The sequence below is a fragment of the Melospiza georgiana genome, chromosome 24 (genome assembly GCF_028018845.1).
Source record: "Melospiza georgiana isolate bMelGeo1 chromosome 24, bMelGeo1.pri, whole genome shotgun sequence".
NCBI classification, from domain to species: Eukaryota; Metazoa; Chordata; class Aves; order Passeriformes; family Passerellidae; genus Melospiza; species Melospiza georgiana.
In genome coordinates, this window is record NC_080453.1 from 2,605,076 (window position 1) to 2,726,971 (window position 121,896).

A 121,896-nucleotide genomic window follows, 5' to 3' on the forward strand; every position below is an offset into this window, starting at 1 on the left:
GAGTGGCCGGCTGACTGCTGAAAATCCACGATACGCAGGATGGTTCCAAGACGCAAGGTGGCACCAGTGCCAGGTCAGGCCGGTTTGATATTAAAAATTTTCTCCTGCAATCAGCCATCCAGAAGCGGGGCAGGTGAATGTTTTTTGCCAGGGAAAAGTGCGTGGTTTGTGTTTGTGGCCTGTGGACGGGAGTGGCCGGCTGGCTCCGGAAAATCCACGATACGCAGATCCTTTCCCACACCCAAGATGGATGCAGTACTAACTCGGATTGGGTCGATAGTACAAATTGGCTCCTGAAATCTGCCATCCAGAAGCGGGGCAGGTGAGTTTTGTTTGCCCGGGAAAAGGGCCGAGGTTTTTGTTTGGGTCCCTGTGGCTGGGTGTGGCCGGCTGGCTCCTGAAAATCCACGATACGCAGGATAGTTCCCAGACCCAAGGTGGCACCAGTGCAGGGTCTGGCTGGTTTGATAGTAGCAAGTGGCTCCTGCAATCTGCCATCCAGAAGCAGGGCAGGTGATTTTTTTTGACAGGGAAATGATCCGAGGTTTGTGTTTTGAGTCCTGTAGCCAATAGTGGCCTGCTGGCAACTGAAAGTAAACGATACGCAGGATGGGTCCTAGACCCAAGTTGCCACCAGTGCCTGGTCAGGCTGGTTTGATAGTACCAAGTGGCTCCTGTAATCTGCCATGCAGAGGTGGGGCCGTTGAGTTTTGTTTGGGAGGGAAATGGGCCGAGGATTCTGTTTTGAGTCCTGTTGCCAGCAGTGTCCGGCTGGCACCTGAAAACCAACGATTCGCAGGATGGGTCCCATACCCAAGGTGGCACCAGTGCCAAGTCAAGCTGCTTTGATTGTACTAATTGGCTCCTGCAATCTGCCATCCAGAAGCAGGGCAGGTGACATTTTTGCCAGGGAAATGACCCGAGGTTTGTGTTTTGAGTCCTTTAGCCAATAGTGTCCGGATGGCAACTGAAAGAAAACGATACGCAGGATGGCTCCTAGACCAAAGGCGGCACCAGTGCCAAGTCGGGCTGGTTTGATAGTACCAAGTGGCTCCTGCAATCTGATGTCCCAAAGCGGGGCAGGTGAGTATTGTTTTCAAGGGAAAAGGGCCGAGGGTTGTGTTTGGGGGCCTGTAGCCGAGAGTGGTGGTTGGCTCCTGAAATTCATTGATATGCTGGATGGTTCCCAGACCAAAGGCGGCACCAGTGCCAAGTCGGGCTGGTTTGATAGTACCAAGTGTCTCCAGCAATCTGCCATCCAGAAGCGGGGCAGGTGAGTTTTGTTTGCCAGGGAAAAAAGCCTTGGTTTCTGTTTGGGGGCCTGTGGCAGGGTGTTGCTGGCTGGCTCTTCAAAATCCATGATACGCAGGATGGCTCCCAGGCCCAAGGTGGCACCAGTGCTTAGTCGGGCTGCTTTGATAGTATCAAGTGGCTCCTGAAACCTGCCATCCAGAAGTGGGGCAGATGAGTTTTGTTTGTAAGGGAAAAAAACCGAGTTGTGTGTTTGGGGCCTTGTGGCCGTGAGTGGCCGTTTGGAAACTGAAAATCCAAGATACGCAGGATGGTTTCAAGACCCAAGGTGGCAACACTGCCAAGTTGGGCTGGTTTGATAGTACCAGGTTTCTCCTGCATTATGCCATCCAGAAGCGGGGAAGGTGAGTTTTGTTTGCCAGGGAAAAGGGCCAAGGTTTGTCCATGGGGGCCTGAGGCGGAGAGTGGCTGGCTGGCTCCTGAAATTTTTTGATATGCGTCATGGTTGTCCGACCCAAGGTGGAACCCTTCAATGTCAGGCTGGTTTCACATTGCCAAGTGTCTCCTGCAATCTGCCATCCAGAAGTGGGGCAGGTGAGTTTTGTTTGCAGGGGAAAATCGCTGTGGCTTGTGTTTGGAGACCAGTAGCTGGGAGTGGCCAGCTGGCTCCTGATTATTCACGGTACTCATGATGATTCCCAGACCCAAGGTGGCACCAGTGCCAAGTCAGGCTGCTTTGATAGTACCAAGTGGCTCCTGAAATCTGCCATCCAGGAGTGGGGCAGATGAGTTTTTTTTGCAAGGGAAAAGGACCGAAGTTTGTGTTTGGGTGCCTGTGGCCGGGAGTGGCCGTTTGGAAACTGAAAATCCATGATACGCGGGATGGTTTCCAGACCCAAGGTGGCACCAATGCCAAGTCGGGCTGGTTTGATAGTACCAAGTGGCTCCTGCAATCTGCCATCCAGAAGCGGGGCTGGTGAGTTTTGTTTGCAAAGGAAAAGGGCCGTGGTTTGTATTAGAGGGCCTGTGGCTGGGAGTTGCCAGCTGGTTCTAGAAAATCCACGATACGCAGGATGGTTTCCAGACTCGAGGTGGCACCAGTGCCAAGTCAGGCTGGTTTGACAGTAGCATGTTGCTCCTGCAATGTGTCACCCAGAAGCGGGGCAGGTGATTTTTTGGAGGGGAAAAGGGTCTAGGTTTGGATTCGGGGGCATGTTGCCAAAAGTGGCCGGCTGGCTCCTGAAATTCTTTGATATGCAGGATGGTTCCCAGACCCCAGATGGCCCCAGTGCCAAGTCAGGCTGGTTTGATGGTACCAAGTGGCTTCTGCAATCTGGCATGCAGAAGCGCGGCAGGTGAGTATTTTTGGCCAGGGAAATGACGCGAGGTTTGTGTTAAGGGGCCTGTGGCTGGGAGTGGCTGGCTGGCTCCTGAAATTTTTTGATGTGCATGACGGTTCTGAGACCCAATTTGTAAACATTGCCAAGTCAGGCTGGTTTGATAGTACCAAGCGGCTCCTGCAATCTACCATCCAGAAGCGGAGCAGGTGAGTTTTGTTTGCCAGGGAAAAGGCCCATGGTTTGTGTTGGGGGGCCTACGGCTGGGAGTGGACGGCTGGCTCCTGAACATCCATGATACGAAAGAAATTTCTCAACCCCAAGGTGTCAACACTGCCAAGTCGGGCTGGTTTGATAGTACCAATTGGCTCCTGCAATCTGCCATCCAGAAGCGGGGCAGGTGAGTTTTGTTTTCCAGGGAAAAGGGCCGTGGCTTGTGTTTAGGGGCCTGTGGCCGGGAGTGGCTGGCTGGCTCCTGAAATTTTTTGATATGCATGACGGTTCTGAGACCCAAGTTGGAAACTTTGCCAAGTCGGGCTGGTTTGACATTGTCAAGTGGCTCCTGCAATCTGCCATCAAGAAGAGGGCCAGGTGAGTTTTGTTTGCCAGGGAAAAGGGCCGAGGGTTGTGTTTGGGGGCCTATGTCTGTGAGTGGATGGCTAGCACCTGAAAATCCACAATATGCAGGATGGTTCCAAGACGCAAGGTGGATGCAGTACCAAGCCATGCTGGGTCGATAGTACCAAGTGGCTCCTGCAATCTGGCATGCAGAAGCGGGGCAGCTGAGTTTTGTTTGCCAGGGAAAAGGCCCGTGGTTTGTGTTTGGGGGCCTGTGACTGGGAGTGGCCGGCTGCCTCCTGACAATGCATGATACGCAGGATCATTTCCAGACCCAAAGTGCACCATTGCCAAGTAGGGCTGGTTTGATAGTACCAAGTGGCTCCTGCAATCTGCAATCCAATAATGGGACTGGTGAATTTTGATTTTCATGTGAAATGTGCCGAGGTTTGTGTTTTGGGGCAAGAGGCCGCGAGTGCCGGAGGCCTCCTGAAAATCCACGATACGCAATATGGTTCCAAGACCCAATGAGGCAACACTGCTAATTCGAGCTAGTTTGACATTTACAAGTGGCTCCTGCAATCTGCCATCCAGAAGTGGGGCAGGTGAGTTTTGTTGGCCAGGGAAAATGGCCGAGGTTTTACTTTGGGGGCCTGTGGCTGGGAGTGGCCGGCTGACTGCTGAAAATCCACGATACGCAGGATGGTTCCAAGACGCAAGGTGGCACCAGTGCCAGGTCAGGCCGGTTTGATATTAAAAATTTTCTCCTGCAATCAGCCATCCAGAAGCGGGGCAGGTGAATGTTTTTTGCCAGGGAAAAGTGCGTGGTTTGTGTTTGTGGCCTGTGGACGGGAGTGGCCGGCTGGCTCCGGAAAATCCACGATACGCAGAACCTTTCCCACACCCAAGATGGATGCAACCGAGTACCAACTCGGTTGGGTCGATAGTACAAATTGGCTCCTGAAATCTGCCATCCAGAAGCGGGGCAGGTGAGTTTTGTTTGCCCGGGAAAAGGGCCGAGGTTTGTTTTTGGGTTCCTGTGGCTGGGTGTGGCCGGCTGACTGTTGAAAATCCACCTTAACCAGGATAGTTCCCAGACCCAAGGTGGCACTAGTGCCAGGTCAGGCTGGTTTGATAGTACCAAGTGGCTCCTGCAATCTGCCATGCAGAAGCTGGGAAGGTGACTTTTGTTTGCCAGGAAAAATGACCGAGGTTTGTATTTGGGGGCCTGTGGTCGACAGTTCCGGCCTGCTCCTGAAATTGTTTGATATGCAGAATGGTTCCCAGACTCAAGGTGGAAACGCTGCCAAGTGGGGCTGGTTTGACATTGCCAAGTGGCTCCTGTAATCTGCCATGCAGAGGTGGGGCAGGTGCGTTTTGTTTGCCAGGGAAATGGGCCGAGGATTCTGTTTTGAGCCCTGTGGCCAGCAGTGTCCGGTTGGCACCTGAAAACCAACGATTCACAGGATGGATCCACGACGCAAGGTGGCACCTGTGCCAAGTCAAGCTGCTTTGATTGTACTAATTATCTCCTGCTATCTGCCATCCAGAAGCAGGGCAGGTGACTTTTTTTTGCCAGGGAAATGACGCGAGGTTTGCGTTTTGAGTCCTTTAGCCAATAGTGGCAGGCTGGCAAATGAAAGTAAACGATACGCAGGATGGGTCCTAGACCAAAGGCGGCACCAGTGCCAAGTCGTGCTGGTTTGATAGTACCAAGTGGCTCCTGCAATCTGACGTCCCAAAGCGGGGAAGGGGAGTATTGTTTTCCAGGGAAAAGGGCCGAGGGTTGTCTTTGGGCGCCTGTAGCAGAGAGTGGTTGTTGACTCCTGAAATTCATTAATATGCTGGATGGTTCCCAGACCCAAGGTGGCACCAGTGCCAAGTCGGGCTGGTTTGATAGTACCAAGTGTCTCCTGCAATCTGCCATCCAGAAGTGGGGCAGGGGAGTTTTGTTTCCAAGGGAAATCGGCCAAGGTTTTTTTATTGGGGCCTGTGGCTGGGAGTGGCTTGCTGGCTCATGAAAATCCACGATACGCAGGATGGTTCCAAGATCGAAGGTGGCTCCAGTGCCCAGTCGGGCTGGTTTGACAGTACAAAGTGGCTCCTGCAATGAGCCTTCCAGAAGAGGGGCAGGTGAGTGTTTTCTGCCAGGGTAAAGGGCCGTGGTTTCTGTTTGGGGGCCTGTGGCAGGGAGTGGCTGGCTGGCTCCTTAAAATCCACGATACGCAGAATCTTTCCCAGACCCAAGGTGGATGCAGTACCAAGTCGGGCTGGGTTGATAATACAAAGGGGCTCCTGCAATCTGCCATCCCGAAGTGGGGCAGGTGAGTTTTGTTTGCCAGGGAAAAGGGCCGTGGTCTGTGTTTAAGGGCCTGTGGCTGGGAGTTGCTGGCTGGCTCCTGATTATCCACGTTACTCATGGTTGTTCCCAGACCCAAGGTGGCACCAGTGCCAAGTCAGGTTGGTTTGATTGCACGAAGTGGGTCCTGCAATCTGCCATGCAGAAGCTGGGCAGGTGACTTTTGTTTGCAAGGGAAAATGACCGAGGTTTTTGTCTGGGGGCCTGTGGCTGAGAGTGCCGGCCTGCTCCTGAAATTGTGTGATATGCAGAATGGTTCCCAGACCCAAGGTGGCAACGCTGCCGAGTCGGGCTGGTTTGACATTGCCATGGGACTCCTGTAATCGGCCATTCAGAAGCAGGACAGGTGAGTTTGGTTTGCAAGATAAAAGTTCCAAGGTTTGTGTATGGGGGCCTGTGGCCGAGAGTGGCTGGCCGGCTCCTGAAATTCTGTGATATGCGGGATATTTCGCAGACCCAAGGTGGAACCATTGCTAAGTCGGGCTGGTTTGATAGTACCAAGTGCCTCCTGCAATCTGCCATCCAGAAGTGGGGCACGTAAGTTTTGTTTGGCAGGGAAAAGGGCCGTGGTCTCTGTTTAAGGGCCTGTGGCTGGGAGTGGCCGGCTGGCTCCTGAAAATCCACGATACGCAGGATGGTTCCCATACCCAAGGTGGCACGAGAGCCAAGTCGGGCTGGTTTGATAGTACCAAGTGGCTCCTGCAATCTCCCATGATCACAAGAAGAAATACTTTCTGGTGTCCGTACTGGGCCATATGCTCTTTCTTCTCTCCCTCAACTTCTCCATCACCTCTCATCTGTTTCACATGCGCTATCTTCAAGGTCCACAGGCTACTTTTCACAGAATCTTCAGGCCTGATGCAGTAAGAATGATGAATAGAACAGAGCTGGGATCTATTTTCCAGTTTGGATAAAATGCATTCTGCACAGAAATCCAAGGAGAAGGTGCTGCCCCGATGCCCAGAAAAACTTTCACTACTGCTAGCATTCTACGTCAACCGCAACTTAGTCTGAAAGAAAAGCTTTTTCTCTGAGAGCATCTGAGAGGTTTGCATGAAACAGTGATACCTGACATATGCAATTTTGAATAGGAGAGGAAAAAGAAAATGGCAAGATGTTTTTAATTTTAGTGGTTTCAATTTTAATTTCCGTGGACTTTTTCAAAACTTGTCAGCGCAAATGCCCATCTACATCTTTTAGTCATCTGGAAGTCAGTATTCATATAAAATGTCCTTCAAATTAAAAGAATTTCAAATTTGCACTCCAAGTTTCTATACATATTAGATGAAAGGAAGGCCTTTTTTACAGTGGGAGTGCTGAAACACTGGAACAGGTTGCCTAGAGAAGTTGTGGGTGTCCCATGCCTGAAAGTATTCAAGGTCAGCTTGGACGGGGCTTGGAGCAGCAACAAAGGAGAAGCTTGATGATAGAGAAACAAAGTTGGACTATAGAAGAAACTCGGATTGAAGTATAGGAGCAAGTTTTTCTCTCAGCTCTTGGGGTAAATTCAAAGTTGTACAAAATGACATTTATCTGTGATCTTCACTACTGTAACAGAAAGGTTCATGAAAACTGTACAGAAGATAGCAAATTTTAAAAGAGATAAGAATTACAGCATAAAATCCATGGGATGGGTTACAACATGAGACACTCTCTAAGAGAAAATCTCTGTGTTTCAGCACTTCATCATGGTAAGATTTCGTGAAGTGCTAAAGAAGCCGGCAAAATATCATTCGGGACATTATTTCCTGGAATTCAGCCTGGCCATTAGTAGGAACTGGGTTTGAACACATCATGTAGATATACCACACACACTTTCCCTTCACTGAAAAATTACTGTTTACAACAAATAAGCAATTGACAATCAAAATTGATTGAAAGCATCTTAAACATGTCAAGTATTTCATTGTAGATGATCTGTGATCCAAATGCTTCTTCCACCTTCGAGAGGGACAGAAGAATTCTTCCATATCATGATGGTTTAAAATTGTATCAACCAATGTTTTCTGCTGAAAAGATATCATCTATTTTTTTCTATTTTTGGAAGAAAATATTCCTAGACATACAACAGGTGAGAACTAAGTAATTTTAAAGAAACAAATGAAATGAAAATATTCTGTAAATAGAAAGAAATGAAAAGCTGTGTTTTAAATAGGAGCTAAATATGAAACAGAATTTTTGTACCAGGCATTTGAATTACTGCACCAGCTCTTTTGGCCATCAAGAGAGGCATTTAGCATTTCAGTCTTTTCCAAGGTGTTCATGATCTGCTATGCTGATCTCTGTGTGTCCCTAGGTGTGTGTGGAAGGGGGGGCATGTGAAGGGGAGTGTGTATATTTGCTTTACAATTGTTGTGGCAGATTCATGCCTCAGCTCCACATTTTGTTTTAGAAAGGTCACACAGAGTGGATATGAAGTTTCCTATCAACAAGAGATCAATTCCCAAATCATCCATTTGACTCTCCCTTATAAATCATGTGCTTTGTTGCATATTTTATCAAATATACTTTCAAGCCAGATGGAGGAAGGAGGATGTGGGAATCCCTCCACCATCTTGCAACTTTTATGCAAGTAGGTTTTCAAGAAAATCATCGTTTCTCTTTTAAATATGTCTGGAACAGGCATGATGGTAGTGTCAACCTGTTGGAGTTTTTGTTGCTGGAAGAAGTTGTACAAAAGGATTGGTTTTTACATTGACCAGTTACTGAATCAAGCGCAGGAATACATTGGAAATTCAACTGGGCGTTCCTTTTCCCAGCAGACTACTTCTAGAACGAGCTTGTACACTGAAGCTGACTCTTTTGCTCTCTTTTTGTTTCTTTCCTATTTTCTTGGCTTCTTTGCCACTATCTAGACAATTTTGGAACTTTGTTCCCAACTAAAATGGTTTCAATAGTCTGATTGTGATCATACATTTTTACAAGGAATTTTTAAAATCTTTCCTCGAGTTAAGAAAGTCAAGGACTTCTTAGGTCTTTTTCTTCCCTTATCAATATTGCAATGAAATTGATAAATAAAGACCAACTCTTTATTTCTGTTTTTAACCCAAGTAGATAATTCCCATCCATTCATCCATTTTGTGGACCAATAGTTGCCATTCTGATGGAAGTTGTCACTTCTTAACAATAGGCATTCTGTGACTATGTTGACAGCACTTTGGGTGAAGATCCTAACTGGTCTTAGATACACATAGGGAGAAATTTGCTCAGCCAGTGTCAGTCTTAAGCATGCGTATCAGAAGATCTTTCTATAGCTGGGAATTTTCCCATGAAAGGGATTCAGTTAGGGAAGAGACACTTGTCCCAGAGTTTTACATTCTTCTTGAACACTACTTAAGGAACATAGATGCCATGTCCATTTGGATCTCTGTCTGCACAGAACTTTGTCATGCCAGTGCTTGAAATGCATCTTGAAGAGAATTCACTAGCACAGAATGAATGAGAGTGAAAAAGGTTGGTGGGGCTAACCAGGCCCAACCCCCCTGCCTAAACCAGGATACCTAGAGCCTCTTGCCCAGGACTCTATCTGGGTGTACTTTTAATGTCTTCAAAGACCCAGGCTCCACAATCTTTCTGGGCAGTCTGTGCCGTGGCTCAGTCACCCTCACAGTAAAGAATCATTTACTGATGTTCAAAGGCAATCTCCTGTATTTCAGTGTGTGCCCACTGCCTCTTGTCTTTTCACTCAGCATCACTGAAAAGACACTGGTTCCCTCCCCTTTGCACTATTGCTTCCATATGTGTGTGTGCTGCCATGTAGAGATATGTCAAAAACCTCCCTGAAGCCCAGGCAGATAATATTCCCTTCATCTAACAGTCAAGTTGATTCATCAGAGGAGTTTAAAGAGATGTTAAGAATGAAATTCCCCTGAAAAATCATGCTATCTACATTATTTTGTCGTCTTTCATGTGTCTGGCAAGGTTTTCCAGGAAGAGCTGCTTCATCAACTACCTGGGGATAAAAAAGAGGCTGGCTGGTTTGTACTGTTCCGAGTCCTCCTAACTGCCTTTTTTGAAGATGGGTGTCATTTACTTACATCCAGTCTTTATCCTCTCTTGTCGTCTACAACTTAGCAAAAAGCTTTTCCACTACATCTGGCCAGGAGAAACTGTGCCAGCACAGAAAACATCTCCCATCGTGTTCTAGATGTTGCACGGAGGTGTGCCAAGTGTTTTGGAAGAAGGGAAAGAAAGTTGTCCAAAACAGCTTCCAATCAAATGTTCATGTGACTGGAAAAGTCAGGAGAGTGCAAAGGTACTGTTGTCTATCAGTTGGCAAGCTGCGCACACAATCCCAGTGTTGTACAGCTTCCTTCTTCACCTTTCCGAAGCTGCCGCTCTCTCCGGCTCCCGGAGGCGAAGAAGCGTCCTCTTCGCACAAAGATGATTATGCTGCTCACAGTGCTCTCCGGAGCACGGCTTCTGCCGAAAGACGCCCGGGAGCGGCTCTTAGCTCCGGAGAGCATCGTACCTTCGTCTTTAGCATCTTTTGTAGTCTACATCTTAGCAGAAAGCTTTTCCACTATGTCTGGCTAGGAAAAACTGTGCCAGCACAGAAAACAACTCCCATGGTATTCTAGACGTTGCACGGAGGTCTGGCAAGTGTTTGGCAGGAAGAAAAGAAAAGTTGTCAAAAACAGATACCCATCGAATGTTCATGTGATTGGAAATGTCAGGAGAGTGCAAAGGTACTGTTTCCTATCAGTTGGCAATCTGCGCACACAATCCCAGTGTTGTACAGCTTCCTTCTTCACCTTTCCGAAGTTGCCGCTCTCTCCGGCTCCCGGAGGCAAAGAAGCGGCTTCTTCACGCAAAGACGATTGTGCCGGTCACGGTGTTCTCCAGAGCGCGGCTTCTGTCAAAAGACGCCCGGGAGTAGAGCTCAGCTCGGGGGAGCTCTGTACCTTCGTTTTTAGTGTCTCTTGTCGTCTACATCTTCGCAAAAAGCTTTTCCATTATGTCTGGCAAGGAGAAGCTGTACCAGCACAGCAAACATCTCCCATCGTGTTCTAGAAGTTACACGGAGGTCTGCAGAGTGTTTTGCAAGAAGAGAAAGAAAGTGGTCCAAAACACCTTCCAATGGAATGTTCATGTGATTGGAAAAGGCACGAGAGTGGCAAGGTACTGTTTTCTATCAGTTGGCAAGCTGCGCACACAATCCCAGTGTTGTGCAGCTTCCTTCTTCACCTTTCCGAAGCTGCCGCTTTCTCCGGCTCCCGGAGGTGAAGATGCGGCTTCTTCGCGCAAAGACGGCTGATCACAGTGCTCTCTAAAGCGCGGCTTCTGCCGAAAGGCTCCCAGGAGCGGCTCTTTGCTCTGGTGAGCTCCGTTCCCTCCAATTCCATTTTTAGGCTTGACAAACCGAATGGTATACCTGCAGCAGTAGGGCGTGACATTGAACTGGACTTTCTCCTTTTAGAGAGAAGCTAATGAAAATGTTTCACTGGAATCAGAGCAGGCAGTAAAACAAGAAATGTGTCATGAAAAGAAGCCAGCCTTATCCTCTTATTATTGCTAGTTGCTATTGCAGAAGAATGAAATATGTCACCTCAGTTTTCCTGGTTATAACATCAGTAACAGGTACTTCAGCTGCTGTACTTCTCTCCTAAAGTTCATAACAGAATCCAAGGAATTGTGATTCCATGGTCACAATTCACCCTATGGTGCCGAAAGGTGAAAAAGTAGTGGAAGGTGCACGTATCAATTAACTTGAATGGCCTATGTTAATCAGCAGCCACTGATTTCCTGAAGGCTTCAACAGGTCGGTTGCCTATGTTTTTCTTGGGATTGTTTTAACCTTTGGTCATGTTTTTCTTGGGATTCTTTTACCCTTTCCCCATTAGTTCAGCCTTTGCTCTCAAGCCTTTGCTGACATTTCCAGTATCTCGGTAGCCTGGAAATGTGTTGTCTTTATCACATCATGATTCCCTTCCAAGGGTTGTTTGCCTCAAGTCTCAGTTTGGCTGGTTTTCTGCTAGTTGATTGTCAGAGGGCAAGCAGGTGCTTTGTAAGAGCAAGTATGTTGCGGTGTGTCTTAAGCTTCCGGGTCCCTTCCCCAGGTGTGCCAATACCCCCCTCTCCCTTCCCCCTCGCCCCTTGCTGAGTGAGTCCTGTCAATCAGGCTTAACATTCCAGCAAGGCGTCGTGTGGTTGGTCAAGTTCAAAGGATGCCCCTCAGGCCTGGGGGTCATTGGCCTGTCTGGGTGTCATCTTCCCCTGAGACCCTGCCCCTCTCACCTGGTTGGTGGCTCACCTGTACCTCCCCTCCCCCTGTCCCTGAGCTTAAAAGGTGAATCAGACCATGCGGCCGGAGTTCTGTTGGAGCAGTTGCTCACGTTCAGACCTCTGTAACCATGGAATAAAACTCTGGACATTAAACCCTCCAGCAGAATCCATCTCCTTTTTCTCTTCACCACTGCCTGAAGCTCTCCTCCTGAGGTAAATGGGGTTCCTAACAAGCCTGGACTTGTTTATTTCCCAGCTGCAATCTCTAGCAAGTCAAGGTATCTCTGGGGTGATACACCGCAGTTGCTGCCTTTGGCCCAGCAGCGAGGGTCAGACTGGCCCAGGCACAATATAACTGGTAATATTGGGATTCATATTCCAATATTTGGCGTCCCTGGGTGGGCTAAGTGACTCTGCAGCCCGAGACGGACTTGCAGTACCTCGGAGAAGCTTCTGGCAGCCGTGCATCCAGCTGAAAAGGGCTTTGGTTGCAACGCCCTCAGCTAGAGACTTTGAGAATATTTCCAGAAGAAGTTTCGTGGACTGTTCGGCACCTCTGGAAAGCCCAGCTCCTTTGTGGTGAGCAGATTTTCCAGAGGAAGAACAGGGTAGCCTCTCTCGCCCATAGAGAGGTCCTGTTCCGGTGAAGAGACCTGCCTGTACCCAGCCAGCTACAGCTTCCATTTCGGGTGAGTATCTCTGCTCTCGGTAGAGCAGGAGCTCAAAAACAGACTCTGCCGTGAGTTCTGTTCCTTTTTTTGCCTTTGCATTTTTGGCTGCGCAGCCCCACAGACGGGAATTCATTGCATTCTAGATTTTAGCTTTCTGCTGCATGTGTTACTCTCTTTTGGAATTCGCACCGGAGCGGGAGTGCTCTGCCCTTCCCCCTGGCTCTGCAGCGCAGCATGCTCGGCTCTCTCCACGTGGTCAAGGGATATCTCTCTCTCTCTCTCTGTGCAGGGAAGGGGGGTTCTCTGCACACACGGCGCGGGGGGCCCCGGTTTCGGCTTGCCACGTGGCGTGGCTGCTCTCTCTGCTCCGCGGGGGGGCTGCATTCCATGGCGGGGCAGGCTTTGTTTCCACCTGGGCTCGGCAGGGTGTGCCCTGCTGCTGCTGCCCGGGAATTTTAAAAGCAGTATATACAGCTGCATTGTGAAGCTTTTGTCTGTTCGTTATCGCTTTCCTATCTGTGGGTTTTTTTCTAGAAATCGGTAGCTGATTTTAGCTTTGTTTTTGGTCAGGCGGGATTTAGTACTTTGCTTTTTTACATCTTACATGGGTTCGAAACTCAGCATTGTACAAAAAGGAGTGTATTATAATATTGTTAGCATTTTAGACAGTGGTAATGTTAAGTTCTCAAAGGGAAAATTGAAACAGTTTATAAGATGGCTTTTCCTCCACTTCCCACAAATGTCCCCTGAAGAAATCCACAATATTCAATTCTGGGATAAAGTTGGGAATGAATTGATAACCTTAGGACAATCTGGCAATGCACCCTCAGCTAAATTTGTGTTTTGGAGTTTACAAATTCAAACAGCATTGCTCAAACAAAAGGAAATAGAGAAAAAGCCAGATGTAAAGCCATGTACCTCTGCTCTCCCTGTTTCTCCCTCTCCTAGCTCTAAAACCCCTAAACCTCTTACCGCAAAACTTGGTATTTTAAAGAGAGCACACTCATTGGGAAGTCGACTCCCAGAGTCTGTTGAAATGCCTGAGTTGCCCTGTCCACAAGGCCCTGGCCAGGCTGCGTGGAACCTTCCCCAATCCCTTGTGTCCCATCCTCTGAAACCCACAGCACGTGTCAGCTTTCCAGAGAGCAGTGATGCCCAAAATGGCCCCCAGTCCCTAGGGGGTCCACAAGATGGTGGATGCCACGTGGCATCTTCCCAAACCTGGTCTTCTTCTTCCCAAAATCCTCTTAAGCATCCCAAAACTCCAGCCCCATCCCCCTCTCCTCCTGTTCCCTTCCCCCTCCCCCTCCCCCTCCCTTTCCTGCAATACCCTCAGCTCCACTCCTCTACTCCTCCCAGGGGGCGTCTGCTGACGTGATGTCACCAGGTGTTCCCGCCCCCTGCTTGCCCCCTGACCCCGCCCCCTGTTCCCACGGTTTCCCCACCCCTTGCCGGCCCCCTGTCCCCACTCCCTGTACCCGTTGCGTACCCGCCCCCTCCCCAGGTTTGCACCACATTCAAGGGGCATCACTCTTTCCTATACAACCTGTAAACCACTGTCAGATCACAGTGCTCTCTGCCTGCTTTTTCTTGCCTTGAAGTACCGATGCACACGTTACAGCCTTGCAAGGATTAAAGATCTGGAGGGATATCACTGTGCTTTCTTCCAGCACAGACACTGAAAACTGGCAAAGCTGAATGCCTTCGCTGAGCTTTAGTTCTATGCAGATTACAGAATGAAGTAGCAGAGCACAGGGATGTTATGTGCAGTGTACCTCATTGCAGAAGTCAAGAAAGAGCTCATTCACAGTCAGTGAGAATGCACTTGTAGCCATAGAACTTTCTAATCCCATGGACAGTCACCAGAGAATAGGTCTTGCTTTTCTAAGCTGCCACCTTTACTTCTTTCTACAGCAATTTGGATACTTTTGCCCATAAGGCCTGATTGCATGTACACTTATATGTCTCTATTACAATAGCTCAACTCTCAGTGTATTCTAGTACAATCACGTGACTATACTATAAAAGCCTTCCTTATCTTATCTAATACAGTCTCTTACTTCCATAAGGCTATTCTTACTTATAACTAAAGAAACGTAAGTTGATGATTTCTCTGTTCAGTGTCTGCGTACCTTGCTTTCACACCAATCTAGGCTTCTTCTAAGGCTCTAAATCAAACCCTCTTGAGTCTGTGACATTTCTATCTTTGCAATTCCCATATCTCTTCCAATTGTCTCAGGAAATTCCAACTGGAGTGTTTTTCAGTGTCTTCATAAGTGGACTTTTTCTGGCTAGATCATGCAAACACTGCCTGCCTAAGGAAAAATCAAATGTCCCAGCTATGGAACACGTAAACAGAGGTTTGTGTGTCATCAATGAGATGCGTATGCTCACACACAAATGCAGTGTGAGGAAAGCAGTGTTATGGTGAGGGCTGTGGCTTGCAGTCAGAGATGATAGACATTCCAAAGATCCTTGTGACAAACAGCCTGTTTTATTGTTCAGAGTTACTTTTATAGGGAGTTCAAAATTCCCAGCTCTAGACAGCTCCTTTGGTCTGATCCTCACACAGCCCAGCTCCTGACTAATGAGATACCTGCAGCCCAGGCTAGAAGGTGAGAGATTCCTGCATCTCCCTGGCTACAAAGACAGGAACTCCAATGGCACACAGTGGAGTCTGGAACTCCTGATGCAGAGCAATGTAACAGCAACCCCCAACCAAAACTTAGAAGAAAAAGTATTCCTCAGTCAAATAATTAGACTGTAAGGCAGAGACACATAAAGAAAGGAAAATCTCCTGCAGAACGGTTGTGATTATGCAAAGAGTGGCCTCTTATTAGAATATTAACCTTCATGGGGGGGATTTTTTCCCTTTTGGGCATAACTTTGCCTTTCCCACATCTTCATAGCTCCTTGGAGAGAAGAAAATGATATTGACAGGGCACATTTCAATAGCACAGCAATTGCTTGCTTTATGTCTTAATCTTTCCATGAAGAAAGATCCAGTGAAGAATGGTTGAAAAGGGAACCGTACTTTGCATACCGAGTGTTTTGCAAGAAGAGAAAGAAAGTGGCCCAAAACAGCTTCCAATGGAATGTTCATGTGATTGGAAAAGGCAGGAGAGTGGCAAGGTACTGTTTTCTATCAGTTTGAAAGATGCGCACACAATCCCAGTGTTGTGCAGCTTCCTTCTTCACCTTTCCTAAGCTGCCGCTTTCTCCGGCTGCCGGAGGTGAAGGTGCGGCTTCTTCGCACAAAGATGATTGTGCCGGTCACAGAGCTCTCCAAACGGCGGCTTCTGCCTAAACGTACCCAGGAGTGGTGCTTAGCTCCGGGGAACACGTACCTTTGTCTATTGCGTCTCTTGTCGTCTACATCTTCGCGGAAAGCTTTTCCACTATGTCTGGCAAGGAGAAGCTGTGCCAGCACAGGAAACATCTCCCATGGTATTCCAGATGTTACATGGAGGTCTGAAGAGTGTTTTGCAAAAAGAAAAAGAAAGTTGTCCAAAACACCTTCCAATAAAATGTTCATGTGATTGGAAAAGTCAGGAGAGTGCAAAGGTACTGTTTTCTATCAGTTTGCAAGCTGCGCACACAATCCCAGTGTTGTGCAGCTTCCTTCTTCACCTTTCCGAAGCTGCCGCTTTCTCCGGCTCCCGGAGGTGAAGATGCGGCTTCTTCGCGCAAAGATGATTGTGCCGGTCACGGTGTTCTCCAAACGACGGCTTCTGCCTAAATGTAGCCGGGAGCAGTTCTTAGCCAAGGGGAGCGCATACCTTCGTCTATTGCGTTTCTTGTCATCTACATCTTCGCGGAAAGCTTTTCCACTATGTCTGGCAAACATCTCCCATCGTGTTCTACAAGTTGCACAGAGGTCTGCAGAGTGTTTTGCAAGAAGAAAAAGAAAGTTGTACAAAACACCCTCCAATGGAATGTTCAAGTGATTGGAAAAGGCAGGAGAGTGGCAAGGTACTGTTTTCTATCAGTTTGCAAGCTGCGCACACAATCCCAGTGTTGTGCAGCTTCCTTCTTCACCTTTCTGAAGCTGCCGCTTTCTCCGGCTCCCGGAGTTGAAGATGCAGCTTCTTCGTGCAAAGACGATTGTGCCGGTCACAGAGCTCTCCAGAGCGCGGCTTCTGCTGAAAGACGCCCGGGAGCAGAGCTCAGCTCGGGGGAGCTCTGTACCTTCGGTTTTAGTGTCTCTTGTCGTCTACATCTTCGCAAAAAGCTTTTCCACTATGTCTGGCAAGGAGAAGCTGTGCCAGCACAGGAAACATCTCCCATCATGTTCTAGAATTTGCTCGGAGGTCTGCAGAGTGTTTTGCAAGAAGAAAAAGAAAAATTGTCCAAAACACTTTCCAATCGAGTATTCATGTGATTGGAAAAGGCAGGAGAGTGGCAAGGTACTGTTTTCTATCAGTTGGCAAGCTGCGCACACAATCCAAGTGTTGTACAGCTTCCTTCTTCACCTTTCTAAAGCTGCTGCTCTGTCAGGCTCACGGAGGCAAAAAGAGGCTTCTTCACATAAAGATGATTGTGCCGGTCACAGTGTTCTCCAGAGCGCGGCTTCTGTCGAAAGACGTCTGGGAGCAGAGCTCAGCTCGGGGGAGCTCTGTACCTTCGTTTTTAGTGTCTCTTGTCGTCTACATCTTCGCAAAAAGCTTTTCCACTATGTCTGGCAAGGAGAAGCTGTGCCAGCACAGGAAACATCTCCCATCGTGTTCTACAAATGGGTGTCTGTTTTGTGTACATCTTCACAAAAATCTTTTCCACTCTCTCTGGCAAGGAGAAACTGTGCCAGCACAGGAAACATCTCCCATCGTGTTCTACAAGTGGCACGGAGGTGCAGAGTGTTTTGCAACAAGAAAAAGAAAAGCTGTCCAAAACACCCTCCAATGGAATGTTCATGTTATTAGAAAAGGCACGAGAGTGGGAAGGTACTGTTTTCTATCAGTTTGCAAGCTGCGCACACAATCCCAGTGTTGTGCAGCTTCCTTCTTCACCTTTCTGAAGCTGCCGCTTTCTCTGGCTGTCCTAGACATCAAGGATTGTTTCTTCCATATTTCCCTACACCCGGAGGATGCACCAGGGTTTGCCTTCTCAGTTCCCACCACCAATTGAAAAGCCCCAATGAATCGCTATCACTGGAAAGTACTGCCTCAGGTGATGACATGCAGTCCATCCATCTGCCGGGGGTACATGGCTTCATTGCTGTCCCTAGTGTGCACCCAGAAAAAGGAGGCAATCATCCTACGCTACATGGATGATGTGGTTGTGTGTGCCCCCAATGACATAATACTCCAAGATACACTTGACCTAGTGCTTAATGCTTTAACCTCTGCTGGATTCCAATTGCAGGAAGACAAGGTTCAGAGAATGCCACCTTGGAATTATCTGGGCTTGCAAATCACTGCACAGACCATTGTTCCGCAAAAATTGGAAATCAAGACCGATCCCAAAACCCTAGCAAATCTCCATTCCTTGTGTGGTCTTTGAACTGGGTCAGGCCTTGGCTGGGTCTCACCAACAGGGATCTAGCTCCCTTTCTCAATTTACTGAGGGGAGAGAGAGACAGCTAGCCTCTCCCAGAGAGCTGATCCCGGAGGCAAAAACCGCCCTCCAAAAAGTGCCGGAGGCTTTGGCCAAGAGGCAAGCTCATCGTTATAAGCCCCAGCTGTCTTTTGAATTCATTGTTTTGGGCAAGTTACCACACTTACACAGGGTGATATTCCAGTGGTTTGAAGTACAAAAAGATCCACTACTAAACATAGAGTGGGTTTTCCTCTCCCATCACTGATCCAAAACCATCACACAGCCACAGGAGCTAATAGATCAGCTGGTCTGGAAGGCCAGGCTAAGATAGCATGAGCTGGCTGGTTTTGATTTTAAGTATATTCACCTTCCAGTCCACCTTTCTAAGGAGGGAAAGAGCTCTCCCAAGAGGTTGACCATGAAGAGGTTCAACGACCTGCTCCAGAGCAATGCCAGTCTCCAGCTATCCCTGGACAGCTACAGTGGACAGGTATCAGTCCAAGCCCCATCACACAAGCTGTTAAATGAGGAATTCCACCTCATTGCTCCTGAGAAAAGGAGTCGTAGGCCACTCAAGGCACTTACAGTGTACACTGATGTGTCCGGAGCATCCCACATGTCGGTGATGACTTGGAGAAATCCCCAAACCCAGCATTGGGAAGCTGATGTTGAGTTTGTAGAAGGGTCGCCCCAGATTGCTGAGCTAGCCGCAGTAAGAGCCTTTGAGAAGTTTTTGGAGCCAATTAATTTGGTTACCGATTCAGCCTATGTGGTGGGAGTAGTGTCCAGGGCGGAGCAGGCAGTCCTCAAAGAGATTGAGGATGGGCAGCTCCACAGGTTGCTCTCAAAACTAATTCATTTGGTTTAACAGTGGGAGCACCCTTTCTATGTGATGCATGTAAGGTCACACACCGATTTGCCAGGCAAGATCACAGAAGGGAATCGCAAGGCAGATTCCCTTGCCCCTCCAGCAGAAATGGCACGCCTTCCAGACATCTTTCAACAGGCAGAGTTAAGTCATCAACAATACCATCAAAATGTTCCAGGTCTAATCCATCAGTTCCAGTTAACACACAGTCAGGCTCAAACCACTGTGGCCACCTGTCCCAATTGCCAGCTTCAGGCAGTGCCATCCCTGGGTGTTGGGGTTAACCCCCGAGGCCTTGGGAGCTGTGAAGTGTGGCAGACAGACATCACACACATTCCCAGTTTTGGTCATATGAAATACGTACACGTCAGCATAGACACATACTCAGGCGCTGTTTATGCCTCTGCCCATACAGGGGAAAGGGCTGCGCATGCCAAACAACACTTGCTGCAAGCCTTTTCAGTAGTGGGGGTCCCTAGGGAAATCAAAACGGACAATGGCTCAGCATACGCTTCCAAGGAGTTCCTAGAGTTTGTCCAGCAATGGGGAGTGGAGCATAAGACAGGCATTCCCCACTGGCCCACAGGTCAAGCTGTGATTGACCGTGCCCACCACAAGCTCAAAGAGGTCCTGGCTAGGCAGGCCAATTCAGCAGTGTGGATGACTCCACAACAAAAGCTTTGCAAAGCCCTATTTACCATTAATTTTCTGAATTGTTCATTTGAAAACATGAATCCTCCAGTAATATGTCATTTCAATAATAACAACCGGTTTAAGTTGTCACAGTGTCCACCATTTCTCATCAAAGACCCAGAAACTTGGGAAGCCAAGGGTCCTTATGAGCTTGTCACCTGGAGGCGTGGTTACACATATGTATCCACTCCCTCAGGCCTTCAATGGATACCCCAAAAGTGGGTAAAACCTTTCGTCCCCAAAAATCCAGCTCCAGCAGACGGGGATAAAAAGCAAGCAGCTGTCGCTTCCAAGAGCAGACGCTGCCAGAAAAAGAAGGAAGAACCTTCCTAAGAGAGTTAGCTGCATTCTGGAAGACCCATGAACTTGTATGTGTTTTTAAAAAAAAAAAATTGTTTTCCTTTTTAGAACAGAAAATCTACCTGCTACCTAACCTCACGATGAGCCCTGTCCGAGTTGTCATCCTGTTCGCGCTGAGCAGTCTGACAGCCGCGTGGATCGTTCCTCAGCCACACCAAAACATCTGGGTGACCCTGGCACAGACGCTCTAACAGGAAAATATACACCTGTCCACAGCAGCAGTGAAAGACCCTATGTCTACCTACCTGGTAGGGATTCCATTGCAAGCTGGAGAGTTCACAGACCATGTAGATATACCTATACCTCACCCAAGTCCCAGACCAAATCACACACAACCACACAATATCCATCGAGCTGCAATAGTTAAAAACCCCATAGAGGAGTGGCTGCCAAAGCTACCCAGAGCTGCTCAGGAGCCTCAAGAGTTAGAGCTGTTGGGCTCCTCCCCGGCACCATACTGCATACCCTTCTTTATCCCACGTTCCAACACCAAACCTTTTAACAACATTAAACAGTACCGAGAGGAATTCACTGCCAAAAGGTGGTGTAAGGTTTTAAGCCATGCTGCAGCAGACAATCCAGACCATTTACATCCCAAGAGCCTCCCCAAAGGTTTGGTTTTAATTTGTGGATCTCGGGCATGGGCAGGAATCCCTTCTCAGCTTTTAGGAGGGCCATGTCCCTGTTGGCACCCAACCAACCCATGACTGGCGAGTGGACTCATAAGAACAATTCAGTCAGCAAAATTCATAAGAGAAGCATAGACAATTTGGATCCAAATTGTGATGCAGAAATCTTCCATTGGGCTGAGTCAAAAAGAGTTGCTGTATCCCTGTTCCTTCCATGGGTTGCAGCAGCCAAAGCTCTGGGTGAATTGGGCCACCTAGAGTACTGGGTAGTCAAACAGGCAAACTTGACATCCACGGCCATCAGCTCCCTCTTAGAGGACGAGGAGATTACTAGACAGGCCACACTCCAAAATCGTGCAGCCATAGATTTCCTCCTGCTGCTGCATGGACGTGAGTGCCAGGAACTTGAAGGATTGTGCTGCCTGAACCTAGCATCAAAGGCACCCAACGTCCATGCAGCTCTCTGAGAAGTGAAAAGCCTGATCGGACGAGTCAAACAGGAATCCGAGGACTGGTTCAGTGGATTGTTCAAGGACTGGGGACTCTCGGGGTGGTGGACCTCTATAATTAGGAAAATTCTGTTGTTTTTTGTTGTTCTTTTCCTGGTCATGTTCACGTTCAGGATTCTATGTCATATACATTTAAAGGCTATCAATGGTTTGGTCTCCAGTACCGCAGAAGTCAACCGCTCAGAGTTTGTGAAACTAAAGCAAATTGACAGGCCCATAAACCATGAGTGGTGGACAAATTCAAAATCACCAGCAGGGATAGTCCGACACATTTCCTTTAGTTTTAGTTAACTGAAAAGGTGGAGGTGTGGTATTGCGCTAAATAGTTATTTGGTTGTTTGCACTGGGTGTTGGGAAAATATGTTATTGGGTCATGTGGATGGTATATTCCCCCTCACATGGTTTCTCCCTCACCCCCCTGGTCTCTGTATCCCTGGTGGTCTGCCCCATGGGTGGTCCCTCCCCTCACACCTCCCCAGTGTTATCCCATTGGCCGCGGTCCTCTTTCCCCGCCCCCATCACCTGAGGCATAAAACCCTACCACAGGCGAGGCTCCGCCTCTTTGCTACCTGGTGGTCACTGACCTCAGAAGTGTCCCTGGACAAGCTAATAAACTGGATACTAATCTCCACGAGGCAGAGAGCGCTCTTCGTCTTTTGTCTCATTCATGCGTTTCTGTGTGGACTTTAGTATTGAGCGGGCCGGCTCTGGATTACAATAAGCCTAGAGACCCACGGACATTGCACCCTGGGGAAAAGACTTCTTTCTTCAATGGAATATGGGCTCTGTTTGAGGCCATTCATCCTGTCCAAAAGGGCGACGACAATTTAGAAATTGTCAACCTTTGCTTTTTTTATCCAAAACTAAAGCTGCCAGCAAAGAGGACCTTGCAAGTTCTTAGAGCCTCAAAGGCCACCTTTCAACTGATACCCATACCCTTGGGGAAAGGACCTCTTTTTCCCACAGAAAATGGCCTCTGTGTGCAACCTCTCGCCCTAACTGACAGGGTGGAGACCAGGCTGGAAATGGGCAAACTTTGCTGGATTTCTACAAAATTAAAGCTGCCAGCAACTACGACCCTGCAAAGTTTTAGAGCCCTAAAAGTCACCTTTCATCTGATACCCAGATCCTGAGAAAAGGACTTCTACTCCACACAGAAAATGGCCTCCATTTTAGGCCACTTGCTTTGGCTGACAGGGCGGCACCAGGTTAGAAATTGGCAAACTTTGCTGGATTTCTACAAAATTAAAGCTGCCAGCAACTACGACCCTGCAAAGTTTTAGAGCCCTAAAAGTCACCTTTCATCTGATACCCAGATCCTGAGAAAAGGACTTCTACTCCACACAGAAAATGGCCTCCATTTTAGGCCACTTGCTTTGGCTGACAGGGCGGCACCAGGTTAGAAATTGGCTAACTTTACTGGATTTCTCCAAAACTAAATCTGCCAGCAACTAGGACCCTGGAAGTTCTCAGAGCCCCAAAAATCACCTTTCAGCTGATACCCAGACCCTGAGGAAGGGGCTTCTTTTCCATGGGGAAAATGGCCTCTGTTTGAGGCCCCTTGTCCTGGCCGACAGGACAGAAACAGTTTAAAAACCTGCAAAGTTTTCTGGATTTTTCCAAAACTAAATCTGCCAGCAACGAGGACCTTGCAAGTCCTTAGAGCCCCAAACGTCACCTTTCAACTGATACCCATACCCTGGAGAAATTACTTCTTTTTCCCCCAGAAAATAGCCTCCATTTGCACCATCTTGCACTGATCGACACGGCAGCACCAGATTAGAAATTGGCAAACTTTTCTGTATTTCTCCAAAACTAAAGCTGCCAGCAAATAGAACCCTGCAAGGCGAAAGAGCCTCAAAGGCCACTTTTCATCTGATATACAGATCCTGTAGAAAGGACTTATTTTTGACATGGGAAATGGTCTCCATTTGTGGATTCGCGCTCTGACCGACAGGGCAGTGCCAGGTAAGAAATGGGCAAACTTTGCGGGATTTCTCCAAAACTAAAGCTGCCACTTAGCAGGAGCCTGCAAGGATTTAGAGCCCTAAAAGTCACCTTTCAACAGATGCACAAACCCTGGGGAAATGATTTCTATTTCCCACAGAAAATGGCCTCCATTTACAGCACCTCGCCCTTACCAATAGTGTGGAGCCAGGCTAGAAATGGGCAAACTTTGCTGGATTTCTCCAAAACTAAATCTGCCAGCAACTAGGACCCTGCAAGTCCTTAGAGCCTCAAACGTCACCTGTCAACTGATACCCATACTCTGGGGAAATGACGTCTATTTCCCTCAAAAAATGGCTTTTATTTGCAGCATCTCACAGAGAACGACAGGGCGGCGACAGGCTAGAAATTGGCAAACTTTACTGGAGTTTTCCAAAACTAAAGCTGCCAGCAACTAGGAGCTTGCAAGACCTTAGAGCCCCAAAAGTCACCTTTCAACTGATTCCCAGACCCTGGGGAAAAGACTTCTTTTTTCCATGGAGAATAGGCTCCGTTTGAGGCCACTTATCCTGGCCGACAGGGCTGAGCCAGTTTAGAAACTGGCAAACTTTTCTGTATTTCACCAAAACTAAAGCTTCCAGCAGCTGGACCCTGCAAGTCCTTACAGCCCCAAACGTCACCATTACACTGATATCCAGACCGTGGGGAAAGGACTTTTTTTCCCAATGGAAAATGGCCTCCGTTTGCACCATCTTGCACAGACCAACACGGTGGCGCCAGGTTAGAAATGGGCAAACTTTACGGGATTTCTCCAAAACTAAAGCCACCAGCAACTAGGACCTTGCAAGGCCGCAGAGCTTCAAAGGCCACCTTTCATGTTATACCTGGACGGTGGTAAATGACTTCTTATTCCTAGGGAAAGTGGGCTCCTTTTGCTGCCACAGGCCCTGCCCAACAGGGTGGTGCAAAGCTAGAATTTGGCAAAACTTGCTGGATTTCTCCAAAACTAAATCTGCCAGTAACTAGGACCTTGCAAGGCGATAGAGCCCCACGGCCACCATTCATCTGATACCAGGACCCTGGAGAGAGGACTCGTATCCCATGGAAAATGGACTCTGTTTGCAGCAACTCACCCTTGCCAAGAGGACGGTGCCAAGGTAGAAATGGTCAAACTTTACTGGATTTCTCCAAAATTAAAGCCGCCAGCAACTAGGACCTTGCAAGAGCCTCAAAGGCCACCTTTCTTCTGATACCCAAACACTGGGGCAATGACTTCTTATTTGCATGGAAAGTAGGGTCCGTTTAGTTATTACAGGCCCTGCCCTACAGGGCAGTGCCAAGGTTTAAATGGGCACACTTTCTGGATTTCTACAAAACTAAATTGGCCAGTTACTAGGACCCTGCAAAGCTATAGAGTCCCAGAAGTGACCTTTCAACTGATACGCAGATCCTGAAGAAAGGACTTCTTTTCCACATGGAAAATATCCTCCATTGCAGGCCACTCACTCTGGCCGACAGGGTGGCACCAGGTTAGAAATTGGAAACTTGGCTGGATTTCTCCAAAATTAAAGCTGCCAGCAACAAGGACCCTGCAGGTCCTTAGTGCCTCAAAGGCCACATTTCAATTGATACTCAGACCCTGGGGAAATGGCTTCTTTTTATCATGGAAAAATGCCTTTGTTTGCGGCCACTCACCCCTTCCGACTGGACGGTACCAAGCGCAAAATTGGCAAACTTTGCTGGATTTCACCAAAACTAAAGCAGCCAGCAACTAGGACCCCGCAAGGCTGCAGAGCCTCAAAGGCCACCTTTCATCTGATACCCAGACACTGGGGCAATGACTTCTTATTTGTATGGAAAGTGGGGTCCACTTAGTTATTACAGGTTCTCCCCTACAGGGCAGTGCCAAGGTTTAAATGGGCACACTTTCTGGATTTCTGTGGGAACTCAGCACATCACTTCAGATGTTCAGTGTTACCGAGAGAACCCTTGGAGGGCTCAGAGGTCTTGGAATGTTGCCAAAAGTGCCTGGTGGCTTGACTTTGACCCTTCTAGGGATGTGCCACCTGTGTGTGGGGACATGGGAATCACTCGGGTCTGAATGGTGCAGGGATGGCATATTTATAGGGTGAAATGTAGATTTTAGGGTTTTGGTACCGGGGGGTAATGGAGACAAGATGAAGGAATCAGGGTCTGCCTCGTGGTTCTTCTTTCTTCTTCTTGTCATCCATCTTCTGTGGTGACGTTGGCACTTTTGGATTGGTTCATGGTGAAGGTGCACTTACTAAAAAGGGTGAAACGTACTGGGGATAAAAGGTAAATATGTTGTACGTAGTTTTTACTATAAAAAGACACGACCGCCCCGTGGGTGAGCAGAGTGCCTCTGGCTGCCTTGCTGGTCGGATCCCGGCTGGGCAGAGAGAAAAACTCTGCAGATAAGAAATAATAAACAAGTCCGAGGACCAAATAACTGAAGGGTCCAGTCTTGTCCTTTGAAGCACAGGCTGCCCCAGAACCATCCTACACGTGTCTGGCAGAGACAGAAATATAACCGGAAATATTTCCACAAAATTAAATTGGCCAGTTACTAGGACCCTGCAAAGCTATAGAGTCCCAAAAGTGACCTTTCAACTGATACCCAGACCCTGAAGAAAGGACTTCTTTTCCACACGGAAAATGGCCTCCGTTGCAGGCCACTCGCTCTGACCAACAGGGCGGCACCAGGTTAGAAATTGGAAACTTGGCTGGATTTCTCAAAAATTAAAGCTGCCAGCAACAAGGACCCTGCAGGTCCTTAAAGCCTCAAATGCCACCTTTCAACTGATACTCAGACCCTGGGGAAATGGCTTCTTTTTATCATGGAAAAATGCCTTTGTTTGCGGCCACTCGCCCCTTCCGACAGGGTAATACCAAGTGCGAAATTGGCAAACTTTGCTGGATTTCTCCAAAACTCAAGCAGTCAGCAACTAGGACACTGCAAGTCCTTAGAGCCCCAGGCCAACTTTCAACTGATACTCAGACCCTGTGGAAATGACTCCTTTTTGCCCATGGAAAATTGCCTCTGTGGCCACTCGCCCTGTCTAACCGGGCTCTACCATGCTCCAAATGGGAATCTTTCCTGTATTTCTCCAAAACTAAAACTGTCAGCAACTGGACCCTTTAAGGCCTTAGAGCTGCCTTAGAGCCTTACAGGCCACCTTTCAACTCATTCCCAGACCCTGGGGAGATGGCTTCTTTTTCTCATGGAGAAATACCTCTGTTTGCGGCCACTCGCCCCTTCCGACAGGGCGCTACCAAGCTCAAAATTGGCAAACTTTGCTGGATTTCTGCAAAATTAAAGCCGCCAGCAACTAAGACCTTGCAAGGCCACAGAGCTTCAAAGGCCACCTTTCATGTTATACCTGGACGGTGGTCAATGACTTCTTACTCCTAGGGAAAGTGGGCTCCTTTTGCTGCCACAGGCCCTGCCCGACAGGGCAGTGCCAAGCTAGGAATGGGCACTCTTTGCTGGATTTCTCCAAAACTAAAGCTGCCAGCAACTAGGACCCTGAACACCCTTAGAGCCCCACGGCCACCATTCATCTGATACCAGCACCTTGGGGAGAGGACTCGTATCCCATGGAAAATGGAGTCTGTTTGCAGAAACTCACCCTTACCGACAGGGCAGTGCCAAGGTAGGAATGGGCGAAAGTTTTCTGGATTTCTCCAAATTCAAAGCAGCCAGCAACTAGGACACTGCAAGTCCTTAGAACCCCAAGGCCACCTTTCTTCTGATTCCCAGACTCTGGGGAAATGACTCCTTTTTTCCCATGGAAAATTGCCTATGTTTGCGGCCACTCGCCCTGTCCAACAGGGCTGTACCATGCTAAAAAACGGGAATATTTTCTGTATTTCGCCAAAACTAAAGCTGTCAGCTCCTGGGACCCTGTAAGACCTTAGAGCCTTAAAGCCACCTTTCATCTGATTTCCAGACCCTGGGGAAATTACTTTCTCACAGAAAAATGCCTCTGTTTGTGGCCACTCGCCCTTTCCGACAGGGCAGTACCAAGCGTGAAATTGGCAAACTTTGCTGGATTTCTGCAAAATTGAAGCTGCCAGCAACTAGGACCCTCCAAGTATTTAGCAGCCCAATGGCCAGCTTTCAAGTGATTCCCAGACCCTTGTGGAAATGACTTCTTTTTCCAAAGGAAAATGGCCTCAATTTGGGGCTACTTGCATTGACTAACATGGAAGTCCATGATAGAGATTGGCAAACTTTGCTGGGTTTCTCCAAAACTAAAGCAGCCAGCAAATAGGACCCTGCAATTCCTTAGCGGTCCCAAATGCCACCTTTCAACTGATACCCAGGCCCTGGGGAACGACTTCTTTTTCCCACAGAAAATGGCCTCCATTTTCCGCCACTGGACCCTGGGTCCCGGGACAGTGTTTAGCTCAAAATTGGCAAACTTTGCTGGATTTCTCCAAAACTAAAGCTGCCAGCAAATAGGACCCTGCAATTCCTTAGATCCCCAAAGGCCGCCTTTCATTTGATCTCCAGATCCTGGGCAAAATATGTGGGATCTCAGCACCTCAGGACTGAGGTGCAGAGAGACCGAGACCACCCTTGGGGGGCTCGGGAGTCCTGGAATGTTGCCAGAAGTGTCTGGTGGCTGGACTTTGATCCTACACAGGAGATGACACCTGTATGAGGACTGGGAGGATTTTACTGGGTGAATGGTGAAGGGATAAGTTAGTTAGAGTATAAAACACAGGGTTTAGGATTTCTGTACAGGGGGGTCTAGAGAAGTAAGATGGAGGAATTGGGGGGCGTGTCCTGTCCTTCTTCTTCTTCTTCTTGGCCTCCATCTTCTGTGGTGATGGTGGCACTTTGGGATTGGTCTTTACTAGAAGTGCACCGGTTAATAAGGGTAGAAGGTATTGGGGAAAAATTATAAATATTGTATACGTAACTTCGGGTATAAAGATAAGTGACCGCCCCGGGGGCTCTCAGTGTGCCCATGGCTGACTTGCTGTGCAGACCTCTGTCAGGCTGAAAGAAAATCTTTTAGATAAACAATTAATAAACACCGAGACCGAAACAAGATCAGAAGTCTCTCCTCGTCCTTTGAAGCGCCGGGCTGCCCAAGGCCACTCTGGGCCTTTCCAGGTCTTTGAAACAGCCGAGAAACCGAGCAAGTGGCATCCCTGAGCTATCTCCGGACATAAATCAGCTTAAATCAGCCGGAAAGAGAAACATGAAAATCGATAAGTGGCGTTCACTGCGTGGGCTACTCCCCACCAACCCTTTCGGGGGGGGATCAGCCCTGAAGAGCTGAAGCTAAAGAGCTGAAAAGCAAAGAGGTCAGCTCCAATCTAGGACGAGTTCCCAGGAGAGCACTGATAGCTCCTGAGGAGAGAAGCCTGAAGAAAAAAGAAAAAAAAAAAGAAAAAAAAAAAAAAAAGGCCAGAAGAGTCTGCAAAAAACAGCAGTCACTGAGAATTACATCTCTCAGCTTCTGCCGAAGACAGTTCGTAGCAGAGCAGCCCGGATCGGAACCGGAAGGTGCCTCCGGATCCTCCTCCTGTGACCTGCTGGACAGAGACGGGAGCCTTCGGACAGCTCTGACGACAGATTCGGTGAGAAGGTCAAAATATAAGAACATAATTGCACACTCTCCCAAGAACAACAACGGGAAATTTTGTCCGTCTTACAAGGCGTGGCTCAAGCACACACAGAAGAGATCCCAAAGAAAGAATTAAAACAGCTATTGTTGTGGGCAAGGCTTAATTACCCACTGGCCGAAACATGCCTGCTATTCAAAGTGGGGTTTTGGCAGGAAATCAATAGGCACTTATATTTCTTAACGACAAAAAAGACGAGACGGCATTAAAGCTGCTCTCGCCGGCAAGGGTACTGCTAAAAAGGCATATCGGTTCAGTCGAAAAGACTGGGAGAGCAACGAAAAGTTGCGGCACCCTCAACAGAAGGATGGGGACCAAGGCTCCAGAAAAAAAAAAAAAAATTAGCTCTGGCCTCAAGAAGCCAGGGGGAAAGGGCTCTCGAGGAAAGAGCAGGAAAAAATATTAAAGCCCCCGGTCCCAAAACCCAGAAACCCCAGGAAACTCCTAAAGCGTCCTGAAACTCTGGAGAGTAAAGGGGAGTCAGGATCGGAAGGGGGGGTGAAGGAGGGAGAGAAGGGATCGGGGGGGGGCACTTCCTCGCGGGGGCACGGTGCGGCAGCGGCGGAGCCGGCGGGGAGCGCGGGTGAAGAGATACCGGGAGACACATGTCCCGGTGCGGCTTTTGTCAGCACGGCGCCGGGGGGTGGCGGCCGCCCCGGAGACGCGCGCGGCGGGCAGAACTCGCAAGAACCCGCGGACAAATTCGGCTCGAATTGCAGGGCGGGGCGGGCCCGGGTGCCGGCGGGGGGAGGGCCGTACACACCGGCGAGAGGAATGGACACAGAGACAGAGTCAGGGGCAGACCGAGGGAGGAGACCTCAGAGGTGGAACAAGGGGGAGAGAGTGACGTCAGCCCAGGAGAGACAGGGACCGGCTCGAAGAGCACACATGCGCAGAGAGTAGAGCGTGGGCGGGGGCGGATCCGATCCCCTGTGACGTCTCGGGCAAGGAGGGGCCGTGCTCGGGATCCTATGTCCCGGGGCTCCACACCCTCTTCAGACTTGGTACCTCTGGTTGAAACCCTCGGAGTCCCAGTCCCTTCCCTTCAAGGGAGACGTTCTGGTGTTCAAGCTCCATTTCCAGCTGAATTAAAAGCCAAGCAGACACGGTCTCAAACGAGATCACGAACACGGCAGTCGACAGGACGAGGGGCAGTCGAGCTCATGCTGTCATCTGAGCTGGGGAGGCCAGTGACAGCGCCACCTAGTGGGGGGCAAGGGTTTCGCTTGTGTTTCCACAGAGCGAGGTCTGACGTGGGTGTCGGCACGACACGTGAAACTATTTCGAGTGCGAGAACATGCAAACACGGATCCGAGAAACAAGATCCGAGAAACAAAGAGACGAGTACTCAGACAGGAGTTGAGACTCAGATGGCACAAGACAACTCGGAAGAGAAATAAAAAGAAACTAAAGACTTTGGGGGAATTTTCTCTAGGGTCTTGAATGACAAGCAGAGCAATGATTCCACGCAGAAGCAGAGTTGTGGGTTTCATGATGCTTATGTGCATCATTCTTTCATTCATTGCAGTAAGCAATGGGGGTAATTTACCTATTAGTCAGCCAAAGCAAAATGTGTGGTAGAATTCTTTGACATCTCTCCCATTTGGAGAGGAATTTTAAGGGTAGAGTTCTTTGACATCTCTCCCATTTGGAGAGGAATTTTAAGAGTAGGGTTCTATGTTTTAATAGTTCTCCTAGTCCTCATACTTGTCGTCCCATGCATATTTGCATGTTTAAAACACGCTATGAATCGGATAGCAAAAGAGGTCTTCCTGGTGCAAACAGAAGGGGGAGATGTGGGATCTCAGCACCTCAGGACTGAGGTGCAGAGAGACCGAGACCACCCTTGGGGGGCTCGGGAGTCCTGGAATGTTGCCAGAAGTGTCTGGTGGCTGGACTTTGATCCTACACAGGAGATGACCAATGGCCACCTCTGAAGTGATACCCAGACCCTGGGGAAATTACTTCTATTTCCCATGGAAAATGGCCTCCGTTTGTGGACACTCACCCTGACCAACACGGCAGTGCCAAGATCAAAATTGACAGACTTTGCTAGATATGTCAAGAACTAAACCTGCCAGCAACTAGGACCCTGCAAGGCTTTTGAACCCAAATGGCCACATTCCAACTGACACCCAGACCCTGGAGAAATGACATCTTTTTCCCATGGAAAATGGACTCCATTTGGGGTCATTCACCCTGGCCGACAGGGCGGTGCCAAGCTCAAAATTGGCAAACTTTGCTGGATTTCTCCAAAACTAAAGCAGCCAGCAACTAGGACACTGCAAGTCCTTAGAGCCCCAAATGATTTAATCTGATACTGAGACCCTGGGCAAATGACCTCTTTTTTGGCATGGAAAATGGCCTCCCTTTGCGTTTGCTTGCACTTGCAGACTGTGAGCTGCCGGGCGAAAAATTTGCAAACTTTGCTGGATTGCTCCAAAAGAAAAGCTGCCAGCAACAAGGACCCTGCAAGTCCTTAGAGCCCAAAAAGCCACCTTTCCAGTCCCTGGGGAAATGGCTTCTTTTTCCCATGAAAAATGGCCTCCCTTTGTAGCCACTCCCACTGGCACTTATCACTGATACTTAACACCGGTTTGCTGCAGCAATTTCAGTCCCATCCAAGACCTGACTGTTTTACGCTGAGATAAACTGAATAGTTCGATATATTACTAGTGCCATCATAGAGATATTTTCTTCCATTTTAAAGCCCTTTATTTTTTATTTTATATACATTAAAGTTGTATTTGCTTTTTTAAGCCCTATATATATCTGTATTTAGAATTTCTAATACTCCAATATCCTGTGTATAGTACAGTAGATACAAGGTTCTATTTTGAAATAAATTTTAACAAGAATAATTTTTTTATATACATAAAAGAAATTATACCAGTTTTTGTAATTTTTGCACAAACACCCCCAAAACTTCCAGAGAATTTTGGAGTTTACAGCTCCAAAAGGGCTGTAACCTCCCTTTCTTTGGGAGGACCCCCACCTAACTGCTCTTTTAGTCTGCCTTCTCCTCCACTGCATCTTCACTCTCTCCCTCTGACATTCGGCTCCCCCAAATTACCATCTCTGTATCATCTCCTAACCTGGGCTCCCTCATAGCTCATTCCCCAGTTCTAAGGGAGGGAAAGGCAGCCAGTATGGTTTTATTCCACCACTCACTCACTTACTCACCAAGTTACTTCAGCAAGTCTGTTGGTACTTGGGGGCCCTGACACTGGCCATGCCCCCAGGACACCTGACATTGTTCCACAGCGGTGCTTGTCAGAGTGGTTAGTTGGGTCACCTCCTGGAGCAACAGGCTGCTGCACAGAGGTGGACTCCACCAAAATGGAGAAGCAGGGTCCATGATGACAGAAGAGGAAGAGGGATGGGGAGGTTTTTTATTATTTTCTTCACCATGTGTTTTTCCCAGGGAAGATGATTTGGGCTGTGAGGCATCTGCATCTTCCACTCCTGGAAGGAGTTTGGATCGTCCCCAACTTACCCATGACATGGGAAGGAATCCTGGGAGCAAGGCCAGGTGGGCACTGCCCCTCACATCTGGAGCCAGGTGACACTACGGAGCCACAACAATCCCAAAGGGCTTGGAACAGCCCCAGGATTTTGCTGGGGATGCCACGATGAGAGCACTTTACTTCAAACTAAAGGAGAAAACACCTCTCCACTACTTTTTTCAGGTATTTTTCCAATAGTTGAGGAGCTGACAGCAAGGGGAAGGGAGCAGGAGACAACAGTGATGCTCAACAGGATCTCACATTTATTAATGAGAAGTGATTAATGGTGAAAAGAAAGGCAACGCCCAGTCCTCATTGGCTTAACAAGAAACTGAAACATAGTCACTACACATTTTACAATATTTCTTCCTTGGTTTGTTTGTTTTGGGCTTTTTATTGTCCAAAATTCATTTTCCTGTAAACAAGACAAGTTTTTACCACTGTTCTCAGCTTTCAAAAAATCAAATTCATCCAGACCTAATCTTTAAATCTATAAAATGCACAAGAACAGAACATTTCTTAGGACTCCTAGTACTTGACTTTTGAGTAACAAAGGGTCAGAGAAAAATGAACCACCTTTAAGACATAACCTCGTGGACAATTTTCTGTTCAATTCTTCTTAGGCCAAAACCCCAACTTCCTCACAGAATTCCTCCTCTTCTGGTCCAGGGAAAGAAAAACAAAAAAAAGTTACTCCACTTTGCATGGTGGATGCTATAATTCAGTGCTCCAAGTGCAAATATCAAAACCAGGGAAGGAGGCCCAACAGGGTGGAAAGAGGAGGAACAATGAGATTTAAAAATTAGACAAAAAAAAAAGGCATATGCCACTTACGGACTCGAAAATCCAAAACCATAGTAAAAAGACAAAAACAAAGTGTATGCTCTGAAATCACAACCAAAACCAAAAGAAATGGGACAGGTTTTACCTCTACTCTACCTAGAAGGGATTTTTTTGTAGTTGTTTTTTGGTTTTTTTTAGTCCTATGTCTTGTGATATTCCAATACTTTTTTTTTTTAATTGGAAGTTTGTAAAAGTCTTTTTGAAGTCAAAGGAATTAAGAAAAAAAAGTCCTAATTCTTTCTGGGATACTCTTGCTCCTTTCTCTCTCTGAAAGACAGCTGGGATGCAATCTCTGCAGCAATCTGTGCTGGAGGAATGGCCTTTTACTTGACACGGCCTTGGCGTTCCTGCAAAAAAAATAACAGAGATCATATTAACTGAGAGCAGTTTTATTCACTACTGTTACATATCGGCATTCCAAGACATGGCTCTCCCACAGACCCTGTCCCAGTAAAGCCAGGAAAACAGCATTGTTCTTGTCAAAAGTAGTGCTGCTACTGCATCCAGTCACTGCAGAGATGTGGCACCGCTGAGGTCAAACAGTTTCTTATTCTCCTTTTTTCATCTCAGGTGATTCACCCCCTGCAGAGCTGTATCCAGCTCTGGGGATTCCAACATCAGAAGGATGTGGAACTGCTGGAGGAACTCCAGAGGAGACCACAGAAACATTCTGAGGACTGGAGCCCCTCTGCTCTGGAGATAGGCTGGGGGTGGTTCATCCAGGGAGACCTCTGAGGCCCTTTCTGGTGCCTAATGGGGCTACAAGAGAGCTGGAGAGGAACTTTGGACAAGAGCCTGGAGGGACAGGGCAAGGAGGAATGGCTTCCCACTGCCAGAAGGAAGGGTTAGGCAAGATCTTGGGAATTCTTCCCCGTAAGGCTGGTGAGAACCTGGCACAGGGTGCCCAGAGAAGCTGTGGCTGCCTCATGCTTTTAAGTGTCCAAGGTCAGGTTGGACAGGGCTTGGAGCAGCCTGGTCTAGAAGAAGGTATATATGCATTGGAATGAGATGGTCTTTAAGTTCCCTTCCAACCCAAACCATTCCCTGATTCTATGAAACAAATGCCACCTGAACTCCCAGGTAGGCATCAAAGTAGGCTGGAGCCCAAACCCAGGGAGCACTGACATCAGTCTTGATCTGCAGGGACTGAAACAGTCCCAGCTCCCCTGCAGAAAATCTCTCCAATACCCCTGTCACAACTTGATGGTATCTCACTTAAAAACAAGAACTTCACAGGAATTTCCCACTGACTGCTATCACCCTGGGTTTTCCTCCAGCACTGTGGAAACACCCTGTCCAAACACTTGCACCAGAACAAAGAGGCAGCACAGCACCAAATACCCTCAGACACCAAAGGCTGCTACCCCCTTTGGTGTTCTCAGCACTCCATGCCCATCTCTTCAGAGTTCTGTTCGGGTTTAATGGAGAAGCTCTCACAGAAGCAGGTCCAGGCTTCCTCAAAGGGTTATGAGGTGTTTGAAGTGTCATTCCCAGATCATAAGACACCACCTCAAAAATGAAACCTGTCAGCAGCCAGAGGGCCCTGAGCTGATGCTTCTCCCTGGCTCTGCCTCTTCCCTGAAGACAGTCAGGTCCCTGTAGTCTAGGCATGACAGGCACTGCAGGGCTCCAGCTCCTGCAGAGTGAGCCCATCACCACCTAACTAGTCCAAGAGGTGCCAAGTCCATCCCACTTCCACAGCAAAGCCATACCTGCAGCAGGTACCCACAGGTACAGCAGGTTTTCCCCTCTTCACTCAGAGGAGATGCTGTAAGGGCTCTGAACCTAGTACTTTGGTTCAGCTGAGGATGTTTCCCTGCATGTCCCTCTCTGCCTGGAGTTGTATCACCTGAAATAAGGGCAGCAAGAGTCCCCTGCCTGCTTCCCACAGTCCCATGCTAACCTGCTGATGGGGGGGCACCTTCCCATCTTGGCAGCTCACGCAACCTCTGCCACAAGCACACAGGCTGCTACAGGAAACCTCATCCTTTGCCACTGCTGAATCCAGGAAGAGCCCATCCCCAAACAGCTTCAATCCTCGGACAACAACACGTGCAGCCATCTATCCTTAGAAACCTTCCCAAAAAGGGAGGCCTGGTCTCCAGCTTAGAATACCACCACTGGCTTTAGCCTCAGCCACAGACCCAAGGAGGCTTTACTTCCCATTCCTCTGTAGGATGCAGAGCAAGGCCAGCATGATCCTCTGCTGTCTTCTGGGGACAGGGATCAGACAAAGGCACATGTTCTCATCAAGAACAGTTACCCAAGTAAGTCAATTTAATTCCCCTTTTCCTGTAATCCTGCCCAAGTCTGTTGCAGATGCTTTCATTGCCAAAACACCACAGCAAAATCCAACTGCTAGGTTGGGAAGCAGAGCCAGGCCTGAACACAGAGCACAAGAAGCACCACAGGGAGAGCCACAAATCCAAAGGAAGGTGCCAAGCCCTGTTCCTGGTTCAGCAGCTAGCATGTTATATATGTTACACAGGGACAGATGGCAAAGTCACACATCCCTTTGGGAAGCAGCTGCAACTGCCTGAGCTAATGTAACCACTTCCCAAATGCAGACATGGGATAAGCTGGCTGCCATGTTCAATCATGCCCTGTGCATCTCCAAGGCCAGTGTCCTGGGCTGGGACAGTGGCCACGGTTCCTGCTGCACACATCACCCTGTTAGCTGAGCAGCTGGACCCTAATGAATCACCTCTTCCTGCTGAGAAGATGATGCTGCTCCCAAGGCCTGCATGCAGCTAATAAGGAGCCAACCCCAGGGAAAATCCAAACCCTTAAATACCGATGTGTCAGAACAGAGCCTGGAGCAGACGCTCCCCATGTCACCAAGCTAGAGAGGGGGCCAAAGTGAACATCTTCACTTCAGACCTGCTGTAAACCAGGACTGGGGAAGGGGGTCCCCAAAAGGTCCCCATTCCCCTTCAGTCAAGAGCCTGCTTCAAGGAGCAAGCCAGAGGGGAATGGAGGAAAGGTGGCTGGATATGAAAGGAGGTGGATCCCTGATCCAAAACCACAGAACCTAACAGGTTTGGGCTAGAAGAGAGCTGAAATCGCATCTTGCCATGGGCAGGCACACTTTCCACTAGACCAGGTTCTTCCAGGCCCTGTCCAACCTGGTCTTGAACAATTCTGGGGATGGGGCAGCAACAGTTTCTCTGGGCACCCTGTGCCAGAGCCTCACCACACTCCCAGGGAACAATCCCTTCCCAATATCCCATCTGGCAGTGAGAAGCCATTCCCTGTGTTCTGTCCCTCCATTCCTCGTCAAAAGTCCCTCTTCAGCTGTCTTGGAGCCTCTTTGGGCATTAGAGGGGCCTGTAAGGTCCCCCTGGAGCCTTCTCTTCTCCAAGTGAACACCTGCAGCTCTCCCAGCCTGGCTCCAGCTCTTGGAGCATCTCTGTGGCCTCCTCTGGACTTTCTCCAGCAGCTCCACATCCTTCTGATGCTGGAATCCTCAGAGCTGGATGCAGCACTGCATGTAAGGTGTCATCTGAGTAGAGCAGAGGAATCTAAGACATCTTGTCCTCAGGAGCATTACAGTGATCATTCAACCACCAGCCAGATCTACCAGAATACACAGCAAGGCTCAACCACATTGCAAACATTTGTCCTTCCTGGCTCATCCTTGTCCAAATCCACAGGCTATGTAGCAGTGTAGGTGTCACAGCCCACCCAGCTACGCAACAGCCCCAGAAGACAAAGCAGCATCTGTGCACGCAGACTGGGCTTTGCTCTGGGATATGATCATTGGAGAGCAAAGGGATTCCATCAATAAGTGTTTTATGCCCTTTGGCTGCAGTTTCATTAAACTTGGGTCATATCTTATTGATCCATATGGGAAGAAAGAAGAAAGACACCTGCTCAGACTCATCCCCATCCATCAAACCCCTCAGGAACAGGAAGGGCAAGAGCAGCACCTCATGGAAATGGTTGATTTGTGCCACAGCTCAAATCCTGTGCTGACACAAAGTTCACACAAAGCAAGTATGCAAACAGGAGCTCTCTGATCGCACCACTCAAAGCAACTTCAGTCCTGTCACTACTGTCCCCAGGGGCTGCAGCCATGCCACAAGCCAGGTCCTGATAACAGCAACTGAGCAATATGAGATCACCTTATATATTCACACTGCAGGGGAGCCAACAACAAAAGGATCAAGTGTTTGCACCTGACAAAATGACAGTGAGAGACAACACTGCCCATCTGTTCAGAGACTCTGACCTTGACTGACAACCAAGGTTCAGCATCAACACTCCCAGCAAAGGTAAGGATTTTATTGCCACACCACAGATAGGGAAATAGCCAGATTAAGCCAAAGGAGGACCTGGAGAAGAAGCCAGGGCACAGCTCCCAGCTGTGAAGCTTACAAACCTTAGTTTGTTGGAACCTGCCAGTGCTGCAGGCCTGCCTTGGGCAGGCCAGGCCAGGCAGAGTCTGTTTGGCCTGAGAAAGTCCTCCAAGCAAAAGGCATCACTCATCCAGTGCCTGCCCATAGAGGAAACAGCAGGCAATTCCTCCATTGGAGCAATGAAATTCCCAGTATCATTCCCCAAAATGCTAAGACACCCCATCAGAAAATCCAGAGTTGGACCCACAAGGATCATCAAGTCCAGCTCCTGGCCCTGAACAGGACACAGCAACAATCCCACCCCATGTTAGAGAGCATTGTCCAAATGCTTCTGCAGCTCTGGCAGCCTTGGGGCCCATGACCATTCCCTGGAGAGCCTGTAATCAAACCCTGGCCTTGGTACACGCAGACACACACACATCAGCCCCACTCAGCCTGTGATGTTGCACTTCGCTGTTTGATGCAATCCCAGCCAAACAACCCAGCAGGACTTCCATGTGCCCATGTCTCCAAGGCAGACATCTTAGATCACTGCCTTAGAAATCATGAGTTACTGCAGCCCATGGCCCTCCCAGCAGGATCTGCTCAAGGAAGACACAGCACAAATGATGGATGATGTATCACTTGTATATTATGCTCCACAAGCAGTCTCAAGTCTCAGTACTTTCAAACCAAACATGACTTTTCCTGTTAGCATTAGAAAGCCATCAGGGTTACCAAAAAAAGCTACATCCTTGTCTAGAAAAGAGGATAAAAATCATGTAGTGATCTGCTTATAGCCTGACACCTTCATCGTACTTCCCATTCACTCAATGGGGCTCACCACCAAGGAAGACAGGAGATGAGGCAAATAAAAGTGATTCTTTGTCATAGCAGGACAGGCCTTTTGTTTTACAGATCAAAATCCAACACAGCAAACCCATATATCCACAGAACTCTAAACAGAACAAACTCATATCAGTGAACAAGCAGGAACCAAGAAGAGACATGGCCTTGGACACCTAATTTCCATGTCAGAGCAACCAGCCTGGGACGAGAAGGGCATGAAGACAGCCAAGGCTTTCCCTCTACAGGGGGGTTTACACAAGGTGGTCTGTGCTATTGGGTATCCTCAGGCACACTGCTGTTCCCCAGAATCTTTCCAGGCACCTTTTAAAACTGATTCAATCAATTGCCAAGAACAAACCTCTTAAACAAACCTCCTCTTAAACATCACATTTAATTGCCTGAATAAAGCAGACCAATTCCCATAAACATTTCTAATTACTCTCACACAGGAACTCTTGTCCCACAGGTCAGGAAACAGAATGGTGAAAAGCTGAGAACATGCATGAATATTTAGAGCAAAAGAGACAGAGCAAGCTGGGAGGATTCCCAGTGGCATTCCATGGAAAGACAGCTTCGCTCACAACACAGCCTGGAACTGGACTGGCTGACTTTGGAGCGAAAAAAAAAACAAAACACAAGTCCTTTCCAGTCATTAGGAAGAAAGAAAATTCTCCTGGTCTTCAACAACCAGGGAGATTTTTATTCCTCCCCATCACTACAAGGGAAATGCATTTCATTACTTTGGTTACCTTAAACGATCGCTCAGGCAAGAAGTCTTACCATAAGTGTCACAAAACTCTTCAGAAAAGGAAGGAACTCCACTTAAATGTTTCAAAATCTTCACTGCTTTAGAGTTAAAGCCCTGGCAGTGCCCTCTGTCACACCATGCAGGTGTAATGTCAAGCAACATTCTCTGAAGGTATTTTACAGATGGTACCACAAATAACAGCTGAGATGGAGACAGCAGAGCCCTTCCCCACTGTGCATAGATACAAAGAAGGAAACCGAAGAGTGTGGTTTCCTTTCCCCCCAGGATTAGAAACAAAGTACAAGCTTTTTAGGTAGATTTTATCTAAATCTTCCAAACTGGGATTACATTACAATAGCTCTGCAGTTAACCACACAAAAAAGCAGCTCAGCATTGTACTTTTAAAAAAAAAAATCACAGAACCAGAAATTTCCAAGTTCTTGCACAAACCCCAAATGGTTCATTATTAACTGCTCAAACACACTGTTATATGACTTATATGTCAATTAAAAAGGCTCATACTGGGGACTAGTCACTGGAAGGAGCTGCAAATAACTTCTATCCTAGCCATCACAGTTTGGGTAATGACCATCCTTGTTTAAGAGGGACTTCCCTAGGAACTGCTGTGGTAGAGCAGGGTGCTGGCACTGTTCTGACTAACAAACCTCCAGTGGTTTGTACCACTAAGGAACTAATTATTAACTCACAAAGCTGTAAGACAGCACAATTACTACCAGGTACAAACCAGAACATGCAGGAAAATGAGAGGACTAATTGTAATGAGAGTGACCACAACACAAAACAAGGAGCTTCATGAACCTGAAACAGAAAAAAAATTAAAGCTTCTTTCAGGCAAAAAGCTGGTGCAGAATTACAGTTTCAATAAGAACAAGGAAGGAACACTGTGCATGGAGCTGTACTTGATTGACTGCTCACAGAACAATGCACCTCAACTGTTTTCTTGGGATCCTAATCGGCTTTCAAGCAATGTCTTGTGACCCACTGTACTTCTGCATTAGGGAAAAATCCAGGGAACTGAACCAGACCACGCGCTGGGGTTTCACTGAACGAAACAGACAGCAAAGAGTCTTGCTTAGAAGATAAGAACTTTTTCTGGGGAAGCAGATGTTAATAACATAACCTGAAACACACACCTGTGTTTCAGGACAACTCTAACAGCAGGGGAAAAGAGTGCTGGTCCACCCTATAGGGAATATTCTCCCTCCTCCCCTCTGAAATTACAAATTGGGAAGAAGTAAAAAAGAGCTTTGTAAAATCCATCAGAAAGCATTCATGTATTCCAGTGACTGTAAAATAGCCTGCCCATTTCAAACAGCCTCATACAACACCCCTCAGTTTTCCCTTAAATCACATGTTCCAAGGAGGCAGTGACACTTGCCAGTATTAATACTCTCTTAACCAGTAGACAGCATCATCTGAGGCACAAAGCAGCACAATTCCAGAAATAACAGATCCAATCTGGCCAATCTGACCTCTGTGCTTTGAGGCTGATCCTGATCATGAAAAACCCCACCAAAGCTCTCCCCGTTCTGCACAGCTCAGCTTGACTCAACATTCAAAGTCTCAGCAGACAGTGTCTCTTCTCAGCTGCAAATCTTACCACTAAACACTACACAGCACTGGTTTTCCTGACAGCCTTCCTAAAATCCCTGGAACCTGTGAGTAGCCAAATATCTCATGCCTGGGCAGGCAGAAAGAACCAAAATAAACTTCCCTTGGAGTTTTCCACTGATTGCATTTCCACAAAACACAAGCTGTCAACCTTTCACACCAAGCAGATCATTATGGGAGACCTTTACTACAAGGTCAACACAGCATTCCTAGAAATCCAAGTGCATGACCACAGGGCAGGGATTGTGTAGTTGTTTTGATTGTTTAAAGCAAAGATAAAAGAATTCTTACATGGAAGAAGTCAGTGACAAGCTCTACCATAAAAGCAGCTATTCTGGGTTTCAAGACTGCGCTGGACAGGATTGCACTGCAAGTTGGCTCAACCATTGTGGGTCAGGAGAATATTCAAACCTTTTTAAAAAATGGATTAGTAGAACAAAGCAACACATGGAAAAGGAATGGGGATTAGCATTAGAGGAAAAGGATGGGCACAGGCAACAGGAAAAGAAAGAGGATTATTTCAGTGTTTTCAACACTAAACTAACTACCCACCCCCTCCCTTCACTGGACAATGGAAACAGCATAAACACTATACATTTTTCATATAATTTCTTGGACCTGCTTTAGGGGATTCTGAAGAAATGACTAACAGGGAGAAGTATAAAAGAATAATCAAGAGTTTCCAGACTTTCACAAGTGATCATCCATCTGCTCAGGCAGCAAGCCGCAATCAAACTGCAAATGAGACAAAGATTTGGGCAAGCTGCATCTGAATGAAATAACTGCAGCTCAGGATAAGTTTGAAGCAAGCCAAACCTTGAAACATTTAAGCTTCAAAGAATACAACTGCAGAGCATCAACATCTCATACTGTAGGAGAAATAAAAGAGCTGGGAGCAATGGAATTTCCCCAGCACAAAAGCAGACAGGGAGCTACTGCCAGACCAGCGTTTTAACTTTTCAGTGCTTCAGTTCTGGTTCCTCATATATTTTTTAAATTCAGGTGATTACTTGAGATGCTTCAAGCAGACAGAGCATGGTTTGGGCTTTTTGGCACCTCTAGTCCCATGGTAGGAATCGCTCCAAGAAAAAAGAAAACCCTCCTCCACCAAAAATAACTGTTCCTCAATGAAACCATGAAAGAAAAGACACAGAAACCTTAACCACATTCCAGGCTGTGTCAGTGAATGACTGAGGAGGTCAAACTGTTGCTGTTAAGAATGATCAAGGCCCAGTCACCTCCTCTGTGCCGGATGTTACACGGGCCCGAGCATGAAACACAGGATGAGTAAATAACAAAGAGCAAACACCAACTGTGTTTACACAGCTCCCTTCTCCTCCGTGAATTCCAAAGACCTATGACTAAGCTCCTTTGCAGAGAAAGAGTGCTTTCCTAATCAACTACTGCTGCATCCTCTAGAACATGGTTCAGAAAGGCAGCACTGGCACTCAGACTATCGCTGCTGCTTTTGACTCTCCACACCAGCACGTCTCAAGATGCAAGCAAGGGGAGGAGACTTCAAAAAGCAACTGAGAAGATGAATAAAGATACTTTACAGCTTTAAGAAAACTGCTAAGCCTTATTTCTAGTATATTCCCGATTTTAAGACTTCACACAGCAAATGCAGCAGCCTTCCAGAAGAGCCCATCATTCTGTCTGCTTTTCCCAAAGCCTTCTCTCTTCTCCTCCTCCTTCTGCTTACCCATACCTAGTATTAACTCTTTTCATCCATCCATCCCTAACCTGTCCTTAAGGAGCATTTTCTCCTTTCCCCTGCATTCTCCCACTGTGCCACAGTCTGACTCTCTAACAATGCTAACTGTTGCTCCCTGAAGTCAGGTCTGGAGGGTTTCACAGAATCCCATAAGGATTTAGGTTGAAAAGTACCTTACAGATGATCCCGCTCCACCCCTTGCTGTGGGCAGGCACATCTTCCACTAGACCAGGCAACTCCATCCAAGCTGGTCTTGAACACTTCCACAAACGGGGCAGCCACAGCTTCTCTGGGCCAACCTGTGCCAGAGGCTCCCCACCCTCACAGGGAAGACAGAGGCTGGACAACAAGTGAAACAATTCTAGGAGGTGAAATCACACAAAACAATCAGGTCCTCACAAAACACCAGTTTACACCTTCACACTTTGCCATTTATTATGCCTCCCTTACAGACTTTCGCTAAGTACTGCAAGTAACCACATTTGTGCTTAATTATTTTAATTTATATGATGCTCCATGTAAAATATATATAAAAAAACTTAAAACTGCATTCACTGTCACAGTGAGCAGCTGCAGCTCCTGATTCTGTTCTTCAGGTCTTGGGGGGCAAAATTCCCTATTGCTCAAACTAAAGAGATCATCAGGAAACTTGGCAAACTCCCAGCCAGCTGTGCTAATGCTAATTTTTACAATTATCGTTTTGATCAAACATAAGCCAGATCCACATTGAGGGGAAGGGCACCAGGTGACTTTACTACAGCTGAACCCAAGTAAGATTCAAAGTCCACTGGTTCCTGAATTTGGGGCAGGATTTTCAATTAATGCATCGTTAAGGAGTAGATGACAATGGGAAGATTTGAAAGCAGCTGCAAAGCAAGTTGGGAGCTCAGCTCATGTACCACACTGCTGGCAGCACCATGCAGGTGACAGCCCACCATGGCCCCAAAGAGAGCAAGGAGGAACACAGTGACCGTGTCCACAGGACAAGCAGGCATGGACTTCAATCGCAGTGAGGGAGATTTAGGTTGGGCATTAGACAAAGCCTCCTTACAGGAAGGATAATTAAGGAGAGGGATAGATTGCCTGGGGAAGGACAGGAACTGCTGTTCCTAGAGGTTTTACAAGTGGAGGGAGACATCTGTCATGCTGACCCCACTGTGGCCAGGGGGTGGATTAGCAGCCATTCTAAGACCCGGCTCTGGTTTCTAACAACTTCCCAAATCCCTTCCTGGTCTCCAGCTTCAAACTGCTCTGATCCAGGAGCTGATAATGGCACAGAAATACATTTTGTTTACATCACAGCACTCAGCAAAGGCTGAGATTCAGCATAACCAACACACAGTCAATAATCGCAGGTGGGGCCTGGGCAAGGCTTCTCACCCCGCTCTGCCAAGTGCTGGCACCTATTTCATAGAATCATGGAACAGATTTGATTGGAAGAGATGTTAAAGATCATCTAATTCTAACTCATGGGCAGCGACACCTTCTGCTAGACCAGGCAGCTCCAAGCCCCAGTCAACCTGGTGTTGGACATTTCCAGGGATGGGGCAGCCACAGGTTCTCCAGGCAACCTGTGCCAAGGCCTCACCACCGTCACAAGGAACACTTTTCTTCTAATATCCAATCTAAATATATTCTCTCAATTTAAAGCCATTCCCCCTAGTCCTGTCTCTTAACGCCCTCGTAAATAGCCTCATTTCATCTTTCCTGGGCTTCCATCAGGCACTAGAAGGTCACAATTATGTCACCCCAAAGCCTTCTCTTCTCCTGGCATAGCAATCCAAATTCTCTCAGTCTTTCCTCACAAGAGAGCTGCTCAATCCCTCTAATCACCTTGGTGGCTTCTCTGGACATACTTCCCCACAAAGTCAGGCTACTATTTGGATGTGGGTTCCAGGTATGAGGAGGCAGATAGCCAAAAGGCAGGCTAATACCCACAAGTCCACACCCCAGAGTTTGTCCGGTGCAAGGCAGCGCCCACCACCTCTTGCCCTTCTGAACTCGGACAAGACACACAAACATGTTACCTTTTTAACATTTTCCTCCTCCTCTTGGCGTTTCTCATAGTGTGAGAAGTCATCAAAGATGGAGGTGGTGTGCTTGTAGGTGGCAATAATTTTCAACACCTGCTTCGCCTTTTCCAGAGGCACCTCCTGAGTGTCCCTGGAGTTGGTCACTGGTTTATTCTCGTTGTTCTCTAGGCGGATGTGTCGCAGCTGGCTGTTGGGAACGTCCTTCACAAAAATCCACCTGACATCAAAACGTCCTTTCCATTTGTCCTGGGACCACACACCTGCACAGGTGTTATAGTCCACAGCAGATTTCATTTCTGCTACGCCGCAGAAGTGACCACTACCGTTGACACTGAACAGTAAGTATACGGGGCCCTTCCCATTCATGGAGCGATAGGCTGCATCCAGTCTCTTGTTGCCATGCTCCGTACTGCACCAGATATTGTATTTAATGGAACGGTGGATATCGTCCTCAGAGTAACTCTTAATGATGAAAACCCGCCCATGCTTTGGGTTCCAGTCAAAATCCTTGGGGTTATAGTTGTTAACAGATCTCAACTTCTCTAAGACTGGGTGTGGCTCAGGAGAACCAGAATTGGCCTGAGCCTGTCCCACTCCATTACCGTCCACTCCATTCTGGCCAAAGCCATTGCCACGATTCCGAGGGGCGACCCAGCGGGTGGGCTGTGCTGGCGGCACAGGCAGTGGGGCTGATAGTGGCAGTGCCTGCGGCTGCTGCCCACCCGGAGTCTGGGTAACCGGTGGGCTACTACTGATCTGCTGGCCCAGGGGCTGTGGAGACACCTGTGGCGGCTGCTGAGCAAGATTCTGGACCAAGGTCTGTGATGGGGCTTTTGCCACTGCCCCTTTGTTATCCCAAGTTCCGATATCCATGTTATGTTTTATGGGAGGCGGCGGAAGACTTGGCCCTGCAATGCCATTCTTGGCCTTCAGCTTGGGCTGCTGCTTGGCAGGTTTGCTGGCAATGTCAGCCCATGAGGTTGGCTTTGGTGGTGCAATTGTTGCCGGAGGCAAACTGTTGGACGTCACAATATTACTGGTGATAGACCCACTCCCCACGGCTGGACCGATGACTTTCGGGACACTGCTCGCCACGTCCGTGCTGCCCAGCTTGAGGGCTGCCATGCCCTGGTCAATAGTGTTCATGCCAGGAGCCTTGTTGAGGGTCTCATTGGCAAAGGCTGACTGCCCATCGATCATGGCCCCTCCCAGTGAGCTGGGAGCATAGGCATAGTTGCTGCTGTAGCCAGAGCTTTGAGTAGATTGTCCCTGAGAATTGTTATTTCCCCAAGCTGAAAAGTCAATCCCACTTGGAAAGAAGTTAAAGCCATGCTGCCCAAGGAATGGAGTGCTGCCAAGGGCCCCTGGCTGCCCAAACATGGCATCGGGAAGGAAGTGAGGCTCCCCATTGCTTAGCTGTCCATATGAGGTCAGGTAGGGCATGGGGGGGTCTCCCCCTGTGGACCAGGCAGCTTCGTTTAAGGAGTAGGAGAATCCAATGGAGGGACTGAAGTAGCTTGGTAAATAGGAATCAGACATTGCAGTGTATGCATTATTCTGAAAGAAAACCACAAAAACATAAGCACTGAATTGTTAGAAGGAAGTGAACCAATTTTAAGGGACCAGGAGTAAAGGCACCTTAGACTTCCCCATGCCCTGCTCCTTCCTGCTTTAGGACTGGGCAGACAAATAGGCCCAGCCTTGAACACCTCCTTTGTTAGAAGGGCTCAAAAATTTGTTCCATTGCCAGAAAGGTTAAAGATAAAGGCTAAGAAAGGTTAAAGACAAAGCTTCTCATGCCAAGAGGGGAGTGTGTGGTGTTCCTGACATACACTGGACACTGAGAATCCCCGGAGCTCCTGCTCAGGCTATAAATCCAGTATCTTGCATCCAAATATCTTCTGCTAGTAGCTACCTCCAACAAGGATTTTTCCTGCTTGTGTAACATACTTAACCCATATTAGGGGGTTCCAGGGAGGATCTGGGGAAAGAATGCAGAGAGAAGGGGAATAAGAAAGAAAAGGATCCAGAAGAAACACACAGTGAAAATCACAAGTGTCCCTGATTGCTTTCCTTAAACTTACTAGCCATGAAAACAGCTTTATTCCTTCAATTAAAAGTTCCACACTTCACAATTTTTCAAGCAATTGCAAACAAACAGGGATTTAAGCCCTATTCTTCAAAACACAAACTCCTCCAATGCTGTGGGTACACACTGAAAATTACCTGAAAATGGGAAGTAATCAACAGAAGCCTTTTGCAGCACAGTGACAGCACCAGCAGGTTTCAAATCCAGAGAGGAAAAAAAAAACCCGCCTCCATGTCTTGATCTCCCTTTTAACATACAAGTAGCCTTCAGGTTACAAAAAACAAATGCCTAATTTGACAATTAGGGAAGTCTCAGACATCCCCAAGATTTGCTTACATGAAAAACATCTGTCATTTCCCATTCAAACCCAGGTCCCCTCTGGGGAGTGGTTTCAGTCCTGCTAATGGGCATCATCCTGAGTAATTTGAACCTGTGAGCAGCAGCCTCGCCTGCCCAGCCCCTAAGACATGAGCCCAGTACAGACGAGATAAAAGGTGCATTCAGTTCCCAGCTAAAAGCTTGGCTTGCAGCAGGCTCTGCTCCATTTTTCATTGAATCACTCACGTGCGAAGCACAGCTCCCAGAGGATTTTATGTTACACTGAAATCCAGGGAGTCTCTCAAGTTGGCTCTGGCACTCTCCAGAAATACCTGAAGGTTTGCCACTACCTTCTACTTACAGGAGAGCAACAGGTTTGGGGCTAACCAACCCCCAACTTTAGAGAAATTAATAGGAACTATTTAACACCATGTGTTCTGAGACAAGATTTCTGTGGTACTGCCTGAAAACTCAAGAAATGCTCTGTTCAACCTTTGATTTCACAAACATCTCCCAAAAGCAAATTAGTAAAAAAACTCACTCTCATCCAGAGTTTTACAAACTGAGGAACTGAATCCTGCTAAACCCAGGACTTAATTTGTCCAAAAGCACCAACACTGACACTAACTTGTAAGAAAAATGAAACTTAAACTTCCTATTACTATTTTGAGCCACTAAAATCACTTCATAAGTTTATTGCCTCAATGATAAGAGTAATATTTTCTCTCCTGAACTCAGCTTTAAAGAAACAGGAACATGCCAGCCCATCCCTAAACCTGAGGCTGAGCATTTCTCCACAAGAGCACTCAAAGCACATCACTGTCAGATTAAAAAAAAAAAAAAAAAAAAAAAAAACTTTCTTCTTGCCAGCTTAAAATATTTTCCCACTGGTCAATTATGTCCAACTTTGACATATCCAACACAGGGCATATTAAGCTATGACCTGTAGAATACTAAGCACCTGCATACAGGTAAGAGCAGAGTAGTTCAAGGGTTGAGCACAGGCAGCTCAGAGCAGATTTGGAAATTTGGGACACTGTTTGGGACACAGTTGCTGCTGTTCTCCACCTGAATGTCTTCAACACTGCTTTGTTATCAAACAGCACTTCACTCTGCTCCCCTGCCCTGACACAGCCGACACACTTGCTGATTACCATGCAAATAAAACAACACCAGCTTCTCATTCTCTCCATGACTAAGACTCTTCGCACAGTTATTTCCTCAAATTCACTGTTCCTCTTCACCTCAGACCAAGGTTCTTAGTGAGCCTTGCTGTTGAGCTTTTGGATTTTAAACGATTAAAAAATCATTTACTGTGTATCTGAGCTTTAAAATACACAGTAACCTCCTGGGAACTGAAAAGTAACAGTCAGACCTGAAAGAGCAGGTGCGGAAAATAAGGAGCAGTGAAACTTTACAACACGGTTACCTCAGGGGTGTGTGGAGAGCTCATGAATCAACTCCAAAACTCATTTACTTCAATTATTCAGAGCAGTTTCTCTAACTCCCTTTCCCATCTCCACTAAAGAGGTGTACCCCTGGATACCTATGTATTTTTGCCTCCCTCCAGACTGAGCTCTGGAGGTTTTGGACTCTACACAGCACAACAAGGAACAGTCACTCAAAGGTTCCACTCCAAGTTAACTCGGTGGTTTCATCTTGCCCTGGCTCAGTTTCTGTCTCCTGGGGCACATACAACCACTTCCTTATTTTTAAAATGAATTTTTACCAGCCTGAGACACACTGAAAGAAATTAAAGATCCAGAAATACTTCAGCAAAACATGTAAAAGAGAGTAAAATACTGCGTTGCTTCAAAACTATAGTAACCTTTTTGTCTTTGGGAAATTAAATAAAACTCCAGTTTGTATGAAAAACATCCATATTCAGAAAGAAGCTGGGAATTAGGGATGCTGGTAGCTGAGAAAGAAAAAAACCAGCATTAAACGACAGCTACTAGGAAAGCAACTGCTTTTATTCAAGACTTGAGAAAGCAATAACATTCTCTCACCCTATGAAGGCTGAATTTAGGCTTGTAAATTTTCAGGGGGTTGAATGCAGTGAGTTGTCTTGATGGACAGGCTGAATTCTGAAGATTATGAACAGCTGACAGACAAAGAATACTTATCCTCAGATCTTTAGCACAAACTAGGAAAATACTTGCTGAAAATTTAACTGAGACAGTAACCTGTTCATGTGTTCCAGTAAAACATGCATCACGTTTACATGAGAAAAATAACATACTAAAAAATAAAAATATGCAAAAATACAGCACATTTATATATACATATATATACAGCATACACAAAAAGGGGAAACTAGATCAGCTGATTTTTACTGATCGCAACTGGAAAGAGAAGGCAAGACAGCAACCTGTCTGCTCCAGTGCTATTACAGATGTTTATCTATGTACTCACTTGTACATCTAATCAGCTGAACTCCATCTGCTCTGTGTCACTCCCCTGCAGCTCATTACAGAAAACAAACACCAGTTAACAGTGGTGTTACTCTAAGAGAAAGTGAAGAGGAAAAGTAGCTGCAAGTTTGACTTCCAGGATCTGGTCACAAAGCTCCAAAACTGTCTGGCTCAACTTCTCAGAAAGTCTCAAAACTTGAATCACATGTGGGCTCTGGGTTTGGGTTTTTTTGTGAAAAACAGAGAAATCCCCCTGATAGGCATCATCAGTTGACTTGGTGTTGAGGTAAGAAGATTGGTCTGATCCTCTGAAAGGTACAGTAGCCTGCTGTGAAGCAACTTCAAAACCCAACTCAGCACATTTCTCTGGTGTAAAGAACCAGAAACCAACACAGTCACAACACTAAAACTGAAAGAGCAGAAATGGTGACTTTGAGACAGTCACGTTGAAAAAAAAAGAGCTGGACACCAACTCCAGGAAGTTCTCAAAAAGTTGCTAGAAACCTTCCTACCTCACCCACCACAATCTAAGGGCAGTCAATGCTTTCTACCAGCAGAAATGCAGATATAGGATAGAGTATTAGTTATGGCAGCTGGCAAAGATCAAAATGCAATCAGTGGAGATGGGAAACATACAAGGAGGCCAAACTTCCCTCCACTGGAGCAGCAGGAAACCTTGCTGCTCTTGGTCCTCCTGCCTGCAACAGGTACTTACCGGGCGAGCCTGGGGACTCAGGTAGGGCTCAAAGTCATCATCATTCAACCCATCTTTCTGGTGCACAGAGCCGTTTTGCACTGAGAAGAGATGCGTAAAGTTAGAAAAACCTAGGCAATAAGCTCCCATTATTATGAGCTTAAAGTATTTAAAGTCAAACCCGAGAATATAATGAACTTCTGCCAATTCTAACACACCACGCTCAGCCCACGGCACACAAGACACTTTCCCACCGCACAGGCAACACCTGCAAACTATCCCCAGCCCAGCAGGCAGACCGGGTCGCAGGGTTTATTTCCCTCCCGGCAGAGGGATCCTCCCTCTCCCAACCAGGCCCGCCCGACCCCCCGGGATCTCACCTTTGTTGCCTTGGCCCTTGGGTCTCTGGCGCGCCAGCAGCGACGTGGGGAAAGAAAAAGGGAAAGCGGTGAGTCAGAGGAACAGACCCGGCTGGGGTGAGGATACAGACCCGGCCCAGTGAGGGGAGGACAGAGCTGGGGAGGGTAAACAGACCCGGCCGAGAGAGGGGAGGGCAGATCTGGGGTGGGTAAACAGACCCGTCAGAGCGGGGAGAGCCAAGGCCCGGCAGGGACAGACCCGGCCCGGGGAGGGGAGAGATCCGGCCCGGCAGGGTCGAGCCCTGCGGGGACAGGCCCGACCCGGCCGCATCACAATGGAGCGCGGCCATGCGACGGGAGAGGAGTGAGGCCGCAGCCGCCGCCCGGCCCGGGGCGCAACCCGTTAGGCCCAGAGCCGCGGCCTCGCCCAGCAGGGCCGTCCCGGTATCGGCGGGGGGACTCCTACCTGCTCCAGGAGGCTGCTAGCCGACATGGCTCCGCGGCGGGGCTGCAGGCGGGGCGGGGCGGGAGGCGGCAGCGCTTTGTCCGGGCCCGGCGGGCTCGGGGCGGCCCTGGCGGACTCGGGGCGGTCGCCGGCAGGGCGGGGGGACGCTCTATCCCACCATCTCCACCCCACCCCCCCGGCCGCGCGTCTCTATGGCCCGGGCCCGCCGCCTCGCGCTCCCCCCGCCCGGTCACGCGGCACCGCGCGCGCCCAGGCACAATGGCGGGAAATAGGGGGGAAAGCGGGGGGGGGGTACGGGGGGGGGGTGTAGGGTTGGGGGGCGCAGTGCATGCCGGGACGGCGGAGGACCGGCGCGGGGTGGGGAGCAGCGCCTCCATTCGACTGGAAGTGGGAGGCCTCTTAAAGGGCAAGGCGGCCTCGCTGAGGTTCTAAGGCAAAAAATGGCAAATTCGGGACCCGGCTGCGGGCTCAGCCCAACCTCATCCTGTCGCGCGCGACATTTTAGCTCCCCCCGTCCCCAGTCCAGCACTCCAGGGTGCAGAGAACCCAGGGAACATCATAGTCCCATAGGACCCCCACCCAGGTCAAGGGGGCTACCTGGGTGCCGGGTAGATGTACAGCGATCAGGGAGTGCAGAGTCACCCCACTTTCCGGCCAAAAGACACAAAAACCTCCAGCAGGGACCTGACAGGATCTGCTGTATGCCTGGATTGGGGAAGGGGGTCCCCAAAAGGTCCCCATTCCCCTTCAATCATGGGCCTGAGGAAGCCAGAGGAGAATGGAGGGAAGCTGGCTGGATGTGGAAGGAGGTGGATCCCTGATCCAAAACCACAGAATCCCAGACTGGTTCGAGCTGGAAGAGACCTGAAAGCTCCTCTTGTTCTACTCCCTGCTGTGGGCAGGGACACCTTCCACTGTCCCAGGCTGCTCCAAGCCCCATCCAACCTGGCCTTGGACACTGCCGGGGGCCCAGGGGCAGCCACAGCTTCTCTGGGCACCCAGTGCCAGAGCCTCCCCACCCTCACAGGGAAGAATTCTTTCCCATATCTCCATCTAACCCCGCCCTCTGGCAGTGAGAAGCCATTCCTCTTTGTCCTGTCCCTCCAGGCCCTTTGTCAAAGTTTCCCTCCAGCCCTCTTGGAGCCCCTTTAGGCACTGGAAGGGGCTCCAAGAGTCTCCCCAGAACCTTCTCTTCTCCAGACTGAGCATGGGATCTGGCTCCCACAGCTATTCCCACCTCCACTCCAAGCCAGGAAGCACTTCCCAGAGGCCAATGTCAGAGCAGCAGCACCCACCCCTCAAAAATCAAGGTTCAGGAATCCCTGCCCATCCCCTGCTCTCCCCAAGGCAGTGGTGGCACTGCCTTTCACCTCTCCAATGAAAAAATCCATTGGAGCTTAACTCCATTTTTCCTTTTAATGCAAAAAAATAGCCAGACACATCTTCCTGCCCTTTCCCCACCCTCCCCAGGTGTGTTTCCTTTGCTTAGTATTTCCAGCCAAGCAGCTCCCACCCTTCCAGCCTCCCAAATCTCTGCACCTCTGAAGCCACCCGTTGCTTTCCCCCTCCATTTTCCCAGTGTGGCAAAGCCCAAATAGATCTCCAGCCACTGGAAAAAAAGAGGGAAAGTGGGAAAACAGCGGAGTGCACCGTATTTCAGCAATGTGCCAGTTCTAACCCTGCCAAGAGATTACAGGAAGAAAGAAGAAAAAGTAATACAAAAATAAAACCACCAAACAAGAAGCAACAAGCACGGAGCAGCCTCAGCACACAGTGTAAACAGAAGCTGTCCTGATCCGAAATCTGTCTCTCCCAGAAAGCAACAGCACAACATGCTTTGTACACCTTGAAAGGTCCCTGGGGTGCTGAGCAGCCAAGGGGGAGGACTGGGTTTGAGCTTGAGTTGATATTCATTGCCTTATTCAAAAGGCTGAAGTGATCTCGGAATCTTCAAGTGGCATTTGCAGCACCAAGCCTTGCCAGGCAGGGAAAGGGATGGGGGAAAAGTGCCATGGGAAGAGGAGGGATTGGGATACAGGGACCCTGAGAGAAGGTCCCAGGGCTCTGCAGCTGGGAAATCTGGACAAGGGAAGGGAGAGAGCAAACAAATACAAAAAAATAGAGATATAAAAACAATTTGTGTGGAGGAGGAGAACATGGACAGTAAATTCATTGTACTGTCAGCCTCCTCAAAGCAAGAAAAATAATTAAAAATCCCATTTGAGGTGACAGTGAAGGGTCTGACGGAATTCCCTTTCCCTGGGGAAAATAAAAATACAAATGAGGTACCTGTTCCACCCCAAATCCGTCACCCCTTCTCACAGCCACATCCACACGCAAGTGTTACTGTCTCTCAAATAAAGTCTCCGGGCCAGGGCAGCCCTGGAGCAGAAGCACCGGGGCATGGCTAGTTCCTCCTGGTTGGTTTGTCCAGCAGAGATCCAGTCTCTCCTTGACCCTGCCACGGGTGGTATTGTTCAGTGCTCCACGGAGACGGAGCCTTATCCATGTCTTATGTGTTTCTCCAGCTTTGTTTAAAAAAAAACCCAAACCTTTTACACACACGCACACATATATATATGTATATATATATGTGTGTGTATATATATATATATATATATACACATATATATATATATACACAGTACAATGAAAATATCCATAGTAACAACTGAGGTGGCTGGAAAAGATGCTTAACAAAAAAGCCTGAAATAAAAAGAATTCCCAACTCTTCCCCTAACAGATGCTTGCCTTCCCCACTAGTCTTCCAAGACCACAATCTCCACATTATGGACCTGGTGCTGATGGTCTTCCACATCTCCCACCACTTTCTCCTCAGTCCTCAGCTCTGTCTCCAGGATCACAGCTTTGCCCTCTGATTCGTCTGTGTCCACCTCAGGATCCGGCGCTGGGTCAATCTCTATGATGGTCTGCCCATCATCTGAGGTGCCTTCCACAGCTTGGATGGTGGAAGTGATGCCAGACTCCATGGCCACTAGTTCCACAGGGTTGACCATGGTCGCCACATTGGCCAGGGCCCCGGTGTCCTGCATGGCTGCTGAGCTCAGCAGTGCCAGGCTGGAGGATGGGTGCAGGGTGACGGTGTCCGAGGAGCTGGTCTTGGAGGATGAAACCACGGTGGCATATCGGAAGAGCTGGGAGCCAGACGGCAAGGTATGAACAGTCACTGGGCTGGAGCCTTGGCTGAGGGTTGCCACTGGGATGTTGCCCACAGAGAACTGTTGTCCAACGGGCGCGATGGCGATGGGGGAGATGACAGTGAACTGAGGCTGCTGGATGGGGGTGGAGGGGCTGAGGATGGTAGCAGAGGCTGGGCGCTGCAGACGGGGTCTCTTGGGAGGCTTGGGAGTGCTCATGGGCATCAGCACCACGTTCTGGATGGTTTGAGACTTGGTCTTCTGGTCCCTGGCAAGTTTCTTCTGTTCTTCCAGCTGCCGCTCCAGGTCTGCATAGGGAATGGTTGAGCAACATGTCACGCCAGGGTAAGTAGGAGCTCTTGGGGCTCCAGAACCAACCATCACTCCCACATTTGTGACAGGAGGTCACCCAACCACCCAGCAAGCCTGATCTTGGCTTCTCCCTTGAGATCAAAGGGCACTGAAGGAAAAGGCTAGGTTCTCCTGCCACCTACATAGACCTGGTCAATGTTCCAGCTGCCAGCACCTGGGTAAGACACAGGTAACATTCCATACGTGTTGGCTACTCCTACTGACGAGATGGACATTTCTGCTCCCCACAAGCTAAAACCCACTTGCAAGGGAGAGTGGATAAACCCCCCCCAGGCAGTTGGAATTGCTTCTTGAGCTTGGCTGGATCACCTCCCCAGGAGCCAAGCACCTGCATTGGGGACAGCCAGCAGGATGAAACATCCCCCTCAACACTTAGCAGTGGGAACATTGGGAGCCAGAAGTAGCACAGTGACCTCATTTATCCAGGCAGCAGGGGACTAGGACATCTCAGATAATAACAGATCCTACAGTACATGGTGAGGAGGGAGACACATCCAATGAGCAGCTCTGGGGATCCCAGGTCAGTCAGTGGCTTCAGCTCAGAGAAAACTGAGCAGGATACCCAATAGCACTATAAGACAAGAAGATAGTCCTGATAGCCAAGACAAGCAGAAGCTCAGCACCCCATACTCAGAGAGGCTTATTAGTTTGGGTACAGCACAACACTGTCCACACCTCAGGTGATCATCGCACAGCCCTGAGCTGGCAGGTCCTATCCCTAATCCTGAGGGAATTGGACCTCAGGTGCCTGCAGCACTCCCATTGCAGCAAAGGGCACAGACTTTGAGTTGTCCGAAGTCCCAAGCAATTGCTCTCTGTGAGACAGGGGAGAGAGGAAATTTCACTCAAGCCCTAGGACAGAAAATGATTGGGATGCACTTGTTTTGGGGCAGCCTGTACTGAACACTAACCCTAATTAATTGAGGAAAAGGAAAGTCATGTCCATTCCCAAGAGTAGCAGCAGGATGTGAACTCCTATTAGGCCCTTTACCTGCCAGTGTGTAAAGAAACTGTTCCTCTCCTTGCTCTGTCTGGTTTTTCCTGTTGTCCAGTACCTTCTTGACTGTGTCCATTAAGCCAAATGTATGGGCGACGTTGTTCAGGACTGCAGCATCTCCAAGGAAGGGGCACAGGGATGTTAAGACTTGGGCACTCAAAAGATGCTCCTGTTACACCAAATATTTTCTACTACTTTTTAAAACACTCTCTGTTCTTTCACAAGGGCTAGCTGAAAAAAAGGAAACTCAACTCCCTCATCCTTCTGACATCCCAGGATTAAATCATCCCATTCACATGATATAGCAAATTTGACAGAGCTGTGTCACTCCAGCAGCTCCTAATTGCTGCAAATGGAAGTGTAATTTGCAATCACGGAGATACAAACGAGCTCTCCACCTACAAACCATCACCCCCATGCTCCTGACAGTGTCATTAACATGCCAAGCTCCACAGAAAGCTGTGCAAAATGTCTGTTATAATCCACTGACTTCAATCACTCATAGTTCCCAAAACCTGACACCTATCAGACACAAAGATGCACCAGCCCAAAGTTAAATTAGAAAATAAAAAAAATACATATCCTGGGTAAAATAAAGTTTGTGGCTACATGTATGTTCTCCCAGGAAGAGTGTCAACAAGAGGTGTTCACAGGGGCATGTGCCAAATCAGATTAGGGAGCCTGTTACAAGTTAAAAATAACCCTAAAAAGGGGAGGGGAATTTATTTTTAACCCAGATAATTTCCCTCATCTGGTTCAGCCCCAAAACAGGTTTTCTGGCACCAGTAAAAGCAGAGTAAGAAGTGAGGGTGCAGGACCTGTTTAGCCCTGCAGTGTCACAGAGAAGTGTTTAAGTAACTCCAGTCCAAGTGACTCTGGGAAAGCTTCCATCAGGGCTGGGAGCTGTGGACAGTCATCTGATGGTCCGAGCAAGCTGCCAGGGTCACTTTGCTCAGGGAACAGGAGGGAATGGTGTACTTTTGTGCTTTGAAGCAAAGGCACTTCACAGCTGGGCAGGCTGAGAACACAGACTATGCTCCCACAACTCAGCTAATGAGTGGGAACTCACTCCCCATCCTGACTCACCAGCTTCACATGGTGGAATGGACCCTTAGCACTGTTTTGGTTTTTTTTTGCTTGCAACTGCCTTTTTGAGGCTTTTTCCTCACAACCTACCTGTCATCTGGAAGGGAGACTGACCCAACCGCTGCTGCACACCTCTTAGGACTTCTTCTATTTCCTTTTGGATGTTGCACACCACCTCTTCCATCAGCCCCACATCAGCTATTCCTTTCCAGAACATCAGTGTGTCCTCTGGCACAGAAGAGGAGGAAAAGTCAACATATACAAGCATTTGGCATTTTTCCCACAGGGTCCTTAAACCCTCTAAGGCAAATGTATCTTTTCAAGGTGACTACCTTTGCAAGGTAGCTTGGCTACTGGGGTGGACAGGACGTGTGAAAAAAATAACCAACTCCAAACCAAGTAAAATGGACTCAGGCAGAAAATCAGGAATAGGTTTTTAAGCAAGTCCATGACTTCCAAGGCAACAATTCACATTTTTGCAAGATGCAAAGCTTAAAATCATAATTTGAGGAAATTCTAGCTAAGTTTCCATACTGATACAAGGGGATGGAAGGCCAGAGAGACACAGAACAGAGCTGACAGAGAGCAAACATTACTCTGCTCTTTGTTGGTTCCAGCCTGGCTCCAGGCTGGCAGATGTGTTTCACGTCCTTTGAATAAAACAGAAAAGCCCCTCACAGCAACCAGTAACATCTGATCTGAGGGATTATACATCAGCCATGAGGCCAGGGCCAAAGTCCTGCAGTGGTGAGGAGCTCCATTGGCAGAAATCTTGAATGCCTGGGTAATGCTGAAGATCCAAGAGGCTGAGGGACAGCTTTGTCATGGTCCAAACTTTGCTTATTTGCAAGATTTAGGTTTCCAAAAATGTAACAGGGGAGCAGAGGGGAAGAAAACACCCAACAAGCAGCCTAAGCTTACCTGAAATCTCATCCGTGTCCTTTTTCATGCCTTCCTCAGTGGCCATGGTGACAGCAGCTGTCAGAGCCGAGTTCCACTCTATCCCCTCCTCCATACTCTCCTCTGACAGCGCAATCTGGGTGATGCTCCCTGCCAGAAAGCTCTCATCAACTCCCTCTGACAGCCTGAATCCCTGCTTTGCTTCCCAACCCCTCAGCCCTCCTCAGGCTCTCTTTCACTCTTTGGGTAAGGTTTGCGCTTGGCTTCTTTCAACCAAACCACTCAAAAGTACGTATTGCTGCTTCTCATTGGAACTGTGACTGTGAAAAGCTCTGGAGCTTCTGGAGGGAAAATCATGTGCCTTGCACAGTGGAGTCCTGGCTCAAGGGAGCAGAAAGAGATCAGAATAAAAAAGGGAACAAACAAGGCTCAGTCCAGCCACTCTTCTCCCCTTGCATCATTCACAGGAAGCTCTGCACCCCTAATCCCTCATGAAATGGAGCTGGGGTCCCAGCTGGTTTATTAAAGGGAAATGAATCTGACCCAATTCTAAATTTCTGGATCAAATTGGGGACTTACCAATGTGCAGCCACTGTAAGTTGGCTATGGTGCTTTCCAAGAGATTCTCGTTAGCCTATGGACAACTCTGCCATGTCACCCACCCAGGGGCAGAGAAATGTAACCCACCCAGCTTAACAGTGGGGTACAGTTGGGAATAGTCTTCTCCCTTAACCTCAGCAAAGAGATCAATATCTGATCTGGAGCACAGGATCACTCAGAACTTACAGCTGGAATGACAATCAAATCATGTCCAACCACCATATCCTGTTCATGGATGTTCTGAAGAAGGACAGCATTTCTAAATTCACTCCTGAGACCAACTCATGCCTTTATAACAGAGTCACAAATGGGAAATATATCGGAAAATGCTGTGCAAGCTCTCACAATTGTTTGCTCCCATGATGATCCCAGAACAAAGATCCCTGCAAGACTCTCAATCCTTCTCCTGGCTATGAAGGCTGCCTCTCTGGAAAGCAGCTTCTTGATGCCAGCTGTTTTCCAACCTTCCCAGTCCTGCAGAACAGAGCCCCCTGACAGATGCTGCCAAGACTTCTCCGAACAGACACAAGAAGCATTTTCCTTTCCAGAAACCAGAGCAATCTCCTGGTGGGACTGCCCTGATGTGCCTGGGAAGAAGGTGTGAAGTGCATGTAGGAGGGAGAGGAGCATCAGAGGGAAGTTCCCATGGCATTGGTAACTGGTTTCCTACCATCAGCTGAGGTTGGAGTCTGCACCACGCTCTGCTGCCCCGGCACTGGTGCTCTGGCACTGCTGATCAGGAGATCAAACTTGGTGCTTCGACAGGTGTTGGTACAAACTTTGTCATGTTGGTAGAAGTCAATCTGCCCTGAATCCATCATCTTCCTGTGCAGGGAGTGGGGATAGAATCAGGCTTAGTTCAAATCTCAGCCTAGAGACAAAAGGGAGTATTCCACCCGGGAAAGCTATGGTCATGGGAAGGAAAGAGAAAGAGAGATCCCCAGGCCACTCTGCACCCAAAAAATCTCCTGCAAGGCTTTCAAATGGCAAACACAAGAGACTCCCAGCTTCACACACACTGTTTCAGTACTGTTCCACCCCAGGTTCCCCAGGCAATGCCACTTCTGTCCAGGGTGAGGGATCCTGACTCTCAAATCATGGAGCCAGGATCTCTGCAGGCTGCAGGTACTGTGGGCCTCCAAGAGGCCTCCTGGGACTGCAACGCAGACAAAATGCCTGCTGGGGGTCCTGCAGCTGCAGGGGTGGAGCCCTGAAGCTGGACAGGGGTCAAATACCTTAGCATGATTCCTCCAAGGCGAATGGCTCTCTTCCAGTCCTTCAGGGTAGACTTCCCAGCCAGGTGAACAAAGTGCTTCGGGCTAATCAGTTGGTCATTGAACTGGCAACAAGACAAGCAAAGACTCAGCAAACAGGGAGGATTGGGACAGCCAGTACAGCTCATCTGAGCCCCTACTTCCACCCAGAGAGAGGAGCTGCTCCACAGATCCCTCCCAGCTTTGATCCCCTGGACACAGCAATGCTCACAGCTCCAGGAAGCATGTCTGTAGGGATGACCTGCCAACCATAGGCATTCAGAGCCCTAATCAAAAACAGCCCTTGAAGGGTTTATATGAACCAAAAATTCTCCAATGAACATGTAGGGTCATTTTGGAGATCACTACAGGAGGTTTCTCTTACATCCAATGGCCCAGCAGCATCTAGCTGACACAGGTTTTCCCTTGAGCATCTGTTCTGCCCTGCTCCAGTGACTTGAGTAGCTCCTGCTGAGGGGCAGGAGTACAAGGGACTTGGCTGTCAAACTGCCATGTTCTCAAGTGGGAAAAGGTAACATCAAGATTTCCCTTCTCAATGCAACCTGCTAGCCAAGGCAGTGACAGAAGTGGAATACCAGGACACCAAGGAAAAGGGAGGAGGCAAAGCTCTGCCAGATCTCAACACATATCTCCTGCCTGCCTTCAGTCCTTCCTCAACGGCAAATACCACTGAAATATGAAGGGGGTGATATCCTTCCCTCCTTAATCCACTCTTTCCATGCTTCTCCCCATGAAAAAACAACTTTTTGGCACCAACAGTCCAAGGACCCAGGATGAAACGCAAAAACTAAGGAATTCCTGTGGAGGCCAACCAGCACACATGAAGAGAAGAAAGGAATCCACTGTGAGTTTCTCCTTTACCTTCACACACTTGACATTAATTCCTGGGCAGACAAACTTCTTCCAGAGGAGGATGGCTTTGCTCTCCCCACAGGTGATGGGATAGGCAATCTCGATTTCCTCACTCGTTTCAAGGGTGCTGGGGTCTGAGGGAGGAATGGCTTAAAATTAAACTTTCCACCCAAGAGGCTCCAATCCCACAAGGCGGGAGCTGAAAGTTCATAGGTTATGAGACCTGCACGTGGGAAACCAAAAAAAAGGGCAGATCCCAGTTCAGGATCAGTCCTCTCCATCTTCTCAGAGTTAGTTCAGATTAACTCTAACAGCAACTGGCATCTGCTTTTTGGTATAACATTTGGCTCCAAATGAAGCTCAGCTATAAGGAAACACGAAATCAGAAATCCAACGCATCTTTAAGGGGGGAGGTGTCAGTGAGAACAATCTTAGAAGCAACAAAATGGTTTAAAATTTCAAGCACAGATATCTCTCAGATTTTTGCAGCTCTGGTATCTCTTTAGCAATGATATCAGATATTTACTGATAATATATTCTCTTCGTGTGCAGAGTTTCTGCTAATCCTGCCAAAAGACCCAAACCAACACAGAAAGCAGAACTCTAGTCAAGATCTACTGACAGCATTCATTGACAGGAGCCTTCTTCCACACACTGCTCAGGATGGGAGAGAGCAGTTGGAGCCAACCTGCTCAGTTCTTATGAACATCCAATCCAAACCATCAGACGCTAGTTCAGCAAAGACCCCACAACCAGAACCTGATGCTTCAGTCACCACATCCTCATCACTATCATTCCTGCTGCCAGTGTCGGCACACTAGGACTAGGGTGACATCCCGGCTCCCCTGGACCCCATGGGAGCCCTTACCATTCATTGAAGGAGAGCCGGGATCTCACTTCCAGGACTTTGAGACCAAGCAGTAACAGCAGACTCTTATTCCAGAGTAAGCCCAGCCCCTTTACCCACATCCATGCCTGGGAATCAGCATCTGCAGGGGCAGAGCCAGAAAGAAGCCCAGCGAACTGGAGAAAATTGGCCCTGCACAGGAGGGGATTCATCCACACCAAGTGGGAACTCACCAATCCCTTCTTCCAGCTTGTGGATGGTGTGGGTTTCCACGGCCACCACAGCGGCACTGGCCTCGGAGCCCTCTTGGTAAATCCTGTGGTGAAAGTGGCCATCCATAAACAAACTATATAAATCATGGGAAATTAGGATTCACAGCACAGGGTTAAAAAAAATCAGTAAATTTCTTTTTGCCTATCCTCAAGGGACATTAATTTTGTCTGATACAGTTGCAATCACCTGGAAATTTTTGGTAAATGCTAATAAAACAAAACACAAATAATCCCAAGGGCTGATAGATGCAGAGGCATTCCCAGCACTGTCATCCCACCCTCCACTCTGCCAGCACCACTGAGGCAGCTCTTCAGGCTTCCCTGTGCCTTTTCCTCTGCCCTTGGTCACCCTCGACAACAGGAAGCAGAGCCCAGTCTCCTAGGATTTCCCTTTCAGCCCTGTGTGACACTACAACACAGATGACCACAAAGGGAAGCTACTGTCAGGCCCACAGCCACCCTGCCCCTGCAAATATTATCAAATTAGAGCCAGTTTTTTTTCCATCCTGATTGATCCAGGGTGAAGATGAAGCCACTCTCTGCAGCAGCTGCCAGGGACCTACAAAATTCCCTCCACATCCCAGCCCCACATTATTTTAGAAGAGGATTATTTTAGGAGAGAGCTGGCACAGTGGCACATGAAGGCCTGAACACACAGACCACCACATCCAGCAGCTGCAGTGTGGCAAAAACCAGCCCGGGGACTGGAGAAGGAAGAGAGAGACTGGGACAGCACTGCTTCCACAATCTGGGAGCACTGCAGCAACACAGCCTTGCAGGACAATTTCAGCGCTCGGAGGCCCCATGACAACCATACACACAAAGATTTAAAGATTTAATCTGTTGTATTTTCTCTCTCCCCTTCATGGCACAAAACTGATGCAGATCTGGAAAACACAGTGACACACTGTACCCACACCATGAAAACCCACAGGGCTCCCCCCCATCCCACCTCACACCTCCCAGGTAGTACCATCCTACTCACCCTTGCTGCACCGGCTGGAGCTGCAAGATCACTTGGGTTTTGGTATCCTCCGGGCTCTCCCCTTCATTCCCGTCACTTGGTACAACCACCACATCCCCCACAGGGACGCTCACCTCGGCATTCGCCATCTCTCACATGAACGTGGCAAGGTTTTCTCCTCCCTGTGGATCATGAGAGCTGGGAACAGATCCCAGAGGCAGATCCCCCCAGTGTCATCCCACTCGTAACTTCCCGAGCCAGCAGCTCTCTCCAGCTCTGAACCCCCAACCTGGCACCAAGGAACAGACCCACATTGGTGGGTTTTGGCAAGAGTGTGTTTTCAACACAGAGCTTCTCCCACTGGCCCTGGACAGCGGTGCCTCCAGCCACCCCTGGAATGCTCTGGTCCACCCCTGGCATGTTCTGATCCCTCACTACCAGGAACATGCCTGTGGATGATCCTTCCCAGGACAAGCTGGTGTCAAGGTGTGGTGTTAACACAGGAGGACCTGACAGGGGGTCCCGGAGAAGCTGCACTCCCAGGGGATGGAGCCTATGGTTGTGCACAAGACACAGAGGTGGTTTGGTTACAATGTGTGCCTGGAGGTCATCCCTGCTAGCCTGAGGTCTACATGCTGCTGGGAAAGCCAGTCTCAGAATCGTGGAATGGTTCAGGTAAGAAGGAACTTGAAAGCTCATCTCATCCGACCTCCAGCCATGGACAGGGACACCTATCACTCGACCAGGTTGGTCCAAGCCCCATCCAGCCTGGCCTTGGACACTTCCAGGGATCCAGGGGCAGCCACCGCTTCTCTGGGCAACCTATGCCAGGGCGTCACCACTCTCACAGGGAACAATTTCTTCTCAATATCCCATGTAAATCTCAGAGATTTCAGGTCAGGATCTCCTGGCGAGTGACAGGGGTTTCGGTATCCCCTGGTTGGGATACACCAGGACAAACCCGGGGAGCCGCCGACACAGGGACTACGCACCCACCCGGCTCCAGGCGTGGGACTCCCGCGGTTTCCCGCACCTCATCCCGCTCCGAGGGGCAGACGGAGCCACCCGGGGCCCCTCGAGAGACGGCAGAGCTTCGCCAGGATACCTGGCGCGGGGGGGTCAATAGGACACGGACAAATCGCGGCGGCGATCACGCCGAGGCCTTAAAGGAGAAGGGGGGAGCTACACAAGGGAACCCCCCCGGGCCCCGCGGGGTCTCCGGGCCGCGGCTCGGGGGTCGCCACCTGCCCCGCGCCGGGGTCGAGAGGTCACGTGACACAGGACCGGCGGGACCACCCCGCGGCGCGCACGGCGGCGAAGGGGCGTGGCCTGCCCGGGGGAGGGGGCGTGGCCTCGGCCCCCCTCCCCACGGCGCTGGCTACCCCCCGCTGCCCCCCCCCACCCCCCACCCCGAGCGGCGCGCGCGCGACGCCCGCCCTCGCGGCAGCGGCGGCGGCACGTACGGCGGCGACCCCTCCCTCCCCTCTCGGCGGGGCCAGGCCCCCTCCCGCCTCGCCCCGCCCCTTCGCGCCGCATGGCCCCTCCCGGCCCCCGTAGCGCGGCGCCGGCTGGGCCTTACCGTCGGCGAGCGGCCGAAACCGGGGGCTGTGGGACGGGGGAACGGGGGGATGGGGAGGGGGGAGGCGGGCCGGGCAGCAGCAACGCATGCGCAGTGCCCGCCGCGGCCTCGGCCGCCAGCACTTCCGGCCGCCTCCTGCCTTAAAGGGGCCGACCGGTGAAGCACGCGGCGTTTTGCTGCTCTCTGGTGGCCGCCGGCAGTATCGCCTTCGCGGCGTCACCCGCCAGCCCAAGCCAGGAGTTGCAGGCGGGGCTGTCACGGCGAAGTTCGCTCCCCCCTGGTCACAGCAGCGAGTCGTAGAACGCACTACCGGGCATCTCCCGCCCCGCCCCAAGCCAGCCCCGGCGGGACCACCGGGACCTCCCACGGCCGGCCTGCCCAACCTCCCACCGCCCCTGCAGTGCGTGCCGGTCGACTGACAAGGGGTCCGACCAATGGTTACGCGGGGTCGGGCGGTGACAGCCAATGGGCGTGGCAGGGCGGAGAAGGGCGCGGCCGGGGCGACGGCGCTGCGGAGCCGTGGCGGGGCCAGGGTGGCGGCGGAGGGAGGAGGATGCGGGCGGGCGGCGGGGCGGCCTCGGGGGCGCTGGTGCTGGTCCGCCACTGCCTCCTGCTCGGCTCTCTGGGGCTGCGCTCGGCCGGCGCACAGGACGGTGAGTGCTGATTGCGGAGCACCGGCAGCGGGACATCCCACACCGAGACGCGGCACCGGGAGCCCCACTCCCACCGGTACCGTCGGAGCTTCTGCTTCGCTCGCCGGGATGGGACTGGAACTTGGTGCGGTATGGGGACTGGGAAGGGGGACCGAACGGGCTCGCCTCTGCACCGGGACGGGCTCTTCGCTGTGTCTGGACCGGGATCGAATCAGGATAGGCTCACGGGAACGGTTCCCTGCTGTGACCAGAGCAGACCACACCGGCACAGCGTCGTCGTGGTGCGCCTGCCCCGGTTCTTTTCCTGAACGGGATCTCTGCCATCCCTCTGTCCCGGTACCGACCTGGGACAGGGTCCCTGCCATCATTTTGCTCTGGTACCGAACCCAAACGATATCCTCGCCATCTCTCTGTCCCGGTACCGGACTGGACGGGGTCCCCGCCCTCCTTCTGTCCTGGTACTGGTCCGGGACGAGGTTCCCAGTATCCCTCTGCTCCGGTACCGGACGGGACGAGCTCTGTCCCTGCTCCCACCACCCCCGCATCACGCCGGTCCTGCACCAGCCCATTTTGCTCCCGCAGCCCCACCCCAACTCTCTCTGTCCCTGCCCCCGGTGGCGACTACGCCGGGGGTCCCGAGAGTCCGCGTTCGGCTCCATCCCGCCTGCAGGGCTTTCCCGGGGAACCCCTAATCCACGGGTTAAGAGGATCGCTGGGGTTTACGTGCAGAGCCGGGCAGTGGCCTCCATCCCCGGAATGCCGCTCCCGGGGGAATTTGTAACCGCGGGGTCCAGGACGACCCCGAGGAAATGTTCACCCAAACGTGATCCCAAAGTTCATGTTTCCCGGTGTCACTCGTCCCCAACTCATCCAAGAGCGAGGAAACAACGATGGGTCATCCAAAGCATTATCCCCGAGGGGAAACTGAGGCACGGGAACAGGCTGGGATCACTGGAGGCAGAATCCCAGTACGTTCCCGGTCAAAAAGTGTGGTTTGGGGCACATCACGCAACAGGTTTCCACCGGATTCCCAACCCACTGGTGGACACGGGGGAGCTTTCCCGGGGCCAGCCGCATGATCTCAGAGGCAGGAATGTGCCGGGCTTTTGTCGGAGCATCGCCCTGTTTTGTCTTTCTTGCATCCTGTAAGAAAACAAACAAATCCCTGGCAGGAATGATCCCAGCAGGGCCCGGCTGAGTTCACCCTCGCCCACCGGAAATCCAGTTTTCACATTTTTTGAGAGGGGAGTAAAGTTTCTGTGGCTGGGGGCAAGTCCCCTGTGGCTCTGTCTTGGCTATTCCTGGCCCCTTGGTATCATCTTTGGAGCCAAATTCCCAGGAGTGCCTGCATCTCTTCGTTTATCTCTGGCATTCCCTCTCGACATGCGCTGGTCACACTCAGGATGTTTTCAACAGATTTCCTTTCCTTGGGTTGGTTTTTTCCGGAATGGGTCCCCACAGCTCCTCTGCACTACCAGTATGGATGTAGAGTTAGGGGGATCCATCCAAGACCCCCCAGTTGCACCCCCCCAGTTGCACACAGGTCCAGCTGTCCTGGCCATAGAGGGTTTTCCATGCATATTCCAGTGGCTTCAACTTTCTGTGCTAGAAACTGCCCCCAAATACCCCAAATTTCTCTCCCCCAGCAGAGCATCCCTTCTGGGAGCTATTGTCCTGGCAGCCCTGGGGTCCCCGCTGGCCCCCAGCCCCCACTCTTGGAGGGCCTGATCCTTCCCAGCTCTGTTCTGTCAGTGGACACTGCCCAGAAAGGCGAAAAGTTGGTGATTTTTCCCAGTCCTACAGAATAAACCTCCCCCAGTTTGGATGCAAGCCCTTCCCACAGGCTGGAGAGGAGGGGACTCTGTGCCGGGGCTGGCATCTTTCACTGCCAGCCCCCTGGTTTTTATTCCTGTAGGATTTTCCCTTGCTGGCGCTTTGTGTTGTCTCCCAGCGACAGTAAGGGGAGCCAAGGCTGGGCAATTCTATGCCCACCATCCCTTTTCTTTCTGGCTGTGCCAGCATTATGCTTGGCAGGAGCAACAGCTTTTGGGGGATGTGAGGAGGAGATGTTGAGCACCGGACCCCTACAAACGCCTGGCCCACACAGTGGGGCTAAGTGGTGCTTTCCCCCTTTCCCTGCACTCCACTTCTGCCCAGAAATTATGGCCAGGTCTCAATGCCTGATGCTTTCAGCTTATTTCCAGGATATTCCCTCATGCCCAAAGGCAGTGAGCCCAGAGAAAAGCCCCTTTTGTGGTGAGTCTGGCATCATCCTGGGAAGGATGCAATGGGAATGCAGCTGCCCAAGGTTATCCTCGAGGTCAAGGCTGCAGTCAGGGGTTCCTGGGGCTGCTCGGTGCTGTACAGCCCCATGGAGTGGGGATATTCTCTCCTTTAATCCTTTTATATCCCCCCAAATTGGGGTTGTCCTGGACTGGAGGATGTAGAGGAGCTGGAGGTAGAGGGTCATGCTGGGTGGCTGTGGGGGAACCTATGGCAGCTTCATCCCTGGATCCCCCTGTGGACAGTTCCCAGTCCCAAGAGCATCCAGAAAAGCCACCAGAAAATAATGCTTTGGATAAGGAAAACATCTGAAGAGGCTGAAGGTGCCCAGGGGTTGTTCTGGGGGCCTCACCAAGGGGGGAAACTGAGGCAGGGAACAGCCTTTCTGAGCACTATCCCCGGTGCGTCTGCAGGAAACGGCTGTGGCCACACGCTGCTGACACCCCACAGTGGCACCCTGAGCTCCAAGAACTACCCGGGCACGTATCCCAACCACACCATGTGTTGCTGGCGGCTCCAAGCCCCCCCGGGCTCCTCCCTACTCCTGGCATTTGGGGATGTGGATCTGGAGCCCTCAGAGCACTGTGCCCACAGCTCCTTGCTGCTCGCTGACCCCCAGACCGGCACTGCCTACGGTAAGGGGGTCCTGGGGGAATGGAGGCAAGGGTGATACAGTGTTGTGGATAGGGAGAATAACAGGAAAATCTGGGGTTTTAGCTGATTTCATCATGAGGAGGGAGAATATCTAAGGAGGAGGGTAAACAAGTGGGGCAGTATCCAAGGAGGGGGATATCCAAGGAGAGGGTATCCGAGGAGGGGAATATCAGAGGACAAGGGGTATCTGGTATGTGACAAGTGGGTTATCCAAAGAAGAGAAATATCCAAGGAAGGGGATACACAAATAGTGGTATCCCAAAGATAAGGGTTGATATCCAAGGAGGAGGATATAGAAGGAGAGTAATATTTGTGAATGGGGATATTTGAGGAGATGGGTACGTGGGAAACTGCCCAGCTGGGACAAGATGCAGCCACTGAATAATTAATTTGTCGGACCAGCCACTGCCCAAACACTTCCAGGATTTTCCCAGACAGATTTACTGGTCTTGGAGGGATTTGGCAGCACTGGGAACATGACCAATGCTGAGGAAAATATCTTGGGGGTGGGGGGAAGCATCAAGTGGTGGGGTGGGATGGAGGAGCAGCGCTGGTGAGGGGCAGGGGCTGGACAGGAGATGCAGTGGGAAATACAGGATCGAAAGGAGCTGGCTTGGATCCACGGGACTGGGAGTTTTCCCTGTTCTTCAGGGTTTTCACCCTTTCTGGGCTGGTCCCCAAAGGAGTGACAGCACACAAGGTCCCTGGTCCCCATCCCCTCTGCTGTGGCCTCAGGGACATAATTGTCCCCAAAGCTAAGAGACATCCTGGCCCCATGCTGAGATACAGCAATGTGGGAAAGGGGGGGGACTCCCAGATGATGCTCTTGGGGGGCTGTGGGAGGTGGCCAGGCACCCACAGACCCTTTGGGTGCCCCCAGAGCCATGCCAGCATGACACAGAGCTTGGGTTCCACTCCCTCTCCCGTGGCTGACACTGGTCCTTGAGAAGTTCCAGATGTTTTCTGGGAAGCGGCTGGAGCAGGCAGAGGCCGTGGGCTCGTTCCCTGACTCAGAGCTGGTGTCTGGCCGCTGGCCTGATTCTGCTGGGATGTGGCAGGGTCTCCATGGGGGTGGCAGCTTCTGGGGCTCAGCTGAGGGGTCCCCAGCTCCCAGGGTATCACCAAGATCCATACAGAGGTGGCACCAGTGACCCAGGGCAGCGCTGCCATCTGGCAACCAGTGGAAGAGAAATCTGCAGGGGGTTCATCTGCATCTCATCTGCATATTGTGCAGATCTCAGTTCTGGCACAGTGAGATGTGTGAGATATATGTGAGATCTCTGCGCGCACATGTGTCCCACATCCCCTGGGATCGACCTCCTGGTTCAATATGATCCAGGCACAATGAGGGTGTGAGTCAGGGTAGAGAAACTGAGGCACAGGGGGAAGTGTCACCAGCAGCCCCAGGGGAACACAAGGACACAGTTCCCTGTCCCCAGGACAATGATGGCATTTGCTCAAAACACCTCTGTGTGTCCAGAGGCCCAAGTGATAGGCATGATACAGAGCAGAGCAATGTGAGGGACAGGGGGTGATGGCAGTCCAGGGATTGGGGCCACGTTCTGTCCCCAGCTGGAACCAGAGATGTCCCTAAGGAATCCGCCTGCTTGCTAAGCTGAAGTTTTAATCAGAGAGATAGAATTGCAAATTAATGTGGATTAAATGGGGGGAGGGAGCAGTTTAGGAGGCAGCTTCAGCAGCACCTATGAAAGGGGCCATGTGGAGGAGACAAGGACATGGCTCCCATTTTGGGGTCCTATGGGGTGATGCCATGTGTACCAGTCCCTGCAGTGGGGGATGTGGTGGCAGGTGCCCAATGAGGGCAATAGAGCCACCCTGGGGCTGGGACCAGCCTGGGCATGGGACCATCCTGTCATGATGTTGCCCTGACCTGGGACCACCCTGGGTGTGGGACTATCCTGAAATATGAAACCATCTTCAAGACAGGACCAGCCTGGCATAGGTCCATGCTTCATGGGATAACCCTTCAGCACTCTGGTGGGGATGGGTCACTCTGGATGTGGAACAACTCTGGGACCACCCTGAGCACAGTCCAAATGCCTGAGCCCCCCTGGCTCTGGTGAGGGCCAGGCCAGAGGAGGTGGAGTCCTGGGGTCTATGTGTTGAAGTGTGTCTCCAGGGACCCCAAATCCTCTCCTTGGTGCCATCCCTGCTGGCAGGGCCCTACTGCAGGAACTCCGTCCCTTCTGCCCCACTCCTGGTGACAAACTCCAGCACTGTGACCGTCCTGTTCAACAGCACCAGCCACCGCTCGGGACGAGGCCTCCTCATGTCCTATGCCACCTCACAGCACCCAGGTATGGGAGCAGCATCCCCTGGCATGCAGAGACACCCCTGGGATGTGTCCTGGCCCATGCAAGGACATGAAGGAAGCTCCTTGCTGACCCCAGCATGAGCTTCCATTGCCCTGAGCTCCCAAACTTCCATGTTCTCCCTGGCTGGAGGCAAATGTGGGAGACCCACAGGCCATACAGACCCCTCTGAGAACCCTGAACCCCCAAGGCAGGTGGCACCCCAGTATCAGGCATAGCCACAGGCAGCATAGGTTGTGCCATGGGGCCAATGGCTGCAGGGACCAAGGGGCCATCCCTCCCTGCCCCTCCAGACAGTGGGGCATGAAGGGCAGAACCCAAATGAGGAGCAGGATTCAGTTGGGAAGGGGAATGGAGTGCCCTGAGGCAGAAGTGGGTGTGTGCTGTGGGGCAGGTGGGGATCCCTTACCCTGGGGTGTTCCTGCCTTGCAGACCTGATCTCCTGCCTAGTTCGAGGCACTCATTACACCCAGGAGTACATCAGGTGAGTGGTCGGGGTGGGGAATGGTCCCATTTTGGACTCCCCTGCTGCAGGGGTCCCTATCAATCCTGGTTTCATCCCCATCCCTCTCCTGACGTACAGCTCCGGTGGGATGGGGAGCAGAGTGGGTATGAAGAGAGGGTTTGGATGGGAGGGAGCCCTGACCCACCGCTTACCATGTGTTTCAGTGTGTACTGCCCTGCAGGCTGCAAGGACATCCATGGGGACATCTGGGGCAACCCGAGCCAGGGCTATCGGGACGTAAGTGTGGGCACCATGGTGCACCTGCTGGGGATGGTCCCCACAGCACATGTGGCCACTGCTTGTCACCCTCAGCAACCCAGAGGTGATGAGTGTGGCCTTGGGGGGCCCCACGGGGTGCTCAGGCCTGCCGTGGGGGGCTGCCCTTACTACCCACTCCCTACAGACATCGGTGCTGTGCAAGGCAGCTGTGCATGCTGGGGTGATTGCGGATGAGCTGGGAGGGCAGGTCACCCTGTCCCGAGAGAAGGGGATCACGCTCTATGAGTCAGCCTTTGCCAATGGGCTCCGCTCCAAAAGGTGGGTGAGGAGTGGCTGGGGCTGCACCCCCCATGGAGCTGCAGGACCCACTCACACTGACACTGGGAAACTGCCACCCCTCAGAGACCCTAGGGTTTGCTCACCCTGTTTGATGCTCCCCCTGCTTTCTTCCACACAGGGGATCTCTCTCTGAGAAGCGACTTGTATTCCACAAAGGTATTTTTTCCCATTTCCCTTGAAATTAAGGGAGGATTTTAGCTGTCAGACCTGCTGCCACTCCCCTGTGCCTAGTTGAGGTTTCCAGGTTCCCAGTGTGCTGTCTCCTGTCCCCAGCCTGTGATGATGTGCTGGAGGTGGTCACCTTCAATGCCTCGTCCTGGTGGCATGAGGTGGACGTGCTGGGCCAGGACCGAGCCTGGGTGGCCGAACGAGCAGCACTTAGCACCACTGACCATTCCTGGGCAGCTGAACCCGGTGCCAAGGCTGCCTGGCTGGAGCTGGACCTGGGCACCCGAAAGAATGTCACAGGTGAGAGTTGGCCGAGTGAGACAACAGCTGCCTATGTCCCCATGCTACCCTGATGACTGTCCTCCTGCTGTGCTAGCTTCACTGATCCCCACAAAAATGCCCAGGGCAGTTGCACCTCTATAACTCCCAGGATAGACTGGAGTTCATTGTGCCGTGGTTTTACTGGTGCAAACAAGGATGCAAAGCATACCAGCCCCTCTGGCTGCTCCTGTCCTCCTTTTGTTCCTTTGCCCCCCTCATCTGCAGTCATTTCTGGGATGAACAAGTTAATATTATGCTCTTGCATCTGGTGCCAGTGAGCGTCTTTTGTGCGGCCCGAGCCTGCCAAAAGCAGGGGCTTTGTGTGCCAGCAACTGGCGACCGCAGCAAGGAAAATGGGAACATTGTCCAGCCAGAGGTTGGAGGAGGGAGGAATGCAGGGCTAGCAGCCGGGGCTGGAGGTTATCAGTTCGTGGGGGCAGACCAGAGTATCCCACACTGGAATCTGCCACCCAAATCCCCTCCCAGGGTCAGAAGGATCCCCCTCTGCCAGGTGATGTGTCCTGCCATAATAGTCCTTTCCCAGCTGGGTCTTGAGTATCTCAGAGATAAAGGGCTATTCCAGCTGGGAGAAGAGGGCAGTGGGGTAGAGGGCAGCCCTTCCCCAGCCCCCTAACTGACAGCAGGGAACTCCCTCCTGCATTCACAGGCATCATCACAAAGGGCTCCTCTGAGCAGCACGACTACTACGTGACGTCCTACCATGTCTCCTCTAGCCGCGACGGGAAGAATTGGAGACCTTACAGAGGCAGCAGTGGTCAGGAGGACAAGGTGGGCATGTGGAGAATATCCCTGAGCAGGCTGAGAACCCCTGCCAGTGGATATTTAGCCACTGGTGCCTCTTCACCCTCTCTGGTAGGTGTTTGAAGGAAATGCTGACAGCCACGGGGAGGTCTCTAACGCCTTTATCCCCCCCATCGTCGCCCGCTACATCCGTGTCACACCGCAGAGCTGGCACCAGCGCATTGCCCTGAAGGTGGCCCTGATGGGCTGCCAGCTGGCACGGGTCCGCATACCCCGTCCCTATGGTGAGACCCTCCACAGGAGCTCACACCCCCATATCTGAAACATCCTCCTGGGACCTTCACCTTCCTGTGCACCCTGTGGTGGTTCCACAGTCACGGTCCCTGCTCTGTCCTGTAGAGCCCAGTGTCCCCAAGGAGGTGCTTGAAGCCACCAGCCACCCAGCCAGCCACACCCCCATCCCTGGCATTGCCCTGGACCCGGAGAAGGCAGGTGGGTGCCATGGGGGGGCTGTCCTTGGGGTGCAGCATTGTCTTTTGGTGTTCAAGGTGCCATTGGGGCTTCATCCCACCGTGGGTACACATTTTCCTCCTCTAGTGGCCCCAGGTGGGCTTCTGGCACTCATGGGTGCAAAGCGGTGGAATGGGGCCCAGGGCACTGACACTGCACTCCCTCCCTAGGCTCCACACTGCTGGTGATACTGCTTATTGGAGGCTTTGTGCTCCTCTGCTCCTGCCTCCTGCTCCTGGCTTTCCTCTGCCACAGGAAGAGGTTGGTCCTGCCTTATCCCCTGCTTTGCCCTGGGGAGCTCAGCATCACCTCCCCAGATTCCAGCAGCTTCATCTAGCTGCTCACCAGGTCCCAAGGAGCACAGCCCCTAAGGCAGTGGGTGTGAGGAGATAGGTGGTGGTGGGCCCAGGGTAGCTGGGACCTCTTGTCTCATCTTGCATCTCCCCTTGGCAGGAAATCAACAGTGGAGCTGAACTGTGGGATCACAAAAGGTAAAAGGGTTCACAACTCCTCCCCAAAATCAGGGGTCTATGTGCTGTGGGGTGCAGCTGGTTTAACTGATGCTGCTGCCAAGCTTGGACTTGTTCCATGTCCCAGGGGCACTTGCACGTCCAGGTGACAGTCTATGACAATCGAGGGTTTCCTTTCCCTGTCCAGGGTACCCCAAGTTGGAGTCGAGCCAGGTCTGCTCCCTGCAGAGCCTGCCAGCCCCCAGCCTGGCCTCCTTCCCCATGGCCCCCACACCAGGGGACCTCAGCTGGACCCATTCGCCAGGTAACAGGGACATCAGGGCAGGAACTGGTCCCTCGGGCCAGAGCTGGAGCCGAATCTTCCCAATCGTACCTCTTTCCCCATTATGGTCTGACCCCTCCTGCATCGTGGACCTGTGCAACAAGAAGGCCCTGATAAATTAGACATGCCCATTTAATTATTATAATTAATTATTATAATTTATTGTAATAGCACCACACATTATTTAGTAGTAGTAGTCCACCTCAATTACAGCTGTTGGCACTGGAGGGTGGCTGGGGACAGCAGGAGCCCCTCTCTGTGGTGAGGCAAAGGAATGTGGGTTCTCCATGGGTGGGTACCCTGTGTTGGGTGGGTTTTAGCAGTTTTTCTATCCCTGAAAGTCCAAACATGCTCAGTTTTTCAACCCACCTCACCCACCTCTGCTGCAGCACCACCACCCTCCCTCCTCACATGGCAGCCTCCCTGTTTCAGAGTACACTGAGCCAGACCTGGTGCAGGCGAACCCCAGCAGCCAGACAGGTCCCTCCACCTTCAAACCACTCTTAGAAGAGGGCTACACTCTACCACTGGTCCTGAACCACTACGACGTCCCAGGGAAGCACAATGAGTACGCGGAGCCACTGCCGCCAGAGCCTGAGTACGCCATGCCATTCAGTGAGCCGGAGCCTGCCGGGATGCACCGCAGCACTTGCATCATCACAGGACCTGCCGAGTGCTCCCCGGGGCAGTACCAGACCCCTGCCCTGCGGCCCGGGGAGCTGCCAGCTGCGGTGGAGGGGACTGGCACTCCCTGTTCTGAGGAGTCCCGTGGGTGGCCTAGGCACTGTCCCCTCGCACACGTGTACCATGAGGCTTTGTGAGGAGGGGAGCACAACAGCACGGTATTGGGGGGAGGGGGCGGAAAGCGTGTAAAGGAGGACCTTCCCCGCGCTCGCAGTGGGCTTTTTAAAAGTAATCGTATGTAAATATATGCTTTATACATAGAAAGACAGATACGGAGTGGAGTGCCTTGCAACGCCTGCTGCCCGGGGATGCAACCAATGCACCCGGGCCAGACTGTTACAGTCCTTGTCCCGCCTCTCCCGCCGTCCGTGGTGTCTCGGCTCCACCCCTGCTCACACAGGGCGCAGTACACCTGAGCACCAGGAGCCGCTCGCAGTAGCGAACGCCGCTCGCAGCCCATTCTCTGTCGTTCACCGATGCCGGGGTGCCGGAACAGGCGGTTACCAGCAGCCCTCCCTCACAAAAATTGTGCTTCCGAAATCTCTTGATGTCGATTCCGCGGGGGGAACACGCGGCCCCCCCCGTGCCACGCACGACAGAAGCCCTTTTTAAATCGCCATTTCCTCCCCAACCAATACCGGAAAGCGCCGGTGTACCAGCTAGGACAGGGCGACAGACGCCGCAGATACTAAACATGAAGATCGGTGTGTCTATTCTTTCATCCATCCTCAACTTATTTCTTATCGCCATTTCTGTGGCTATCTCTCAAAAAAGCGCCGTTTTCCCCGCTTTTTAGCCGGCCAGGGTTATGCAAATCGCGCGGGGCATGCTGGGCACACCTCTTTCCTGAGGCAGCGCGGGGAGGAGGAGCGCTTTTTGCGGGAGCGCTGTGGCGCGCACGCGCGCGCAGGCGAACTCGCTCCTGATTGGCGATGATGCGCGCGAGCGCAGGGGACTCGCTCCCTATTGGCAGAGGCGACGGCCGGAAGCGGAAGCGCTGTCGAGTGGCGGCGGGCGGCGGTGGCGGCGGGGCTTGGACTGCCCGCGGGTCATGGGGAGGTACGGAGGGCTCGAGGGGGCTGCGCGGAACGCCCGGGGATCCCACATCGGCTCTTGCCAATCCGGGAGGGAGCGCAGGAGTGAGCGCCGAGTCGGTCCCGGTGGCGGTCGGTGACCTTCGCTCTGCCCCGCGACTCCCGGCGGGGACGTTCTGCACTGGGAGGGGGATTCGTTCCCATCCCGCTGTCTCCGTGGGGTGAGCGCTTCAAGCTGGGGAAGTTCAGCCTGGAGAAGAGAAGGCCCCGGGGAGATTCTTAGAGCGCCTTCCAGCGCCTGAAGGAGCTCCAGGGGAGCTGAAGAAGAGCTTTGGACGAGGACCTGGAGGGAAAGGTCAAGGAGAATGGCTTCCCACTGCCAGAGGACAGGGATAGATGGCATACTCGGAAGGAATTCCTCCCTGTGAGGGTGGTGGGGCCCTGGCTCAGGTTGACCCGGGAGACTGTCCCGGGAAGTGCCCAAGGCCAGGTTTGACGGGGCTTATAGCCACTTTGGACAGTGGAAAGTGTCCCTGCCCATGGCAGGGGATGGAATGAGATGACGTTAAAGTTTCTTCCCACCCAAACCATTCTGAGATTCTATGATTGCATTTAGATATTTGGTAAAATTCACTATGGTTAATGGAAGTGGGAGCCCCCTGAGCACTCCAGTGAATGTGCTGTTTGTCATTAACATGGATTTTAGTTACGGCTCTAATGCTGTGCTGTCGCAGAACTGAGCAATTTTTGGTGCTGATGGCAGCACCCAAAGCTCCTCTTGCCCTGGAGGGAGCTGCTGCTCTGAGGATGTGGGCTTACCTGCACATCAGCAGGTACCAGGATGCTCTGTTTCCTGGCAGAAAAATGGATTTTGACCATATTTTTCTTCAGAATCCTGTGGGATGATGTTCTCTGCAGCAGCAACTCTGTGTGATCTTTTCTGACAATGCAGTCTGTGGCACTGTAGTGAGGACAATTTGTGAAACTGTTTCCTCTAACCATCTTATATAGAACTGGTGATACAAAAAGTATCTGGTGTTTCTGTAGGAATAAGAGTTATGTGGAAGAGGAGGATGCCAGAGTAGGTAATGCTGACTGGTGACATTCTGGGAAGGGTGTGGACTATGGTTTCTCTACTCACTGGGCTCACAGCAGTTGCTGATGTAATTAAAGATCAAGACACTCAGTTGTAGGTAAATGGGGCTGGCATGTGGGATTTGCCCTGTGGATCTGCTCCTCCCATTAGTTTTGTGTTCAGGGATCTTAGTAGCGTGTGAAGGGTACAGTAAGATCTGAGAATAAACCAACCTTAGGCTGCTAAAGTGCTTCTGCCCGAGGATACTGGGGCTTTGTGTCCGAGGATTTTGGTGCTTCCTTCCCTGCATAGTGGGTGGGAGTTCTGCTCTGTGGATCTGTGAAGTGAGGCGTGGGGTGAACAGCCTGAGATCAACCCCAGCTAAAGCCAAGACTGAAGGTCCCTCTCAATCGTGTGCTGGACTTCTCAGCCAGACGTGCCAGCTGAGGGGTTTAGGGTGCCAGCGTAATGATTTTCCATTGTGAATTCAATTAAAATGGAGCTGGAAACTTGCTGAGGGCACTGCAGAAGGCTGTTAGGGACATAAATTCCCCTCAGAGGGCTCCATGTCTGCAGGTGCATGAGTGTGCATTGGAGTGAAGTACTAAAGCTTCTAAATTCTCTCATGTACCTTCTTGTGTGGATTTTGATATTAATTAATCCAAACTGACTAGGTTTGCTTTGATGAAGGGAAATGTCTATTTGTAGATCAGGGAGTAGACACCTAAAGCTGGTTAAACAAACTCTTTTTGTGAGTTCAGCCTTGGTTTCTCAGCCATCTCTGGCCCTGCCATAGGGCCAGAGGCTTTGCCATAAAACCATTCCTTAAACTCTTTCCTGTGACAGACCCATCAATGCTGCCCACGGTGGTTGTGGTAGTGGAAGGTGCAGGGTTTGGATGAATTTCCTGTCATGGAGCACTGAAGACAGAGCAAAACTTCATTGAGCCTGAGGCTTGGAGCAGAAACAGAGGAGGTGCAGTCAGTGTTCACCCCATGACCAACAACCTGAGTAACTTCAGCACCTGGAGGATCTGTGTAACCACACAATCCACTTGTAGTTCACCATTGTGAGCTCTATAAATCCCACTCCATTTCCTGCAGTCAATTGCCCAGTGTGGATACACACATTTTCCTCCCCCTCTAAGGGCCAGATTGTGTTCTCAGAACCCAAAATGAACCAATGTTATCAGTCCCACATGGAGGGGTCACTGCAGGCCAAGCTGTGAGCGTGATGCTGCTAAAAGCAAGGCCCCAGGGAGGCTGGGTCCTACTTTCTCTCTGGGGCTCTGGATTGTGGGGATGAGGGTTTCCATGCTGCTGCAGCAGGAACAAACCATGTCCTGCAATTAAATCTGCTCTGAGTGGTCTGCTCTTTGTGGGAATTGGGCTCAGGAAGGCTGTGTGGGGTTGGATGTGGTGGAGTTCAGCTCAAGGGATGAATGGGTGGGTGGGTCAGTGCTGTCACCAGCATGCTGCCACTGTGATGCTGGAAAACTTAATTTTCTGTACATCAAGGGAAGGTTTTCTCTGCTACTAAGCATCACTTCTCCCTTCATGCTGTGAGCGGAGGTTCCTGATCTATAAACTGCAGGCCCTTTCAGAACAGTGCAGTTTTCTTTGGGCAAACACCTGTTCACCCTGCTGAATTCCTTCTGTTTGCTAACCATGGCTTTTCTCTCCCTTTCCAGTTGATTGGTTTGGATCCCCACAACCCCAAGAAGAAGCAGGACCTAGACAAGCTTTATGATCTAAAACCTAAAGCCCAACAGATTATGAACCAGTTTGGCCCTTCTGCCTTGATCAACCTCTCCAGCTTCTCCTCGATCAAGCCAGAACCAGCCAGCACCCCTCCCCAGACCTCCATGGCCAACAGCACTACTGTGGCAAAGATGCCAGGAGCACCCAGTGGAGGAGGGCGGCTCAGTCCTGAAAGCAACCAGGTAATTCCATCCCGAGTTTGGGACAACAGGGATGATGCTCGGGCATCACAAGTATCACAGATTTGCCTGTGGCTTTGTTTGCCTTCTTTAAATCACCAGCAGAAATATAATGTTTATTAAATTTACTCAGTTACTGAGTGAACAAAACTTCCTCACAGAGTTCCTCTCTCCCAGGTGCTTCCTGGCTGGATGGGGTTTGGATGCTGTAGGTGTAGAGCCTTTTCCAGTCTTAGGAAAGTGTACATTGGAGTGTGACAGGGGAAGTTATTTTTACGTGGGGTTTAGATGGGAAAAATATGGGGAGAAGTGGGTGGTGAGGTGCTGGTTGCCCAGAGAAGCTGTGACTGCCCCTTCCCTGAGAGTGTCCAAGGCCAGGTTGCATGAGGCTTGGAGCTGCCTGGGATAGTGGAAGGTGTTCCTGCCCATGGCAGGGGGTGGAATGGGATGAGCTTTAAGGTCCTTCCAACCCAGCCTGGCACAGGAGCCTTTGATGCACATAAAACAAACTGCTGCCCAGGGAATGTCCCAGCATTGCTCCCTGATGGCTTTGCTGGCACCCAGACTGTTAGGAAGTGCACTAAACCCCATAAAACATAAAACCCCATAAAACATAAAACAGCCACAGCAGTGAAGGAATGAGGAAGGGCAGGAGTTTCCCATGTATCTGGTTGACCGGACCAGGCTGACACCTTCCATCCATATCTTTTAAGACTCGGCATCCTGTTGTTCAGCCCAGTGTGGTTTCTGCTTCTGCCACGTCTGACTGCCCTGGAATAACCCAGCACTCCCACAACTCTGTTTTCCACGTGAAGCACTAAAGCTGATAAGTGCTAGAGTGATGGAAATGCTTCCCTCATGCCCTAGGCACAACTTTAGTCACTGATACGCTGATTGCACTTGCTGTCTGCTTCTTAACACTTGTAGGTTTGCCTTTCCACTCCTTGTCAGCTGCATTTTCATGCTGGAAACATTTATTCTTGCTGCTGCACTCCAGTTGCTGTCCAGAGCAACTGCTGGTGCTTGAAAATGACTCCTTAACACCTGATATTTCTTATCTCTGCCATTCCTGAGCTGATAGACTGTGTCAATAGTGTGACTTGGCCCTGGGGGCATGGGGGAGGAGGTGGTTGTGGTTGTGGCTGTGCTCCACGGGCAGCTTCTTTGCAGGAGCAGGGCAGTAAATCCTTCCTCTCCTCCCACACGCTCAGGTTTTAACCAAGAAGAAATTGCAAGACCTGGTGCGTGAGGTGGATCCGAACGAGCAGCTGGATGAAGATGTGGAAGAAGTAGGTTCCAGCCCATGGAAGGGACTGCAGGAAGAGTTAATTTGTAATTTGTCACAGATCAGTGGCCATTTATCTAAGGAGGGAGCATTTAGTTTATGTAACACTTGTTTTCCCATGCAGTCTTCAGCCATCCCTGGTTTTCTGCATCTCAGTCCCAAAAAGGCTTTTAAAACAGCAATTGCAGCAAACACCTATGAAATCCACTCCTTTGAGTGGAATTTTGCACACCACAATATGAGAAAGATCTAAAGCTATCAGAGGGCTCCCAAAGGAGACTCTGAAGATGGGGAAGAATCAGGAGGACCATAAGAGGAGTGTCTGAGGGCTCTTGGTGTGTTCAGCTGGAGCAAAGGAGATTGAGGGCAGAGCTCCGTGGGGACTGCAGCTCCAACCTCTGCTCCCCGTGGCACGACAGGAGCCAGGGAATGGCTGGAGCAGGGTCAGGCTGGAGATCAGGGAAAGGTTCTTCCCCCAGAGGGTGCAGGGCCCTGACCTGCTCCCCAGGCAGCCAGACTTAAAGAGCATTTGGACAATGCTTTCAGACACAGGATGGAGATTGCAGGGCCAGGAGGTGGCCTGTATGATCCTTGCAGGTCTCTCCCAGTTCAGGACATTCTGTAATTCTAAATATCAGCTTCTGAGGGCTTGTTTTCATCTTCCCACATAATTTCAACTGCTCAGTGCTGACCAGACTGATTGTTGCCCTTGTTCTACCACAGATGCTGCTACAGATCGCTGACGACTTCATTGAGAGTGTGGTGACAGCCGCCTGCCAGCTTGCACGGCACCGCAAGTCCAACACTCTGGAAGTCAAAGATGTCCAGTTGCACCTTGGTGAGTGACTCTTACCTGTTTTTTTCCCTTCTACCCCCAGCTCTCAGCTCCTCCTGGAGTCAGGGCACAGTTGCAGTGCTGTGGTGGAAGCCTGTGAGTAGATAATGCATCCCTGCCTGTGGCAAGGGGTTGGAACTGGATGAGCTTTAATGTCTCTTCCAACTGAAACCATTCTGTGACTTCCAGAGCGCCAGTGGAACATGTGGATCCCGGGCTTTGGTTCTGAAGAAATCAGGCCCTACAAAAAAGCCTGCACTACAGAAGCTCACAAACAGGTAAGGCGCCCTCACAACACCAGGACTCACATGGAAGGCTGATGTGAGGATGGAGGTCATGGCCTCCTGGCACTGTGAATTTGTGGCCTCTTCCAAGTTGTTCAGACCAGAAATGACTTCCAGAGCCTCCTGACCTGTTTATGCAGCAGGCTGAGGTTGCTGTGTCTCCTCAGCTGTGTTGGCTTTGCCCAAAGAGAAGCAGCAGCTGTTGGTGCTGAGGAGCTTAGGAGGGTTAAAACCAACTGGGAGCTGCACACAGGCGCTTCTCAGCTGCCCCTGGCAACTCCATCTCTGTGCAAAGGAACTGAGAACACCCTTAATTTTGCTAATTTTGCTTTTAAACTGCATTGGACCATTGGTTTTTAAGCCGTGGTCAGAGCCTAGAAGGAGCTGCCCTGCAGTGGGTTCATGAGTGATGCTGCAGCTCCCACTGGGCAGAGAGGGGGACCTTGAGATGGGCTTTAATTCCACTGCCCCAAGTTGCCAAGTGGAGAAGCACAGATACTTCCTTCTCCTCTTCAGCCTGAAACCACATTAAGATTCAAACAGACCTGAAAGACCAGTGTGGAAGCAAGTCAGACCGCGTCCTGGGAGCACCTGGGATGCCTTGTTTCTGCTGTGGGTGGTTGTGCAGTCTCCCACTCTGAGCTGCTCAGCTTCCCATGGTTTTCCCTCTCTTGTTGCAGAGAATGGCACTGATTCGCAAAACTACCAAGAAATAGCCCCCTGGACAGAGCTGGAGACACCACCAGTGCAGTTTGGGATACCTGCCGCTCCACTGAAGCCTCCATGATGTCACCTGTGGGATATTTTTTTAATGCTTTACAGAGAAGCATCTATTTTTTATTAACAGTGCAGCAATATCTTGACTTGATGAAGAGACCTGCCAAAAACATTCTACGCCCTCTTCTCGTTCCTCCTCAAAGTGTGACATATCTCAAACAGACTTTTATTTGTGACTTGAAAGTGGTTTATTGTACAAGTGATTATCCAAGGGACAGAGCATTTGATCGTGTGTGGGACAGTATTAGAAGCGTCTGTAGAGGTTTTTGTTTCCTCCTTCCTGCCCCTACCTGCTCCAGTACTTTGTAATGTCAGTGTTTATATAAATACTTGCGTTTGTTTTACATGAATAAAGAAATTATTCTAAGCTGCTGGTATAGGCTTGTGCTCTTCAGGCAGCATTGCAGAGGGATGGCAGGGGGAGGGGTCCCTGTTACCTCAGCTCCGTGTGTGGTGCTGTTCTGAGGGAGATCTCCTGAGAGTTTACAGGGAGCAGAATCATGGAATATCCTGAACTGGAAAAGATCCCCAAGGATTATTGAGTCCAGCTCCTGGCCTGCCCAGGACACCCCACCAATCCCACCCTATGCCTGAGAGCACTGTCCTACGCTCTCTGAAGCTGTGGCAGCATTGGGGCTGTGCCTATTCCCTGGGGAGCCTGGTCATTGCCAGAGCACCCTCTGTGGGAAGAACTGTTTCCTAATATGCAATCTATGCCTCCCCTGACACAGCTTCAGCTGTTCCCTCAGGTCCTGTCTGGTCACAGGGAGCAGAGACTGGAGGTGTCACTTGGGAGGAGCTGCACATGCTGGTGAGTCTCCCCTGTTTCCTCCAGGGTGAACAAACCAAGTGCCCTCAGCTGCTCTTCCAGAGGTTTCCTCCCCTCCAGACCTTTCTAGACCACAAGAATTTGCCCAGTCCCTCACCTGCCAGTCAGGATGGCGGGGTCATTTCCCTCCTGACCTCCAACCCATTGCTGGGATATTAGGACTGTTGGGAGGGGGATGTTGTGACAAAGCAGGAAGTCAGAGTCCCCCTGATTCTGTTTGTGCCTGGACATTGAAAAGGCCACGTGCCCCTGGCTGTTCCCGCTGCTCTGCTCAGACTTCAGAGGAGCTGCAGGGGCTGTTGTGGGGATGCAGGAGCTGACAGCAGTGCAAACCCCTGCATGACAGGAAGGCTCAGGAAGGCTTCTGCAGCCCTAGGCAGAGCTGGGCTCATCCTCCTTGTCCAGCCCTCTGGAGGCTCCCGGTACCTGCAGGGGAAACCAGGGCGGGTGAAGTGATCCCATGACCATCTTGGTGTCACTCCTCATGTCACTGTGGGATGAGGAGCCTGGGGAGCTCCTTTCTGCAACCTTGTAGAGAAGGTTTTTTTCAAATTATATTGTATGAAGATTAATCTGAAAGGGAAAGTGGGCATTTCCTCAGAATGGTATGTGGTTGTTTTTGCTTTGGGCTCAACTAGGCATGTACTCAGCCGGAGTGGCAGATACATCATCTGAGTTCCACGATAAGTTTGTCACTTTTAATTCTATTTGGAAAGACTTAAAGATTTAGGGCTTTATGGTAGGGATCTCAGTCAGTACAAGAGAGCATAGGGGAAAGGGTAACATTGACCTCTGCAAGCCTGTGGGGTTCCACCTGGGGACTTCACGCTTCCAACGCGCTTCCCATGCCACCCCTGCCTGTGCCTGGCTGCTCCATATCCACTTCCCCTCCTGAGCCCAGCATGTCCCTGCCTTGCCAGTGTCCTCAGCTCTAGCACGAGCATCTCTTCTGCTTCTCCTCCTTCTCCTGTGCCTGAGCCTTGGGCAGCACTGGCAGTGGGATGCTGCTCTTCACCCCATCCCATGCCTCAGTGGCCACCAACCGCCCCGTCTGCAGCGCTTGGTAAATGGCAACTGTCAGCATCTGAAAGGCCTGGACTACATTGGAAGCATCTTTGGCTGAGGTCTCCACGTACTGGACACCCAGTGAGGCCGCCAACTTCTCCGCCTCCCTCTGGCCCACCCGGCGCTGCCCAGCCAGGTCACTCTTGTGCCCCACCAGCAGGAAGACCATGCGGAAGGGTTGGATGGTGTCAGTCACCTCCTGGTGCCATTGCCGGATGCTCTCAAAGGATGTGCGGTTGGTGATGTCGAAAAGCAGCATCCCCCCGGCTGAGTTGCGGTAGTAGGAGCGAGTCACAGACCTGGGGTGGGGACACCGAGAGCAGGGGAGTGAGTGGCCCCTGGGGTTTCCTGTGGCACCTCGGGCAGCATGTTCCCTGCCTACAGAGTGGCCCTGTCCAGGACCTGCTCCTGCAAGCAGCACCCATCTTGCATTCAAAGCACCATGAGAGGGGTGAGAATCAGCCTTTTGCTGTGTCAATAAGGACTCCAGGGGCAGCTCTGTCCGTGCTCAGCCACCATAGTTCATCTGTCTCCTGCAGCCACAGCCCCCAAGTGCCCCTGTGCCTGCAGCCATGTCCCCAGGGCTCCACCATCCCTGCTTTCATGGTCCTGGAACTCTTCTGTCCCTGCTGCCGTGTTCCCAGTATTTTCCCATCTCTGCTGCAAGTCCTGGAACTTTCCCATTCCTGCAAACCCAGATCTGCCACTCTCATCCCCTGCAGCCAACATCTCCCAAGCTTTCCTGTTCCCAGGAGCTGCCTGGCTGGTGGAGACAGCCCCACAGGGAGGTGTGAGGCTCCTAGCAGCTGAGGAAGAAGTTTTGCCCAGCCCTCAGTGGGTTCCCAGCTGTTCGCCAGTCCTTCTGCAGCTGGTGTGGCAGGGGGGTTCTTGAGGGAGTACTGTACCCCCTTTAGAGCTGGAGCAAGGGCTTACAAGGCAGTCCCAAGGGCTCCTTTCCCTTGGCTTTTGACATGGTCGTTCCTCACCCAAACGGACAAGTGGGAACACAGCCACATCAACAACCTTCTTAGGCTTGGAATCACAACACTCCACCCCAAATCTGGAGGGGGACACCCATCTCCACCACCCCTCCTGACCCCATGGACCCACCTGAACCTCTCCTGCCCGGCTGTGTCCCAGAACTGCAGCTTCACTTGCAGCCCTGGCTCCAGCTCCACGAATTGGACGTAGAAGTCCACCCCCACCGTCTGGTTGACAGTGTCCAGGAAGGCACCTTCGGTGTAGCGCCGCAGCAGCGAGGATTTCCCCACTGTCGAGTCCCCCAGCATGATTACTCGGAACTGGTACTGCCACCGTGGCTCCATCGGTGCTTCTGCCGCCTGCCAGGACCTGCCGCCCTCGCACCAGGAGCGTGTTCAGGCAGGCAGGGAGCTCCTCCACCCAGGAGGCGTTCCCAGTACCATTGGTGCCGCGTGGCCCCTTTGGAGCCCCTTTGTCCCCTTTATTTTGGCTCTATCCAGCAGGAAGCACTCAGGGGTGCCTGCTCCCATTTTCCCATGGACAGGACACCCTGAAAAGTGTCCCAGACATGGGGAGCTGTTGCCCCACCAGTGATGCCCCCCAAAGCAGACCATCCCCCATGCCATGCATTGAGTGCTGTGCCCCTGCCTGGGATGAAGTGCTTGGCACAGCCTTTATTTGATGTGGAAAAGCGTTAGGTTTATTAAAAACACTCCTACAGCAGAGTACTATTTTTTTTCAGAGCCCCCAAATTAAGGTTTGAAATAAACCCAAGCCCAGGTGGGAGACCCAACCCTCATGGTCACCCAAGGGCTGCAGGTGCTGGGTGGAGAGAAAAGCATCCGCACAACTGGGGGTCCCACGTCCCCCTGTCACCATCAGCACTGGCAGTGCTTGTGGGGCTTCCTCCCTGCCAGGGGCTGGCGGTGACTCTGGCTGGGGATGAGCCTGATGCCATCACATCCCTGGTGTGGGGCAAGGATCCCCTGGCCCAGTGCCTGCTGGATACCTCCAGCCAGTGTCTGGAAGGCCAACTCCACGTTGAGGTTGCTGTGGGCCGAGGTCTCCACGAAGGCCATGCCCAGAGTGGCGGCGAGGTGTCCAGCTTCCTCTGCTGACACAGCTCGCTCATCCTCCAGGTCACACTTGTGTCCCACCAGGACAAAGGCAGGCAGCTGGTCCCCCGCAGCCTCGTGATACCACTCAGGAACGTGTTCAAAAGATGCTCGGTTGGTGAGGTCAAACACCAGCAGCACCCCCGCCGCGCTCCGGTAGAAGGACTTGGTGATGGATCTGAGCATACCCAGCGGGTTTTCAAAGGATACTGGGAAGCTCTAACACCAACAACCCTAGGATGGGGCTTGGGAGATTTTTGGGTGACAGATCAGACTTCAGGAGTGGGAAAGGGACACCTGTCTTGGGCATTTACACTGCCATTTTCTGTTCAGCATCCCTCTCCCCAGAGTGGGGGGCTCCAGAGTAGATCTGGGGGGTTTTCAGGACTCTGTGGTACTGTTTATCCCCACAAAAGCCCCAGATCTGTGGGGATGGGGCAGCACTGAACAGAAATAGGGCACCACCAGAGCCAACCCTCTGGTCCCCAAAAGGTTCCCAGGGATGGGGGGGGGCCTGGGAGGCCAGCTCCAGCCACAGCACTTTGGTCTTCAGCCCTTCACGCCCCATTTGAGCCTCTCACATTCCCAGGTGCTCCTGGCTCCAGCCTGATGCAATCAGGAAAGAAACCACCCAGCCCCAGCCCACCACCAGCACACAGCAACAAGCACCTGGCCCTGCTCCCTTGGCTGCTCCCCTGAACAACTACAGTGTCACTGCAAGCTCAACACAAGGCATCACTGGCCCCTAAAGAATCACCATCCTAGTGAGCCATTGCTGTCTGTCCCTGCACACCCAGCTGGGGATTTACAAACACCCCAGAGTGGGAAGATGACTTGGTTGGCATGCTGGGGTCCCCATGCCTGCCTCACCTGAACTGCTCCTGGCCAGCCGTGTCCCAGAGCTGCAGCTTGGCCTTGCCGGCGGGTGGCATCGGGATAGTCCGGCTGTAGAACTCGACGCCGACGGTGGGGCCTGGCACGGCCGCCCCACCAGGACCCCCAGCCAGCCCATCAGTGAAGCAGCGCAGCAGGGAGGACTTGCCCACGGCTGCATCTCCCAGCACGATGACACGGAACTGGAAGTGTCCCTCGGGCTCAGGATCCTGGGGGGAATCTGTCACTGTCTCCATGGCTGAGCTGACTCGATCCCGACCCACCGTGCTCGTGCTGTGCTAACAGCGACAGACAGGTCTCCACCCTTGTCCCAACCCCCCCGCGGGACAATGACGGCTCTGGCCCCGCAGTCACCCGGACAGGCAAACAAACTGTCCCAGGGAGGGAGCAGCTGCAGCTCCGTCCTCATCCTTCCTGCTAACACTGAGGAAAGAAGTTTTCTTCTCAGGTGTACAAACAAAAAAGGCTTTGGAGCTGCTGCATAGTTCTTTTAACCACTTAAGAAAACCACTGAATTTATTTACTTGCTTTTTTTATTCCCTTGTTTTTAAAACGATTTTTATCCATTTACCTGTTTCCCAACCACCAAACTCCAAATCACAAACCCTAGCAACAGCCCAGCATTTCAAACCTTAGCAGCAGCACAGCTTCAGCTCTAATCACATTGGCATTTAGTCTACATTTGCTGTGGCCAGGACGTTTAGTGTGGCCACATGCCAGCTCTGGATGTCCACCTCTACTGGCAGTCTCTCATGTCTCCAGTGCCTGGCTTTGGGGTCAACAGGGACAACCAGGCAGTGAGTGTAGACCCCCTGCTGTCCCCAGGAGCCAAGATCCTGGGAAATGCTCCACAGGGAAAGGGCTCTCAAGACCTGCAGGTAGGAGACTAGAGGAGTCAGAGGCACCAGCCCAATTATTTCAGGACAAACATTTACCTCAGGTTCTGGGACTTTGTCACAGCCCAGCCACCCAGGGACAGAAATAAGAGTGGCTCCAACTCAGAGGCTGCGGCTCCCCACTACCAATTTTTCTCCATGGTGAGAAAACAGGCAGCCAGAATCACCAACTCTCCAGCTGAGGGTGTTGGAGCATCCCGAGGTTGCAAGGAGCTGCTCTAGCCCCTCCATGAAGGCCCACGGTGTTTCTGCATTCCCGGGACCCCTGTGGAGGGTTGTGGGGGACATCCCACCAGCAGGTGCTACAGCAAGCACAGGAACTTGCCTCTGAGCACTGGTGAACTCCACTGGAAGGGGATCCTCAGGCTCCATGGCTCAGAGCCAGCCCAGCTTCACCCCATCCCAATGCAACTCAAACACTGGAGACACCATAAAGATTTGAAGTAACTGCATTTATTCAAACTCCTATCACACACAGAGAATATTCCAAGCTGGAAGGGGCCCACATGGATCACTGAGTCCAGCTCTTAAGCGAATGGCCTGTACAGGGATCAAACCCACCACCTTGGCATTACTGGCTCTCTCCTCTAATCAAATATTTAATATCCAGACCCCCTCCTGAAAAAACTCCATGGAACAGACTGTTCTTCCAGGTGGAGCATCTGAACCAGAGCTTCAGATATACCTGGAGCCAAATCAGTTCTACCTCCCTCCACTGCAGGTGAGGGGAGCCCAGAAGTGGCTGATCCCACTTGGCAGAGCTCACAGCTAAGGAAGGAGCCAGGATCTGGCTCTGCAGAGCTCCCACTTCTGGAGGAGAGGGCTGGGAAAGAACAGTCTGGCACTGCAGCACCAAGTCCATCAGGGATGGTTCATGCTCTGCTTAGACCTGAAAAAAGGGATAAAAAAGAATCCAGCTGAGGGATGAGCAGTCAGGCTCAGCACTGTGTGAGATTCCATCCACATTCCAGAACTCCTGGATGTCCCCTCCCTGCCCTGTGGTTTTGGGCAGTTCTTGCCAGGCCTCAGCCCCATATCCGCAGGACTCATCCAACAGTCTCCAGACTCAGGAATCATCACGGACCAGGCTGCACTGCCACTGACCTCACCCACACCCTGCACCACAGAGCACAACTGGCCAATGAAAAGCCTTGGAAACAAGGTGATCATTCCAACCTGCACAGTCCAGGTGAACAATTGGCCACTTCCAGCAGTCAGCATGAACTGTCCCCTGTCCTCCAGACCCCACTCGAGATCACACAATCCCAGAATGGTTTGGTTTAGAAGGCACCTCAAAAGCTCACCCCATTCCACAGCCAGCCACGGGCAGGGATACTGTCCACCAGACCAGGACAGCCTAAGTCACATCCAACCTGGCCCTGGACACTTCAGGGAATGGGGCAGCCACAGCTTCTCTGGGCAACCGTGGCCTTCTCACCCTCACAGCCAAGAAATTCCTCCCAGTATCTAGTTTCCACTTACTGCTCACCCCAGCACCAGGAGTTCTCCAGAGAACACTCACACGCTCCACACTGCAGCTTCCTCACAACTCAGGTCGTACAGAAAGCAAGCTGAAGCTCTTGGGACTGGGCTCACAGGTTTTAGTCTTTTTCCACAGAGTTACTGCTGAAAAAACAGAGCTGGAGTTTAGTGCCTGAAGCCAATGGATTACTGTAAATCCACGGCTCAGATATTCCCAACTAATTCCAGCCCCCCCAACCCTCATGGCATGTCTGCCCCCCGTGCCCCATCTTTATCCATTCTCCTGACCGGGAGTTTCCTTCCTAACCAGAATTCCCAAAATAGTGAGGCCAGTGCAGCCTGTCTTCCTAGTGGCCCCTCTCAGCACAGGACACACCTGCTGAGAGCCCAAGACCAGCATGAATGTTACTCTTCCTCCTTTTTCGACCACAAGATCGGTATTCAGATCTGGTGGGAAAGGGATTTGGAGGGATGGGCTGTGGAATTTCAACAAGGGTACTACCCTCTCACCTGGGTCTATCCATCAGATGGGTGAGCTCTGGAACACGCAGGATCCCTGAAAGACATCACAACATACCCCCAATATCAGCAGTAGGCTGCAGACTTTTGTGGACACACCTCTGACTCATTGTACCCTGGAACCCCAAGCAAGGAACAGCCCAATTCCCAAAAATGTATTGGAGGGGTGAGTGACTGCCACAGGCAGAAGAGGCCCAGCAGTCAAAGACCTTCCCATTGCTCTGGCATGTTGTTGGAGACCTGCAGCTACTGCATGGAGCCACAGCTCTTGGATTAACATGCAGGTTAACACAGAGTTTATCTGGTAAAGTCAGTGATTGAGTGATTGACTGGCTCTGGGATCAGGGTTGACACCCAGTTCTGCCTCTAGCCGGCCCCAGAGAGAGGAATTGCCCTTATCTCATCCATACATCATCTGGATGGAGCAAGTACCAAGGGAGTTTGCAGGGCCCAGCCCCAAGGACAAGCCCCGTGGAGGATGCACAGCCTCAGAACAGCACATGCTGCCACTGCCCAACAGCAGAGGGGCAGGAAACGCTGCTGGTTCCTACTCTGGTCCAGGGAGGCCTCAAAACCAAGCAATTCTCAGCCTCTCAAAAAAGGACTCCAGAACCAGGATCGTCCATCTCACCTGCCATCCCATGTCCCGGGATCACCTTCTACGCCAGGATGCTGCTGGGAAGAAGAGAACTTTAAGCAAATTGCGAGAGAAGTAAGTTAAAATAAAAGTACAGAAAGATGGGATACACTCCTTCCCCCTTCCCCACGCCGTGCATCAATTTGGACCCCAGGGGATTTGAGGCAGCCGCCTCCTTCCAGCACCAGTAAGCCCCCCCAGCCCATGGCGGGCCATGTACTTTCCCGAAATGTTGCCGGACAGTTACGAAGGATCCAACTGAGCGGCGACCGTCGAGGAAAACCCCTTCGCTCTCGGCTCCTTTTTGACTGCATCTATCACCGCACCGACAGACGCAGCTTCGATAGGGCCGGGCGGCTTCTCCACCCGCGGCCGCCTGGCCCGGGACAGGGCATTAGCTCAGCCTCGAGGGTCCCTCACTCACCCGGGGCCGGGCCCGGCCTGAGGAGGAGGGCGGAGGCAAGGCCGCGCTGCCCTTCGCAGCCTTCGAAGCGCACCAAAGCGCCGCCGCCGGACGCCATGCCCACAGGGCGCCGATGCGGCGGAGCCGACTGGCGGGAGAGCCCCAGAGACGACGGATGGCGGTGGATGGTCGCCGATCGTCGCCGGTGGCCGCCGCAGAACCTCCCCAGCTCGCCACCATGGCAGAAAGAGGCGGAAGCCGTTCCGCGGCCATTTTTTATAGCGCGGCAGCGCGGGCTCCGATTGGCTGCTGGTGCCGGGCTCTCTCGCAGAGGCTTCTGGGAGTTGTAGGTCGCGCTGCCTGCAGTCCCAAGCCCCGTTCCTGCCTTGCTCCCTTCCAGCCCCCCCGCTCCGCCCCATCCCAAAGGATAAACGAGACTCCCGAACAATCTGCTCTAGTGGCAGGTGTTCCTGCCCATGGCAGCGGGTGCAATGAGATGAGCTTTCAGTCGTCTCCCAACCCAAACTATTTCAGGATCCCATGATTCACAACTCCCACTAGCACTGGGAGCAGCTGTACACCCCCACCCCACCTAAATGACTCTCCAGTCCGGGTGGGACAAGTACAATTTCTTTCTCCTTCTCCATGCAAGGTCCACACCAGGGGCCGCTCTTTGAAAAGCTGAAAACAGCAGCTGCATTTCCCCTTCTCCTTCTTCCCTTTTGGAACGGGGTGGAGGGAACACTCCACCCTCGGGGAATAGAAGGAAAGGATCTTGGAAACAGAAGTCTGTTTGGCAACACAATACCTCTGTAAGGCTCCTGGTTCATGATTCATAATTCGTAGAAAGTATTTAAAATGGCAGCACCTGTCAACCGGCTGGAAGGAAGTGCTGGAACTGCTGCTGGTGCTGATGCTGAAGGCACAGCCATAGCGGGAAATCAGCTGGAAATGCCTGAGAGTGCTTCCTGCCCAAGTCCTGGAGAAAGGGCAAAATGGATGGTCATATTTTAATCTGTTCTGAGCAAATGAACAGATGAAAAAATTCCCAGTGTTCATCAATGGCCTTTTGAGCTGGTAATTCCATCAAACATGGCAGATCAGCAACAAAATAAACCCTCAGTCATTTAAGGCCAAGTCTGGGAACAAGCCCCAAACTTTGTGTGGACAAACTCTCCCCAAGACAGCCCTTGCCAAAGCTGTCAGGGACAAGGTAAAGCTGCTCCCATTCTCCTCCTACATGGATCTCACAGCTGCTCTGCCAAGGCACAAGGCAATCCCTGGAGTCTCCTTGGCACAGCCACTGATACAACGTGAGCCTAAAAATCATGTCAAATCCTAGGGTAGAGTAAAGCCTGGGAGATTACTCTGGAAAAAACATCAACCTTCCCCAGAAATTCAAACCTTGGCAAAGACTGCTTGGGAAGAGACTCTTCCAAATGGTGAACTGGGAGAATCCCCAAAGAGCAGCAATGAAAAGTACTGGATTGTCGCAGACATTTCTTCACAGAAATCCTTTCTTTCAGATTTCTGCGTCTTCTGGAGGGCAAAGGCCTCAGAAGACAAGGAATGTAACAGGAGCACCTTGATTGGCTCATGCTTCTTGTTTATAATTAAGGGCCAATCACAAAGTGTAGCCCGGGGACTGAGTCCTTGGCCACAACTTTGTTATAGATTCATTTTTTCTTTCTATTCTTAGCCTAGCTTGAGCAGCTCTGCAAACTTCTCTTTTTATTCTATTAGTATAGTAATAATGTATTATATATCATATATCAATAAATCCAGCCTTCTGACCTAGAAACAAGATTCACCGTCTCCCTCTCACCAGCAGCGACCCACTCAGGACGCTGTAATACTGGATGCCCAGCAGACGTCAGCCTGCCATGACAAGATGGATGGAGATCCAAAAGGGGCAGAGAAAGATCCCACTGCATGTCCATGGTCAGCGAAGCCCTGATGAAACCTCCTGAGAGTCTCTCACAGCACAGAACAGAGAGCACATGCTGGGAGAGGCTGCAGTTCCCAGCACCTGACAGATGGGAGCAGACAATACACAGAGATGTGAAAACTATCAGTAAGGAAAAGCAGGAACGCATTAGTGATCCAGGTGGATTGTTGTGCCTATGGCTCCCTGGAACACATCAAGGGGCTGAAGCAAGTCTTGGCCATGGCCAGCTCTCAATCTCTACCAATTGTGTTATCCACCATTGCTTTTTCCCTGGAAATTTTACCGCAGAGTCAGCATGATCTTTGAATGATAGAATCATGATAGAATCCTGATTTGGAAGGGACTCACATGGATCATCAAATCCAACAGAACTGCACAGAACACCCCAAGAATCCCACCATGTGCCTGGGAAAAATGAGTGTGTGCTGAGCAGGACCCCAAACACCTACTTAAAAATCTGACTGCACTTGGAAAAAACATTTTGACTTGGAATAACTCCTAAGGAAGAAAAAAAAAAAAAAAAAAAAGAGATATTTTCTGAAAAAATGTTCTAACCAGGAAAAATAGGAAAGTGAGCTCTGTCAGTGACATTTCCCGAAGCAGCTCTATCAGTTCCTGCTACTGCATTTCAAATTCACACCCCATCCTGCCACTGAATTAGTTTGATGGTTAAGCAATTCCCAAGTAAAACCCAGAAATGGGTGTATCCAGTAAGTTTTATAAGATCACTGGAAGATAGCAAGGCAGGAACATAAAAATTTCTCTCAGATCTTGTTTAGCAAAAACTGAAGATTAACAAGCCAGTAATGAGATAGCCAGTACAGGAAGATTAGAGTTAAATATTTATTTCTGTTCCTCAAAAGATATTTAGAGAAATTCCTAAGGGTGTTGTGTATGTCTCAATAAGTGGGATATGAACCTGTCTCCAGAAACTGATCCAAGTAACAGGAATTTTCTCTAGTCAGACTCACATGGAAAAAACCGCATCACTGTCAGCCCCTTTCAGCCCTCTTATCATTTGCTAAAGAAATGCTTCCAGACTCCTCATCCCTTTGGAAGTGGGTCAGGATTGTCCCCAGGCCACCCCAATGTGTACTGTCAAGCTTTTAATTAAACACAGACTAATGGCAAGAGCCCTCCCTGCAGCCTCAGAGCTCAGCCCTTTGGAAATCACTCCTCTGTGCCCTAAAACACCCATGTCCCTCCAGCTCTGCTGAACATTCCCAGTCTGTGTAACTCAAATGAGAATTGGAGTCCCTACACTTTAATCTAAATTAGATGATCTCATCTTCATCAAAGAACACAGTAAGAATTTTTGAGTTGTTTTTGGACTTGATATAAACCCTGCCTGCTGAAGGGCAGAGGGCTTCTTGATCTCTGTTGCTGATACGGATGCTATTTTCAGGAGCTGTGATATCATCTGCCTTGGACTTCTTGTCTTTAGCACATAGAGATAAAAGGAGAATTTACCTTACTACATGAAGTCTTGTCTGTGATCCTGTCTAACACTAAATGGTAATTAATCTGGGCTTTTCCTGTAGCCATCCAGGAAAAACAAAATCCCACTCTCTATTTAACTGGGATTCCACAAGGAAAACCTTACAAATCCCAGGAGGTGGCTGTTTTCTAGCTCCATATAAAAGTCTCTCGTTTTATATATAAGACTATATAAGACACAGCAATAATGGCCAGGAGCTGAAAACGAACATTAAGATGAGTAAGTGATATTAAAAAAACCAAAACAAACCCAAATAATGCAGAGGTTTAACAGCTCCAAACAACCTTGGCTGAGATTCTCCCAAGCAACCCCAAAAGCCTGGCTCATACTTCCAGGGAATGAAGCCCAGAGCCTTGCATCAACCTCTCTCCTGAAACAAAAGCTGGAGCTATTTTAAGCTCTGCAGCACCAGTAAACAGGAGTCAGCAGGTCATCTCTGCTGGCTTCTGCACTCCCAAATTATTCCTCACAAGGGTCTGTACATGCCCAGCTCTTCCAGGAATTAGGGGTTAGGATGGGCTGGATTCATATTTACCATTTTTCTTTCCACCACAAAACAAAAGCAGAGAGCAAAAGGATTTTCCCACAGGGTTGCTGTCTGATCCCTGATAACCTGCTCCCCTCTCCTCTAGAGACAGACCTGTATAGATAAGAGTTTACCCAGGCATTAGGGAATACTCCACAGACAGCAATGCTAGGCAGATGAGAACAGCAGAATAAATTTATATTGATAAATAAATGCAGCTTCATCCTCTGGAGGAAAATGGGATGGCCACATTGTAAAAGCCAAAATTCATGGGGGATAGGAAAAGACAACTCCAAAATAGGAGAAGGGCAGGCATACAGGGCAGCATAGTAACAGAATGATCTAAAAAGTGTTTTAAATGCCCTTCTTTACATAATTTCTGCAATGTCACTCTGCTGAACTTCCCAAGAAGAGGTGGTGTCTTGAGCTGAGTGGATATATCAGAGGATATAAAGCTCTGCTCTCTTCCACTTCTGCTGCTTCCAAAACTCCTGGCATACGCAGGGAACATTCCTTTCCTTACATTCAGAGCAACTGAAGGTGAGACAGCAGCACAGTCAGGGGCACAGCACGAGGAAAATTCACAGCAGATGAGAACGCAGGAGTCCAGCAGCCCTCTAGTTCCTCTAGTCACTCATTAGGAATAACCTAACTCCAGTCACATCACCATTCCCCTCACATCCCACTTCCAGCTGATAAAAAAGAGACCATAGACTGACAAATAGGTCATAATTATGGACACAAACAAAGGTGTAGTAGAAGTAACTTTATCAAAGTATTTAAATTTTATCGTAAATCTCTGCATCAACATGGGCAGGGAGGCAACGAAATGCTCTGCAGTAGCAATTTCAGTTACCAAACTATTTCTTGGATAGACATTTATTACAGGTAGTTTCTCTGTTCCTATTTCTCCAAGAGTTTAAGGCACAAAAGCCTGAAAAAGGGCTTATAACATGTATATAAGTGCTATTATTTTCACTTTCACCTCTAATGCAACATATCAGTTTAAATATATTGCTTGTCCATTCAGCTTATACAACATCCAGTAAAAAACCGCTTTCCAAGTTAACAACCATTTGTTGCACAATATATCAAGGCAATTGCTCTGACCCGTTTTTGCTGCAAGATCTTAAGTTTCACTCTGACTGGACAGTGGAAGACACTACAAAATCTCATCATCTCAATGAGACCATCATGGTGTGTCCACAATGAAAAAAAAAATAGGCATGATACACAAAATAACATTTAAATATGGTTGCTGGAAAAAGTGTTTTAAACTGCTGGTTCATGGGGAATTATTTCCTCATACACAGGTGAAGAAGCAGGCCAGGTGTGCAAAATACCACCAGGTAAAAGCTTTATAACACTCCTTTCTGCCTTTGCTCTCCAACGTGCTCTTTGGGTCGATTGCTTAAGAATATCAAACTTGCAAGCTCAAGATCACAGCTTAAGTTAACCACAACATAAGCTTTCATCCCATGCTCAAGTTACAGCAACCTTACCCAGTCACTGGAAAGATTTTGAGATATTTTAGTGGTGTCTAAAAATGGTCTTTTTTGAAATAACACATTCATGAGCATTGGGTCAAATGACTTAAGACAGCTGAATGGGCAGCAAAGCAGAAAGATGGGCAGGAACCAAATTGCAAAGGGTAATTTTACTTAAAAGACCAACTTTTTTATTGTACGATGGAGTAGAGTCTCTCTCCTGTGCCATCTTGTTGAAAGTTTATAAATTACAATTCCCAGGAAATATTAAGAGTTCATTTCAAGAGAAAAGGAATAAAATTGTCGCAGTTCTAATTTTCACCATGAATAAAGGTTACCGTGATGCTCCTACAATACTTGTTCTCTACAGGAAAGGCCACAGTCCTCCTGTACTCCGAGTACCTGGCCTGGGTGGGGAAAGGGCCACCCCTCACAAGTGCAGGATCCGGGGCAGTGTAACAGTCTGGAGCGCACTGGGAGGATCTCACAGACACCTCAGCAACGAGGTTATAACACAGCTGGGATCTCTGATGAGACAGTGTCCAAAGGCTGCCAATGACAGTCCATCAAGGCATCATAGAGCTCTTCACTCTGTTCCATAAACTGCTTGTTTGCTTCATGGACATCTAAATGAGGTGTGGGATCTATGGGAGGAAAATATGTCACGCATCAAAGGTGTTCAGAAAAAACACACCCTGTAAACAAGTTGGTATATTAAAACAAACATGGGGGGAGTCTCAATATCTCCAGGGCAGGTGTCAGAGGACAGTGCCAGACTCTTTTCAGTGGTGCCACTGACAGGACAAGGAGCAACCACTTCAGCATGAACAAGAAGCTCTTTTCATGGAGGGTGGCAGAGCACTGGAACAGCTTCCCAGGGAGGGTGTGGAGTCCCCTTCTCTGGAGACTTTCCAAACCCACCTGGATGTGTTCCTGTGTCCCATACTCTACGTAAGCCTGCATTAGCAGGGAATTGAACTGGATGATCTCCAGAGGTCCTTCCAACCCCAAGTATTCTGTGATTCTGTGAGTCACCAAACATTCCCAGCACTTGCCCAATCATAAACTTGACCCGATCAGTCCTATTCAATTTCTCTGCAATGAGATAAGGAATAACTACATCCAAAAACATGTCCCTTTTGACAACAGTGATTGCCCCACAGAAGAGCCAGTGGAGGGAACACACAACTGCACCTCACAGCCCAGTGCAGCCACCTGCACTGCCAGAAGGGGTTTGTCCTGATGAGAAGGGCAGAAACAGAGGCAGGGACACTCATTCCTTTCAGCTCCCTCCACTGTGAGGTCACAAATGATGGATGGATGGATGGATGGATGGATGGATGGATGGATGGATGGATGGATGGATGGATGGGAACATTCTGTGCTGCTGCAAGCAGCCACCAGAGCTCATCTGCCAAAGCCTCCAGCAGGAGTCACAGCTAGGAATGAAGGGAGTGTCCGTGGCACCACAGCATCATGGTGAGCATAGCCCTATTTTACATGTAGAACAAATGTTTGGAAAGCATTTTGGAGCTGGACAACAAGCGTGCAGATCCAATCCTGCCGCTCTGAATGCACAGTGATGGACTCCCCAAACCCCTGTAGGGTGTAAAGCTCACCTGACAACACCAGCAACCCAAAGCTCAGGTTATCAGAGCAATCACAATGAATGACTCTCACTACAAAGCTGAAGGATTGGGAAGACTCTAAAACACATCAGGAACAAAATGCTTATAAACATGTATCTTCCCTGTGAGGGAGGTGAGGCCCTGGCACAGGTTACTCAGGGAAGCTGTAGTTGACCCATTTCTTTAAATGTCCAAGGGCAGGTTGGACAGGGCTTGGAGTGACCTGGTTAAGTGAAAGGTGTCCCTGCCCATGGCAGTGGATGGATAAAGATGGCTTTAGAAGTTCCATTCCACTCAAACCATTCCAGGATTCTATGTTTGGTTTTAGCTATGTCATATTGTAACACATTACAGGAGAAGAGATTTAAGGAAAAGGAATGATACAGTGACAATACATTAATTCAGTTTCCTACAAAGGTACGAATCTTTCATTTAATCAACCAGGAAAAGAAATATCCAGAGATATCCCAATTCTAGTCCTGGTATGTTTGGTTCAGCAAAAGAGAAGCTCTCCTAGAATGCTTTTAACAGCTTCCACACACATCATCATGCATACCTGTGAATCCTGTAGATCTGTTACTATTTTTAATTTTTTTGTTTTTTAAGAATAGAGTAAGATACACTGCATAGTGCATATTGCACTTAAGACAGAAATCTGGAATGGCTGGCATGAAATTATAGTTTCATGCATCAATAAATAAAAGCTACTTGTACAGGTATCTAAAACCCCAATCCGGTTTAGTGATCCATTTCAAGCAACAACTGCTTGAAATATTTTATCAGTGTGGTGACTAATATTATTCCCTTTTACTTGTAAACTAAAAGCACAATGAAGTATTCTGGGCTCTAAATGTCAGGATTTTATAGAAAACCAGAATATCTACCTTTTTCTTGGTAACATATCAGAAAAAGAAACCCTAGTAAAAAAAGGATAACAATTTCAGTACTACAGAAGGTTAAAATCTCAGTGCTGGGAAAGTCAAAGAGTTTCAGTCCTCACCAGGTTCAGAATAGGAGCAGCAACAGTAAAACCAGGATGCAACTGTTCTAGGTGACAGTGACTCACAAATGTTCTCAGATTTACTCAAAGATAAAGGTATATTATAAATTGAAATTAGGGCCAATATGAGAAAGTCTATCTCCAAGCAGTGCAGAACATACAGACAACTTCAATTTGAGAAACATACCTTCCAACGCATCCTCACCAACTTCTTCATATGTCTGCAAGGAAAAACAAACCCCTTAGGACAGTGGATAATTATCTTTTCTTTTGCAAGCATTGCTTGTTGATTAGTACAGTCAGAGACTGACTTTTATACTGGAGTTATTACAACAGAATTTTTCACACCTAAGCCTGAATTCCATTCCTAACACTCCACAGGCAAGACCCTACACTAAACTTCTATCAGAGGCAGTTCTTGAGATTCCAGGGTTGAAGTGGGGTGACTGTTCTGATGTGTTCTATCCTTTATAACAAAGCTTATGAAGGATCCCAAAGGCACTCCGAGCACTGCCTGTACCTGTACTCTTCTACCATCACAACTGTACTAAGAGACCTTTTGTGTCCTCCAGACTTTTTTTTACCTCAGCAATATACTCTCCATAATGCAACAGGACACACCAGGGGCTAAACACTAAATAGTAGCGATATTAAGACTTCATTATTAAGAGGTATATACTAAGATCTCTTGGTGTGTTCAGTTTGGAGCAGAGCAGACTGAGGACAGAGCTCATTAGGGTCTGCAGCTCCTCCTGAGGGACAGCTCCAATTTCTGCTCTCCATGACCAGGGACAGGACCTAAGGGAATGGCTGGAGCTGTGTCAGGGGAGGTCAGGCTTGATATCCAGAAAAGATTATTCCCCCAGAAGGAGCTTGGGCACTGAACAGACTCCCCAGGGAATAGTCACGGTCCCAAGGCTGCCTCGGCTCCAGGAGCATTTGAACAATGCTCTCAGGCACAGGGCGGGATTGTTGGGGTGTCCTGGGCAGGGCCAGGAGCTGGACTCAATGATTCCTGTGGGTCCTTTCCAGCTCAGGACATTCTGTGATTCTCAGAACTGAAGATGAGATGTTCCCATCCCACCTTTCAAGCTCTGTGGTTTTGTGCTGCCCTACCTGCATGGTGCTCTGCGTGTAGCCATACTGGGGGTAGCTGTAGCTGTAACTGCCCGTGTTCTGGTCGTACCCCCACTGAGCGTAGTAGTTGTGATACTGTTGGTAATACTGGTTGTAATTATAGTTGTACATCTGATTGTACTCCATTGGTTTCACACGATTACTTCAAAAACAAAGCAGGATAAAAATAGCAATAAAACAGCAATAAACCATTTTTTAAAATTGCAATAAAATAGAACAAGTAGGAAAAAAGCAGTGAAACAGCTTAAGATACAATGTGGTAAAGATACAAGGTTTAGTCTAACAAGCAAATTTCAATCTTGAAAATATATTCACTATTTACTGCAGCAATATTTATTATTTGCATAAAGAAGTGATTTAAATACCCTTTCCTGTATTCATATTCCTCTTCATTAATAAACATGACTTTCATTCTTTATGAGCTAATTGGATATCACTTCCTGGCTTTGGGAAGGGAAGAGTTCAGGACTATGAGCTTCAGTTTAGAACAATCCTGAACCACAATCCAGATACTGGAGTCCCTTCTTCTGTCTGGTAAAGAGGATGAATTTAAGTGATCTGCAACTTTCTGAGGGAAAGCACTGAGTCCTGCTTTACATGAAGAGTTAAAGACTTAAAGCCTGGCAAAAAACCTCACGTTTTCTTTTGTAAGAATGGAAAAAAACTTTCCCTTCTGCCACTGTCATACAGAAACCTACGCAAGGACTTGTCCCCTTTCTCTCTGAACTGATGTTCAATGCACAGACTTGAGAAAGTTCATGAAATACAAAGTAATAGTAATCAAAAAATAAACTTAAATACCCTGAGAACTGACTAAAATTTCTATTCCTTGCCACTTTATGAAGTGGCAGCATTCCCAAGGAACATCATTCCACCTAACTACCAAGATTTGAAATAATGAGATGACAAATATTGTTTGGAAATGAAAATATGTCACACATAAAGCTATTTCTACTAATGATGAAATTAGTGAGAAGCAGGAAGAAGGAAACATGAATCTTCTCACCACAATGCACCCATTTTTTCTGCTTTTCTCTTCCTTTCCCCCCTCCCCCCGCCAAGCCTTATGAGGTCACTGAAAATCTAAATATTATTCAAATAGGGAGCAATTACTATGATTCGTATTACCCTAGTGCTACGAGCCCCAAGTCAGACCAGGATCTCATTGTATCAGGTTCTGAACAAACACAGAAAAAAAAGTTAATCCCTGCCCCAAAAGTCTTATGTGTAGTAGACATCATAAGAGAATTAGCAAGGTAGTTGAGCTTTGCTATCCAGACATCGTTAAGAAGATTTAAACTATTTCAATTTAATGCAAAGGAACATACATTTTAAAAACAATCATATTTAACTACAGTGTGTGCACACGTGTACGGATTTAACAATATATACAATTCAAAACAGTGTAAAATGCTTAGTCTTGAGCTAATGTTATAATTTCTTTGAACTCCTGGGCATTTTGATACACCCCTTATTCATGGGTATTCTTTCATTTTGTGATGGCCACATCCAGGACATGTACCCAAAGCACTAAAAGGCATTTAAAACCAGATGTGATTTTTCAAATAAATGTCCAGCTGTTCTTCTACTCACGCTTTTGGTATAGCCACACTCAAGCGTACAGGTTTAGAGCCCAACCCCACAGCTCCCTGACACTCTGTCAGCGCTCTCTTCTGTTCCAGTTCATCTGTGAATTTCACAAACCCGTAACCTCTGCAGAGACATAGAAAAACTCACATAAAACCAACCCCAAAGAGCAATGCCACATTATAAAAATTAGTTACGGTGAAGTTTGATTTGGTTTGGGAAACACGGTGAACAAAAAGGTTCATTAGGGTTGTTGTGCCTGCTCTTGGGAAAGATCAAATTATTCTGCGTTTCAGTTGCTTTTCCAGAATGCCTGAAGCCACGCGTCCAAGCTCTGGCAGTACTTTGGAGGGCTTGTCAATGTAACAATGTAGTTCTTGTGCCAGCGGATTCTGGGGAACTGGAAGTGAGCTGACACAAGCCATGCTGAAATGTGTGAACTGACACATGGTAAAGCCCCAAATCTCTGCTTGGAGGAAACTGATAATCTCAAAAGCACAGCTGGAATGGGGGGGACAGTACATCCAGTGTAGGAATGTGCCCCCTGTTGACGGAGTGACAAAATTATCCTTTGTCTCCTTAAAAATGCAAAAAGCCCAGAAGTTTCTCTCCTCAATTAGGTAAAAAAACACCTCATAGGACCTGGGGGACTTCACCTCAAACTTAAAGATAGCCAATTGGACAGAAGCCAAAAAGTCCTGCCCAAGCAATTCACTAGAAAAAGAAGACAACAAAAGAAACTAATAGCTTTTATGAGGTGTTTTACCAGGAGCAAGAGCCTCTTACACCTGGCTCGGATTTTCTCTGTAAAGAGCTTTGTTATTTTGCCTTTCATTAAAACTATTGTGTTTCCAACACTGCCACAGAAGCCATACTGCTAATTTTATGCCATCTGAGGTGGCTGAGCTATCTTGGGCGTGATATAGATCTCCAAGATCTTGTAAGACCTGGCTGGAAAAGACTGTTATATCAATCCAGAACCCCTGGACACTGCAACAAGCCTTCATTGTGATGTGGCAGCACTGCACGTCAGCCAGACAGAAAACTCCAACTCCCTCCAACCCCAACAGTCCTGTTTGCGTGGGATTTTGATGCTGTAGTGAGTCAGAAGCAATGCAACAGCATCCAAGAGGGCAGTGCCAGGATCCCATCATGGGATGGGCTGCCTAACACAGCAGAAAGATCAAAGACTTAGATGTGGGAGGGTAAGAGGAATCCATCTAAGCAAAGGAAGAAGTTTGGGAGGGAAGGGCTTGTCTACCTGGGGAAAAGAATGAGCCATAACAAGGGTGTAAACTTACAGTGCATTATCTATTCTGTGGGAACTGCTAAACGCCAAGTTATGTTCTATTTTGAAAGCAGCATCATGTACTACTCAAGGGAGGTCCCCACTGGCAGCTATTTCAGAGCAGTTCATGCCCCAGAAAAGGCAGTACCTCGCACAACAAGTTCCACACACAAGATATATAAATATCTTATTTATATGTATATATATATATATATTTAAAAAAATAAAAAAATATATATACATATACACACACAGGTATGGATGTATCCTCCTCACAAAAAGACCAGATCAAAGCTTAGACTTATCTACATAGAAACTAGATTATTAAACACAAGCAAAACTCTACACAGAGTGACGTTCATTTAACTTGCCCTCTGCCAAACGACTATGGCAAATTAATCCAGTGAAAGTCAACTTCTAAGTCAGTTTAAGGTGTTCACACACAAACCCAACTAAGTTTCTAAGCTGCCAAAAGACTCCTCCAGATTTTCAGATGGGACCAGGAGTGTGTAAGAGAAACTGGGAAGACTGGCAGTTCCAAAACAGAAACGGATAGAGATGGATGCAGTGTACAGGAATAGATGCTGGGTGCTGCAAGGGAGACAGTGATTCTTCCAAGTCTTCCAGACACTGATTCTTCCAACTCTTCCACACATTTAGCTTGTCCACACCAATGGCTAAACCACTGGTGAGGAAAGAAATAATTTTTTCCTGGCCAGGACCTCCCTGGAGACCTTCTGTCCTGCCCCTGAAGTCTGGAAGGCCCCAGCACCTGTACCCTCAGCAGAGAGCAGAGAAGTAGGCATAGCACCACAGCACCATGCTCCAAGCTCCTCTCCTGTCTGGACAAGAGTGCTGGGAGGAGGCCTTCCTGATCCACCAGCCCTGGCTGGAAGGGCCAGGACTTCACTGGGCATGTCCACAAGCCCTAAGCTCCTTTCTCACATCACACTGACACCTGCAGATGCCTCAGCTTTGAGCAATTGCACAAGTCCCAACAAAGCCCCTGGCACCAACACTCTGGCACTGCCACGGGAGACAGCTTTGCCCTTCCCAGAAACAGGACTCTTAAGTCCCTGCTCCTCCCCAGCTTCTCAAGCTACCACAGCTTGGGAAGCTACCCAGCAGCTACCTTTCCTTGAGGTCTGCACCTATGCACAGCTCCCAAACCCAACCTGCAGCAACAGTCCAACCTGCAGCACCAACACCTGTTCTAGAGACAAAGACTGAAGCAGGTGCAGCACAACAGGAACTGTGGGGTTTACACTGAGGAAGAGCAGAAGGCACACAGAGCCCAGCCCAGCAGTGTCAGTCCCAGGGGAGGTGGTAATGACAGCATGAGGACACAACAGCCAGAGAGACTAAGTAGCTCTGCAAGAGGTTCAAGATGCACATGAAGAGGAACTTCATCACTGGGGAGAAGTGCAGCTCTGGAACAGGCTGCCCAGACAGCCTGAATTAACTCCATCCTGGGAGGTTTTCCAGGCTACACAATCCATGGATGATATGATCTAGCGCTGGCTGCAGTCCTGGTAGGAGCTGGACCAGAGACCTCCAGAAACCAACCTAAGACTAAGAAACCACATATGAGAAGGTGGAGGGACCTACAGCCATAACTATATCTTATCCCAACATTCTCAGAGGTGTTATATCACAAAATTGTGCTTCACAGAGCCATGCTCTGCTTCGAAAACAAGGATGCTCACCAACTGCTCCTTCCCTGGAAAATACAGCTTAATTTTGTGCTATTTAGAAAATGTTTTAATTACATTAAGAGATCCAACCACTTGTTACCTACTTTTAGCAAGACATTTTCAGAAAAGACAAGGCAGCTACTGAGAACTTGACAGTGAATCATAGCTTTGTGTGCCCTACCCTATTTGAAAGAAAACACATACAGCTCTCACAGGAATATGCACTCAATAGCCTGAAGTTTGTAAAGCATAATTCCACGCAAGAGTCCAGGAAGAGAGTGTTTCAAGATTACTTAAGATATTTTTCAGCATTTTAAGAAGTGCAATAACACACAAAGGGCCTCACACTGACAGAGGAGTGAAAATACCCATGGTGCCTATCAAAACTCAAGCAAACTGCAGACTGAACAGCCAAAACCACTACATTTTAAGATTACTAAAATCTAAGCTAAAAGAATATTTTTCCCCTTGCTGTATTCTATATTTCCTGTTGCAACATGTGAAGTAAAAAAAAAAAAAAAGTGAATAAAAGACAACTTACTTGGATACTCCTGCCTGGTCCAAAACAACTTTTCCACCTCTACATGATGGATAAACTTTAACAAAAAATTCATACAGCATCCCATCATCCACATCAGGAGTCAGATCTCCAACAAAAAGGGAATATTCTGGACTAAAGAAATCAAAAGCACATCTTAAATATAATCATTAAGAAAAAAAAAAGGGACATGCTGAGTGACAGTAGTGCAGTAGTGACAGTTACCATTTAGCCTAAATATCTGAACTCAGAGAAGAGTGATACTAAAAGACCATTTAATGGAGAATTTAAATGCCACTAGTTAAGCTGATTAACTAAAATTTTGATTGACACTGCTTTTTCAAGTTAATTGAAGCAGCACAACCAATCAACTTAATACTGCTTTTTATTTAAAGATTATTTCCAAGCTTATTACTCACAGGATATTTCCGATTTCTAAAACGGCAAGAAAAAATATCTCATTTATAGATAAGCTATTTCCAATACACAGATCTAAATTATAATATATAGATCTTAAATTATAATATATGAATTAGATACTTTGATGCTACAAAGTTTAAATACCTTAAAGGACACTGGATAAATCTGCTGTGCCACACACAGTGCAAAACACAAAACTGGCAGTCTAAGTTCTCTTCCTTCTACTAAAGACTGGCAGTGATGAACTTTGAGTTTACATATTCTGAATACTTTTTGCAAGGCAATTAATAGAGAGACATCAAGCAGGAAAAATTAATATTTAAATATTGAGCACTTACCTGTTATCAGGCTGTTTTCCATATGTTGCATAATTCAATTTAAATCGCTTCGCCTGAAACAAGGCAAAAATGAATCCATACATTCAAACGTTGTCATGTGAATTCAAGCAATTATGGAAAAATACAATAAGCTGATTTAATACAACTTAATGCTGACACATGTTCAATGCCTTCATGCCAGCCAGTTAAGGTAACAAGTATGTTTTTATTTAGCATCAGTACAGATATAGTAATGAAAATAAAATGTAAACAGAGGTAGAAACAACAAATGTTAAATTTCTTCCAATTTTCAGGTCTTAAAATGAAATGACAGTACCATTACTGGACTTTTGTGATTTAACACAAACACTAGCAGACCAGAATCCAACACACCGGAAAATGGAACCAACCTGAGTCTGGAAGTGTGGCTAAATACTTGGTTCTGGACATTTAGTAAGATTCAAAGGGTTCTGAAAGAACTACATTGGACGCTGAAGCCCTCTTTAAATTTTGCATCTGAATTTGTTTTCGAAATAAGTTTCGCAGCAGACCACATTTGTGCCCTCTGGCACATCTGGAACTCTCTGTCCCCCACCTACCAGACTTTTAGCAACTTTTATCCAACTTACATCTAAGTTTAGACCAAGATGTAAGGAGACCAAGATCTTTGAATCAGTCTTAGAGATCAGGGGCTAATCTCAGGATCAGGATTTCAGATCCTAAAATCAGGATTTCAGATCACAATCAGAAATGCCCTAAAGATCAGGGTACTTGTTCAGTACAGTGAAGAGCCCTCATATGATGGATTTCCTTCCCTCAAAACCAGGTAAATACTTCTTGGGAAATAGAGCACAGACTCAACTCTAGACTATAATCCTGCTCCTTGCATGCTTGCATTCTCTGGAGCACAGTACTACACAACTTTCTGTGGATTCTTTACAAGCTAACACAAAATTTAGATTCCACTTTGAAGCACGTAGATCTTTTTTTGGGGGGGATCTTGCTCTTCATTGCAATATTCTGGGTTTACAATCAACAAGGCACCTGAGAGTACTGCCACTCAGATGGGAACTGTGAACACCAATGCTTGGAAAAGAGAAACACCACCAGCACCATGGCTCTCTGTTATTCCCTTGAATGATTCAGTATTTAAAAAGAAATAAAAGCATGAGCCACACTCAAGTTTTCTGTAAACAAAATTCTCTAAATGCAAAGGATGAGCTGGGCAGTTGCCTGCTGAGTGCATTGATTTGGGCTGCTTTGGATCTCTGCCTGACATCTGTAGGTTCTCTCCATGTGTTATGTAAATCATCCCTCCACACAGCACCGTGTTTTGAACAAAACTGTGAAGAAAGACGGGTATTCCCAAAACCAGATTTCCATTATTATCTTACTCCTTGCTCTCTTTGTCTCTCCAGTGACTATAGAAAGCATCCAGGATGATCAGCTTGCCTTAATCATGAGCAAACACGTGAAACAGATATCTCCAGGCCTCTCATCGACTCCTTTTAACGGGGCACGTCACCCTCTCAGCAATGTTGACTGAATAGCTCAACCCGAACTTCCCAGTCTCCTCTGGGTATTAACTACTCTGAAATAGGAATCCATTGACTTTGTATATCATACCATAAGTGAGGTGATTCTAGAGCTGCTTTATGAATCAGTCACCCCAGCTTACTGCAGCCAACTCCTGTGGGTACAACAGACAGCTGTGTCAGCCGTCCCATTTTAATCTACCACATATGCAAGTCAACATCCTAAAATTAGCCTCTCCGCCTATTCCTCTTCTTCTCCCTAACTACCCAGCTTTTATGTAGAAGAGATGCTAGTTATCCACTGCAATTATTCAATACTCTGTCTTGTTCTCCACTCTAAAGAGGTTTGAGTAACCTCTGTTTGCTAAGGGCCAAGAACAATGCAAAATTAAAAGTCATGTTTCTCTTGCCAATCAACGCTATTCAAAAGAAAGTGTAAATTTGCAAGTTCATCCTCTATACACACAGCTAAATTCTCAGGTTGCCTCATCCCTGAAAATGCTCAGAGCCTAGTTGGATGGGGTTTAGAGCAACGTGGTCTAGTGGAAGAAGTTCCTACCCATGATAGGGGATGAAATATGATAAGCTTTAATATCCCATCCAACCCAAACCACTCTGTGACTCCATGATTATACAAAATGAGAGAGATGGAAGAATTGAGGCAGACATACACTATGCTCAGTCTAATTTCTTCCTTGCTCTTCTCAGGTTTCTGATTAGTCCAACTTTGGTAAGAGCAGCAATGGTTAGATATAAAAAACATCACACCCCACAACACTTCTACACTTGAATTTTATCTAGACAGTCACAAAGAAATCACTGTTTTTTCTCAACAATTTTCGGAGCAAGAACATTAGCAGTTTTATAGTCATAACTTCAATTCTGAAGCAAAGACGAATCCCAGTTTGCTAACCACTGAATTATCTGTAATCATTAAAAATACACAATCTACACTATCTGTCCCTACCAAGTTTTGGTTCTCAACTGGCTGATCCCATTTACTTACCGGTGTAGCACCAGGAAGTGGTTTTCCATTGATTTTGTGTAAACATTTCTCTGCAGTAGCTAGATCTGCAAATTCTACAAAGCAATAGCCTGCTGGAATTCTGAACATACAACACAGAAGAGAAGAGACAAAAGTTATAAACTTAAAACACATTTGATGAGGAAAGTTGTATTTTACATAACTGGTAAGAAATTTGCTATAGTTGCAATACATAGAAGAGCTTCTTTCTAAAGTATAAATATTGGCTACCTAAGAGAAGTCGGATCTCAAGAGACAGCCCCTACTTACCATAAGTCAAGTAGATAAGCACATAGAAAATTGTTTAGCTCACAGTTTACTTCCCACTTTCATTGACTATCAATTTGCCCACCCAAGTTTAAACTACTGAAAACTGAAATTACAACACTTAAAAGAATAACGAATAAGAATGAAACTATTTTTTTCTGCATAAATCACTCATTTTATTTCAAATGAACTTTAAAGGTTCTCTTATTGCTCTAAGTCTGACTTCCCACCTCTAGTGGGAATGTAGTACAGCATCACATAGCTGTACTACAGACTAGCAACCAAAGCTGGGGAGGTGTAGAGCCAGAAGGATGGAATGAGATACATACACTGCTCTGGCTGAGTGCTGGAGCACTGCAGGATGTGGACCAAACCGTGTTTGTTGAGGGGAGGCTGAAGAGCCAGCAGTGCCCTCTCCATTGCTCCCAGCAATATTCACATATTGGTGGCAGCAATGGTGAGAAACTCAAAGGGAAAATTCACTCTGATATGGATGGACCACAGCGAGGCTTCAGTCCAAATACACTCGGAGAACAAACAGAAACAGTTACCCTGTCAACCTGTTTCGAATGATTTTTACACTCAGTACAAGCTCTCCCATGGTGGCAAAGGCTCTTGAAACAAAGTTTTCATCCATATAGGGCTCCAGCTATAAAAGCAAAAAGAGAAAGAAAGTTAGATTTGGGCATCTACAAAAAAGAGAATATATGTGTCAAAGTCCCTCTAAGCCGTTAAAACATTATTGAGAAGGATTTTACCCTTACACTTCAAAAAGAAGACTCATTTAAGAGGGTCGATGCCACTCAAAACCAGCAGGCATGCATGAACCAGGCTCAACAGTCTGCAAAGTGGAACCCAAGAGACAGCATGAATTTCAGAGAACAAGGGAGCTTCACAGAAGGACAAAAGCCACTCAGAAACATACAGCAACAAACTGAGCATTTCCTACAGGGAGCAGGGGAGAAGGTGGCAGGCTCCTTCCCCAGGTGCAAGCAAAGGCTGGGCCAGCACTGTGGATACACAGTGTGGCACAACCCCGGGCGGCATGTGGCAGGTGACACTGCCCTGTGGAGCTGCGGCAGGGGTCTGCAGAGCTGTGTCTGCCCGCACAACCCCGGTTATACCAGGGCAACACTCGGGGGAAACCCTGGAATCGCGTCCCACAGCAGCTCTACGCTTCATCCTGCCCATGGGAGCACTGACCACGTTCATGTCACAGGGAAGGACCGCACTGTGCAGGTAAGAGTGCATGTGAACATGCTGGAGAGCAAGTGTCTGAGTGGTGTAAGGTACTGACAAGTAGGAAATGGCACTGGAATTTGGATCAAATATACTACGAAGAGCCTGGGTGAACAGGGCACCTCTGTGTATAACAGAAACTGGAGGAGGGAACTAACCAAAATTAGAATGGGGAGCGGTGTGTGTGACAAGTAACATGGAGCTGAAAAATGTATGTATAAAATATATATAGCTCCATGTATTTACCTGTGTAAGACAGGTGGCTCATGGTAACCTACAGCCCTCAAGTATTTGTGTATCTGTCAGTGGCTCCACCACTTGCGTGTGTGACAGATTGTGCAGTATGTGAAAGAAGGTGACCGTACTGCACTTGCACGTGTCAAAGGCAGTAGATGCCCTGTGGAGGTGAGTGTGAAGCACAACTGACTTGTCCCAGGCGCAGAGGCAGCACCACTCTGCACAGATGTGCCATGCAGGGTGATCCTGGCTGTGTGTGTGCACAGGAAAGCTGTATTTGTAAACACAACCAGTTGCTTGGATATGTCCATATGGCTCAAAGAGCCACGGCCTGCTTGTGAGAGTAGTGATGAAAAAGAAGATGGGCTTTATCATAGAGAGGTGGCAGAGAACCCTCTCTGTGGGGAAAAGGGAGAACAGACTCCAGAGTCTCCATGCCCGAGCAGAGGCAGGTAGAGGATGACACCTTGATAACGTGGGTGTGCTGAGTGTGTGTGTGGAAGAGAAGTACCCAGTGGGATTCTCAGGGATGTGTTGAGCTGTGTGTACACACACACGTGAGAGATGAGGAACACTACGTGCAAGCAGGACTGTGATGGTGTGAGCTGCAAGAAAGGGGCTGAAGGAAGATGTGCATCCAAGAAACAGGTGGCAGAGAAGTTGTGACATTGTACATGCATAGTGGAGTGCACACAGGTGTGTACAAGTGTGTGACAGATAGCAAAGACACTGCACGCAGCAGTGGGACCGCATGTGTGTGTCACAGTGTACCACAGTGGCAGCAATGCAGGCACCACAACACATTGAGCACACACACACATGCAGTGCGGCTGGGTGGCAGAGCACTACAACATGCTGGGGTGAGTACACGTGTGTGAAAGTGCAGTGTGTTCAGTAGTGAGTGTAAAGGACACAGGGGCACAAGGTGTATGAGGGGCACACAAGGAACATCGTGGGCTGTGCATAATTGTGAGTGTACCTACAGTGTGCACGTGAGTGGGCATCAATACTCTTGGGTGAGGAAGCCCCTGTGAGTGTGCTTCACACAGCTGCTCTTTCTGCCAGGTACACACACAGGCAGGAATGAGGGACCTAGCAGGAAGTGCAAATGCTTTGAATGTGCGTGCACGTAGGGGAGTACAAATCCCTATGAGGGCGTAAGTGCACCCACAGGTGTGCATGTAGGCGGCAGGTTGTGAGGGATAATCTTGGACAGGTGCATACAAATGTGCCTACAAGTGTGAGCACAATTAGCAGCACAACCATGAGTATGTGTAAATGCCTTGCACAATGTAAGCATGTAACTGCCTATAGCAGCTGAGCATGTAAAACATCAGATAAATCCTTGAAGCATGCAAGTGTACACGCTGTGAGTATGGGAGTAAGTGCCTCTTAAGAGTATGGAGCTGTGAGACTTTTCACTGCCCATGCATGTGTCTGACCACCAGTGACACTGGTCTAAGTCTCGCTGTGACCTGGCTGCAGGCAGGCAATGAGGGTCACTCTAGGGGGTGTGTGTGTATAACTGCTCACAAATAAGCCTGTCAAGCTGGGGTTTATGTCTGAGTGTGTGTCAGCCTGTGGTGAGCATGTCAGCATGCACAGGAGTGTATGATGTGAGTGTCACTTGGGGAGTTCAGGTGTGAGGGGCTGTGAGGCTGTGTCAGTGGTGTGAAGGGGTCAGTCGGTCAGGGAGAGGGTCAGCTGGTGTCAGGTGTCAGAGTGAGGGTGTCAGAACTGTGAGGATATCAGTCTGTCCGTTGTTGTGTGGGCGTTAGAGTGAGAGTGTCAGTCAGCCAGCGTAAGGCTGTCAGTTGCTGTAATGGTGTCAGACAGCCAGTGTGACGGTGCCAGAGGGACGGCATCAATTGGTGTGAGAGTGCCAGTCAGTGCGAGTGTCAATGAGAGGGTGTCAGTCGGTCGGTGGGAGAGTGTCAGTCATTGTGCGGGTGCAGGTCAGTGACGGTATCAGCCGGTCAGTGCCTCCCGCGCCCCCCCGGCCCAGCCGCGTGCCCCTGTAGCCCCGTCGCCCCCCGCACAAAGCCGCGCGGTCCCGGCCGGACACTCACGTCCCCCATCCACAGGCTGGCGGCCATGCTGCTCCCGCAGGCCCCGCGGCGGGTTCCGCGGGGCCGCGCGTTCCACCTCCCGGCCCGGCCCGGCCCGGCCCGGCCCGGCCCGACCCGGCCCGGCCCGGCCCCGCCGCCGCCGCCCCTCCTTCCGTCCCACCCCCGGTGCCCCGGTCCCTCGGTCCCTCCCCCGGTCCCTCCCGCCGCCGCCCGGGCCGGCCCCGCCGCCTCCTCCGCGGCCCCGGCGGGCGGAGAGAGCGGCGCCCCTGCCGCCGCAGCGCCCCCTGGCGGCAGGAGGAGCGACAGCCGCGGGAGGGAGCCGGGGCAGAGGGTGTGGGGGGGTTTGGGGCAATCTGGGCGACCCTTTGGGGCAACTGCAGCCACCGGGGGGACACTGGAGTGCGGTGGGGAGCGGTCTCTTCTATAGTGCCCGCAGTGAGAGGGCAAGGGGAAACGGCCTTAATCTGAGACAGGAGATTCAGATATCAGGAAAAAAAATCATAGAATATGCTGAGTTGGGAGGGACACACCGGGATCATTGAGAACAACACTTAGCTCTGCACGGGACATTCGAACGATCCCATCCTGTGCCTGAGAGCATTGTCCAAACGCTCCTGGAGCTCCGGCAGCCTTGCAGTTATGGCCATTGCCTGGGGAGCCTGCTCAGTGTCCCAGCACCCTCTAGGAGAAGAACCTTTTTCTGCTATCCAACCTAACCCTCCCCTGACACAGCTCTATTCTGTGACAAACACTTTGGTCATCTCTTCAAGGCACCACTGCTGTCAGAGATGGCACAGGGTTTACAAAGTTGGACAGTTTTTGACAATGCTGAAAGGCCAAAGACTTGTGTTGGGGTTTTTTGTAGGTTTTTATTGGTGTTTTTTGTTGTTGTTGTTGTAGAGAGTCTTGAGAGAGACACGCGGGGTTGGGTTGGGTACGGTGTGATCCCCTTCTCTTGTTTACTTCCGCAGGCCTTCGACAGCGTGGGTGGCAATTCCTGGAGAAGATGAACCCCCTGTTACCGACGGAGCAGAGGCGAGTGAGCCTGAGAACTGGTTGGTATTTCCGGCATCCCGAGAGCCGGTTGGAATTCCGGCATCTCCCATCACGGGTAAGGCCTTTGCTCTGTTACGGAACGCCACGCACGGGCTGAATGCCTGGCTGTGGTTGTGCAGGCGCTGCTGCACGCCATAAATCCAGCTCCTGGCGACAGGGACACTCGAGAGCCTCCGCGCTATTCTCGCCGCGGTGCCTCGGGCTCCGGGCGGTGCCTCCGCCGCTCGGATCCCGGGAGAGGGCAGCAAGAGCCCGCCGGTGTCGGGCGGAGGTTTTCCGGTGCTGGCATTGGGCAGCTTCGTGCGATGGAGCCAATTCTGGAACTCCTTCCGAAGTGATGTGTTAGCGTTCGCTGAGATCTTGCCCAACAGTATCCCACTTCCACGACCAAGGGCAGAAACCCGCCAGGAGGGGAGTGGAGAATTCCTTGCTCTGCTTTTCCCTGCGGATAGAGCAGGGCACGTTTGATCCTTCCTACATTCCTGCAGGAGACAGTGAGAATCCTTCATCCTTATTCTGAGCAGGATCTGCATCTCTCATCATGCACGTCCAGCATTGGCTGCTCTAGAATATCAAGCCTTGGGGGGTGCAAGATGTGAGATGAACAGTTGATGTGTTTTCTGATTTCTGAGTCCTTAGAGCACCCTCAGATCATTTTCCTCCAAGCTCCTCCCTAAAATCTAAAATCTAACATGGAATCAGAAAGGCAGCAAGACCCACAGTTGATAACTCAGCTGAACAAAGACCCTAGGTTGTCAAGTTGCCCTTTTTGTGCCTTGGTGTCACTGGCAACCTGGTCTCTTGCAAATTCACCCCCTTTGAACCCCCTGCTGTGTCTGCCTTTCAGATGTCAGCTTCCAGAATGGTTTTATGTTCCCAACATGACAATTTATCCACTGGTTAACTTGGAGCTCTGCTCTGCACAGTCCACAAAGCTGTCGCTCATTCTCTGTTATTACTTACAAAAGCCAGTAGTTCTTTGTCATTTAATGAAGATAGTCCAGTGTCTTTAATAATCCCTTTCTGACCTTTTCCTTCCAACTGAGTAACACGAAACTTGCTTTTCCTAGGATAATCCATAGACGTGGATATTGGGCAACAAAAATGCAGAAGGATATGATTGTGTTGGACTAGGAGAAGACAAGTTTAAATTCAGTGTTATATCTGAAGTGACTGCTGTTTATGCACCTAACCTTGTGACAGAGTAAAAACAGTGCCAGGAGCATGTTATTACATGAAAAAGTGTTTATTCCCCTTTAAAAATTTATGAACTGGCAAAGAGGCCATGAAAGAAAGATGTGGGTATTCCTCTGTCCTGAGTACGAGTGTCAGCAGTTAGGAGCCAAAGCATATGTGCCCCTTGTTCCCTTTGCTAGGACAGCAAGTATTTCTGGATCTAGAAACTTGGTCCTGAAAACTGCTGAGTAAATTCCAAGTAGTGTTCGCTGGAATCCACTGGAGGGGTGATCCCTGAACCCACGTTTAACTGGTCTCTAGGAGCTGTAGCCTGTTGGAGGCCCTAATCCTGGAGGCTTCATAGCTCTTTCAGCTCTTGGTAACTTTGATTGGCGTTAAGGGTCACTCAGTACCTCCTGAGTGACTGCTTTCAACTTTTAGAATTAATGGTTTTGATCTTGAGAATCTGGCCTGGGAGATTTTAGTTTGAATTTGCTGGTTTTAGCTTGAGCTTGAAACTGACTTAAATGGGTTTTGTGCCCTCAGTACTGGATGTTAGTGTGTTAGAACATTCCCTTTGTTGGTCTTGCAGGTGCAAGTCTTAAGCAACTGCATGCAGTGGACTGAGATCAGGGGTTAATTTGGCCAGGGATAATTGAAATAATAAGTAAAATAAACCAAACCAAAACATAAAGCAAAACTTTGAGTTTGGAATAGCTTCTCAGATTCTGAAAGTAATTGAAGTAATCCAGAAGAAAATATGCCATGAAATCTGTTTTCCATTATTGCATGAGATGGTGTGTCTTAAAATTTGATCAAATCCATTTTTTCATGATAAAGATAATGCCGCTTAAAGTGATGTAGAGATCTGGGGTCTTTTTCGGTGTAGAATTACAAATTATTGTAGGCTTGACATTCTCATTTGTTTATTTATTTATTGATGATTCACTGTTCCTGTCATGATTTCACAGCAAGTAAAAATAATTTCTGATTGATTTCTAGCTGCCCATAGTATTTTTGAAAGATGTTCTAGTAAAAGCTCATTGATGTGTTTGTGCCTGCTAGCTTTCTTATCCAGACCCAGTCTCTTGTATATAATCAAGGTGCAGTTGGAGAAACTTGATGTCCTGTATTGCATTCTATTTAAGAAAAAGTGCAGTTATTTCTGTGAAGTCCTATACTCATATTTATCCGTGGATTTTGTGAGATCCCTCGACAAAGTCAAGATCGAAGGACAAGGACAGTCCATTCTTTTTGCTGTAAAGGAATGCATTTCCGGTTTCAGTGGCTCCTGAGTGGGATGACTGTGAGCAACAACACAAGGAGTTCAGTATGGGGAATAGCTGAGCACATCCATGAGTAAGTGGGGCCAGAGGAATTTATTCCCAGGGCTGTCAGTTTTGCTGTCTATGAGCAAACGTGCTCCCCTTGCTGGTTTTGCATTCCTATTCCCACACCATCAGTCAATCCTCACTCCTCTGTAGTTTTTATCCTCTTCATATCTTCACTGAGGGGTGTCCTTACTCACTCCTCAGAGAGAATTCTTTGGAGACCACATTTATCCTCCACAGGGACGAAATCATAGTCTGCTGTGTCTCACCAGGATTCAGCAAGGGCCATCTCAGATTGTGGATGGAATTCACCAGGAATAGGGTCAAAAAGAGGGCTATTTTGTGTTTTCTTCCTTGGTAATACAGGGAATTCACCCTCAGAGAATTTATGGAAAGGTCAGTTGGTCAAATAAGACTGTTCTGGGTGTTCACAGGAATAAGTTACTAACTGGCAGGGGTCGTTTGTTCACATCCTCCATAAGGATCCCATGGAAGAGATTAAATCCTGGGTCTGGGTATTTGATTGTGAGTAGCTCTTGGGATATCTGTTGGAGTGTTTGTAGTCCATATGCAGTCAGCTGTGGGATCTTATGATAACGATGTTTTAAGGTAAAGTACATAAATTTCAGCTAATGGCCCAGTACAACAGTTCTAGTGTTGCTGAAAACAATTCCCAGTCTGCTCAAATTTATTCTAAGGCAACAGGAAACACAGAAAGTCATGCAAGGGCCTTGTTTGAATGGAGCCAGCACAGGGAAGGGCACAGTGCAAGGCTGGCAGAAAAAGAGGGGGAGCTGGAGGCTGAGACAGTGGATTCATCAGGGCATCTGTGCTGGAAATAGCATGGCTGGAAGATGGCAGTACCAGGTGATCAGTTTTCACTGCAGGAGCTGGCACAAGTCTCTGCTGCACCCTTTACACTCAGGTAGGCACCTGTGTGCATGTGTCTGTGCATGTAAGTGTGTAGCAGTGCAGGATGTGTGGAGAAGGGCTGCTCTTCACTTTAGGCATCTAATTGAAGCACATAAAAAAGATACCTGGAGTTAAGGAGCTAAATCAGGCCTCTTTTCTCTTAATTCCCTCTGTAAAATGCAGTTAAAAGCACTTTCTCTGTGTTCCAGTTTAACCAAGCTCCAAGCAGTGTGTGGAGTGTTCAGGTTTTTCTTCACTGACTGTGTGTATTTTGCACTCTGTAAGTTAAAATCTGGACCTGTGTAGAGTGTGGCACCCATGTCATTGAGGCCATGGCAAAGCTGAGCATGGGGTGGCAGAGCAGAAGCATTTGGTGGTCTGGTCCCAGTTATGTGACATTTGGCTCTACCTGCAGCCTTAAAACTGAGCTGGAAACACAGCATCAAGTGGAGATGGCTGGAAGGGTCTTGCACGACCCCACAAATGGTCACTGATCAGAAAAATTACACTTGAGGGACTCCTGTCTGAGTCTCTGGAGCAGTTACAAATCTATCCTTGCCCAGATGAGGCTGGAGGTGTGCCAAGAAAGCTCCTCAGAGACCTATCCCTCATCTCTTTTGTCTCTCCAGAAGCTTGTGCAGTTGAATTAATATATATTTTTGGTTCATTCCTTCCTGTAAGTCTGGAACAGGTAGGTCAGGTTCTCCTAGACAAGCAAGGAAAACCCGAGTGGATTTGTAGGAATGGGAATTTGCTCATTCCCGTTGACACAGCAGAGATTGATGTGGAGTTTTTAGGAGACCACAGTTTAACAGTTGGTGTTTAGGAAAAAAAACCCAAAACCCCAACTTTTTATCCTAGAATATATTAGCAGGAAAGTCATGTGAGGCACAGGGTGATTAATTGTGCCACTCTGGGAGTCTTTGGTGCACTGATGGAGAGAAAGACACACTGGAGAACAAAGGAGAACCAAAAGAACAACCAGAGGTCTAAAACTCTGGTGCTATGGAGGAAGATGGAGGAACTGGATTTATTTAATCCAGAAATCGCAGATTAAGGGTAGGATTTGCTAAGGACAATGATGAAAGGGAAGAGGCTGAATCTGTTTTCTGACTGCTGTAGAAAGGATGGGGAGGTGCTGAACTTCCAGCAACACACATTTCAAGAACGTTTTTACAGGTTTTCCTTTATTAGACAGGAGGGTTCACATGGGGGTTTTTGTGGGTTTTTTACCATAGCAGACCCTCTGAATATGGTGTATATGTGTAATACATATGGAAAAAGGTAATACATGTGGAAACTGGATCATGACTTTGAGGGAGGAAAGATTGCTCCTCTGTGCTTGGGATGAGATTCAGTGGCATTGGGAAGCAGGGGATTTGAAGGGGTGTGAGTGGTATAGCTATGCACAAGGATCTGGCTTGCCAGATGCACAGTGCCATCGGCAAATCTCCCATGGACTCAGGGAATTTCCACATTTACAAAATAACGCTGGAACTGACTACACGGAATAAGCCAGAACAAATTCCCAAAATGACCATTTCTGTGAATGAGACTATCACAGTTACAATTACTGGATAGATGATCTAAAGGAATTTTTTTAAGGATTTAACCCTTATATTTACAAAACCCCAATCAGTCCTAAGGAAGGAGGAAGGGAGGGGAGATAAGATGATACCCACACCTCTTTCCAGGATGGAATACCTGTGGGTTTTGCACACTGCAGGGTATATAAAGTCTGTAAGGCTGATCTAAGATTATCTGGGCAGAGAAAATGCAATAAATCCCTGAAATTCTCTGGATTTGACGGAGCAGTACCCATTTTGGGGGTGAGTGGGGAAAGGTTCTGCTCCAAAGAGGCCAGCTGAATGAATACCTCAGTGAACAGAGAGACACTTGAATATTTTCTTGGTTGCCAGCAGTCCAGTTTACCAAGAGCTGCTTTCTTAGAGATGGTTTTTCACTGGAAAAAAAAAAAAAAAAAAAACAACAGAGAAATCAGTCTAACATTTACATTGTTTCTTTGATTCCAACAAATATGGATCAGGGAATCAGGGTGGGAATCGTGAAAACTTTTGTCTAAAGTTTAAAGAGATGAGGCCTTGCTATCTGAACTCTTTGGCTGCAGGCTCCAAAAATAAATTGTAGTTTCCTTATTTCTGCTTGCAAGGTTTCCATCAGGTTCTGGGAGAGGAATACAGTGGGACAATTTTTCTTGATCTTGCTCTTGTCTTGGTGAATGCTGAAAAACTGAAGGGAAGGTAGAATTCTCCTCTTTGTTCAGGCTAAAAGCTCAACAAGTTTTCAGAGGCTTGGGCTTTTCAACAAAGGTTTTGTGGGGGATTTTTGATTTTTAAATCTTAACCTGTTTTCTCCTATTTCAGTGTTCTTTGTATTGAAGATATATTGAGATAATTTCAAATTCTCTGAAGTGGTTTTCCAGGTATTCTTTGGCTTTGATAGAAGAGAGTTAGTGTCCATATCAAAGGCATCCAGAAAAATTAATAATTTGCTTCTTTTGTGTGGCAGGGAGGTTAATGGGGCCACCAATGCTGAAGCTGGCCCAGGGTGAAGAACTTTGATCTCCCAAACTGGTTTTGATTGTTTGGAAGCCCCAAAGCTCCTGAGTTTTCCATGGAGTGGTGTTGCTTCTAGAATTACATCTGCCTGCTCAGCACAGGGCTCTGGGCCTGAGGAAACACAACAAAAACACCCACGAAAGCACCTAGTTTAATGTTCCTTGTTACCTGTTGTTGTACTGAAAAGTTGCGTCCAACCCCATCTGATGGGATGAAGTTCAAGTGGGGAGCAGAGATAAAAGATCCATCCCAGATAGATTCAGACATTTTAACCCCCTCTGTTCTCCTATTTATAGTGAGTTACTGGTTCTTGGACAAGATGGGATTTAATGGGAGCCTGGTGTGATTCAGTTCTTCAACAAAAGCATCCTTTCTCTGCAAAATTAGTTACTCATTTGTGCTGAATGAGGAATGAAAAACAGAGTTTAAGGATTTAATTAGCATTTACTTCTCCTTCCAACATATTAGTCTTTACACTCATAAACTTGGTGATAAAACTATTTTCAGTTACTTTCTGCTTGTCTGAAAATCTTCCAACCTCCACAGAATCTGAATTCCCAGGTTAAGAAACCAAGTATGTAAAAAGAAAAGCTAGAAATAATATTCTGCTACTTGTATAAAAGGACAAATGTAATTTTTGTGTGCATATGTGTTCATTTTTAGCCCAGCAGTGATTACTGTATGTGCTAGAAGTACCTGTAAACATTAAAGCTTGTTCAGAAATCTTTTCTGACATAACTTTATTACAGCAGCCTGATGAGGTCTTCATGGGTGAGAGGAGTGGACGAGAATCTTGTTTCATGATCAGAAGGCTGGATTTATTGATCTATGATATATAATACATCATAATTATACTAAAAATAATAAGGAGAGAAGTTGCAGAGGCTGCTAACCTAAGAATAGAATAGAAAAGAATGAATAACAAAGTTCTGTGTCCAGCAGAAAGCAAGGACAAACTCTCCTGTAAGTGGTCAGCAAATCCAAACACTCACAGAAGACCAATCACCGCTGCACCTGTTGCATTCCACACCAGCCAATAACAATTGTTTACATTCTTCTTCTGGGGCCTCAGCTTCCCAGAAGATGAACAAATCCCAAAGAAAGGATTTCTATGAAAAAATTTCTGCGACATAACTTGAGTGGGCACAGTTTAAAAATATGGAGTTTTTTATCCCAATTTAGAATATTCCCATATAGGATTAGGTAACATACCATTATGACAATCTGACTGTGTCTAAGTAAAACAATATTATCTTTACCACCAGACTAGCATAATAAAAGCAGTGTTGGAAAGCTATAGTTAAATGTTATTGCTTTGGGCATAAACCAAGGAATACTATAATTTTTTTTAAAGTGTTTCTTCTCAGAAGTCAGGACTACAGGATTTGATTCAGAGTTCTTAATTCTGGAAAGCATTCTGAAGTTTACTAAAGGTGCCATTTTTAGTCATAAAAATAACAACATGAAAAATACAAAAGTGTATTTATAGGAAGAATAATGAAGATTTATAGGGTAATGATAGTTGCAGTGCTCCTGGCCTAGGAACCCTATATTGAACAGAGTGATTGAATGTTTGGCTTTTAAAAAGAGAGAGAAAGAGAGGGAGAGAGAGAGAGAGAAATCAAAAACCAGATGAATAATGAAAAACAAATATTTTCTCTAGTGAAAAGCCAAACCTGTGTTTTGAAAATTAAATATTTTTTTGGATTAAGCAGTGAAAAAATGGACTTAATCTTTGCAATAGGTTGGATTTATTATTGGAACCAGTTGGCTGTGCCACAGAGGAGCAGAATTTTCTGGTAATGAGAGCAGGAACTGGGAGTCAGAATCAGTAGGGTCTGTTTCTGGTTTGGGCACTAGCACACAATGGAGCCTTGGGAAAGGCTGCCTGGTTTGCACCTTGCCTTTCCCAGCCATAAAAGAGGGGTAAGAAAAGAATTCCACCTCACAACGTGTATGCACTAATTAAGGAACATTGCCACAGCACCTTGCATGCAATACTACTGGAGGGGGGATTTTCAACAAGGACATGCTATATCTGCTTTTGAAAAACCCTGCACTAAACATTTACCAACCTGATTGCCCAGACTCCTAAATCCATGTGTGGCCATCTCATTTCCAGAGGTCTGTCTGCTGGTGAGAAGAACATGATAGGGAGTGTTTTTCCCTGGGCCATGCAAACAGAAGGATGACAGGATTCCCTCTCACTGGGAGCCTGGCATTTGCCTTGGCCCATTGCACAGGATTTCCCCACTCCCAGCAGTGATGTGTGACCCCTGCAGTCTCCACTGTGGCTCTCCAAAGGCAGCTGGGGAATGGTCAGCCCAGGTCACTCATGCAATGGATGGATCCTGATGGGTGCAGACAGGTCCTGCTGGAACAGCTCCCTCAGGAAGGGAGCAGAGTTAATCTGCACATCCTCACTGCAGTTACCCCAGTATCCCCAAGGCCCCAAATCCAACTTGGCTCATCTCTCCCAGTCATTCAATTCCTAAGTCACCATGTATTAGCATTAAAATTGCTCAGCCACCCCTTCCTCCAGCTGATGTCATGGTCAGTGGGTGAAAGGAATGGCCTTGGACACCATCCCTCCCTCCCTGGATCAGAGGAAATGTGCGCTCACAAGACAGGAAATTCTCCTGAACCACAAAGACCTGGAGCTCATCTCTCACCTTCCTGTGGGCCTTACCCAGTTCCCAGCCTGGGTCTTTAAAGGTTATTAATAGCACTGGTTGCATTAACAGGTTTGTGTTTTTCTTCTTCTGTCAACCAAGTTATTAAACTGAGATTTTCGGGTTGTTTTTATTCAAAGTGTCAGAGATGGACCCAAGAATGTTGTGGTCCTGCCGGACAATGATTCTTTGTTGCTAATGGGCAGCCAAGTGGGATTTGTCTGTGTGGCAGGCTCTCAGTCAGCAATGGACAGGCTCTCAAGTCTCCAGTGGAAAACAAATAGTTCCAAACTGGGGCAGGATTTGGTTTCACAAGTATTTCTTTACAGCAGCAGTGCATTTCCAAAACCCCAGTCACGTTCTCCTTGTTACAGCTGATTTTTCCAGAACTCAGCTATGTTCTCCTTGCTATGGCTGATTGTTCCAGAAGCCAGTCAAATTCTCCTTTCTGTGACTGATCCCTACTGTACCACCACTGTTCTCCTCTCTCATCTTGTTGTACCATTTGCGTGGCTATGTGATGCCTAGCTTTTGGAATTATCTCAATTCCAAAAGAAAACCAGGACAAAATCCCCTTTGTTTTTGATTTTTCATCCTGTTAGGTTATTTTTATTTCAGGTCAGTTCCCTAATCCATCTTTCATCTGCGGAAAAGCAGTGGTGGAGACAGTGAGAAGGTGACAAGGAGAGGAAATACAGGAGTTTGTGCAACTGGAGGCTGAACCAGACCAAAATGAGCTCCCTTGTGCTCCTCTTTGAGACACAAGAACCTCAAAGTGAGTCTTGGCTGCAAGGCACATGTGTGTAGTTTGGTGTTTGTGTCAAAGGAGACAGTTTGTGTCTTTGGTGTTTGGTCACTGGGTAAAAGTGCTGGTGTTTGTTGGGTATAAAGCTCTGCCATGGCCAGCAATCTCCCAGGCTGGCTCTGGGTTTGCAGGCAAAAAAAAAGGTGA

The 121,896-nt window shown here is 49.0% G+C and overlaps 7 protein-coding genes, 1 long non-coding RNA gene and 5 other non-coding genes across 22 annotated transcripts; 2 read left to right on the top strand and 11 right to left on the bottom strand.

The window, feature by feature from the left end:
• Positions 1–32,349: 32,349 nt before the first annotated feature.
• Positions 32,350–50,711, bottom strand: YTHDF2 (YTH N6-methyladenosine RNA binding protein F2). Its single transcript, XM_058040091.1, has 5 exons — positions 50,606–50,711; positions 50,161–50,185; positions 49,802–49,881; positions 44,260–45,822; positions 32,350–33,299 (listed from the first exon to the last, which is right to left on the bottom strand). The coding sequence occupies exons 1-5, from the start codon at positions 50,630–50,632 to the stop codon at positions 33,276–33,278; spliced, it is 1,719 nt and encodes a 572-aa protein (XP_057896074.1). The 5' UTR covers positions 50,633–50,711; the 3' UTR covers positions 32,350–33,275.
• Positions 49,823–63,561, bottom strand: GMEB1 (glucocorticoid modulatory element binding protein 1). Of its 4 annotated transcripts, XR_009115535.1 has the most exons (12): positions 63,507–63,561; positions 61,949–62,109; positions 60,925–61,007; positions 59,854–59,978; positions 58,954–59,057; positions 58,389–58,543; positions 57,140–57,268; positions 56,309–56,446; positions 55,127–55,249; positions 52,895–54,071; positions 50,161–50,185; positions 49,823–49,881 (listed from the first exon to the last, which is right to left on the bottom strand). XR_009115535.1 is itself a non-coding variant. In XM_058040095.1 (10 exons), the coding sequence occupies exons 2-10, from the start codon at positions 62,074–62,076 to the stop codon at positions 53,365–53,367; spliced, it is 1,683 nt and encodes a 560-aa protein (XP_057896078.1). In that variant the 5' UTR covers positions 62,077–62,109; positions 63,507–63,561; the 3' UTR covers positions 52,011–53,364. The 4 variants fall into 4 exon arrangements, 3 of the variants coding, with proteins under 3 accessions (XP_057896078.1, XP_057896075.1, XP_057896076.1); XM_058040095.1 differs by lacking the exons at positions 49,823–49,881; positions 50,161–50,185 and having other exon boundaries at positions 52,011–54,071; positions 55,127–55,240; XM_058040092.1 differs by lacking the exons at positions 49,823–49,881; positions 50,161–50,185 and having other exon boundaries at positions 52,011–54,071.
• Positions 63,562–64,268: 707 nt separating this feature from the next.
• On the top strand, positions 64,269–73,886 carry LOC131093303 (discoidin, CUB and LCCL domain-containing protein 1-like). Its single transcript, XM_058040467.1, has 15 exons — positions 64,269–66,415; positions 66,856–67,077; positions 69,277–69,414; positions 69,862–69,913; positions 70,099–70,171; positions 70,338–70,471; positions 70,611–70,648; positions 70,766–70,960; positions 71,649–71,770; positions 71,859–72,027; positions 72,143–72,235; positions 72,424–72,514; positions 72,707–72,744; positions 72,911–73,027; positions 73,478–73,886. The coding sequence occupies exons 1-15, from the start codon at positions 66,226–66,228 to the stop codon at positions 73,864–73,866; spliced, it is 2,061 nt and encodes a 686-aa protein (XP_057896450.1). The 5' UTR covers positions 64,269–66,225; the 3' UTR covers positions 73,867–73,886.
• Positions 73,887–74,209: 323 nt separating this feature from the next.
• Positions 74,210–74,339, bottom strand: LOC131093312 (U11 spliceosomal RNA). Its single transcript, XR_009115562.1, has one exon. It is a non-coding gene; the product is annotated as a U11 spliceosomal RNA (small nuclear RNA).
• Positions 74,340–74,729: 390 nt separating this feature from the next.
• Positions 74,730–81,325, top strand: TAF12 (TATA-box binding protein associated factor 12). 3 transcript variants are annotated; one of them, XM_058040466.1, is made up of 6 exons: positions 74,730–74,788; positions 77,529–77,780; positions 78,989–79,066; positions 79,786–79,900; positions 80,087–80,175; positions 80,862–81,325. In XM_058040466.1, the coding sequence occupies exons 2-6, from the start codon at positions 77,613–77,615 to the stop codon at positions 80,895–80,897; spliced, it is 486 nt and encodes a 161-aa protein (XP_057896449.1). In that variant the 5' UTR covers positions 74,730–74,788; positions 77,529–77,612; the 3' UTR covers positions 80,898–81,325. The 3 variants fall into 3 exon arrangements, with proteins under 3 accessions (XP_057896449.1, XP_057896448.1, XP_057896446.1); XM_058040465.1 differs by lacking the exon at positions 74,730–74,788 and adding an exon at positions 74,921–74,984; XM_058040463.1 differs by lacking the exons at positions 74,730–74,788; positions 78,989–79,066.
• Positions 81,326–82,718: 1,393 nt separating this feature from the next.
• Positions 82,719–84,265, bottom strand: LOC131093224 (ras-related protein Rab-39B-like). Its single transcript, XM_058040336.1, has 2 exons — positions 83,963–84,265; positions 82,719–83,151 (listed from the first exon to the last, which is right to left on the bottom strand). The coding sequence occupies exons 1-2, from the start codon at positions 84,175–84,177 to the stop codon at positions 82,719–82,721; spliced, it is 648 nt and encodes a 215-aa protein (XP_057896319.1). The 5' UTR covers positions 84,178–84,265.
• A 446-nt stretch (positions 84,266–84,711) lies between these two features.
• Positions 84,712–86,078, bottom strand: LOC131093223 (ras-related protein Rab-42-like). Its single transcript, XM_058040335.1, has 2 exons — positions 85,819–86,078; positions 84,712–85,126 (listed from the first exon to the last, which is right to left on the bottom strand). Exons 1-2 carry the CDS (start codon positions 86,076–86,078, stop codon positions 84,712–84,714), a joined length of 675 nt encoding a protein of 224 aa, XP_057896318.1.
• A 1,093-nt stretch (positions 86,079–87,171) lies between these two features.
• Positions 87,172–90,010, bottom strand: LOC131093123 (uncharacterized). Of its 4 annotated transcripts, none has more exons than XR_009115536.1 (5): positions 89,801–90,010; positions 89,371–89,411; positions 88,731–88,776; positions 88,261–88,364; positions 87,172–87,627 (listed from the first exon to the last, which is right to left on the bottom strand). It is a non-coding gene; the product is annotated as an uncharacterized LOC131093123 (long non-coding RNA). The 4 variants fall into 4 exon arrangements; XR_009115538.1 differs by having other exon boundaries at positions 88,228–88,364; XR_009115537.1 differs by having other exon boundaries at positions 88,221–88,364.
• On the bottom strand, positions 87,756–87,826 carry LOC131093314 (small nucleolar RNA SNORD99). The gene has a single exon (XR_009115564.1). It is a non-coding gene; the product is annotated as a small nucleolar RNA SNORD99 (small nucleolar RNA).
• LOC131093319 (small nucleolar RNA SNORA61) lies at positions 88,576–88,692 on the bottom strand. Its single transcript, XR_009115568.1, has one exon. It is a non-coding gene; the product is annotated as a small nucleolar RNA SNORA61 (small nucleolar RNA).
• Positions 88,893–89,023, bottom strand: LOC131093317 (small nucleolar RNA SNORA44). Its single transcript, XR_009115567.1, has one exon. It is a non-coding gene; the product is annotated as a small nucleolar RNA SNORA44 (small nucleolar RNA).
• On the bottom strand, positions 89,589–89,731 carry LOC131093316 (small nucleolar RNA SNORA16B/SNORA16A family). The gene has a single exon (XR_009115566.1). It is a non-coding gene; the product is annotated as a small nucleolar RNA SNORA16B/SNORA16A family (small nucleolar RNA).
• Positions 90,011–94,502: 4,492 nt separating the features above from the next.
• TRNAU1AP (tRNA selenocysteine 1 associated protein 1) lies at positions 94,503–111,311 on the bottom strand. Of its 2 annotated transcripts, XM_058040265.1 has the most exons (10): positions 111,219–111,305; positions 108,438–108,514; positions 108,225–108,322; positions 107,389–107,488; positions 104,869–104,921; positions 104,114–104,245; positions 100,597–100,716; positions 98,983–99,145; positions 98,054–98,087; positions 94,503–95,882 (listed from the first exon to the last, which is right to left on the bottom strand). In XM_058040265.1, the coding sequence occupies exons 3-10, from the start codon at positions 108,308–108,310 to the stop codon at positions 95,746–95,748; spliced, it is 825 nt and encodes a 274-aa protein (XP_057896248.1). In that variant the 5' UTR covers positions 108,311–108,322; positions 108,438–108,514; positions 111,219–111,305; the 3' UTR covers positions 94,503–95,745. The 2 variants fall into 2 exon arrangements, with proteins under 2 accessions (XP_057896248.1, XP_057896247.1); XM_058040264.1 differs by lacking the exon at positions 108,438–108,514 and having other exon boundaries at positions 111,219–111,311.
• Between the last annotated feature and the right edge of the window lie 10,585 nt (positions 111,312–121,896).

Coding starts and splice junctions, on each gene's coding strand:
- TAF12 (XM_058040466.1), top strand. CDS start 77,613: ATGAACCAGTTTGGCCCTTCTGCCTTGATCAACCTCTCCAGCTTCTCC. Junction 77,781..78,988: donor TCAGTCCTGAAAGCAACCAG/GTAATTCCATCC, acceptor CCACACGCTCAG/GTTTTAACCAAGAAGAAATT. Junction 80,176..80,861: donor CTACAGAAGCTCACAAACAG/GTAAGGCGCCCT, acceptor CTCTTGTTGCAG/AGAATGGCACTGATTCGCAA.
- YTHDF2 (XM_058040091.1), bottom strand. CDS start 50,632: ATGTCGGCTAGCAGCCTCCTGGAGCAG. Junction 49,882..50,160: donor CAAGGGCCAAGGCAACAAAG/GTGAGATCCCGG, acceptor ATCTCTTCTCAG/TGCAAAACGGCTCTGTGCAC. Junction 45,823..49,801: donor TGAGTCCCCAGGCTCGCCCG/GTAAGTACCTGT, acceptor GTTTTCTTTCAG/AATAATGCATACACTGCAAT.
- LOC131093224 (XM_058040336.1), bottom strand. CDS start 84,177: ATGGAGCCACGGTGGCAGTACCAGTTCCGAGTAATCATGCTGGGGGAC. Junction 83,152..83,962: donor GCCGGGCAGGAGAGGTTCAG/GTGGGTCCATGG, acceptor TCCCCACCCCAG/GTCTGTGACTCGCTCCTACT.
- TRNAU1AP (XM_058040264.1), bottom strand. CDS start 111,245: ATGGCCGCCAGCCTGTGGATGGGGGAC. Junction 107,489..108,224: donor ATTCGAAACAGGTTGACAGG/GTAACTGTTTCT, acceptor TTGTATGTTCAG/AATTCCAGCAGGCTATTGCT. Junction 95,883..98,053: donor TGGTGAGGATGCGTTGGAAG/GTATGTTTCTCA, acceptor TTCCTCCCATAG/ATCCCACACCTCATTTAGAT.
- LOC131093223 (XM_058040335.1), bottom strand. CDS start 86,078: ATGGAGACAGTGACAGATTCCCCCCAGGATCCTGAGCCCGAGGGACAC. Junction 85,127..85,818: donor GCTGGCCAGGAGCAGTTCAG/GTGAGGCAGGCA, acceptor GGGTATGCTCAG/ATCCATCACCAAGTCCTTCT.
- GMEB1 (XM_058040092.1), bottom strand. CDS start 62,076: ATGGCGAATGCCGAGGTGAGCGTCCCTGTGGGGGATGTGGTGGTTGTA. Junction 61,008..61,948: donor CTCCAGCCGGTGCAGCAAGG/GTGAGTAGGATG, acceptor CTTTCACCACAG/GATTTACCAAGAGGGCTCCG. Junction 59,058..59,853: donor TTAATGTCAAGTGTGTGAAG/GTAAAGGAGAAA, acceptor TCTTGTTGCCAG/TTCAATGACCAACTGATTAG.
- LOC131093303 (XM_058040467.1), top strand. CDS start 66,226: ATGTTGAGCACCGGACCCCTACAAACGCCTGGCCCACACAGTGGGGCT. Junction 70,649..70,765: donor GCGACTTGTATTCCACAAAG/GTATTTTTTCCC, acceptor TCCTGTCCCCAG/CCTGTGATGATGTGCTGGAG. Junction 73,028..73,477: donor CAGCTGGACCCATTCGCCAG/GTAACAGGGACA, acceptor TCCCTGTTTCAG/AGTACACTGAGCCAGACCTG.